Here is a 120,354-nt window from a genome sequence, read left to right on the forward strand (position 1 = left end):
GATCACAATCTATCAAAGCAGTCTGTTCAAAGTCAGCTCTCAACACTGAATAACAAATGATAATTTCTTATTTAAATGAAACACTCTTCTGCTAAAACACATTAAACAGAACTCTGCTTTCCTTTTTCTCTACATGCTCTTGAAAAGAATTTAATTAGTTATTAACTCACAACAAAAAGGAACAAAATGTTTCACTAAGATTACCTTATAATCTAAGAATAGGAGACAAAGCAGCCCTATTGTCCACTATTGTTTTCAAGAACAGCAGAGCCAAGTACGCTTTGCTATTCAGGGCAGGTACAGCTTTTATTTGTGATGTATTCCTGAATATGAGACATTCATCACTGTTGCTGTGTTGGCCAGACTTGGCTGTACAACGGCGGCATGGTGAAGTCAAGCCCATCAACAGTTTCAATTTTTATCCCTCCTGCTGCCTCCCAGTAGACAGAACAAACAAAAAAAATACTATCCACTTCATACCAGGGGGAGCATGTAGGTATTTTTAACTATGCTCTCCAAAAAAAAAAAAAAAAAATCCTCCATCCATCCTTTGGCAGAGCTCCAACCTTATCCAAAATCTTGCACACCACCCCCAACTCCAGCCATCGTGTTCATAGAGAAACCCAAACAAAAATGCCTCGAATTCAGACATGTGCACTTTCACACAAAATCACTTTGCGCACACACACACACGCGCACGCACACACACAGAGCCTAGAGCCCATCTTCTTATGAGCTTCATTACTCTGACCCCAGTCTCCCTTTCATATCTCTGAGGATGTTTATGCGGTGTGTATGTGTGTTTTAATATCCAGCAGAACATGTTTGTATATTCATTGAAGGCCCAGACTTAAAACAAGTGTTTAAATGTGTGTTTAATATTGTGTGAATATTGAATTGTGTGAGTCATTTGTGCATTTCAGTGACGGGTGTGTGTGTGCGTGTTGGTGGGCGTGTGTAGGTGTGTGTGCGTGTGTGTGTCTGTGTGTCTGTGTGTCTGTGTGCGTGTCTTCCCAGCCAATTACCACATCTCCCAGACAGACTGAGACTGCCGGGGTCCTGCCAGCCAATCGGAGAGGGGCTGCGCACTGCCGGGCCGGAGGTGGTTGCCGTGGCAACCAGGAGGCCTGTTTGCATGGTGGCTGATGGAGGAGTGATGGATTACAGTAATGGGATGGAGGGAGGGAAGGAGAGGGGCACAGATAGGGAAGGAGGGGAGAAAGAAAGAAGAAAGCAGGGATGGCAGGAAGAGGAGAAGAGAAGGAGAGACAGAATGGGGGGAGGAGGGGAGAGGTGACAAAGAGAGGTGAGGAGGAAGGAGGGAGACTCATACATAAAGATATTGGAAATGTATGAATGCATCTGAAATGAGGCGATTTTTAAAAAAGATATAACAAAAAAAAGTAAGAGAAAATGATCAAAGGGGAGTGAAAGAGGGAAGAGGATATTTGGAATAGGTTCTGTGGGGTAGGATGGGGGGCAGCCATTGTGTGAGAGTGAATTCCTTTCTTTCTTCTTTCTGTCTGAGATGAGGAGTGTTTCTGTCAGGCCATCTTTACATGGAGCGCAGGGAAGTGCATGGAAAAGATTTTAGTCTCACTTTTCGTTCTTCTGGCGATCACTGTGAAAGATCTGTGCCGGAACTTCTTCAGGATTTCCACTCCATCGCCACAGACTGGGATGGATAAACGCAAGAAAGTCTCAACCTCAAAGTATGCAAATAGTGCATACTGTCCTAAATCCAAACATAGCTTATTGTGGATAAAAATAGAAATGATTGATGTGAACCTTTGGTGATAAATTAGCGTCTATTGGCTGAAGATTTCTATATTAAAAAACTATACCCTCAATTTACTGCGAAATAAATGTACAGGATGTCATTGTGATGATCAGCTCCTAAAAGGCCCTTTAATGTTGTAGGTACAGAGGCTTGATCCACTCCTCATCATCTTTATTTGAATGATGTTCACAGATAAAGTATCCAAACACATCATATTAGATTAAAGTATTTGCATTCATCTATAAATCCAGATATTATGGCGTTTCATTCATAGGACATTTATTGACATTGTTCCCACTGAGGCCTAGACGTTTCCATTCACGTTAAAATAAAAACAGCAGCAGTTACATCATGTCAAGAGTGCAGACAAACATTCATATTAACTACACATTCTGAAATGCACTAATAGAAAAGATTTACTGGGAAAATGACAGGCCATTTATTTTCATTTTTCTTTCCCTGCTGCTGCCCCCCAGACCATGCCACCCTGGATAAAAATCCAAAGCTTTCATTCCATTGTGCAATTTTCTGGGTTTGTGTTTGAGAAGTGCTCAATAAATAAAGGTTTGTTGATTTTCAATCACACCATTTGACAATCAAATATTCCTTAATTTAGATTTGTTCCTTTTTTTGTGAAATTCTGCCTTTAAAAACACAATTTATCTGTTTTCATATGAGATGTTTCTCTCAACTACAGCAACACTGGATCTCTTGACCTGTTTTACTCTTTTGCATCATGTACATAAAGTTGGGTCAGCAATTTAAAAGAAATATTGAAATCGCAAACATTACCAGACCAGCTGAATGTAATTAGATGAATTTGTTACCAGTTTGAATAAATACATGCAGTCACCTGAACTCAGAAGTGTAAAAAGTTCAGAGGATAGCAGCTTTCAGTGACTGATTTCTCTTCTGATTTACTGCTTCTCTCAAAAACACAGACTTTTCCTGTTGAATCGGGTTTCCTCTTATTTGTGGACAGAGTCTGAAGATGCTTTTGAGTTGAGGATTAGGCTTAATCTGCGCCCAAGGACCCTGACTCCCTGTGATCTTTCAGAGTGACAAAACAGCACAGTCTTCCATGTTGAAGAACAGTCCACTAAACTCCAGGAGCAAATTAAAAACACACATTGATAATTTGAAGAGAAAAAAAAACACTTAATACTTTATCTGGTTAGTCGTTCCTTCTTCAAGCCTCAAATTAAAGGGTTTGTTTGTTTGTTTGTTTGTTTGTTTTATTTTTTTTTTTTTAAATGGTTTCAATTTAAAAAAGTCTATAATTTACCTGCTGGAGTACAGATCGAGTAAGTCAGAACCTGTCAGAGACTGGATCCTACATCTGCTAAATCTTTTCCAGCGGGATGAAGAATAATCTACAGAGGTCACATCGAAAATTCATCCAAAAGGTTCAACTCAAAATCACAACTCAACAGTGCAACCTAGAGGCAGAACTGCTCAACGACACACAGCAAAATGTAACAAGCTCTCATTTGATCAGCCACCACAAATGGTCACAAAATGAAGACATTTATAATTTGACAGAAAAATAAATAAAAACAATTAAGGACCACTATGATTATTTAAAACTCAAAGATATTGGCTTGCTGCTTTCTGAATCAGATTAATTTATAGTTTTTATGCATTTTGTTTTTCTTGTACACCTTGTTCCTTTTCGTTTTACAATATTTTTCAGTTCAAAATTTTAATATTACATCCAGCCAGATGAAATGTTGTGATATATTTTATATTTTTTTTAAACTTGTTTTGCGAAAAATATATATACATATATATTTTGCAGTGTGTATTCTAAACTTTCCAGTTAATAATCCAGTTTTTTAGCATTTTCACAAGAAACTTCAAATAAGAGGAAATGAAACTGTTCATGTCAGTCATTTTTGTTTTCTGTCTCATTTCTCTGCAGGCTTTGGCAAAAACAACTAATTGTGTGATTAGTTTAGTAGCAGTTCACTCGATTCTGGACCCGCAGACATCAAAACCTCTTTTACATTTTTTTTCTATCAAAAACAGAACCAATCTTCTTGTCTCCACAGAAAAGTTCGCACAAAGAAAAGAGACAGAAACATCAGTGCTCATAATGAACAATTTATCTTTAGATATCTGGGTAATCCTGAAGTTCAGGCATCAAAAACATGTTGGAAATAAACTACTGAGTTAATTTTCCAGGATTAGAACAAAGGCTTCTTCCTGACACTGGTATTTCTAACAGTTTAAGAGAGATGTTTTCTTTTTTTTAATGTAACTTTAGTAGCACATTTTAAGTTGAAGTGATGTTATTCAGGGTCTTTGTCCGTTTTCTCTCTGTGAACAACAGCCTGATGTCATGAGAACAGCAACATATGAGCACAAATCTTTCTGTTATCTAACCCGAAACGGCATGTGGAAGATTATTAGGGAACCTGTCAACATGAAACGCTAAAAATATTCAGGGACGTGAGGTCCTGATATGCAACATCCAAACCGAACATTGTTGGTTTTAGGATTTCTGAACAGATATGAACACTTTATTTGACTCAATAAACTAGTAGCTAACCATATTCTGCAAAATGATGCAGTCTCCTGATTATACATAATTACTTTATTTTCAGGGAAGCTGCTAAAAATAAAACATCCTTTACTGGAAACAGGCTTTATGTTGCAAGAAATGTGAAAACAGATGACTGGCATGTCAAAGGATACAGAAAAAGAGGCAAATAATACAACAAATATTATGGATAAATGGTTATAGCTTATGGATTATTCTATCAATAAGAAAATGAATATATTTCTGGGCTTCAATACCATAGGGTTAGTAAAATATTCTATGCTTGCAAACTAGAATATTCAATCATAACATTCAATAAAAATAGCTTTTTAATAGAAGAAAGAAATTTAGATTGTTTCTTAGGTGTATTTTTATTTTATCATGAAAGTATAAATCAAAAGCAAAAAAGAAAATCTTCCTTCCTCTTGAGTAGTTTAAAACTGAGTTTTGATTGTTTTGAGATCAAAACATAAACACTGAATTAAGTTGTATGGGTGCCAAATATTTTGCTGTATAAAATCTTTTGTCTTGGATGACAAAAGTAGGATTTAAAGTAAATTTACAGCTCAAATTAAAGAAATGTCTGTATAAATAAATATCCGGTTGTATAATCAGCTTACTAAAGTTTGATCTAGGGGAAAAACAAAATAAATTAGTTTTAGAAAAAATAGCTCAAACTAATGTGTTGGAAAGAAATTAGATAAATATCATCACATAACACATGAAAGGGTGCTGACACATGATGAACTTGCACATTTCACTGTGTGCTCTCACCTTTCTGGTGCTAATTGTAGCACTTTTTTACATTTTGCACTCCCACTTTTGGCCATCATCATCCAGGCATCACGTGTTAGTCAGATTTGAATTCGTCCTAGATTAATATAAAGCGCTGGTAAACATGAGGTCAAATAAAACAGGGGTCATTCAGGGCCAAAGGTGGTGAGGAGAAGTCCTGTAGTGGCAGCCGTGGCAAAGGACAGGCTGCAGCAGCAAGCAGGTGAGTGGAAATATACTCACACAAACACAGATGGCACAAACTGACTGTTCCTCCTCCCATGTGTCAGGTGCTGAAGTAATTCCACATGTTTTCATCAACCACTCTCCTGACGGCTAAATACACAGTAATTTGCTTTTTCCCATCTTTCCAGGGCAGCTGACACTCCTGGTTTTATCACCTTCTACTCAGAATGCAAACTTTGGCAGCTTTATGTGCTCTTTTGTCTCTCCTCTTTTCTGCTCATGCAGATGTTGTGGAGCGTTTTGAGGTTTGTTTCTTCTCCAGTTCCATCCAGACCTTAAACATTTCAAATGTATGTTTGGATGAATGTTTTCAGGAAACATCTGTTATGTTGTTCTTTCCTCAGGCTGTGCCAGAATGCATGACTTACTTTTATAAGGCAAAGGTGCCAGAATGGGGAGCGTCCACCCCAGGCGCTGCCTGTCTGTGTCAGCGCTTCGTCAACAGGTAGTTATAAGGATGAATGTTAACTCTGAGCACATGAAGCAACTCTGTGCTAAATTATTTTATTGTTCTTTGTATCTCCATGATCATGTGCAGCATACTGTGTTCTCTCCTGCTGGCATTCAGCTTTGTAATCATGGTCTTTGCACTTTAAGGTTTCATTTTGCCACACTGTATGACACCAACCATCGCATTGCTGTCTATTCTGCATATCAGTTTGAGCCCAGCAGTGGAGGTGGCAGGGAGAAGAGGTGGTTTGTGGAGCCTCAGGTGACACACAGCTTTACTCCGTTGACCTAAACTGTTTGATATTGTCAGAATTAAGTAGATGTTTAAAAGATTCTATTCCAAAAAAAAAATATTTCCATGACCAGCTTTCTGTTGACATTTTAATCTAGTCTGTACTTTATTTATTCCACAACAAAACTTAATGAAAAGTCAACACAAAATTAAACCTGACCCTAGCCCTAATGAAAAAGTAAACTTTTCATTAAGTCCCTGAAAGGTAAGCTTAATTAATACATTGAAATCCCTGCTAGTTTAGCTTAGTTGATTAACCTAAGCCACCTTTAAATGACTTTTACACACGAATAAACATCTTTATGTCCCAGTTCAACCACATTTCAACATCATCTTTTCTATTTCTCATCAACAAAAACTTTGCTTCGTCGAGGTGGGATGGCTTCGAAGGAATTCACTGCATGGTTTACTATTTGATTCCTTTTACAGCTTTTATGTTTAGGTCTCTGCATGTTCTGATGTGCTTTAGCTGGTGAATGACAGCTGGCAAGCTGAGATGAAGGATGGATACTGGCTGGGGAAGGACTACCCCGATGTCTACCTCGGAGAGAAACAAGCTCTGAACGAGGACTACACAAACTCTGGCTTTGACCGTGGTCACCTCAACCCTAACGGACACCATTCAGGTAGGAAAGACCAAATGCCGGTGTTGTATCCTTGAGGCACAGTAGGTGGTGCTATTGCACCAGAGATACAAGAGACAGTATTTATTGCTTCAGAGAAGAGCTTTCGTATGTCCTTTAAGTTATTTAAGTTTTAAATATTAACAAACCTGTGTTAAAATGAGAAGTTTTGTGATGTAAAAAATAACAATGAAAAGTTATTTAAAAGGTGTGTGAGACACATTTTGTACAGTCCAACTGAAAAACAAGAAAATGTAATGAGGAAAAAAAAAAAAAATCAATAACGCAATTGCATCAGTGCACATGGGTGGTGACAAAGTGTCCAGAGAAAGAAATAAAAATTGAAATGGTATATCTCAAAAAATGCACAAATGCAGTACTACTTAACCAAATTAACACAAAAGGACTAACGACCTAAAGAGGGTTAAGTGAACCTCCATCAATTAAGCAAAAATTACTAAACAGGTCAACACAAACTAAATTCAGCAACACTGACCGATAGTTTAGGTAAATCTGGAACACCTTACTGTCTTTTTTCACTTACTCCTCTTTCACATTCCAACAATGGCAAAACAATAAAACACAATTATTATTATATTTTTGTTCGTGTTTGTGTGAACAATTTAGAATACGTTTAGAATTAATGGTTACTTCAATAAAACTCTTTCTTTTCCAGTGCCCAGTCGTAATGCCACGTTAACCCTGACCAAGCCCAAAATGAATCAAGATGCCTGGAGGATCCATGAGTCTGACCTCACCACTCTTTTCCTTGAAAAGTGCTCAAAGGCCTACGTCCTGGTTGGTGCTGTCCCTTCAGCAGACAACTGGATTGTCAAAAACAACGTGAAGCGCGTCAACATCCCAGACTACGTGTGGAATGCCTACTGCTGCGTGGACAACAACGACCAGCCCATTCAGAGTGGCGCTGGTACCGCCAGAAACACAGAAGAGAACCATGTTGTAAAACGTTCACTGGATGAACTGGGTGCCTTCCTGCAGCAGTTTTCCAATGAACCAGTAGGGCAGCTGTTTTACAACAACTGTAGAGCATAAATAATAGGCAGCTGAAAATCTTAATGTGGTTCCCCAATGTTTTAGATTCCAAACTATATATTTGAACAACCAGCCTGAAATCAAACTTCTGCAGTTGCCTGATCCTGATCATTTTTTTAATGGGGCCAGGGTTTACCAGCATTCACACAAACTCACATTACAATCCAATTTAAAATTAGATTGCATTAGATACAAAACTGGTTAGCACATCTTGAGTAACAGTGACCCAACATAGATCAAAAGTAATTAAACGTATTCAATTAACACTACATTTCAATGGCTTTAATGGCAAACATATTTTTTAATTATATTAAAAATTAAGTATTAGTGGTTTTTCTTTCACACTGATGCTAAATTTGGTATCAATTGTTTATTCAATTATGACATACACAACAAATAGGAATTAAAGTATTTAGAATGGAAATCAGAAATATTAGGCATATTTTGGCATAATTACAACCACTAGATGGCAGCAAGGTGTCTCCAGTTTGATTCTTTATACATGTGGAATTTGCATCAAGAGCTTCTGATGGACATCAGCTTGATGTGAATTCATAGCAATATTCTAAAAAGGGTTAAAGCTAATGAAACAACCATTTACCTATTTAGCAAGAATCAAAATTAATAAAAGCATGTTTCATTGGACTTTTATGACTGATAGTTTGTGTCTATCTTGTAACTTGCACAGTCAGACGCCAGTAGAAAATACAGTTTTCCACTGGCGTCTGGAAAACTGTATTTTCTCTGAACCTTTATAGAGGTTCAGAGTTACTATCTATACATTTTATTCTTAATGTCACTGAGCACAAGCCCAACAGGCTCAGGTCTGCTTCATAAGACAGGAAAGAAGATGGTGGCTGCACAAATATGTTTCTGAAACAATCCAGCACACATGATGTTGGCTGACAAACTGGGCATTGATTGGTGTCCCCAGGTGTTGTAAAATTTGAGCTAAACCAAAACACGTAGAGGAGTACATGAAAAACATGATGAAATATAATATAAACAAAGAATTACAGCAAAGCATGAAGAGCACAGAATGAAAACTTTGCAGGATGTGAACCAGCAATGAATAATGAAAAAGAGAGCTTAAATGCATAGAAAAGGATTTATTACATCATAGTCAGGTGAGTCTAATCAAGGAAATATTGAACTTTTGTGAGAGATGAAACCAAAGCGATACATGCGACATGATCTCCTATTTATTCATCAAATTTGAAAATGTTGGAAACTGTTTCACACAGTCTGCTGCTTTTTTTCTTTGGAATGGCCTTTATTTTCTTCATTCAACTTCCTTAAATCTGCAAATTTCTTCAGAAAAGAGTTATTTGTCTTGTACATGACCAAAGATGTTTTTCCTGTTAATCTTGGACTTTTTATGTATTTGACGTATTGCTTCTCAGGCTGGAAAAAACCCTACAGACAAACTGAATTAATTTTTGTAAAGAATTGTGTGCTGAAGTTTTAACTTATTGTGGATTTTAAATTTATTCTTCCTACATCTAATACATAATTTGCATTCCATGGACAGGACTGGTTTACAAATTTTCTATATGGTTGAGGTTGGATATTTGGAGGTTATTTTAAATACTGGATGCCAGGCAGAGGAAAAATCTGAGACACCTTTTGTAAAACTTGGATGAGAAGTTTTGACAGGTGACCTCCAGAAGAATGGTCTTGTTGGTTATAAGCTCTACATACTACTACAAACAACTGTTTGACAGGAAGTCAAATGGTTGCTATTCTCTGCCACGTGCATCCAGCATCCTCTGATTTTAATTTTAAAATATAACTAACAAGGAAAGAATCTTTTTTTTTTTTTACTTAATGGGTACAAAAGGCAGAATAGCCTCAGCGAATTCAAAATTTGATTTGCATACTCTGTCTTGCTGTGGAAACAAATTGTTTGTCTGTTGCACCTGCAATTCTGCCTGCTCAGGTGGTTGCAGCTGCTGCAGTTGCTCAGCATCCTTGGAGTGTGGTAGTGCTGCTGGTATTGCACTACATAGACGTTTCTCATGTAAGTTTCTCTACCCTGATCTTGGATTAGAGGTGAACTTTCTGCTTGGTTTGCAGTATTGTAATTTGGCACCTCTCGTTTGTCCGTAGTTAGTGATTCTGAAATAAGAAGAAAGTTGTTGTATCATGCATCCTTCAAGACTGTTGCATGTCTACATCACTTAAGGTGTTGCGAAAATGAAAAAGTTCTAAACAATAGATCACGCGCTTGCCTCCAGAATTTCAGGATATGTGCTGAAACATCTTTAGGAAAAAATTTAGTGAAAGTCTAGATACCTTCAATTTAAAGCTTCTACGTTTAAATTGAACATAGAAGGTTCAAAACATTAATTTTTTGGCTACTGGCATTTACTATATAGTTTTGACTTCTAAGAATATATTTTTATGACATCAGCAGGTTTTTCCATGAGGTGAGGTTTTTTTTTAAGAATTGCGATATAGGTGACCTATAAAAAACATTAAGATATCCATACAATTGGTGAATATATTTAATCTTACTCGACCTGCATGGAATCGAGCATAAAAAGTGAAAATGTTTGCACAGTGTGTCCACTTTATAAATAAATGTTTTTGATAACTGCCTGCCTGCCTCACTGAAAACAACCTGATTATGAGCTGAATTTCTCTATGAGCTATGATTTATTTTTCAATCAGATAATAAGTCATCCAAAAACTATGACTAAATTAAAACGAGACACAAAAGAGTATAAGAGTGTACAGTTTTAAATGTATGTCCTTCTAGGGTCAAAGGTTATGTTTTTATGTCTTGGAGAGAGGAAAGGCAAAAAAGGAACCAACATTAAATATATCTGCTAAAAAAAAAGTTTGACATTTCTGATAAAATATAAATTACTTTTTGCATGCGGTTTATTGTCACATGCAAAAATGACTTCCACAGAAGTCATATGTTCCCTTTTCAGAAATCTGATCCTCCCTTCTACAGAACATTATCAATGACTCATTTCTCAACAACAGAACATGACAGAAAAGGAAACCATTAATGATTTACCATAGCTGTATAAGAGTCTGTCTGTACATTTCCGTCATTATGAGAGGCAAAGTTCTGCTTCCTCCCAGTCAAAGAAAAATCATCTGCAGATCTACAGCTCGCACAGTGAGTAACTGGTTACCTCATAGTTATATCAGTAAACTAAAACAATTTGTAGGTTTTCTTCTTGCCTTCGAATACAGGAAAGACAGAATTCTTCCTAGCTCTCATGAAAATAGTTGTAGAGCTTTTAAGTTTCTGAAAAGGTTGTAAGTTTGAAATAAGTGTTTCTATTGTCAAATTCTCAACCCAAAACAGCATTTTGAATAGTGACTGTGTACCCTCTAAAAGACAACTAAAAGCAAATAGACAGTTTCTACATTTTTAAGCAGCCAAAATATCATCCCTGCTTTCAGCTTGAGATAAATAAATCTAAAAGTATTATTCTACAAATTAATATCCAATCCCATAAACAATTACAGCACTAAAGACAGTTAAAAACACTTAATTTGCACATCAGTTTACTACAAAGTTAATTTTATTCTAAGTTAATTGACTATTGCCATTTTTTGATCACTTTTGATGACAAATCGGGCTGCTGGTCACTGGAATTTTTTTCATAACCTTGTCAAAATCTGGGGCTCTGTATTTACGAACAACATTAGTGCCTCAACAGTCACTTTGAGCCTTACTGTAGAGCAGTGTTTCTCAATTCTGGTCCTCAGCCTCTCTGTCCTGCATGTTTTAGGTCAGGTGTCCTCAAATGCAGGGCTGGAGGGCCGGTGTCCTGCAGGCATGTTGAACTAGGGCAGCGCTTCTCAATTCCAGTCCTCAGCCCCCCCCTACTCTGCATGTTTTAGATGTACCTCTACTCCAGAGCAGCTGATTCAAATGACTGCATGACCATCAAGTGCTGCAGAAGCCTGTTAATCACCCACATATTCAATCCAGGTGTGTGGCAGAAGGGAAACACCTAAAACATGTAGGGCGGGGGGCGTGAGGACCGGAATTGAGAAACACTGAACTAGGGACACATCTAGAAGTTGCAGGCACTCCAGGCCTGGATTTGAGGACCTCTGTTTTAGTTGTGTCTCTTCTGCAAAACGCCTGACTTGAATTATTTAAATGTTTTTTGTAGAACTTGATGGCATGCAAATGAGGTCATGCAATCATTTGACTCAGGTGTTCTGGACCAGAGACACATTTTAAATATGCAGGGCAGCATTTACCTCAGAACCAAAACTGAGAAACTCTGCTGTAGAGACAAACACCATCTGTATTTTCAGGTGGAGAAGGGTTTTCTGTGGATTTTGTCATTTTAACGCAGTAGAGCTCTCTCTGGTGATAACTTAAGTTAAGAGAAGACAGCTGACCATAAAGCACCTGCACCTTCAATCGTGCACATTGAATTCAAAATCTTGAATCTGAGGTTCTGAAATCTTATAAGTCATGTTACGACCAAATGAGCCACTGCTTGATCACTTGTCTCCTCTACTGATGCTGAAGACTTTTCTCTCTCTTTCTGAAAGAAATATATAAAATTACACTTTAAGAACCAGATAACAGTCAAGCATGGGCACAATTTGGAAATGTGTTACTCTTCTGCCCAGCTATGTGCCTTTCTCCACTGTGGAGTGGAGCACATCTCAAATTCTGCATAGACTAGATTCAACCATGGTTTGGAGAGCAGCTAATTTGTAATATTTGTTCATATTTTGGCATCTTTATCACTAAATACAGTACATGTAGAACTTTATGTTTGACATTTGACAAGATACATTGGGAAATATATTTCGACCAATGAGACTGATGTTTTTGGAAATGGAGCACAAGAAAAGATAGAAAAACAGAAGCTTTTTCTGTTTTATACAATCAATCAATCAATCAATCAAACTTTATTTGTATAGCACATTTCAGCAGCAAGGCATTTCAAAGTGATTTACATCAAATCAAACACAAAAATACAATGCAACATAGAATCAACAATAAAAACACAAGCCTTAGCTTCCTCCGACAAACTAGCCGTTACCTGTTCAGAAACATAATTCCAAACATTCTTTTCTCTTTGGTACATTTAAACACAGATGAGCAGATATGAATATCACAAAGGCCCAAGCAAGGAGGGCAAACAACAAGAAAGTGAAGTATTGTGTGGTGCAGGGAGTTTTAAATGTTTGTAAGTTGATCAATATGAAAGAGCCAGGAAATCCTAAGACCTTGTATCTTCTACCTGCTCCTTTTTGAACAAATTATGTAAAACTGCATTATTTTAGAAACACAAGCTAAAAATTATATTGGATTTTAAGCAAATCAAATTTTACAAATATTAAGTTTCTATTTTTGTATTTAGCTTAAACACAACTTGCAAATGATCACCACCGGCTTGATGATGTTAAATTAAATAATTTAATTTTATTTAATTTAACTTAATCCAAAGTTTTGTCATTAAATGGTAAATAACTTGCTTTTGAAATAAATTATTAACTTACATTAAGCTAATGTAAATCATTCATTTTAATATATTCCACTCATGAATGTTCTTGCCAAGTCATTATGCAATACTTTTTATTCACAAAACTGTTTTGCATAACCCAACAGTAATATGAATCTTAATTAAACTAGTTTACCTGTTATTATTTGCACAAATTTGGGAACTCTGTTTTCAATATTATTTATAAAAGTCCATTTATGTCTGGAATATATTTCTGATTCCTGTGTAGGTAATGATCTTTCTTTCTTCTGTAGAATCAGATTCATTGTAAACACATTAACATTTGTACATGATTAAGTGGTTATTAAACACAGAATTAGACAAGTGATAAAATTTTTTGGTAGCAAAATCTGGTAGCAAAAGTGTGGCAGCCTCGCTCCCCTTGAATCCTTTGGTGAAGAAACCAAAGTTTATTTTAGATTTTGTGTTCATTACTTGAAAGAGTAACAAACTAGTCTGACCAACATTTGAATCTTATGTCCTTTTAACATAGACTTCAGCGTTAAAACGTTACTGTGCATCATAATAAAAAATAAATAATTTTCTATATATGTTTGGTTTTTAAAAGGTATTGTATTTAGATTAAATAGAATTGTGAATAAAGTTAAACAATGAAAATCATTAAAATTTCTTCTAATAAGAAATAAATTTTTGTTATGAAATATTTTTATAAAATTATGAGACCTGAACAAAAAAGTTTTTTTAGGTTGGATATAAACATGTGTTTAGAGGTCTGGTACCTGGTTCCAGTTTTTAATTGACTTTTCATCAAAAATCTCAAAACTAAACTGTATTTTCTAAATGTTCCAACTATGAAGGAAAACAGGCAAATAAAATTCAGCTGATTATTCTTTACTTGCTATTTTATATTTAGAAGATCCAGTTAAGATATATTAATTTTATTCCCATATATTAAATATTTCCCTGGACTTTGCTTGATGCAACTTATGATTTAAGAAAAGAATGGCGCTGACCAATGAATCAAATCTCAAATGAAACTCACTAATTACAGAAAGTCTCATTCCTCCATGCTATTTGGAGCAGTTGGCCAGCAAACCAAGACCATGTTTTCTTCAACTCAAGGTTTTAAATGAACACATGGGGAAAATACGTTTAAAGAGCCATAACCTTTCTGTTGGTGTAGAAACAAGGCTATAATTTTAAAGTACAAGTAGCTCAGGGAGTTTTACTTGATTTTTATTAAGACTTTATTAAATTATTTACTTAATATTTGTGAATCCGTTAACGTGACAATGCTCGGTACTTAAATCTTCATCAACAAACCCCTTAAACTGTTTTGTAGGAGTAGTGCATTGTGATGGCATGACTGATATCATATAGCATTTTAAACTTGAGCATTTTGTCTCTCTTGCAGGAAGAGGCACTGACACAGCATCTCTTTGGAACAGCTTTCTTTTGTCCATTACCTTTTTCATACAAACTACAAAGCATTAATTCCTCCCATCATGTCCAACCAGTCGACCCAGTCTTACCCTCAGGATGCCTACAAGGCTCTGATAAGAGGCATTCAGGAGGTGGACCTTCAGGATTCCAGTGTTCCCTGTAACTTGGTGTTGACAGGAGATGCCTTTCCAATAGTGATCAACAGCGAGGGTCAAATCCTCATGGCTGCTTCAGTGTACGGCCGAGGAAGAATCGTGGTCCTGAGCCACGAGACCTACCTGACCCTCTGTCCTGCTCTGGTACGCAATGCTCTGACCTGGCTGGGAGGAGGGGAGTCAGCCAGCCTGTCTTTAGGTGTACCAAAAACAATGAAAGGAGTTGTTGATAACCTCGACAAATCCACCTACCAAGTCAGTCTTGTTGAGGAATTTAGAGCAGATCTGGGTGTCAGTGTGTATGTAACAGATGCGTACCAAGTGGGTCCAAAGGCAGAAGAGCTGATAACTTTCTTGAAAGCAGGGGGAGGGTTGCTCATTGGTGGACAAGCTTGGTGGTGGGATTCACAGAATGAGAATAAGAATGTAATCCTTGAGTTTCCAGGGAATAAAGTTACAGGAGTAGCAGGAATCTACTTCACTGCTCAGTATGGAAAGGCAGAAAAAGTTTCCATTCACCCAGAGATCCCAATCTCCTGTAGAGCTGTAGAGTAAGTGTAAACTTCTGTTTGACTGCAAATTCAGACATTTCTTTTTATTATGTAATCATTCTTTATGTGTACTTTTTAGAAATCCAATAGAGAGCTTGATGCTCAAACTCTCCATTATACGATTTTAATGGTGTTAATATTCAATAGTTATTTTCTCCTTCGCTCATCATCACATCTTTGAGTTTCTGTCTCTATCGTTTTCCTGCACAGTTGTGTGATGGATTTCAAAAAAGATCTGGAGTTCTTGCTGAAAGGGATTTCAGAGTTTGACATTAAAGGAGATGGATGTGCATCTGCAGCTTTGGTCCATGGTCCTCTTGCTTTTCCCATCGGTACCACAGATAAAGGAGAGACGTTCCTGGCTGGAACCTACTATGGTCGGGGACGGATCATTGTGGTGACACATGAGTCATTTCTGCAATATGAGGTGCAGTAAAGGAGATCTGAAAATTTCTTTTTGTTTCACTAAAAAATCCATTATCTTTTAAACAGCATGAACTATTATACTATCAAAATATTTAAATGCTATCATTGTAACGGAGGAGTCTTCAAATCTCCTTCATTACAACTTTGAGATGTGTCTCTGCTTCAAAATGTGAGTCAAATAATAAGTCATAAGCAGGATTCCTGATAACTTGTCCTCTTACTCAGAATACAATTCAGCCTTTTGATTCAGGCATGTTGCAGGACACCGGCCCTCAAGGCCTGGAGTTACAGACCTCTTGTATAATGTATGATTTCATATTCTACATCATGGTTATTGGCTGAGATCTAAGAATATTTTTAGTGTCTCTTCCTCTAAGTAGCTTCTCTTTTCTAACAGAAACTGGCATCATTTTGGAAGAATGCATTTGACTGGCTGGACCAAGGCAGAAAAGGAGTGGTTGGATTTGAGCCACGCATCAAACCTTTATCCAACTTAGCGTTGACATGTAAGAAGACAAACTTCAGCAAGGAGCTGAGTGTGTTTGTGTGCACAGCATACACTGACATGGATGCTGAGGTGATCCAAAACTTTGTGGTCGAGGGAGGAGGCCTGCTGATTGGTGGACATGCCTGGTACTGGGCATCGACACACATTGGCCAGAACCCCATGCGAGACTTCTCAGGTATGATACCACATTTCTTCATAATTATTTAAAATAATAAGCTAATAAACCAACCCAGTAAAACAGAAATATATACTGTAAGGAGTTGAGTGAATACCAAATCGATGTGAGACTTGGAGCTAAACATAAAAAAAACAACTTCAAAATAATAGTGGAAACATCTGGAAAGCTGGTCAGTCATAGTGAATTAACCTTTGATAGCTGCAGTGCCAATTCAGGTTTTCATGCAGATTATCAGATGGGGTGTTAATAATTATTGTCATGCCATATTTGTCAAAATGAAATGAAATTAAAATTATTTTCCAAATAAATAATAGAAAGGTATTATCTTTTGAGAGATTCCTGTCTTACTTCGATTTCAAACACAAATGTCTATTTGAAACATAATTTTAAATCTTTATCTGCCAGAGGTTTGAATAAATTTGGGCTTAGATACAATATAATGCAATTCTAGGCCTGTGTAGAAGAAAATTCCAGTTTTATGGGCATTTTGAACAGACTAGATTCTAATTCTGTCAGTCAAATAAAGATGAGAGATTTACAAGATTATTCTGAACAATTTCCTTGTTCTAGGAAACAAAATCTTGAGCAAAATGGGCTTGAGCTTATTAACTGAAACCATAACAGCAGATGTCTACAAAGCTCCTGATCCAAGCCAAGTCAACAAGCTCCATTTCCGTCATCTCCTGCATCAATTTGCTTGTCATGCTCTAGAGGGCATAAAACTCACTAAGGAAGAAGAAGAGAACCTAAAGAAACTGGGATCAGAGAGTGCCTCCTTCTTGAAGATAGAGGCTTACAACAACTTCTCCTACATACAGATTCTGTCCCTTCTGACTGACATTTTAAAGAAAGGGGGCATCCAACAGGTGGGTATTATAAGATTAATTTTCTGTTTCCTTCTGTACTTTAAATCTATTCAGTTTAAAAATAAGATATCAATGGATATTTCAAAATACTGGAAGAAAAATTATACATGGTCAAAAATTTTAGAAACAACCTTTTTGTGAATTTTCAGCTGTAAGTCTCTGTGTTGCTTCTCTCCTATGTTGTTATGGATGTATGATTCTGTGACCTTTCTATGTCTCTTTTATGTGCATTCATACACACTTACACCTACTGCACACTTACAGAACCAAAACATGTAAGACTGGCGACAATCAATGATTTATGTTATCCTGGAACATCCAAAGACTCTGTGATTTCAGCCACTGTGTTTCTACTAAAAACTGACTAAAACATGGAACATATTTATTCAATCCCTTATTTTATGTTAAATAGTTTTTATTTAACAGTTACTATTTTTAAAAAATCTGTTTTCACTTTGACATTAAAGTTTTTTGTAACAAGTTTTGTAAAAAATGCCAAACTCTGCTGATTACAATTTAATTATAAAAGCAACAGAAAGGGTAAAACATGCAAGGGGGTGAAAACGTTTTATAATAAATATCAATACTTTTTCAAACAACTGGTTTCTAAGAGTTCATATGAACTATATTATTTCAAGGTGAGTGAGCAGAATCCTGTGAAGAGTCCCAAAGACCATGCACTTCTCACTCTGGCAACCAGTGTGTATGATGCTTCCCTAAACCAGAAGGAGCTTCTGCCCTACATCATAAAGGATAACTATGTGGTCAAGAACCAACAAATCATGATCACTGCACAAACTGGAGGTCAGAGTTCACTGTTGTTATCGAATAAAGAAAAAATCTGAAAAAAAATTTTGTATAATGGTAAAAATGAAATAACTCACTGGCTTATTTTTCCTGATTGTGTGACAGAACATGAGGAATGGATCAGTACAGGCCTGTATCTCTCTCCTGGCATGAAGACAGAAATGATCTTACCACCTAAGTTTGTGAACAGGAAATGGACGGTAGTGTACATGAACTCAAGCTATTGCTGACTTTATTTATTTTCCCTAAACATTGTGCTAAATCCTAGAGCATTTCAATGAAATGCAATTCTAATATTACCAAACACTAGAGCTTTAAAGGGGACATGTAATGTAAAATCCACAGTTTTAGCACTAAAATATATTTTGGAATATTTTGGAGTGCAAAAAACTTTTTGTCTCTCCCATTGCTGTGTAGACTTCTTTATATTCTGTTTGGGCCATATTTTTCAATTTGTTCAGCTTTCTAGAATACTTGTTATGTTTTTTGAACAATCACAATATTTTCTGCAGAACTGGTAATTAAGGTCACGGACTTCTGGCTAACCAGTTTCATGAATCCAACATTTTTATATATTGCAGGTAATTTGTAGTCCAAATTTGTGGATACCAAAGCCATTTTGGATGCCTTTATCCACACAATTCATTACACTGCCTCTCGGCATCAGGTTGCTTAAGCACTGGTTCTTGAAGTGCATTGAGCAAACAAAGACTTTCCCCACTGGTGTGGGTACCTTTCCAAGAAAAATAAATAGCATTGTGCTTTCTGCTAATATTTGCACTGTTTACTTTTAGCTCTTTGAGGACATAACTGTAGTAGTGAGTGTTTTGAATTGTATAACTACATCTTTGGTTTGGGATTTTTTTATGCATTTTTTGTCTTGGGGAGCACATGATTCTAATCTATTCAGTGGCCTTTCTGCACCTCATGATAATTGTTATAGAACAGGTATAAACATGGGACCTGTGGAGGAATTTAGACCAAAGCATTACAGTTTCACTCTATATGGACCACAACTAAACGATTTAAATGTCAAAGGGAATGATATGATATGTCCTCTTCAATTCCTGCCTGTGTATCACATTTTAGTTAAAATATGTCCTGCCCCAAAATACACCAGAACCTTCTGCAAGATTTCAAACTCGTAATACTTGATCTATGTCACCCTTAGATCCAAATAGGCTGCCAAAGTGATAAGCTGCATAAAGAGGAGTTAAAGAGAGCTCCATATGTTATCAAGCGTTTCCCTATTACATCAGAGAGGATGCAGGTGTGGAACTTGTGGGGAGGACTCATCTACCTGCTGGCTCCACGTGATGTGAACGTGAAGGACGAAAAGATTGTGGTTCAGGAGGCAATCATTGCTCCTTATTACAAGTCTGGTGAGTGTGTCTCGTGCTCCATGAAGGGATATTTTGAGAATCCAATGGATGTGATGTGCTCTGAGTTGTCTGGTATACTGTGTACATCTTATCCATTCGCTGTTTAGTAACTCAAAATATAAAAACACTATTTTTCCCCTTCTTTTCCATTTCGATTGCAATTGTTCCTGTTTGTTTGGCTGTGTTATACATCTTGTTTGCTTCTTCAACTTTCTGGCTGATGTCTCATAATGTTGCTTTAATATTTTCTAACGCCATTTCTTCTGTGAAGTGAATAGTTTCACCTGCAGGAAAGCAGTTGCTTCCACCCCTGGATTCAAAGCATTAACTTTTAATCTGTCCATTTTGATTTGCAAATGGCTTGTTATGGTAAATTAGATCACAAGAGAAGCTAACTTTCAGAGAGACTGCTTACTTAGGTACATTTCAATTTTGGGAAATATACAATTCACATTGTGTACAGTTTTGCACTTGTATTGTTATTTGCTTATTTTTCCAGGTTTTTCTAAGTTGCTTTCATCACAACATCCATCCTTGGTTTACTTCAGGTGTAACTAAAGAAGCTGATTGGTCCTCTCTGCGTAAAGCTCCAGCACCCTGGGCAGAAATGGAGTTTGAGAACATCATCCTCACTGTACCGTCACACATCATTCGTGACCTGGAGAATGTTCTGGCGGTGGAAAAACTCTGGAATGCCATCATGAAGGGTGTTGCGGATCTGGCCGTCATTCCACAAAAGTTGATCCGTAAAGAGCGCATTGTGGCTGATGTGCAGATTTCTGCAGGTAAGGAAATGTAAAAAGAAGTAAAATGATTGTTGTATTTGCATATTTAGGATGAATAATTCTGCAGAAATTTCTTGTAATCTTGGCCAAGCAACTTAAAAGTGACAAATCTAAGCAAATACTTAACAAAAGGTAAACACAAATTGTATTTTTGATATTCAAGGTTTCCTTATAAAATGAGTTAAAATATAATTCAAAACTATTAAGATGTGACACTTTCCTTTACGACACAAATCTTTACTCATTTTATGTGCTGCATGAAAGATCACAGTACAACATAGCAATGAAACATGTAATAGAGTCCTGCTAAAATCAGCTTACGGACTTCTTTTTGTCAAGATATGATTTGATTCAAAATCATTTAATTTGTGGTGGAGAAAGAAGACAACATTGTTGCTGTGAGGAAAGCAGCTGACTGAAAATGAGAAAGATGTTGATTATTTTCTGATCTTAGTTGCACTGAAATCAGAACTAAATTATATTTTCTCCTCCCAGGTTGGATGCATTCAGGCTATCCCATCATGATGCACTCATCCATAGGAGCTGAGCTGTTCAACCCACAAGCTGCCCGGACCAAAGGTCTTTGGGGAGAAATTCATGAACTGGGGCACAACCAACAGAGAAGACCCTGGGAGTTTCCACCACACACTACGGAGGCCACATGCAACCTGTGGTCAGTGTATGTGCATGAGGAGGTGCTGGGACTTGACAGAGCAAAGGTGACTTATTATTTTTAGTTTGAGTATTTTAAATGTGAGTTTTTTCCATTTATTTATGACTGTTTATGCCTCAACTAATCACATTCCCCAAATCATAGAGAAGAAGCAAGAGCAGCAGTTCAGGAATACTGAACAGCAGCAAGCTTATTATTGTTGCTGAACAACAAATATTCTTCACATCATACAGCAGATTGCACTGCATGGTCAGCCTGTATATACTGAGTACTTTAGCATATCAAACTTCTACTGTGTAGATAGAGATGTTTATAAGTTTGTTTCACTGACATCAAATAATTTTATGGAAAAGCCTCACAAAGTCATCTACTGTCACGACAAGTAACAGGGAAGACTTGATGAAGATATTTATGTTGCAAGTCTAGAATTGCCTTTAGACTCTATGTACATGTTGCAACAAACATGAATCTGGTAATGGTCAGATTATGTTTATCTAAGTCACAGAGTGAACTTTTGTTGCCTTTATCTAAAATCAATTTGTTCTTTTTAATCCAGGCTCATGACTCCGTAACTGCAGCCAGTCGGAAGCGCTCTGTGGAGGAATACGTTAAAAGAGGCAAGAAGCTCAGTGACTGGAAGGTTTGGACCGCCCTGGAGACATACCTGCAGGTCAGTGAACGCACAGATAAAAGTAATTTAAAAGAAAAACAGTAAAGGTTTGGTTGAATGTTAGTCTTCCAGTAGGTGAATTGATAGTTGTGGTAACAGATGAATGATTGATTGAATGATGCATCTTGGATTCATCTGCATAATCCTGTTTTCTTCTTTGTAGCTCCAGGAAAAGTTTGGCTGGGGCGCTTTTAAGAAGGTGTTTGCTGCCTACCATGACATGACCAACCATCCCAATGACAATGAAGGGAAGATGAACCTGTATGCTGAGACTTTCTCCAGAGCTGTGAACATGAACCTGACTGGATTCTTCAAAGCCTGGGGATGGCCCATCCAAATAGCCACTGAGGAGAAACTCTCCAACCTGCCTCTCTGGTCCAATCACCCAATGGCCTAACATGATAGCCTATAACTAAAACTCCCACTGTGTCATGCTAAAACTGTAACCTGGTTTAATTGATAATAACAGCTGTAGTTTGTCTTTTCATCCCAGTAAAATGCTTTAATTATTGAATGATTACTGAAATTAATCGTGATTATCAAGGAATGATTTTTGGGGTGATTGATTTTAAAGACGATATTAACAATGAGATGTGATGTTTTGTTGGAGAAAGAGGAATCATTAGAGAAGAATTAGCTTAAAGAAAAGAAGCTAATTGAAGCATCATAAAATGCAGTTAATGAATCAGTTTATAAGCATGTTGGCCAATGACTCATGAAAAACAGCAAAAAAGAAAATCACTGTTTATTATCTTTTGTTCTACTCATAGATCACAGTTCTAATTTCTTTAAGTAATTACTCTTCTCTCTCTCAGTACATTTAAACAATCATTGGTTCCTTTATGTTTTCTGGTCTGACTTGTAATGTCTTAATGCTTGTTTATTATAACCGTACTGCTAACCACAATTAAGTTTTCTTTTCTATTTTCCACTTGACTGTCTTGCTGCCAAGATATTGTCTCAAGACATTATAAAGATTGATATTGCATTTTATTGTGTTTTCCAGAGTCCAATTATTTCAGCCAATGCCAAGAAACAGCAGCAGCAAACTCATCAACCACAATATTGGATAATATTATTATGTATTTGTATTTTAGTGACTGTGAAGCAAATTTGGGATAGGCCTGTATGGCAATGTTGTGCAATGTACAAGGAAAGGCAGTTTGGTTAGTTCTCACCATCTGTCTCCTACACATCCCTACTCTTTATTTAAACAGTTATTACATTATTAGTACATATATTAGATTTTTTTTGCAAAGCTTTAAAATTTGTAAACTCATATTCTAGCTGCAAAATTTGGATTTCAACAGAGATATTAAAAACATGATATATAATTGATGATCATTTGAGGATGATGCATATCTTCCAGTGGATATTAAATTAGTTTCATTTTTAAAAATGTCCTTTGATAATTTTGTGGTTCTTCATCATTGGAGTATGAGCAGCGATTTCTTAATGTTCATATAAATACAATATAGCCTGCTATATTTCTCTGTCAAATTGGTTTCAGAAGGTGAAAACAATTTTGTTAGAGCTGTAAAATTTACTTTTTTTTTGTAATGCTCTTGACTATCCAGACAGAAGAATTACACCTTCTTTTTGTCCTCTGTTTTACTGTAATTAATTTGCTTTGTGCAAACATGCTTTTTGCACAAAGAAAAAATATGTTGCAAAAAACATGTTGCTAAGTCATGTTATATGATTTGATAATATCATATAACATGATTGAGAAAATTATTTGAGTAAAACAAAACACAGCATTTTAGTTAACTAAAATAGAGGTGTAAAGATGCAGTCAGGACACGCACGGAAAAGTTTAATGGCATGTCTGTGGATTGGCATCCAAAGCAAAATGAACATGAATAGACAAGCCTGGAAGGAAAAATACAGACAAAAAAAAGCAGAAACGTGTGTTTCAACGTGACCTCTAAGTTCTGAGACTCCATCTGAGAAACAGAACATGCTTTTATTACCAAAAAGCCTGAAATATTGGTGGTTATACAAGCCACACACATAAAAAAGAATTTTGCTGATTAACTTTGCATTATTTGGTCCATAATAATCCTTTTAATGAAAAGGTCTACTAAAATTTCACTTTGAAAAGCCTATTAAATGTGTCAAGAGCAACAAAAATGCACACAAAAACATAGGAAATGGAAAAAAAACAACTGAGCTGGAGGTCATCTTCTTCCTTGATATGCATTTATTTAATTTTCCTTTGAGATAAAGTGTTTTTGAATTGAACTGATATAAGCTAATATTAGCCCTGCAGCAGGTATTGAGATAGGTTCAAAAGTGTTTTTGTTGTTTTATTGATTTTTGATATGTATTGGCTTTTTGGATACTGTAAACGGACACAAAAATTAAGTTCTTCCAGCAATGATTAACATGTAATATTGCAATAAGTAAAACAATAAATTCATACACAAAATCATATGTGCATCCTAATATCATTTGTGTAGAACATGAATACATAATCTATCTATATCCCATAAGCACATTGGTCTTCCATTTGTTTTTTATCTAAGATACAATTGTCCCCTTGATGCCCCTTTCATAAAATCTTTGATGCCACATAGACCTAAATAACTCTTGAGATCCTTTGCCAAGGTGTGATGTGTGCAAATAATTCAAAGTAACAACAAAGTTTTGCATTACCATGTTTTATATTTTGCTCTCCTCTTCCCTAGGATGCCATATTAATAGATGAAAAGTGCATGCAATATATATCCTTCTCTTTTTAATGTTATAAATAAAGATGAAAAAGCAGGAAAATCTTCACAACTTTTAGCTATATTACCCCAAACTAAAGCTCGTCTAAAGGAACTGGTCCTCATAACCACGTCAGTGCACAAAAACAATCAACTCTTTGCCATTCAGACCATTGGATGATCAGTCCAAGCAGGCAGGCTGGATAGTTTCTGTTCAGTGGCCTGGTCAATAGGCCATCCCCAGGCTTTGAAGAATCCAGTCAGGTTCATGCTCACAGTCTGGGAGAACGTCTCTGCATACAGGTTCATCTTCCCTTCGTTGTCTCTGGGAAAGTTGTTCATGTTGTGGTAGGCAGCAAACACTTTCTTAAAGGCATCCCAGCCAAACTTCTCCTGGAGCTACAAGAACAAACCGGGGCCTTTACTAAACCATTTAATAAGATTGAAAGCGTATGTAATGGGTTGATGATTTTTTATTAGGTTAAAACACATTTTTGAACATTCTCTTACCTGCATGTATGTCTCCAGGGCCATCCACATGCTCCAGCTGCTGAGCTGCCTGCCCCCTTGTATATAGTCCTTGGTTCGTTGATGTCGGTTTTCCAAAGTCATCACTCCGTGAGCCTACAATAACCACAGTAAAACAAACTGTGTAGCAGAATTTCTAATTATAGATTAAATATTAAAATAGGAGTTGTTTACAAAATTTGCTTCACAAAAAAAAAAAAAAAACCTGTTTTAGGCACTGTGTTCCCTTACCTTGTCCCGTTTGATCCCAAACACCTCTTCATGCACGTACACTGACCACAGGTTGCATGTGCACTCTGTGGTGTGTGGAGGGAACTCCCAGCAGCCTCGCTGTTGGTTGTGTCCGAGCTCATGGATGGCACCCCAAATGCCGTTGTTCTTAATATGGTTAACATCCACCAACTCAGTTGCAGAACCCTTGTGTGCCATTATAGGATAACCTGCATGCATAAAACCTGAGCAAAAAATAAAATCCTTATCAAAGCATGGAGTACTACAGCACCGCTTGGGAGATTCATCAGGACAAAGAATGATGTGTGAAATTAGGAAAATACCAACCATGTGAAATTTGAACGTCTGCTACAAAACGCTCTTTCCGTGGAAATTTGTGGGATTTGGCAGCCAGGTCAGCGATGGCCTTCATGATGTCATTCCAGAGGACCGCCAACTTATCGGGATGATCAAGACGCCTGACGACATCAGAGGGTACAGTGAGGATGATGTTGTCAAACTCCAACTCCGCCCAAGGTGAAGGAGCTGTACTCAACAACGACCATTCAGCTTGAGTCGTAACACCTAAAAAAAAAAAAAGGTCTATTAAAACAGAGGAATGAAGTAACACACGTCATGCATTCAATTTAGCAAAATTGTCTCAGACGTTGGAGCTGGTATTGATATCATAACAAATCATATCAAATCAGAAAAATAACGTGTGTTTTATTTCCTTTTGTTTTGGTGCTATCTCATGTTAGCAGTAGGAGCTGATTTATACATCTATCTCCATTTTATGTGTTCAAACACAAAAGGAACATTTGTGTCACAACTGCAATATTGGATATAAAACATGGGCCTGCTTGGCTTATGCCATTGTTCCCAGCTGTAATTCCAGTTGAGGGGAGCAAACTTATTGAATCCCAATAGGGAACCTGGGAAATATGACCACTAAGTACAAAGACACTCAGCAGAAACACATAAAATGCACTACCACATGGGGAGTGTAGTCTGGAAGAGAATACAATGACTGCTGCTTATTAATAGGTTTTTGCTGTTGACCAGAAAAAGTTAAATAATAAGTTAAAAGGATATTTAGCTGCTTAGTGGCGAAAGAGAAAAACTCACAATAGGGACTCTAACGTATCCAAAATTGGATGAGATTTGTGAAAATAAATGGCTCTAGCAGAGTCAGCCGCCAGATCATCAGGTCCCCAGTGTGTGAAAGTAAGATGATTCTCAGGTAAGAAATGTTGTTTTCCCTTGGCATTTACGTCAGTACAAAAACCTCTGCTGATGTTCATCAAACTTTTTATTAAGTTAAAATAAATTTATTATCTACCATAATTATGAGTTTCTATTTGAACTTTCCCCATCTTATGAAAAGCATTAGCTTAAAGTAAATGTTGATGGAAAAGTAAGTGTAGACAGAATCCCAGTTTGATGAGAAGAAAAGTGAAGCTTTTGGCTTTGTATATTAACCTCTGTTCAGCTTTACACAACCAAGGTAGAGCTTGCATTTATAAAGTAAACTATAAATGGGCTTCCTCTAATAAATTGAGCTTATAAAGTTCTTTTCTAGTCTTACCAACCACTCAAAACATTTTCTCACCTGATTTGTAATAGGGCGCAGGAACAGCCATCTGTACAAAAGCCTCTAACCCTTGTGCCTGTGTGTTGGGTGGGGCCACAAGGTAAATGAGCCCTCCCCACAGGTTCGACACCTGGATCATCTCAGAGTTGACAGGAAAGCGTACATGGACACATGGAGCTCTCTTCAACTCTGCGGCATTCAGATAATCTGTTTGACAGCCTATCTGAATCTGTGGGTATAATAAAGTACAAGTTAAAGCTTTGAGAGGATGTTTCATATCCTCCCAAAACTTCTTTTAAGCCCCTTTCTTATTTTAGCATGAGCAAGGAATAATTGCAAGTATACGTGCAATTATGTCATATTAAACACTTCTGTGTTCATACAGAAACAGATTTTATGTAAAGTACCTGCCATCCTTTGTAGACGATCTCTGCTGGTATGGCCACATATGTCTTCATACCAGGAGAAAGGTAGAGACCTGTGCTGATCCACTCTTCTCCTTCTGATAAACACACACAAACAGAAAAGGTCAATGTTACCAATATCCATTTTAGTGTTTATTAAGAAATTAAACTTACATGCACTTTTCACAAACCCAAGGGTTTTCTAAAAACAAAAATCACAGTAAAGAAATTAGCTCATTTGACCATGTGAGTAAGCTAGCTTTGCAATGGATCATTTTATTGGGTGATGAATATATTGAACTGCAGTAATCAATACAAGATGGGATGAAAGACTGAACCAGTATCTCCATATCTGCTACCTCCAAACCTTCTGGTGTTCCACAGTACATCTGAAGTAAAGTTTATATCCTATGCATAGAAATTATATAACAAATTGAGGTGGGTATAGTACTACCCAAGGGCAACATTTACAGGACAGTAACATGATTTTCAAATTACCTCTGGAACAGGTCTCAGAGCATTAAATATGATGGTTTGTGATGTGTATTTATTTCAGTCCTCAAGGGGGTGCCACATAACTCAGTGTTAGGTCTCCATCTAGTTATTATTAGAATTCACTGTAAGAATCTTGGTCTAACTTTGTCAGAAGCAAAATTGTATCTTTTTGCTGATGAGTCAGTCACAGCTGCAGGACAACTGTTGTCCAAGCCAGTGATTCACTGCAGAAAACTTCTGTTGCTTTGTTTTCTCAAAAACAAATCTGATCGAATTTATATAATGAACTTGGGGAACTATCCATAAAGAATTTACAAACAAAAACCACACCACACACACACCTGCTGTACTGACATCAATTTTGACCCTGTGATTGTGGACAACTGGCAGCAGTGGATTGTCCTTGATGAGGTACGGCAGGAGGTCGTCTGGATGTGGACAAACCTTGTAAACCTCTGCCCCAATGTTGAGCAGAAGGTGGTCTTTGGGATTTTTGACAGGGCAATTCTCATTCACCTTAGTAGTGGAAATAATAATAAAAACTAGATATTATTGCATGAAACTGTTGGTCAGGGATAACTTGGTTCAAGTTTAAAAATATGATTGTTTCTACTCACCTGTGGCATGCCTGACTTTTTTAAGATGTCTGTGAGTGTTGCCACCACCTGAGAGTAGTGGCAGGAGTCATGAGCTTTCATGTTCAAGTAGGAAGAGCAGTCGCTGCCCAGCTTCCTGAGGAATTCCTCCTCATCTTTTCTGAGTTCTTCCTGCCCAGTTACATGCTTTGCAAAGCGGTGCAAAAGATGCCGGAAATGGTATGTATCTTTGATGGTCTGACTGGGATCCAGAGCCTTGTATGAACCTGCTGGAATAGTTGACTTCAGCAGGCTCAACCCCATTTGGTTTAGGATTTGGTTTCCTGCAAAACATTAAATGGGTCAGAAGTACCCAGGGCAACATAAGACAAACAAGCAGCAATGCATACAATAACATAATACTGTTACTTTGTGTAGGAGATCCACATGGATGGAGAAAACCTCCAAACTTCCTGATAAAAAGGCAACTCCAACACAGCTCAGCTAAGATTTGGTTATAACTTTTATAATATCTGCCATGAAACTTGCAATTCCACTATTGTCCTCATGGTGTCCTTATAACAAACTAAAACTTCTCTGACACATTGGTTTCAAAACAAAATTGTCATCAATCAGTCATGATTAAGTTCTTGTCCGAGTTTCACATACACAATCCTTTTCAACAGTAATTTCACTGTAATTGAATGCAATTATTTCTTTAAGTTCTTCTTTTTTGTCTCAGAATTAATAGATTTGAATATTTAAATGCTTTTAATTAGTTCTAAAGTCAAATTTGGTCCAGCCATCTATAACACCCTACCTTTTGAAGTACCAGACATAAAATACAATATGAATTATTTTAAAAATGACCAGATTCAGGATTTTGTCTGTCCTGTCCTCATAGCTGATTCATAATCTCACCCTGAAAATGTTTTATGACTTGTAATCTCAGTACATTTCTTCAGGGAAACAAAATATAAAGGAAAGGAAGGAAGAAATTAATTTTACTGAAGCACTTTCATCATTTTCAGTGGCAATGCACATTTAATTAGTAACCCATGACTCTGTTATCCTGCAATGACAATATAAAGAATTACAGGCCATGTCTACCAGCCACTCTTTAAAATAGGAAACATGACAGAGCATAGTATTCAAGTAAAGTAGATTTCACTGATCTTCTTAAGTCTGGAAAAAAGACAAAAACACATTCCTAAATTCCCCCTCAATTTAAAACTTTTTTTGTGTGTGACAAAATGGTATTTGATAAATATCGACAAGATGTGGATATTTATTTTGAGGCTTTCCCAATAAAGGTGCAAGGTGCTGCATATTCAGAAAGTAGAAAAGTGCTTGGCATTTATTTATGATGTTTTATGATAATTTATTCAGGTTTATTACCTCCAAATTCTGTCATTGGGTTTTTTCCATTATGGCACTGTGCCCAGTACCAGGCATGTCCTCCAATCAGAAGACCTCCTCCTTCTGCTACAAAGTTCTTGATCTCTTCCAAGTGGCTTTGGGGGTTTGATGGAGATACAAACACACTCAGGTCTTTCTTGAAGCCCGTCCTCTCTGTTTCTAGGCCTGAGTTGGTAGCTACAGTAAACCCATTTTCCAGTGCTACTCCAACAACGCCCCTTCGGCCTTCATCAAGCCAGTGAAAGGCATTCTTCCAAAATTGAGCATTTGCCTGGGTGTTGGGTGTTGAAAGAAAGAAAAAAAGAAAAAAACATTAACCTAGATGTTCTGATAAACCTTACAAAGTTTTAACACAACTTTCTCATTAACTTTACCTCAGCACTCAGAACTGCTTCATGTCCAGCAACGATGACCCGACCTTGGCCATAATAGGCTCCAGCCAAAAAGGCTGGTCCACCATTTGCTAGACCAATAGGAAATGCTAGTGGGCCATGGACCATAACCTCTGACGCTAGTGAACCATTTGGAATGGCGAGCTCTGAAACACCATGAAGTAAGAACTGCAAGTCGTCCTCAAAATCCTTCCCTATTCTGTATTTGAAAAGCGGAGTGTAAAGAAGTGTTATTAAAAATGAAAGACAGAATTGGAGCTGATATTTATGTCAGATTCAGAAAGGTGGCAGCAGTGTACCAGTTCAATACTAAATAAGGGGTTGTTGACTATTAACATAAATGCAACTCCCTAACAATTGGTTCTACTTTTAAATTGAGTGATTAAAAAAAGTAAGTCATCCAATGGCTTAGTTAAAACTTAAATATTTTCTAAGCTCTTAAGAAACAAATGATATTAAAGTTTGAAAATCAAAATGAAAGCAAAAAAAAAATTATTCAGACCTTTTAGGCTAAAAATAAACAAAGAAATTTAAAATAAATTAGAAAAAATAGAGTGCATGCTCACACTACAGCCATGTAGGAGGATGGGATCTGTGGGTAGACTGGAAGGTTTTCCACCTCTGCTGGATTCTTAGAGAAGTAGATCCCTGCAACCCCAGACACCTTGTTTCCATCAAAGTGATGCAGTGTATTCTCCTTAGGGTGATCTGCAGCCCAGCTCCACGCCTGGCCGGCTATCAGCACCCCTCCTCCAGCTTTCATAAAGGCCACCAAGTCTTTCGGGTCAGCACCAACGCTGTACGCATCCGTCACATACACACCGGTCGTTAGATTGCTATTAAAATTCCCCACCACTTGTGCTTGGAAGGTGGACTTGCTGAGGTTGTCGCTGATCACTGTGACGCTGTTGTGCACAAATACAGAAGGGTCACCTGATCCATCACCCCGCAGCCAGAGCAGGGCATTCTCCACCAGAGCAGGAAAGGCAGTCAGGTAGTCTTCATGACCCAGAACAACAATCCTCCCAGCACCATACAGAGAGGCAGCCATCAGGACTTGACCTTTGCTGTTCATGGCTAAAGGAAAGGCATGGTCTCCGATCAGCAGCAGGTCGCTGGGGACACAGAGGCCACGAAAGTCCACTTCCCTCACTCCTTTCATGAGAGACAAATAGGCTGCTTCATGGTTGATTTGGCTGGTTGGGTAAGACATGATGTGATCTAGTTATGCTTGATCAGTGAAGAAAATTAAGGATAATCTCCAGCGATGCCTTCAGATCAATTTGTCAACATCCAGTTTAGCAGCTGCTCTTTGATGGATGAGTGCAGTTTGAGGGCTACAGGAAGAAAAAATATTAAAGCACAAACCAATAGTGATGGAAACTGTGACAACTGAGTTAAAACACAGATATGTAAACCCACAAAAATAAAAACTACAAAGATACATCATTGTAATAATATTTACATACCTGAAAGTTACATGTATTTTCTCTTAAGTAGATGAGTGGTTCACCAACCAACAGCTGTCGGCACAGTAGCAAGAATGTAAATGAAAGCAGAGCAAAGAGTGATCATCTGCAGAAAAACAATAAGGCAGGACAAACATAAAAGGAGCCACCCAGGATAAGACTTCTAGCAAGACCTGTTTATCATGGTCTTGCTAGATGAACAGGTATCTGTTTATGGAGGAGTATCTAATATGGAGGAGTATCTAATATTTGAGGCTGATGAAAAAGCTTGGATAAAGAAGATAAAGAAACACACCCTGTACATAAGCTTTTTGTCGTTTTCAATAAACATAAACGCATTTGGAAGAGTTGTTTGAAGATACTTAATTCAATATGCACAGTTAAGAAAAACGTATGTAGCCACGCCCGTTTAAAAACTACAGTGTATTTTATGTATATTAAAAAATTCACTGTATTCACTCTTGATGGTATTTTTAGTTGGGTAGGAGACTGTTTATGCTGTCAAACGCACACACAACACAGGGATCTTTAAAAATCAAACCAACTAAGTTTTCTGCCTGTTGTCCTGTTTTCCCATTTGACTGGGCGGGGGATTCAATGATACACCCGGAAATTCTTTTGACTATTTAAATGCGTGTATAGTCAAATAAACAACGTAAACAAATACAAGATCATAACTCAGTACATTTTTATAGGATTTAAAAACAACAAAAAAGAGCCAGGCATAAATAGTGGTAAAACTTACATTTTGTATTGCGTTTCACCAAGTCATTGCGGAACCCCTTAAGCTTACCGCAAGTTTCTAAACGAGCCTATTTTAAAGAGCGGCCGCAAACACGAAAAACTCTTACAAACTACGCTTAACTCACCAACACCAAGAGAGCATAAGAAATCGTCCTGTTTCCTTTCCTTTGCGCTCTGAAATAGATGGCAAACAGCTGAAAGCTGCTTCACGAACGTCGTCCTCGCAGGTTGAGCCGGGGTTCTCTAATAACCGGAGTGGCCGACAACAAATGCTCAAGAGATTGTAAAAATTGTGTGATACGTGTAACTGTTAAAAAAGCGGTATTTGCATCTAGTTTTAGTTGCGTATTTAATATTTTTGCTTTATTAAACATTATATATTTCTGGCTTGCAGCTTTTATCTCACTATTACGACAAACAAACATTTGGTTTTTTTTGTTTTGTTTTGTTTTCCATGACTCCGTGGTTTTCCTGACTGGGATCTGGAACCTTATATTTGGTTTAGGAATTAGTTCCCCGAAAGACACAGAATTAAAACATTTTTTCTTGATAGTGTTGCTTCCTAGGTACACAAAGAAACCTTATCAAAAATCCTTCCTCGCAGCGGCTGTAAGACTGGAATCATCACTGCTCCAAACAAACTCCATAAATGTTTACATTGATAACAGTTTTTTCAGTGCAAATAAAATTCCTGCTTGTACTTGTATTTATTTATTTTTTTACATTTTATTTGACGGGTTGTGAATAAGACTGTCATGACACCGTCATAGACATTATTTAACACGAGTAAGTCAATATTTATGACTTGTCATAAAGTGTCATTCGGTAAATCATGACAAAGTTGACATTATTCAAAATGTCTGTTATGGTAACTTGACATTAACCAAGAAATCGTGATCTGACATTCATTTGTTGTAAAAGTATTACTGATTAAACTTTAGCTTTAATAACCTAAAGCTACATAATCTTTAAAATATGAAATGTCTGTTCAACAGTTTGCTTCACAATAGGCATACCTGAAAGTTAAAAATGCATTCCTGCTTCGGTAGAGTGCTTCAACAATTGTCAACACAGACACAAGAATACAATTGAAAGCTGAGCAGGGTTGGATCAGTCAAAATATAACAAAAAGAGGAGGAATGGCAGAGATAATCTGGATGGAAAAAACATCGTGTCAACATTCTCAGTGTGTGACTAGTCCTCTGTTTACAGGCGTTACTTGATCCTGACATCAAGTAAAACCTGTTTATTGTGTGAGTCTTCATTTATTTGAGGTTATAATAGAACAAGTTTAGCATGTAAAGAAACACACTCTGCCCGTGAGGTTTTTACTTCTTTTGGGTTGTTTTTTTGTTGCTGTTATTGTTTGTTTTTTCAAACAACATTTTAGTTTTTAACGAACTGTACCACTGTCGTTAGGAAAAATACAACGTACCGATATGTCATAAAAAACACAAACCAACCAAGGTATTTGGCAAGTTTATTTAATTTCATTTATTTATTTATTTATTTATTTATTTATTTTTGCTTTATCAGAAAAAGTAGATTTTCATCTGACAGGGTGGAGAAAATAAACACACATCCGAACAGTTTCAAAGTCTTTTAAAGACGTTTTACCGCATAAAATGAACACATTTTACAATGCACAAAACTATGACTCCAAATATACAACTCTAACACTAATGAAATGTGAATGTAAAGAGTTAAATAGTTATAAAATTTATATTCCATGTTGCATATAACTTGTCCGTCATTGGGGAACACTAAAACATAAAGCACGTTTCTACACGAGTCTAGTTGGCAGACGCACCTCCTGCAAAACTAGCTTGCAACTAAACAAATCACAATTTTTGCAGATTTTGAACGGGAATTTTTTTTTTTCTCAGTTTAATTTTCTTAGCCTGAACAAATCTTTAAAGCAGACTCAAAAACGCCGACGAAACAGGGCGTAAAAGAACGTCCTATGTTTGCCTTCCTTGTTGCTCTAAATAGTTAGTAAAAGTAGCTGAAAGCGGCTGCACAGATGTCGTGTGCGCTGGTTGGACCTTCTGGGATCCGGATTCCACTGGAGAACGGACGGGCTGTGATTCTGGGCCGGGGTCCGGACACTGGGGTGGCCGACAAGAAATGCTCCAGGCACCAAGGTGAGGCAGAGAGAAACTCAACAACAAAACGTTGTTGGCCTTAATATCAAATGTTTTAATGTATTTATTGATGTACTCACTAAGATCTATATCAGGAGGGTACATAAAGGAGAGGAAATGTAGTGTAATTATTATACTACTATAATATAACATAACATTTTAATATAATGTCATTTTGTTCAGTGTAATTTTGGCTTTGCCTTTTATGTTAGTTACTGAAGGGAATCTGAAAGACTCAGTACCACTTGTATAATGAGTGAAATGGAGTTTGGGGATTTCCTTGATAAACAGCCTAAATCAAAGGAGACTTATTTGGAAATATGTCTTTAAATTTACGGAATTTTAAAATGCAAAGATTATCTGATGCTTATTATGAGATTAAAAGTGATGTTATTTCAAACGAGTATTGTCAAATAGGGTAAATATAATTAATTTTAGATTGATCTTGGTGCAATAAGGTTAAAAGATGGGGTTGGTTCCTGCGGTCTGCATTTAAAGGGAATAAGCTGCTCAGAATTAAGAAAAACATGCTCTGTGCAGCTCGAAAATAATTTCTTATAAACTAGTCAAAATTTGACTCAAAATATTCCAGTCGTATGGCAAAATATGTTTTTATTCTGCCTTAGCAACATCCCTGTATTGACTGTTAAATATGAATCTGTGCATAGAGCATTATGTCTGCAGGGCTTTAAATCAGTGTTACTTGAGGGAAACAGCCAAATCAGTTCATGAGCTGTTGTTTTCCTCTAGTCTCTGTTAAACATGCAAATAGGCATATTTTAAAAATACTGATAGCTTAAAAAGATTATTCTCCTATCTTTCATGTGTGTTTTGCTTTAATATTTGTACTCTCTGTGACTCATTGTACCTATGTTTGAGTAAGCCACACCAATATTATATATCCCTCCTCTGTGATCATGTGCCGTATCCATTTTAACAGCCTTGTGTTTGTTTCAGTGAAGGTGGTGGCTTGTTATGCAGAGCAGGATGTGGTTGTTACTCAGGTATGGGAACACACCCACCCAGAGAGGTATCATAATTATCCACAATTAAAGCACCACTGTCAGGTTGTGCAAATTAACACATCAAGTTAGCTATTTTATTTCTTGAGAAAAGCCTAGGTCAGCACATGTTTCTCTTTCCCCTTACACACACCCTGCTTATCTTGGAGTCATTAAACAAAGTGTTACCCTGAAGATTCTCCAGTCCAATGTCCACATGTGCCATATTTTTGCAGCTTGGGCCAAATCCTAGTTTCCTAAATGGCGAGAAGCTGGGTCGGGGTCAGTCAGGTAAACTTACCCATGGAGGTACCCTGTACCTGGTCAACCAGAGCCACCCATTTACACTGGACGTCTCTCTGAGCTCAGCTTACAGCATGATACAGAGGAACCTGAAAGTCTCAGATAAGACTAAAGGAGGTAGAAACAGGACGGAGGCTGAATCCAGTCCGTCTCCAAAACGCAGTATTAAGGACTTCTTTTTCGTGTCTCCCTCTAAGGTAAAACATCTTTTTTTTTTTCCTCGTGCGTCTTATCGATTTATGATGCACCACAAATAAATTTATGTGATTGTGAAAGTGATTGTATGTATATATATTTTTTTGTTCAGGCTTCTAAAAGGCAGCTGAACACAGAGATGGCCCACCCTGAGGTGAAGCGACTGAAATTAGATGAGCAGGATGAGGAGGAGCAACTCTGTGAGGAAAAGCTAAAGGAGCTGCAGGAGTTTGCAGAAAAGAACATGACAGAGGAGAAAAAAGACACCCATTCTTCCCCGTCTTCATCTCCAGTAAAGGCATGCGTGAAGAGCAGCTGGCAGCAGACAGGAACCCTCATGTTTTACACAGCTGCAGGAGTGAAAGCGAGCAACAAGGTGGGGAATGATTCCTTTTTGGAACAATACACAAGATTTTCTGGTGTGTTTGTGCTATGTACTACTAAACTTGGTTTATACCCTTGTTGTTTGCTTTCAGATTGCTGGGTTTGATATTGATGGATGTATTATCACCACCAAATCTGGAAAAGTCTTTCCCACCGCACCTGATGACTGGAAGTATGTTCATTCTCCTCCACGTGTTCTTTGATCATTGTTTCTCTTTTATTTCCAATATGTGCAGTTCCACATCTTCTGTTCTGCCTCCTACAGAGTCTAGCAATGCATAACTTTTGGACAAGTTCACATTTTTTGACTTTGTAACCACAAGTGTCCATGTATTTTAATGAGCTTTCATGTGATAGACCGAGTCGAAGTAGAGCATTGTTTCAAAAAGGTTCTGGTGATTGTGGCAAACTACTAGATTGTTGCCACAACTGCCCTGGAGCAATCTGACAGAGTCAACTTGGTGTTTCTAGATTTTATTTATAATTCTTAAAGTAAATTATGCTGGATACAAATGCCAACCGCACTTCTCAGATATTTATTTTTATTGCAAAATTATAAAACATCTTTTGGCCATGTGATGGGGGCGGGACATGAGCAGGTCCTACCTCACAACTCATTAAATGACGGCTTGTAAAAAGTATCACCCTTGCCAGCAGTAACATTGTGTTGGTGTATTACTAAACAGTTAAATCAACTTTGTGGTTGTAACATGAACAATATACAAGAGTTCAAAAACTGTATGTGTTCATCAGATGTAGATTATTTAACTCTCATTATGTGAATTTCCTAGGATTCTGTACCCTGAGATTCAGCCCAGGCTGGCCAGCTTGCTCAAAAAAGGCTATAAGGTGCGAAGGATTAAAACATCTGCACTGGTCGACTTTAGAAGAATAAACCTAGTGGACTGGTGTTGGATTTCACATGCTTGTGTAACCTGTTGCAGGTTGTTTTCTTCACCAACCAGCTGGGGATCACTAGGGGCAAACTGATACCAGAGGTGTTCAAGTCTAAAGTGGAGGATGTCCTCACCACGCTGCAGCTGCCTGTGCAGGTTGGTCCCAGGTTCTCTGCACAGATTCCTTCAGCATCAAGCAGCGACTGATCTCCTGTTCCACGCTGCAGGTGTTTGTCGCCAGTGGCCCTGGTGTCTACAGGAAACCCGTGATGGGAATGTGGAATCACCTGTGTGAGAAAGTGAGTACACACCTGTCACACCTGATATATAGCAGCTTCACCACCAGAAACCAAAGAATCAATAAAAATTTTGTTGCATGGCGTCTCTGGTGTATTTCCTGGCCAGGCTAATGATGGGGTGGCTGTCGACAAGACCCAGAGTTTTTATGTAGGAGGTAAGTCAAAGCTTAGGTGTGTGGCTTTGATGTTGATATAATAAATATTCTCTCTTTTCTGTTTATGTTTGATATCAAGCATAGAAAACTCCATTGCTTAACCATATCATGCGTCAGTTGAATCTGTAGCGGTTCATAACACCCTCCCTCCCTGTGTCTGACCGTCTCCCTGTGTCTAGATGCTGCAGGAAGGCCGGAGAACTGGGCTCCAGGCAAGAAGAAGAAGGATTTCTCCTGCAGTGACAGATTGGTAAGAGCTCCCTACTTCTGCCTTCCAAACAATATTTCTTGTCCTTCCTTACATCCCATCTTTTGTCCTCTCCTTCATTCCTTTCCCCTCTCTGTCTTTCCACGGTTTCATATTTTATTTTTGTGTCCTTCTCTCATGTTTGTCTCTAGTTTTTGCAGGTTCCATGTTGAAAGCTGAGTGTAGAAATATTTGCTCTAAACTATTTTATTTAATTTATTTTTTTTGCTTGATGATTTTAGAAGGTTGAATCTGGAAAATTTTGACATTTTTCCATGGAAAATGTGTGGGAACTTTATCCTCCTGTCACTTCCTGTCTCCACCAAGTCTTTAACATCAGGTTTGATTTCAGTGAATAGATTAGTGGAGCGTCAAGCTTTTTTTTTTCCTGTTGTTTCAGTTTGCGCTGAACATTGGGCTTCAGTTCTACACACCAGAAGAATACTTTTTAGGATGGAAGAGCGCCCCCTACAGCCTGCCTGACTTTGACCCTGTGAGTACAGCTTAGTTCTGAATCCTTTTTTTGGTGTCACAGATGTTTTTCTGATTCATCATGCCTGAGTCATTTCTTCTGTTGGGCTTTATTCTGGCTCAGCATAAAACCAATCAGGGAACCTGTGAAGCCCTAATTATGTTAAAAGGGAATGATCAATATGTTTTACAAAAATCTTATAAAAGTCCAAGGTCGACAAGCCTCTGCTGGGTAGATATATAATATAATCTGTGTGCATCTTAATCATTGTCTTTCATTCTGAATTAGCGGAAGCTCGACTCTAGCTGCAGATTGTTCGACCCGCCGTCCGCCTCACTCATCTGCACCAAGACAGAAGTTATTGTTGCCGTGGGTTACCCTGCAGGTACTATCTGGAGGGGCATATCACCTTTCTGGTCTGTTCATCCGCCAACACCCTGATATTCTTTTTTTGTCTTTTCTTTTCAGCTGGTAAATCCACCTTCTTCCACACCCACATTGTTCCAAAGGGCTACGTCTACATCAACAGGGCGAGTAGATCCTGAATATTTCAGCTCAGCTAACTGAACGAGTCTCATTGTGCTGGTTTTCAGTTCATTAAAACTTGTTTCCACTCCCGTCTGCATCAGGACATGCTCGGCTCCTGGCAGAACTGCGTGTCGGCGTGTGAGCGAGCTCTGAAGGAGGGCCGCAGCGTCGCCGTGGACAACACCAACCCAGACCCAGAGTCTCGCAAACGGTAGCTCCGTTGCAGCACCTCCCAAGTATTTTCTCTCTGTTTGTTTGGCTGGGTGTGTCGCTTTTATGTTTCAGTTTGATGAACACAAGCCACTTCACTGGGTCCACCTTTACGTAAACAATCTGCAGGAGAATCATGTCACAAATCCAAATTATTTAACACAAACAGTTTAGTTAATGTTTGTGTTGGAGGAGTGTTTGCTCTACTGTCTAATTCAAGTCACTTTTCTCATGACTGATGATTTCAGGTGTTAATTATTATTCAGTAATAAGGCTATGCAGTCTGCATTAAAACATTAAAGGTGACCTATTATGATTCCATGACAAAGGTTAGGAAAGGTCTATGTTTGACATAAAACATGTTCATTCTATTATTTTTTACATAATAAGTCTTGTATTATGAGAATAAACTGACCTGTGTGGGGGTTTCTGCAGATACTTGGACGTGGCCAAGGCAGCAGGAGTGTCCTGTCGCTGTTTCTTCTTCACCGCCACCTTGGAGCAAGCCAAGCACAATAACAGGGTATGACCAACTTCACACATCCCCTTTTTCTTTTTTTAAACACACGGCTCAGTTTAATCCTGGTTGTGAGGAACCTTGTCTGTTTTTACTGTTCTCAGTTCCGTGAGATGGCTCCATCTGACAGCAAACACGCCAAGGTCAATGACATGGTTTTCCACAGCTACAAGTGAGTGAAACTGGCCTGCAATGATGGCCTCGGTCATGTTGCTCAACTTTTTTCTAAAGCCAAAAGGCACATTTGCATTTACTAGCAGCTCATGTGGACTGAAATAAGTATTTTTGCTCAAATTGTGTCCTTTTTGCTAAATTTGCTTTAAATTTAAAACATGTTTTATGAATTAACTGATGTGATCTGTCGTTTGTTTTTGGACAGGAAACATTTTGTGGCTCCAAATCTCTCTGAGGGGTTCTCTGAGATCCTTCAAATCCACTTTGTTCCACACTTCAAGGATAGACAGTCTGAAACTTTGTTCAGGCAGTTCTCTGAGGGGTGACCGGACTCCTGCAGCTGGTTCTGACAACAATGGATAACAGATGAGACCTCAGGAAAGACACTGGGATAGACCTGCAGCTGATAAACAGTCTGCTTATTTAGCTCACATACTAAGCTATTGAAGCGATTATTTTAAGCAGCAGTGATGTCAAGCAGATTAGCTCAGGACATTTTATTGACATAATGTTGCAAGAAGCATTTCAACATAACAGAGACACTTTTGTCTACATGTTGAGTCTAGAAATAAATTGTTAAAATGTAAGAACAGACGTAGATTTTTATGTTTTACTTCCATTGCTCCAAATTTTCACTGTTTCCACTGGACAATAGTTCTTCCTACCTGAATAATGGTGTGATTAATGATATCATGTACTGACAAGAAAAGTTGAAAGGTTTGCACCTGAAAATGTTCAGAGTACAGAAACATTAACACTCAGAATAAAGTTTACATTTTATTTTTCAACTGTTGAATAAAATTTTGTTTCCATTTTAAGATTTTTATTCAACAAAACTATTATCTTTCTGGAATGATCTGCACGATGTAACAATCTGCATTAAGTCAGGTGTTCATTAGCATACAGTGAACTGTTCTACTCTATGGTCCTGGATCTGCTCTCTGGCTCTTAAGGAAGAAACTGGATGTCCTTCCCCAGGTGCTGTTTCAACCACGGCATTAACTTGAAGAGGTCGATGTGAAAGTCTCGAGCGTCAGGAGAAGTTCTGCTCCCCGGGATTTTACATATATCTATGGTGCCCCAGCTCAGCACTCCCACCTATTGATAAAAACAGAAAATAGTTTGGTTCTGACCACACAACTCATGATGATCTGACTCTTCTTTTTTCCCCCTATTTAAAAGTTTTTAGACCTGAAAGAAGCGCTTCCTTTTCTGCAGATACAGGGATCCACCAGAGTCGCCTGTAAAAAAGGTGTAGCTGTTATTTGTGTCCTGTACTGATCTCTGTTGCTGTCTTTGAACTGGAAGATTCCAGACCTGGGCAGCTGATGCCATCCTGATATTCTGCAGTACCTCCAGAGCAGAGGAAATTTTCAGTCACGTATTCGTCTAGCGCTACATTTGTGGGTTTAGTTAGTGTCACCCTGGCCTTTTCCACACAGGCAGGCCTCTGCAGAGAGAGAAAACACAACAACACTATTTTACCAGGAGGATTTCTATCAGATTTATGATGATTGGTCAAGAAAACTCACCTGATTCTTCAGGTGGATATGAGTTTGTTTCCGTTCTTTGGCCTTATGGATGAAGAAGGCAGGAGTCGGAGTTTGTGAAAGGAGTTCCTCCCCTGTTGAAACATGCTTACAGCTTTATGTTTATGAACAAATACGAAACAGCCAGGCTTTCCCTTCAGCTTTTACATGCTACAACACACCTCTGTGTTTTACTGTATCTAAATGGGAAACAAATTAGTTGATCATGTAGAGGAAAAAAAAAGTTATTGAAATGCAATGTTTCCAAGAGACTTTATATTATCAATTTAATTTAAGTCTGGACCACTTTAAAACAAACTAAGACATTTAATTTTAGCTCTCTGTGTTAAGGGTCGTCCTGGTGAATTTGAACCACCACTCTAGTCTTAAGTCTTTTAACACAGTGCTCCTCTTCAGTCAAATTTTATTTGTATGCACATTTCAGCAACAAGGCAGTTCAAAGTGCTTTACATCATAAAACACAAAAACCAACTAGCATTACATTTTTCCAAGTGCCGTCATAAAAGTTACTTACTGTGCTGCTCACAGGTGGAGTTGATTTTTTTCATGGCTCGAGAGGCCGCGATGGTACATGGCAAGCAGATAGGCCTGTTGTAAAACATTTTATTTAAATCGATCTCACATTAAACTACACCTGTATGCATTCATAATTAAACATGTTCCACCTGAAGAAGTTGTTCAATCAGACGTGTGCTGACCTGAAGCATTTACAGATTGCTTTACTGTCAACTGTCTCACCTGGCTTCCCAGGATAACGGGATTTTCTGTTTTGTCTCTATCAAAGCTATATCATAGTCATAAAACTCTGAGACATTCCTCCCTTTCAGTTTGCGGGTGTTGTAATCGGGGTGTGTGATCACCCTTATGCCGTCCACTACTCCTCCATCTGGAAACCAAAGACACTGTTTACTATGTCAGCATAAAGGATTTGAATTCAGTATAATAACATATGTTCACCCTTTCCAAGACATTGATGAAGATGATATGAATGAAAAATCAATCTGTTTATTTCTAGACATAGATATTTAATATAAATACAAACTTAATCTTGTGGAAAAAGTGTGATATTCTTGCATGTAGTTTTGCTTAAGCAAAGCTTTACTAAATTAATCTTTGACGACTTAAATATTAATCTAAAATAAATGTCATTTGTATGAGAACATTTCTTTTTACAAGACTAAATATTTGCCTTCATCTACAAGTTGACGATTTCAGCTCCTTACCATATTGTATTTGTAGCTGATCTGGGACTCTGGTTGTGCTCACTTTGCCAAAGCAGTGAGCAGCTGTCAGCACCCAGGTCTGGCTTATAATAGATCCCGTACAGTGTAATTTACCACGTGGCCATTCGCTCTACAGGGAGACAGAATTTATTTAAGATTACAGCCTGCTTTAACCAATTTCTTCTAAATGAAAGAGATTGCATTTACCGATAAGAGGATGACGTGCCAAGGCCTGGTGTAGGCTTTCACGCTGCCTTCTATCTGGTCTTCAGTGATGTCTTCCTGAGCTATCCCGCACATTGTCACACTTTTGTCACCTGGTAAATAGAAAGTCATAAATTTGGTTCCATTTAGAGACAAACCGTGTTAAGGAATGTGTTTGGTTTTGCGCTGAGTGAGAGCTGCTACTCACTGATGATACTGTTGAACACTTTTCCCAGTAAGCCAAAGTTTTCCAGATTGAAGAAATGCGTCTCGCCACTTTTCTTTGAGGCCAGAGAGTTCAACTCATCTTTGTTCACTTGTTCTCCAACACCAAACACATAGACATCTGGAAACATCAAACTCCCTTATTTTTATGTTTTATTTTTGCACTGATAATTTTCTGACGGTGTATCTGTCATTTCAAATTTATCAAATAAAGTCTTTATCACAATCCTTGTTGTGCATTAATATCAATTCATGTAATCCTACCCAGCAGTTTCTCATGTGTATGATCGTGTTGTATGGTGCTGTAGCCCAGTATGCTCCGGATCCTGTCCAGAGCGGCCTCGGGCTTTTTCCCTGTGTTGGAGTAACCTGCAGGTAAAAAAATACAACAAAAAAGAAACATCACAATTATTGCAATATCTCTACTACAATATTTCATTTTGAACCAAGAGTTTTTTTTTCAAAAGGGCTTGTCTCATCGCTATGGTAATACAGGTAAAGCATTTTATTTCTTTAGTTTCCTTAAAAATAAAACTTGCAAGGTGTCTTGAAGCAAGCCAGCGCAAAGGACAAGCTTGTTTATAAAAGTAAACAAAAGGACATCAAACTCAATCAGGTAAAGTCAAGTAAAGGACCATGGAATAGAATATCATGATGAAGGCCTCAGCAACACTCATCATCATCGGGGCGTGATGTATGTGCTTGTTTTTGTGTGCAAGGTCAGTGTTTTGTATTTTTCTACACTGCTGATCTACAGTTGTGCTTGAGATTCTTGAGTTTTTACCATCGGTTTCTATGATGATGATGTTCTGAGTCTCATTAAAACGGTTCTTGTTTCTGTTTTCATTTAAGAAGCTGATTGTGTTCATGACATTTTCCAGAGCAGAGTAAAGGTTGGTGCCCGTCTTACGGCCGTGACCTGCAGCAGAGAATGAAACTGGTTAATTTTTCTAAAAAAAAACACTTGGTTGATTTTGTTAACTCTCCAGGATACTGGATGTGATTTTCGGTTTAATTGTAAAGTTTACAACACGCCAAGTCCTACTGTGGTAGTCGAACTCCATCAGAGTCGATATGACCTCATCAGAATCCCCACTTATATCCGTATCATGGATGCTGACAATGACTTTAGTTGCGCTGGCAAACGACAACACGTGGAAATTCAGCTGGACGTCGTAGCTGTCCAGCTAAAAGGACAGAGGGTAAGATTCAAAGACCCAGACTGTTGTAGGATGTTATTGTAACTATAACCCTGACTGTGTCTCATACAAACCTTTCTGATCAGAGCAATGGTTGCATTCCTGGCCAATTCAAATTTGTCCTTCTTGATGCTTCCTGATGTGTCCAGCAAAATGTAGACGTTCATACGACTGACTTCACCCACAAGAAAGCTTCGGCCAAACGATCTGGTAACATCTTTTCACACACAAGCACACAATTGACATTTTTTCTTCCACTTGAACATGACTTTTTTTTAAAACATAAAAACAACTTAATGTTCACAAAAAGAATAAATAAAATAACTTTTCTTTTTGGAATCCGGAGAGAGAACATCCATCACGCCAGCCAGTGATCCCGCCATGGCCGCAGCCACGGAGCTGGGCGTGTCAAAAGTCTGAGGGGCTGCAATAAAGCACAAAAGGACTGAATGTAGGAAAAAGCTGGACATTCTGTTGCTGGTGGAGTTACAATGTTTGAGTTTAGTGTGTGAGCTCCTTCTAATGGAAAATAACAAAAGTTATCACCTTGGCACCTTGGTGATGAGCCGCTCCACTCCTTGTTCTCCAGGCAAACCCTTTCAGCCGACCCAAGCAGATGCATTCCAGCTTGACATCGGTAAGTCACTTTGTCTTCTATCTGGAATCGGTCCCCTGACCTCTTGGCCCCCGGGGGGATTCCTGGGTCTCTACATTCACTGGCTGCAAAAACTATAAACATACTATAATATATTATATACTATGTAGTATATAATATACTATATTTTTTCTGAGGCTGCACAACATTGATGTGTGTGTTTATAAAATGTTGAAAATATATTTTATTCTTTACAAAAAATGATCAAGTGCCTTGCAGAATTATTCATACCTATTAAGGATTTTTATGTCACATTACAACAACAAATTTTAACTTTGTGGGGATTTCATGTGATGGATGAAATTTCGTAGAAGTTAAAAGCAGTTATAGACCGATATCTAAACTTTGAAAATCTCTGTTTTCTGAACAACCTATCATCTGAGAATGGAAAGCATAAGGCCTAAATCCAAACCTACCAAGACATCACTTTCCACCTACAGCGTAGTAGTCCAATGAGCAATATTTGCATTGTTTCCTCACCATGATTGCGACAGACTGGAGTGGTGCCGGTCCATTCTCCAGACAGCGTGCAGTTTCTTTGTTCTGACCCGTGAAAGGAGAAACCGCTGTGGCAGGAAAAACTCTGCGCCATTCCAACTGGGAACCACTGATCCCTGGGCCAAAAGTCGCCATTGTCCAGCTGCAGTTGACCCGGACACATCATGTCTGTGTGTGTGACAGGGAGAGAGATGGGCTTCCAGCAGACGAGGGAGGACGCAGGTGGGGATTCTTGAAAATAAAAACGTTACCTTTGCAACTGGGCCGGGACACAAGCCTGCCACTGGGCAGTCTCATTGGTGACCATTCTCCATCAGCACCACAGATCCTGTTGCTGACCGGGTGTGGGAATTTCCCTGGATCGCAGTGATAGGTCATCACACTACCTTCCATTCCTTCCTGGGGAGGAAATACATTATTTCTTCAAGGGTAAAACCAGGTACAATTCAATACATTAGGTTATCATTGAAAGGTGAAAATATTTCAGCAAACTGATTCAAAGTGAAACTCATTCATTATACCTCATTGTAGCATCCAAACAGAGTGATAACACCTTTTCATTTCATCACAATAATTTAGACGATTACGGCTTACACTTAAGAACAACTCAAGGTTTAGCTCTCAGAAAATTCGAATATTACATGTAGGTAAAAAAAAAAAGATTTTTGATGCATAAATGTATAATATGGTCTTCACTGGCTGACAGTCGCTAACATCCTCCTCAAAGAAATTAAGCGACTAAAGGTGGCTGCTAGAGGCTTTCTTTTCACAGAGTGCTCCATTCAAGCACACTGATGGGAAGTTAAGTGGAAGACATTTTTTTATAGTGCACACGCAACATGGATAACTGCTGTCCAGAGAAAATTATGAAGTCCAGTAAAATGTTTTCAGGAAATAAAAACACATTAACTGCAGCATCAGAGCATTAAGAGTCACCACACACACAAAAGGACCAAGTCAGTAGTTTGCAACTCACAACCAGTCTCAAGTCTTTCACTTGAGTCAAGTCCCAAGTAAAGATACACAAATTGTAAATCAGGTTTAAAGTCAAAACATATCAAATTCAGCCCACAATTATTGATATTGCTACCTGATAGTATTGGTCAACATCAAGTCATGAAGTCCAAAGCTATTCAAATTGTTGACCAGGAAATTTTAGAACACTTTATGGTTCTTTCTGATGACAAGCTTCATGCAGAGGATTTTATTTTCCAGAAGGACTTGAGGTCACCTACCCACACTGCTAAAGGAACCAAAACCTGGGAGCCATAAAAATCAACCCTAACAGAAAATAGAGCTAGGAAATGGTCACTCAGTAGGTCATGAATTTATGACCTTCACTTCTTGAACTAATTCACTGAAACCTATTAAGTTTTTGACAATTATTCTAATTTGTTGAGATGAAGATGTTGATGTAAATGTGACACCTTATTTAAATAGCAGTGTGACATTGCTGTGATAACGTGGGGAGCAATTCATAATCCTCACCTCTGAGTATGTGACATTTCCGCCTTTGATCGTCTCTGTGGTCGAGCAGTTCAGAGGGCCTTGGTCATCGTACGTTTCGGAGTAGTAGTCAAACTCTTGTGGAGCCACTGGAGCACAACAGGTTAAAAATGTTTGAGACAAACACGTACCTCTACACACGCAAATACAACCAGTCATTTTGCACAAAACAATCTCCATCTGGTGTTGCAAATATTGAATAAAACTGACATACTCACCCTCCAGGACGGCGATGGAGACAAGGATCCACAGTGCAGATTTAACACTCATGATCAGACTCAGCAGAGTTCAGTTTCTCTGTTTTGAAGAAACCACTAACGGACCTTCTGAGTCGTCCTGCAGTCAGAGGCTTTATTTGATGACTGATTACCCATTAACATCCAGCTACCAAACGGGGACAGAGGTATTGAGCAATTTAGGACAGAAAATAGATTTCAGCACTTTCGTTTTTAGTGACACTACCCCTTTCTGTTGAAGGATTCTGTTTTCAAAGTAAACCATTTACTCTCTAATAAGGCATTAAAAGGCAACTTTGCATATTCAAAATAACAGATTTGTTATTTCCAAACCAAGTTGCATCTATTACTAACTCAAACTTTTGAAATGAATCCTCAGTAACTAACACTGCGCCGTCTTCGCCAGTTGCCTAAAATTCTGTTTGTCCGTTCATGTTTGTTTGCACTCAAATGTTTGATCACCAGGCCGCTCTAGCTCAGGCATGCGACAGTATGTTTCTGTACAACTTAAGTGATACAAACATTTAGCAAACCCCAAACAGCCCCCCTCGCTTTAGTTTTTCCCTCCTTCTCAGGGCTTAGTCCTCTCAGCTGACACGGCTTTGCTGAGCACTGGGAACAACTTTCTGAAACCCTTTTGTAGCCTGTCCCATACAAGCAAAAACACACAAGTGAAATACTGAAAGTAAAGAACATCGAGGATGGTTATTTTGACAACTGCAGCTTAAAACTCTTTTCCTCTGAATTATCTTGGTTACATTGCTGATTTTCGTGAGAATTATGGTTATGGCTCACCAACAAAGGAATTTTATGTGCAGGAGGATCGAAGACTGGAAGTTTTCACAGTCAAAGAGGAGGCTAACTGTTTGGGCAAAATGCATGATGGTAAGAAAACTCTGAAAAATGTCCTTCAAAATTTCCAATAGAGAAACAGCTCTGACTTTGCGATGTCCCTCCAGATTTATTCCTAAAAACGGCGGACCATTGGAAAGGATTGCTGACCAGAATTAGAATTTCCCTTTGAGACTGATGATGTCTGATCTGAGCCAGGTCTCTGTTTACTCTGACTCTTCTGACATTTATAAGGTAAGCTGGAAAGCAATAAGCTGATGGTAGATAATTTGAATGTTGGTACTATTTAATTTTATGAGTAACAAGAGTGCGCCCAAGCCACAGTGAGAGTTACTGTCTACAAAAAGAGAAAATATGGAACAGTGCAGAGCACTTCCTGGAGTGGACTGCCTACTAAATATATGTTATATCTGGGCAATCCAGAGAGTATCAAAGACTCATCAAGAACATCTTAAGAGAACCCTGGACAATATCTAAGCAACATCTAAGGCCTTACCTGGCTCACTTTAGGTCAGTTTTCAAGATTCAGTAATATGAAAGACATTGGCCAAAAAATATCTTAATGATGGCTGTAAATGTTTCGAAAGATGTGCCTTCTATCGCATCTCAGCAATTATCCGTTTCTGACTTTATCCCCAAAAACATCTGGGTTATGCAGCTCTGGACTGGTGTGGTCAAAGTTAATATAAATCCATGATAATGTGGCATGACCGTTAACAGGCCGTTTATTTGTGAAAATCCTCTGATGTCAATTAATTGAAACAATTCTTTTCAAAGTGATGTTAAAAAACAAAACCAAACAAAAACGCAAGGTCAACATATTGAGCTAGATAAGAACAAGACAGTCCTGATGTACATCTGAAAGAGGAAGACTATGTTCCCCTATACTGTCTATTTAAGTTCTCAGTTAATAAAATCTTGTTAAAAGTAATTCCCTTTTCATTTCTGCAGAATGTGTTCTGTAATCCCGCTTTTGAGCTGGAGGGGGAGCAGGAGGATCGGGTGGACGGCTTCAGGACTTCCTCATCCACTCCTGAACCAATCAAACCCCCAGCAGCCAGTGCGTCAGCCAATCCCTGACTGACATTTCATTTATTTGAAGTTTTTAAAGTTTGGATTCACATACAATAAATTATACTGATGAGTAGCTCAACTAAGTGAGGAAATATAGAGAAAATTAGCTTACCTGTTTTATTGAATGTAGACTTGTTAGTTTTTTCATAACTGTGAAAACAGTAAAATCAGTCCATTACTTTGTGTTTACCTGCACAGAAAACTGAAATCTGACACTGTATCACATGAAATGTTTTAGTTTTGCTCATCATTTTACATTTTATTAAGCTACACTTCAAAAACACAAAATCTTACCAAGTATTTTTGCCTAATACTAGTGCAAATATCTTAGTACACTTAAAATAAGACAAAACTAACTTATAAGCAACTTCTCAGCAAGATATAGGCGCTTGTTTTAAGTCAATAATTTAATATAGATAAAAAGTACTAGTTCCACTATCAGATTATTTCACCCCACAAGACATTTTCCCATGTTGTAAGTGAAAAAATCTGCCAGAGAAAAAAATAACACTAGGTCAGATTTTGTGTTTTTGCAGTGTAGGAGGAAATTAAGTTATTTGAAACAGGATTAAATGCATAATCTGTCCTTCAGATTTTGTGGAAATGTGCTCCATGCGGCTCAGAGGCAGAGGTGGTGGGTGGGGGGCGGTGGTGGTCTCTGCTGCTGCCCTGCTCCTGCTAACAGCCATTGGACTGGCGCTGGCTCTTATTCTCACTCGTGAGTTCCTGCTGCACGTAGCTGCTCAGAATGCATCAAGTCATATTTAAAAATGACTGAGAGAATGGATGAAAGGACTTTAAAATGTCCACCACAGAGTGTACAGCAGACAAAAGTCTCTGTCCAGATGTATGTCATTCTCTCATAATGTCCTACTTTTCTTTTAGAGCTGAAAAGCCAGGCAGTGGACAATCACCTGACAACAAGCTCTACAGGCTTACAGAGCACAGGACATGAAGTGCCCCACACTTCAACCGCAGCACCTTTGAACAGAAGTCACATAGACAGCACAGCCATTCCACAGCCTGCTGTGATCCCCCAGTCTGAAACAAGTACATCCATCCTCAATCAACAGGACTCTCATTTCTTTCAGAGCATATTTGTTCTTCTCCTTTAATAAAATATTCCTTTCTGTCTCCCAGGCTGTGGCGGTGTCATGAATGACTCAGGGGGCAGTTTCAGTTCCCCAAACCACCCTGGATCCTACCCCTCAAACTCACATTGCGTCTGGGAGATCCGGGTCCCACCGCCACACCTGGTTCAGATCCGTGTTTCCTACCTGGCGGTGGAGGGACCCTCCCCCTGTCTGTTTGACTGGTTGGAGGTTCAGCAGCAGGTCGAGCAGACCTCAGTGTTCACCAGGTCGGTCAGGTTGCAGGCAGGATGAAAATCTAAATCTACCACAGTTTTATTACTTTAAGCTGCTTAATTGCAATGCAAGATTTACACCTCACTCTTTCGAAAGAAGTGTTAAAAGAATGACACAAGATGGCGCTAAAGATTTGCAAATATTTGTAGTCCTTTTGACAAAAAGTACTCCATGCAAAATTTTTATCTACTCAGGAATATGTTGACCTTTTGTGTTGTAACACGTTGGTAAAATATATGAATACTGGAAACATAGTAAAATGATTCAAGTGAATCTTTTTCTTCAGGTTCTGTGGTAACGTCGCCCCACCAACGATCAACACAAACAGCAGTACCGTGTGGGTCACCTTCCACTCCGACGGCAGCATCGCCGGCGCCGGCTTTGCTGCGCAGTACAGAGCTGTCTTGCCCACACAAAGTCAGTATTTGTTGCTCCAGTTCAGTGTTTTTCAAACAGGGGGCCTTGGCCCCCGGAGGGCCGCTCAAAAAGCTGGAGGGAAGATGAGGGGGATAAAAGTTACATGAAAAAAATTACATTTTAAATCCTTCATTTTATTTATTTATTTATTTTAGAAATGTGATCTGTTTTTCAATCATTATTGAAAGGCAGGGATGGAAGAAATTGCCTCTATTGTCCCAAAGAGGGCCACACTCATCTTCCTGATTGGCTGCTACTCAAACGTATCAAGTTGCTTTTCTCAGGCGAGCATATAGGAAGAGTGAAATGGAAAAGTTTACAAGAGTTAAGTAACAATTTTTTTTCTTCCTGTTGTGGAGGACAGTGGGGCAAAAAACCTCAACTATGGAAATTAAATCCAAATAGTAGAAGAGGATGAGGGCTACAGAAAAAGGAAAAATCTCAGAATTCTGCCTTTTTATCCTCAGAATTTTGACCTTTTTCTAAGAATTCTGACTTCTTTTTCAGAATTTTGACCTTTTTCTTAGAATTCTGACTTCTTTTTCAGAATTTTGACCTTTTTCTTAGAATTCTGACTTCTTTTTCAGAATTTTGACCTTTTTCTTAGAATTCTGACTTCTTTCTCAGAATTTTGACCTTTTTCTTAGAATTCTGACTTCTTTTTCAGAATTTTGACCTTTTTCTTAGAATTCTGACTTTTGATGTCAGATTAGTCAGAATTCTGAGATTCTAAGTAGAATCTCAGAATTATAGTCAGAAGATGACTAGAATTGTCTGACATCAAAATTCTAAGAAAATTATCTGATGAAAATGTTCCACCACAAAACTCATTTCCACCTAAAATTAGAAGATGTGAGGAGCTGAGGGGCATTTCTGTAAATGAATGCAATCATTATTGAATAGTGAATGAAAGTGAGAAAATAAAATCTAAAAGTTAATGTTTCTTTATAAATCTTGTAGCAATGTCTGTGAGATTTCACAGATTTATTTGGCCAGAAGCTAATGTTGTTTGGGGGTCCGTGGCCTGGAAAAGTTTGGGATCCCCTGTTATGTTTGAGCAAACTCACATTCATTTCCACTTTCACCCCAGGATCTCCTCTGTTTCCTTAGAGAGCTGCAGCAGAGAAGAGCTCATGTGTGATGGTGGCCGGTGCCTGCTGCCTGTTTCTGTGTGTGACGGTCATCCAAACTGTAATGACCAAACAGACGAGGCAAACTGTAGCCACAAACACAAAGGTGAGAGCACAGAAGCTGTTATAAAGCCAACAGGAATCTTTAAGAAGAAAGGATCTGTGATCACTGTTGTTTTCCAGAATGTGGTGGTCAGAAGTCTGGGCCGTATGGTTACCTGGCAAGTCCAAATCACCCCAGCCCTTATCCTCACCAACAGGTAATTCTGGAAACAACCAAACACACCCAGATTACAAATAAGTGGAAAAGTAACAGCCTTTGTTATGTTCCCCAGTTGTGCGTGTGGCATATATCTGTTGATGAGGGTCATGTCATCACACTAAACTTCAGGAACTTCAGTCTGGAGACGCAGGATGTGTGCGAGTTTGACTATGTGGAAGTTCATGACAGCAACAGCATTGGAGCCGGGAGAGTTTTAGGGAGGTAAGAAGTTCTTTAGCTGAAATATCCTTTGGGTTTTCCTTCACATGAGTTCAAGAGTTGAGCTAAGCCAGCTGTTGTGCCTCGGTGATAGGTTTTGCGGCACTACCTTCCCACCAGACCTGACCTCCTCAGGCCCACACATGACAGTGGTGTTTGTGGCAGATGAGGGCGTGGCAGACAGCGGCTTTAACGCAACATACCAGGCTGTGTCTGTGCTGAACAGTGAGTCTTTGCTTTAATAAAGTTAGTGTTCTTGTTTCTTATTATCCCTCTAATTTCACCCCCATATTTTCAAGATGGATCAAAAGAAAATAAGCTAATGCTTATGTATTTAAGTTACTGAAAAACTATCCAACCACTTGAAACTCCACTAATTTATTGTCAGATTGTACAACTTGAATTAAATAAACATTCATATTATTCATTTATTTGGAGCATAGAGCTAGTATGTGAGTGGTGATGATGGGATCATCGTTTGGATTTGTTCTAGTGCCTCTGTCACATGTTATAAGTAGAGTACACATTCCCCTTCTATGTGCTTGGATTTTATGTAATAGACCAATACAAAATAGTGCATAACATCATTTATAGCAAAGCAAGAACACTGCACATCACTATGAACACACCGTCAGCTTGATTTCTCATAATGAAGGCAGCATGCGGCTATAGGGATGATTTTTTTTTTTACAGCAAGGACGAGAACATTCAGCTAAATACAAATGGCCCTAGATTTAAGACTGGAGCTGAGAATTATGGAGAAGAATTTCAGTTCCTACATGTGGTGGTAGAGAAATACTGCAGCTGTAACTATTACCACTAACTCAAAAAGAGCTGAAATTTTTATTTGTAACGTTTCTGCAATCAGTGCATGTATTTCTATTCCCTTCACAGCTACTCGGCGTGTTGGTCTGTTACAGAAAAGCCCAATAAAATTATTGATGTTCGGTAACTAGGTTTTAATGCTAATGTTTCTGTCCTTGACATGTCGCAAGAGAAAGTGAAAAATCAAGATAACCTGAAACAGGGGTCCCCAACTCCAGTCCTCAAGAACTCCAGTCCTCAAGGGCTACCATCCTGCAACTTTTAGATGCATCTCTGCTCCAAAATTCACCAGAATTTGAATTCCCTCACCAGCATCCAATCAGCTCTGAAAAAGGCTGGTAATGAGCAGTTTATATGATCCAGGTGTGTTTCAACAGAGATGCATCTAAAAGTTGCAGGACGGTAGCCCTTGAGGACTGAACTTGGGGACCCCTGACCTAAAAGAATGCATATCATACCAACTTTGTTTTTGTTTTCTCTGATAAGGAACATGTGGCCCGAACCAGATCGCCTGCAGCACAGGGGAGTGCCTTCAGCAGCAGTGGCTATGTGACGGATGGAGCGACTGTTCAGACGGTGCTGATGAACAGGGCTGTGCTAACTCCACCTACCCTCCTTTCAGTGAGTCCATGTTATCACTGGCCTCAATCAAGAAGCACTGATAGTTTCTTTTGTCTGCTGCTGCTGAGCGGCTGACATAGGAGACAATCTGTTGTTCATAACAGGGTAAAGGAAATAGAAGAAGTTCATATACAAAAGATGTCCTAATTTAAATGAGTTCAGATTTCTTAGATTGTAAGAAAACTGAACTCTGATTTCTTACAATTTCTTTTTTGTTTTAAGATATTTAAGTATGCTTTTTTTTTCTCACACAATAACACCAGCTTCATCATGTGAGATCATAGAGGTGGAGATGTGTCAGGGCCTCAGTTACAATTTTACCTCATTCCCCAACATATGGCTGTCCATTGCTGACCAGAGGGAAGCCACTACACTCCTGCGACAATACCGGGTAAAAGTTACCTTAATAATGCATAATAATACCGGGGTAACACGCCTGAAATCTGGATCTTACTATGCCAATGCATTTTCTTTTACTTTATTGCTTCAAAGAGTCACAATAACTAGTTTGGAAAGAAAGAAAAAAACAAAATGTTTTGGGATGAACAACCACACTCATTCATGGATCAGACTATTTTTTTGGTCCATCTCAGGATAGCAATGCTTAACCATAATTTTTTAAAAATACACGTCTTAGTTTCTAGATAGTATTTAGGTATGATTACCCTTTCAAAGTGGTGGATTAGTCACAGGTAGTTCATGAAGTTAACCTCTTTGGACTAATTCTGTTTAGTGAAACTGGTGATTGTCCACATGAGGCTTATGCTATGGGTATTTGTCAAACATCTATAACAGTGTTTGGTGGCCATGTTTTGAATCTCTCTGACCAGAACTTAACTAGAACTTGTTAAACCAAAATAATGCACACTTCTTGCCTTAACGATACATTTCTTTTTGCCCAGTTGTATCCAGGGACACGAAGGACAAGAGTTAACTGAAGTATTCAACAGGCAAAGGATTCAGAAAATGTATAATATACCCATAATGTCTGTTTATGGGAGGTGATTATGAGCTGTAATTTGAAGTCACAGACTTATACTATAACCTTAACTTGTTCTTTGGTGTGTGGGGACTGGATGTCACTTATGTGTCTAGTTTGTTAGTTACAATCAAACTACTCAAATAAAGTAGACTTATAACATGTTTTATCAGTATAGACAATGCATTGTTTTTAACACAGGTTGTAGCCAGACAGCAATCATCAGGGTTTACTTTATTCTGTGGACAGGTGCTGATGGAGCTGGCATGCTTCGAGCCTCTACGGAAGCTGGTGTGTGGGATGTTTCTTCCTCAGTGCAGCCCTCAGGGTGGGGTCCTCCAGCCCTGCCGCTCAGTCTGCTCCTCCGCTGAGCAGCAGTGCAGCCAGGCCCTCGACCTCTTCTCCTTTAGCTGGCCTTTCAACTGCCACCTCTTACCAGACTCACAAGACCCCGTGGAGTGTTCACAGCCTTAAAGATTAAACTGCAACAACACATTTACTGCTGTAAAGGGGCTGAATATATTAGTGTTTTATTTAGAAAATAACTGCAGGGTAAGGTTGAGAAGTTCTTCAGAATTTAAACTTTGCTCTTTATCCTTCTAGAGGTCAGGCTAAATCTGCATGACCCTTAACCAAGAAATGATTGAATTCGCTGAGCAACGTGAGCATGAAGACATTTAAAGTGGCACAACTTTAAATAGACCTAAAACTAATGGTCCAAGTCTACAGATGAAGTAAGAAACAATTGTTAAGTGAACTGACTTTTCAGTTTCTTGCTTTAATGTCAATACTGTAAAAATAATAAAACACTTACATATTGCTTTAAAATATTTTTTCACTGCATTGTTCTTTAACAAATATGAAATGCCTTGATTATTTTGGATTTGATATCAGTCTGGGTTTGACCAACAAAGAAAAAAGAAAGTAAGCTCTTCTTCTATTCGTGCTTGGTTCACTATATGACATCACAAGTTTTGTTGTGTTTTAGTCATATATGGACCAGTCAGACACTTAAATATTCCACTTCACTTTATTAGTTAAAAAACAGAAGAAAAGCTTCAACATTGCCTTTCAGTGAGGTCAAAAAATCTGACTGCTGTCTTGATTCTTCATAACAGATTATAATATATAATCATCGAATGCATAGGAGAAAAGATCTGTCTCCTAACATGTTAATAAACACAAGATTATTAAACATTAGACTGGATGAAAGAAATCCAGATTTTCTTCACTGATTATTGATGTCTGCTACAAAAAGAAGCGTTCAGCTATTGAAAACCTCAGTAATAGATCCATATGGAGGTATAAGAAGTTTGAGAGTATGGTCCAGAGCGACTGCAGTCAGACCCCATACTCTGTGTTTGCCATTACAAAACACTGGCAGTGTGTATCCATACTTGTTGCCAGTACGAAAGTTTGTGTAGCCGCGATTCTGGGGATTGGACAGGTGTGACAAGGACAAGGTGAAGATCTCGTCCACCTGAAGAAAATACAGACAAAACAAGTTCAACTGAAGTTTTGAAGAAATGAAACAAACAAAAAAAAAAACAATCTTGGTTTGGATTTGACTGTACCTCCTCTGGGTTTGGTTTGAATGCCAACTCCTCAAGAGGACCAAGGTTAGCCAACACCGGAGCAATCATCATCCCTGACTGCAGAGCAATAACAACATATACTGTCAAGTCACAAGCCTTGAGCTTCCTTATATTACAACCAACTTCTCAGCTGGCTTTAAGTCTGGACTTTGACTGGGCCATTCTAACATCCAAACAAGTTAGAATTGTTAATTGCTGAATGGTGGACCTCTCAGTCAAGACATTTTTAGACTCAAGGAAATTTCTACCAATACCTCCCTGTTGCTTTGACTCTTTCATGCATGTTTGGGAAATCCTTGAATCTCACATGGCAACCATTCAGGTGTGCCTGAAACCTGCTCTCACAAACACCCCATATTTCCACAAAGCTCCTTTTTGGACTCTCTGCCTCACTGAGCTTCCCTCCTCTGCACCTTCCTCATTCAGCTTCCTCAAACTAGCAGCAATTAGCAAACACTTGGTGGAACTGCATCTCTTCTGAGCTCATCATACAAATATCTTCTCAGTCCAACACTCCTATGAACAGTTGTAAATGGATATTAAGCTTTAACATGCTGAAGGTGGAGTGTCGGAAAGAGCAGGAGCTTCTTAAAGAGACGGGTGCCAATTTCAAGTCACCAAATTGCAAAGTAGAATTTTGTTCAAGTCAGGTTAGTACCGCCCCTTTAATGATCTATAGTTTTTTTTAACTATATAGATCATATATAATTATGACCTATATATGATCATTAATACTATGTAATAATAATTACATAGTTATTATAACTATGTAGATATTACATAGTTATTACTTCTGTAGATTTAACAGGGAACAAATCAAAGTACCGTAAGCTTTCAAAGCAGATCAAAACACCTTCCACTCACTGTGTCCCTCAGAGGTTTCATGACACCCCAGACCCTTTCAGCTGGAATAGTAATTCCCAGCTCCTCTCTGGCTTCCCGCAATGCAGTGGCCACTACATCTCTGTCTGATGGATCACCCTTTCCTCCAGCAAAGCTACAAGGAGGACAGATAATATAATACTCTGTCTGCAAGTCAATGAAATGTGAAATACAGGAAAATGTTATTGTGTGTGCTTGTCTTCAGCCTCCCACTAACCTGACGTCTCCTTTGTGCTTGCCCTTCAGCGTACAGGAGCGCAGAGTAAACAGAAACGCTGGTTCTCCTTTATCGTAGCAGAGAGAAACCAAGATGGAAGCCCACTTCCCTTTGTTCTTTCCTTGAGCCTGGCCGGCCCCTTGTCTCACTTTGTCCATGTCGTACTGCTTCCAGTTGGCCTGCAGGATCTGTCGACATCTGTTTTCGTTCTCAGGGGAGAGACAGTCCTTCCAGGTGTCTGTTACACGAGGGACAGCCTGATGAACAGTTCTGATTTGATAGACGGAGTGATAGTGGGTTTGTGCTCGACCGTGGAACTGGTTGGAAATCCGGGGATTAAGTGCTGGCATTTTATAAATTGTAGGCCAGGAAGTTCTGTTGAATAAACAGTGCCAGAAAGTGCTGAAAACATAAGGTGCTTTGGTTTTGGCAGAGACCTGAGGTTGGTGATAATGGCTTTTCAGAATGGCTTTGGAAATGGGGGTTTCGGATATAAGGCCTTCCAGCTGATAATTCTCACTGTCTGTGCTGAAAGACGTCAGTTGAGAAGAACAGCATAAAGTCATAGTGTCTTTTTCATGGATTTGATCATGTCTTCTGGCATGAATGTGTCTTACTTCCAAACATGTTGAGTCAATGTGTTTAGAGAATGCAAAAATGCAAAATTCTTTTGACAGCTGCAGTGACTTTAAATTACAAACACAAACCAGTGTTCGTGGACCCCTGAACATTCTGTAAACAAAGAGAAAACATACAGAAATTAGAACAATGTACAGACAGGTTGTGCTAATTATTGACTCATCAGTATAAAAAAAGGTCATGAGAACCATATTACACATTGTTAAACGTGCAGACTGACAAATTATTAGACTAAAGAATACAAATGCATGCTATACATTTCCCTTTACATCACAATTATGTAAAACTTACTAATCTCCAATTAAAACCACCTGATAAAGTACGCTGTAACGTGACAAAATGTGATTTTTATTTTTTATTTTTGGAAGAGTTTATTAAGGCAAAGACATCATTTCAACAACCAGCAGATAAAGTTAATGGCCAAAAGTCAAACTCTGCTGCTACCTAACTTAATGTGCTTTACTTTATCTTGAGGCAAATATTTTGCAAATGCTGATATTCAAATAACGTAATAGAGTTATTTGGTAGCAGTCAAGACCTACTCTGTAAATCGTGCTTTCAGAATATCAATCCAAACTGGATAAGTTAGCAAAACATTAGCAACACAGAGAGCTAGCAAGCTAATGTCAACCGTTACATAGCTGAAAATTGTGTCTTACAAACTACGCCTATTCAACATAAGTTCAGAATACAAATACGACAAATAAATATATATATATAATAAATAAAATATTTACTAGAGTACAACGTACACCGAGAGCTGAGCATGTTCACACTGAGAAAAAAACAATACCTGGTTATTTGTCGTGCTACCCGGCTAGCTGCCCTTGGGTCCGCTCCTTTTTCACATAACGGCGCCAAGTGCAGTAGAAGTTATGGTCACTTTCGGCGAGGGAGGGGTGAACTTCTGTGCTCGTTCAACTTAACATTCTTTGCTTACGAGATGAATATGTAACATCTGAAAATGTTTTAAATATAGACCTTGTAATACAACTTATCAAGCACTTTTACTGATTCAATTTATTGACATTTTCATGAATTGGCAAAAATTCTTGTTGACATAAAAACAGCCCAGCTGTTAATTTCAACTGTGTAGTCTAAATGAAAACCACTAAATGTCAAAAGAGCTCAGATCTCAGGATATGAACCACAGAGTGTTCTGCTAACACAATTTGGACACTTATTTTGCAACATAAACAAATAAATAAAACATACACAAAGCTTATGGGAAGCAGTAGACCGGCGGTTTTCAAAGTGTGAGGCGCGCCTCCCCTGGGGGGCGCCAGAGCACTTTAGGGGAGGCGCGGTGCGAGGGAAAAAATAAACCGGAAAAGCTATCTGCTTGCTGTCTACTGATGTGAGAGAAACGTCTTTTACGCACACGATCAACTCTGTGGATTTAGGAAAAAGTTGGTACTGTGGGGTGCGCGTGTGGAGTGGGGATCAGTGGAAATGTTTCCCACCTTAGAGGATGTTTTGGCCAGTGATGTCAGTAACGTTACTGACGTCGGACCACTTTTTTCAGTAACGAGTAATCTAACGCGTTGCTATTTCAAATCCAGTAGTCAGACTACAGTTACTTATCAAAATCATTTTTGCGTTACTATCTTCTTTTGTTATTTAATCGTATTTCCTCTACGTGTCTTGTCGAGTGACCGACGTCTCTATGCGACAGAAATGTAAACAATGGAGGGAGATGCGCGTTTTGTTGGTGGAAAAACTGGAACTATTTTGAGTTTCTGTCGACAAGTCCGATTATTATAAGCGGCTTTGGGCTTCATTTTTTTAAAGTCGCTTGCAGATTTAATGAGCGGCGGGTTGCGCCTTTTTGGGCTCGTTTTTGAACGTGAAGTTACTCATTTGGGGTTGGAAATAAGCAGAGACTCAATAAATCCCAGAATTTGTCCGTCATTAAGGTAGTTTTACTCCGTCTCTCCCTGTTCATCATTTCCAGGATGATCCGTCCCGCTGTGTCTTTGTTAATGTCAAGTTAATGTATTACCTCTGAATTACGTCGAGCTTCGCGTTGCGCTCCAGAAAACTGCAAACATCGAGACCAATATAAACAGCGCAATAAACGTGAAAACAGCCACGAATAAACGTGTCCGTAGTTGGCAATAGTTATAATGGCAAGTTAGCACCGTTATAATTATTAATATTACGGTAAGTGTCGCAGCCATCGGAGCTGTGGAGCTGCAGGAGGAGATCTGTAAGCTGCGACATCAAACTCAGGGGCGTAACGCAGAATCTGGAGGCTGGGGGGAGGGGGGCTTTAAAATCCTTCTTAGAGTTTTCCAGACAACAGTGGACCACACAAATTACTCATGTTTTTTATTTTTTGTACAATCTCCTCTTCAGTTCAACCTTATCAGTGGAGACACATTGTTGATGTTACCATTATAAAATAACTTACAATTAAGTATTGGCAAAGCTCAATGTGAGTTTCACAGGAGCGTTGTTGTTAGCAGCTGCTGAAAGTAACTAAAAAGTTACTTAATCCTGCAGTTAGTTACTTTCCTGCAGTTAGTTACTACTTGACTTGGAAAGTAACTTAGTTACTTTCCAAGTCAAGTAGTCAGCAATATAACTAAGTTACTTTTTCAAGGAGTAATCAGTAGTCCAATTAAAGTTACTTTTTCAAAGTAACTATGACATCACTGGTTTTGGCCAGAGCAGGGCTGAAGGTGGAGTTTTTAGAACTCCACCCCCCTCCGCCCCCCTCCACGGTGGGGGGGCGGGGGGAGGCGCAGCAGGCCTTAAGCTCCTTGAAGGGGGGCTCACCCTTTCATACTTTGAAAACCCCTGCAGTAGACAAAGTGGGGTTAAGGTCAGAGAGCTTACATCTCGTACATGGGTAAGTAAACCATGCAAGTAACCCCGCACACAAACAGCAGAGACTGGAACAGGCAAAACATTCAAAACTACTAATAGATAAGATAAAAACAAGACTGTAAAACAAATTCTTAGATAAAAACCTTTAAATGGCTTGCGCCGTTGGAAAATGAGGCGGATCCAATGGAGACTCTGAGCATCACATGCCCCAGCGCCTCCTTCTGTGTTGACGTCAGACATACCTCACATAAAACTTGTCTTTCCTCTTTTCTTGGATAAGAGTTGGGTTCATCCATCCATCCATTTTCTAAACACCCTTGTCCCTAATGGGGTCGGGAGGGTTGCTGGTGCCTATCTCCAGCTGCGTTCCGGGCGAGAGGCGGGGTACACCCTGGACAGGTCGCCAGTCTGTCGCAGGGGTTGGGTTCGTAGTAGGAAAAATAATTAGTGATTAAATTCCCGCAAAAACCCATGAATTACGTCATTGCTGTTTAGTGCCACTTAACCAGTTTGTCTTGTTTGCTGTTTTTTTTCTCCCAAAGTGGGCGAAAAAGTGTTCCTCATTATTTTGATTTCCAAAAAGAAAAGAGTTAAACCAATTATTAGTTCGAAAATTTCAAACATTTATCCCAGTCACGTTGTTTTGTGAATTTTAAAACAATGATTTAGATGGTTCAGATTAAACGTGCTCTCAAACGATTGACCAACACCAGTGACATAATAGGAAGAAACTCCACCACACCTGTTCTACAAGCCCCACCCCAAGCTAAGGAAGCTTGAGTATTTCAGTGGCATGTGACTCAAGTCAACTGTCATTTTACTATTTTGGTCCCTCACTGTCTTTCCTTTTTGCTATAATCTTTGATTTTTGTAAACCGTAACATACTTCTTCATTGATACCTTTTAGACCTTAAGCATCATCATGGCCTCAGCTTGGCCTGAAGAGGAGAACTTTGCTTGCTCGGTATGTCTGGAAACTCTGAAAGAGCCCACCACTCTACCATGTGGACATTCCTACTGCTTGAACTGTATCGAAAACCACTGGGACAAGGAAAACGACAAAGGTCAATATAGCTGCCCACAGTGTAGGCAGCTCTTCACTCCTCGACCTTTTGTGGCCAAGAATATGCTGCTTGCACAAGCCATGGAGAAACTAAGAACAAACAGCATAAAGCAGAGCAACTTTGTAGGCATCTATTCAGCTGAACCGGTGATGCCTGTCTACTTGGACGTCATATCGGATATTGGGCCCAGGAAGGGGAGTGTGTACCCTCAGCTGCCTTCGGTGGAACCCAGACTCTGCCCTCAACACAAGCAACCACTGGATTTGTTTTGCCATGAAGACAAGGAGTGTGTGTGTGTGATGTGCTACCAGGATGGACACACAGGACATCGTCTGGTTGGACCACAAGAAGAAAGAAGAGAGAGACAGGTATGTAACTGGCAAATGTCATTTCCACCTTAGTAAAGAGGTTAGTGTGATTTGTGCATATATGGTGAGTAAAATAAAGATCAGAGAAATCACAAACTATCTTTATTTGTCTCTACTTCTGATTTGACTACACTGTAATCCATTTATTCACTTTGTCTACCAAACTTTGATGTGTGTCTAGAAAGAGCTTGTCGAGATGCAGGCCGAAGTACACAGGAGAATCCAGGAGACCGAGAGGAAGATCATGGAGATACCTCATACTGCGCGTCAACAAAAAGTCAGTGAAACTCCTTGTTGATTTTCTTCAAACAGATATTTACAAAGGCATTTATGGCATCTCTCATTTCTCTCTCTTTCTCCCTAGGCCTTGCTGCAGGCCCTTCAAAAGGAGAGCTCTGATTTATTTCCAGAGCTGGTTAAGAGTCTAAATCTGACAGGGACACAGGTTGATGAGCTCCTTATTGCTCAGGAGAGGGTCTTTGATGGTCAAGTTAAAGCACTGGTGAGGCGTTTAGAGCAAGATTTATCACAGCTTCGTCAAAAGAGCGAAGAGCTGGGCAGGCTGGCTTATATCCAGGATAATATCTCCTTCTTGAAGGTAAAGAGGGATGGTTCTGGAAAATATTTTCATTTTCTTTTCACAAAATATTCAAAATGTTCTAAAATGAGTTGTTATGATTGTTCTATCTGATTCTTTTCAATGTTTTTCTCCCAAGAACTTCCTCCTCATGGAGCCGTTAGAGCAGACTGGTGCAACAGGACAGTCTGGGATTATTCAGGAGGAAGGCGTGGTGGCTTCCATAAGATCAGTCATTAAAGAGCTGCAAGAATCTGTACAAAACCTCTGCAAAGAAAGTCTCTCTAAGATTACCAAAATAGGTCAGATTATTTTCCTCATAATTGTTTTCTCTTTTATTTCCTGATTTGTTGATGACTAAAAGCTTATCTTTGTAGTGAGTCATGAAACCCTGGCTTCATCATCCGACAGTGTGGCAGCAGCAAGCACAGTATCCACTGATTATTCTGGTCAGGCCGCAGAACAGGCTTCAGGTTTGGAAACTTCTCTTCATGTCCAGTGCTACACAGAATATTCTTAAATTTGAAACAAATGTAGTTTAAATGATGGAAAAAGGACTTGTTTCTTACAAAGTATTATTTTTTAAATGCATAGTTTATGAAGAAATTGATGTTTCTCCACCGCCACAACCTATGCAACCTCAGTGTAAGTTTCGAATGCACATAATATGGATGCTTTTGTCTTTTTCTTTTTTTTTTATCATGCCAATTCTCAGTATTAAAATTGTCATAGTTTCCTCCACAGTACGTGAATCTTCAAGAATCAGAGGATCTATGAGTCATCAAGGTAAGATTAGAGCAAAGGATAACAGGAACAATGTTGTTGTGCTGATGACTGAGCTTATTGAGGTGAAACTTGTTTCAGTGGAATATTTCTATGTAATTTTTTTCTCTTCCCCTACCTGTTTTGAATATGGATCTCCAGCAAACCCTCCACCTCTCCCACTTTTTAGGCCTCAAGGTACATCTACTTGCAATGCATTTAATCTAAAGGTCACGTTTCACTTATATTGTTTATTAATGCATCATTATAAATTTGTCGTTGCAGTATCTGGAACATCAATTAAGCTTGTGAATCCAGAGCCAAAAACGAGAGAGGAAATGTTGAAATGTGAGTCTTTTTTAATCTTCAACATAAAGTAAAACTGAAACTAAGCATTATAGATGTCCTTGGGCTTCATCACAATGTTTTTCTGTTTTCCTAGTCCGCTTTGAACCTACCATAGACCCAAACACAGCCTACCGCCACATGAAGCTGTCAGACGATTGTCGTAAGGTCACAATGCGTGCTGAAAATCTGAATCCACCTGACCACCCGGATCGCTTCTTCTTCTGGAGACAAGTTCTCTGCAAAGAGCCCCTGGCAGGGAGCCCTTACTACTGGGAGGTCAAGTGGACGGGCCAGAAGGCGAGTCCTTACACACAAGCTTTAGATGCAAATTTGCCTTTAATTTATGCCTTGCTGATCATAATACTACCAGTGATTGTCTCAGGCATCAATGTAATGTTCGTGATTGTTTTTTGGAGAGGAATGTTGAGACATCTAGTGGATGGATTGCTTTTAATATCTTCCCCTCAGTCTGTGGTCGTGTTCACGTTTAATTGGAAAATTTTAGATATGTATGTGAAAATCCAATCATGTCCCTAACCACCTCTATTTTGCCTTTTTGGCAGATTGCCCATTTCTAATTTGTCCCTAATTTCATTACTTGCTGTCTGTAGAAGCTCTTGCATGAATGGTGTCCATGGCAAATCCAAAATGTTTCTGCACCACAGACTTGAGTCAAGTTTGACCAGTTGGACACAGTAGTTGCACACAGTTTTTGTATTATGGAACAAAAAAGGCCTTTAAGGCTAAAACTTAAGATCATAATTAACTGGTTTTTGCTTGACTGTAGCTTCTAAAAAAAAACCTTCTTCTGTTGTGGATTTCCTTACAGCTATATCCAGCTGTAATTTATCTTTACCATCTTCTTAAAGCAACACTTACTGGTCTATGCTGTCTTCATGGTTTTGTCCACGAAGCACTGGTTTGTGAATTTCTCCCAATTTGGTAATAGACTGTAACTAAAATATGAAAAATGATGACAAGTTTACTGATATAGATTCAGTTGTATTGAAGAGCAAAGAGAGTAAAGCCTTCACCTTTACCCTTAGTCATTTCATGCACAGAAAATATTATTGCATGGGTATTATTCAATTGTGCTTTTCTAAAACTCATAAAAATTATCTATTCTCTGTGTCTCAAGTGTGGGTGTCAATTTTCAATTGACAAATAAGCAATAACATGCTAATCTGGGGACAACTGGCAGATTATATTTGTTGATGTTTTGATTTTTTTTTTCTATTCTTCAGGTGTTTCTGCGACCCGGTGTGAAGGGCCATATCACATATCAAAACCTACTTACTCCTATGATTGCTTGGTTTTCTATTCTCTCATTTGTTTCTATGTGCTACTATGCAGATCACCATTGGTGTTGCTTTCAAGGACATGGAGCGCAAAGGCTATGACAACAAAAGCCGTTTGGGTCACAACGCTCAGTCCTGGAGCCTTTACTGGTCTGGCACCGGCTACTCCTTCTGGCACAATAACCAGGAGAAACTTCTGGGCCCGCCTAAGGCTACGCGGATCGGCATCTATCTGGACCAGCATGCTGGGATTCTAAACTTTTACAACATCACCAACAACAAGGCTCATCTCATCCATCACTATGAGACGCAGTTCACTGGGCCACTGTACGCAGGGTTCAGGCTGGGGGCCGGAGTAGGGGACTCTCTAACTATTTGTCAACTGGATTGAGTTCTTGATTCTCCTAGATTGGTTGCTGTGTTTTTGATTATTCCAACTGAAGTTCAAGCTCTCAAAATGTCTTGTGACCCTGACATGCATGGAAATACTTAACACTGTGAAATTTCCAGAATATTTTGTGCACCAATCTCATTGTGATTTGAAGTTTAACTAAATTGTTGAAAGGCAATGAAATAAAAAGCATCTTATTTGAAACTTGTTTTAGTTGTTGTTGTTGTTCTTAATAATTAAAAAGCAGCACTAGGAGCGAAACCGACCCTCAGCACGATGCTACCTCCACCATGCTTGACTATTAGTTCTTTTTTGTTGATTGTAAAGGCTCATCGTAGTGCACTGTTGTTGCCAATAACCATCTGTGTCCTCAACATTTCTCCTTCTCTTGAAAGCATGTGGCTTATGTGAGCTGCTGAATATCATTTGGTCATTCATCCTTGCAGGAGTTGATTTTTGAAAAGTGCTTATTTTACTGCTACTAATTTCAAGTGGATGTTAAAAACTTGATATATATTAAGGATAATGACACGAGAGTTGAATAACTTTCAACATGACGTTTTAGTACACTTCTGACCCAGCACAGTAATTGTCAAATATTCCAAAAACAGAAATTCCCCGGCCAGAAGGTTGGACACACTGCAGCATTGTGAGCGATCCAAGAGATTTTTGCGTCTCTTACAAGTGACAGATGATACCTGAGCAGCATGAGGAACAAAGCCCCTAAACTACGAGGAAACGTTAGCAACAGACAGTCCACAGGGATGAAGAAATCTATACTTGCACATCGGGTTTTAAAGGCAAATGGGAGGAGCACAATGAGGAGGAGCAAATGAGGAGGAGCCACACAAAAATATATATTCTCTGTTCCCGTGTTATTGGTGAATACCTTTCTCCTCCTGCAGAAGAATCAGTATAATTTGCCATCATGAGAGGTGAGACTTTAATAGTTAGAGCTTGATAGACATTATTGTTGGAGTGTAACATTTTAGAGTTGTAAATTACAAATGTTAGTATTAATGATAAGTAAGAAAATTAGATTTAATTAAAAGTATAAAATAACACACAAATTTAATAGAAAAAAAACAGCTCATCTGAAAATTTATGCTTTGTATAAAAAGAGAAAAAATGTGTCAATTTGATGGTCATTTGGAAAGATGGTTCAAACTTTAGAAAGCATCTCTGGAAAAGTTTCCTGATTAGTGCTTTTTTGTTGTTGTTTCAGCGATTGTTCTGATGTGTCTGCTGCAAGCAGTTTTTGGCCAGGATCAAAGTAAATTCAACTGGAATGGACCTGTCAACACACAACCCACTGCAGCGCCTAATCTAGACAAACGTGGGTTAAATGCCTCTTTAGACCGAGTACCTACCACGTTTTGCCTCCTAAGCTAGCGTTTGTATGTTTTCTTGTATGTGTACAGTATGCAGTAACGACCAAGCGGCGTGTGGCTGCTGTCTGATGCAGAAAACGATGCAGAGGATGGAGCTGTTCTTTAACATGACAACCAAAGAAATGAGCCAGCAGCTCATGAACTCTAAGATGACCCTCAACAACATCAAAAGTGAGTGTATACACCAATCAGAATACAGCAGAGAACCCTCATGGCCTCCTGATCCTTTTGAGCAGATCTTTTTCTGATACTTTTTTTTTTTTCTTTTTTTTTTTTTAGACAACCGCAGCGCCTTCTCAGTCGCCCTGAACAACGAGAAAACTTTGACCTGCTTCGGCCCCTTAGCTGAAGATAGACGGGTCCCCTACAAGCACGTCTTCCTCAACCTGGGAGACAGCTACAACGCTCAGACCGGCATCTTCACCGCTCCCATCTCGGGTGTCTACAGCCTGGCGGTCACCGTCTACAGCCTGTCTCCTCTTGACCTGCCCCAGGCCACCTGCGCCCAGCTGCAGGTGAACGGCGTGGCCGTGGCTCCCCTCATTGAGAAGAACGGACTGGACAGCGAGGACAGCAGCACCGTTGTGATCGCCAGGCACCTGAAGGCCGGCGACCAGGTGTCTGTCAGCCTGCTGAAAGGGTGCAACATCTGCGACGACGCCTCCCACTATAACACATTCACCGGTTTCCTGCTGTATGCTGCTGAGACAGCGTAGCTGCCTCTGGCGTTAACTCTGCTAGATGACATCTGTTCAGGTCAACAGTCATGAGTTCAATGCTTTGATCCGTTATGCTCAGTTTCCTGTTACTTGTGTTTGAGGCAGTCTGCTTTCTTCTGTAAGCCGTGCACATAAATTGTTAGCATCATGTCGACTGAAGAGTAAATATGAACAAATAACGTAGCGGTTGTTTCTTTTTTAAATTGAGGTATCCTGGATGTAACTTTTGACCCTGTTCCAATGAAATGATCTGATCTGACTTGCTTTTATTGTTCAAATAAAAATAAACTGGACTTAAACATAAAGCTGTCATTCTGAGCATAAATTTGTGAGCAAATAAAACAACAATAAAAACTGAAAGTTCACACTAAATCCGATGTTGCAAAAGCTATGATTTTTTTCCACCTATTTCTACATTTTGTCTCATCACAACCATGAAGCACAACCTGTTTTGTTGTAATTTTATACAATAAATCAATGGTGTTACACATAATTGTGAAGTGAAATCAAAAAGAGATGTTGCTTTTTACATTTCTTGCTAATTAACATTTGAACGGCTTGTATTTGTTGTGTTCAGCCACTTTCTACTCTCATACCCCTAATTTAAATCTAGGATAACTTCAAAAGTCATCTAATGGTGAACTAGGATTGACCTAAATCCAGCTGTTCTGTGAAGAGTCTCCAAGATTTTCCAGAGAATATTAAAGAATAAATATAATGGAGACTAAGAAATACTTTAAATATTGCTGAAACAATATTCAAATCGCCTCACAGAGCACTGTTGAATCCACTGAACTTTATGCTACATGCACTATAAACATGGTGGTGGCAGTATTATGCTGTGGGCATGCTTTTGTTTAGCAGAGACCATGAAACAGGTCCATGATGAGGGTAAAGTGGATGGAGTTAAATGTAGGAAAATCCTGCGAGAAAATCTGTGCATGGCTGCAAAAGATTTGATGACAGCAGGACTCTAAACATTCAGACTGAGATGCAATCACAACAACACAACCACATTTCATAATAGCCAGACTTACCACTTTTACTTTCTTCTGGTGTAGAATTATTATGCCACATAAAGAAGGTAGCCAGCTTTATCTTCCTGGTTATGCATATCAGTGATGTAAAAGTGGGATAACATGCGACATGAACTTTCAGACTGCAGTCGCTTTGAAAACTATCAGATACATATCCAATTTATTTTTATTGAAAGTGGCACAGATCAAATTTTGGGGGGTGAAAAGATTGGAATTAGGCTGTTCAAGCTGCTGTGAAAACGTCAAACATGTGGTCAAAAAATTTTATTTGGGTTGCATTTTCCTGCTGTGTGAAAGTATCCCTGGAGACTTTGACCAAAAATCAAGACGCCATAACTGGAATAAAGATGACTGTTCAGATTATTATTATTAAAAAACATATTGAAACATGGCAAAATGTGGAAACAAGTCGAGACCTTTTCAAGGCATCTCTTGTTATCTCCTGGTGTGACAGAACCAACACCTCCCTCCAAATGACATGTGATATGTGCCCTGCATCAATAACAAAGAACTTGAGGGTGTGTTGCTGCTTCTCTGAGCACCCAGTGACGAAAATACCCCCAGTTATACTATTACAGGGGCAAGCAGGGGGCCCGATTAAAGAAGAACAAAACAAGGTGGAACAATTTTAAAGGAGGAGAACCGTAAATGTGAGGTAGTAAGGGAGGAGCCCCAGGAGAACTATATATCCACGATTATTTTCCCCAAACAGTCACTTCTTTCACTTTATCCTTCCTCTCGAAGCTGTCTGTATATCACCAACATGAGAGGTGAGATTAACACACAACAAAAGAAAATTTTATTACAAAGCTCGACAAATGTTCATCCATCTTTTACTTGTTTTTCCCTGCAGCTGTCGTGTTGTTGTGTTTGCTGCACGTGGCCCCTGGGATGAGTCAGTTCAACTGGGAAGGACCTGAGCGAGTAGGTCCGGACGCCGTCACCATCTCAGCAAGTGGTGAGGACTGTGATTGTGTTTTTAAGAATGGATGAATGTGTGCGTCTCCACCTGGATGGATGCTAAATTGTTTTTGTGTTCAGCCTGCAATGTGGATACGCTTTCATGTGAGTGCTGCAAGATGGTGCGTGAGACAAACCGACTGCAGACGTACTTTAATACAACTCTAACTAATTTGGAGAGGGAGTTAGATAAAGCAAACCAAACTTTTGTCACTCTTCAAGGTGAGAATCACATTCTGAAGATATTTAGATAAGAAATCTCTGTTCTCCTTTCTAATTACTCTAATCTTTTCTTCTGCAGGCAGGCGTGTTGCTTTCTCCGTCTCTCTGTTTACCGGAGACACCTTCAAGTGTTACGGACCGTTTAATGTCGACACCGTCATCACTTACCAGCACATCTTCATCAACCTGGGAATGGCCTACAACATGGCCAGTGGTATCTTCACTGTGACCTTCCCCGGGGTTTACAGCCTGGCTGTGACCTCCTTTAGCGACGCTGGTTCTCCTGGCAACATTCTGGCTGTCTGCACCAGCCTGCAGGTCAACGGCCAGATAGTGGCTGGATCCAGAGAACTCAACAGGAATGACCAGGAGGACAGCACCACCATAGCTGTTGCCCTGAAACTGAAGGCTGGAGACAAAGTGTCAGTCAAGTTGTCCAAGGGATGCTTCCTCTGTGACGATTCGAGCCACTATAACACTTTCAGTGCCTTTCTGCTTTATGCTGATGCATAAGTTGGGGAGTTTAGTTTCCTCCTCTGTAATGACATGTAGGCCCTTACATTATTATGTTCTAAGCTCTTTGAGGGAAATCATATTTTAAATGTCATCCTATAAGCTTTCAGTCTGGGCGATCTGAAATCTTCCTGACATAAAGCACAACTAGCTTAGATGTGTAACATCTTATGTTTTTCCTCATCAGTTTGATTTGAGGCTCAAACCCCTAAATCCTTCAATGACTTTAAGATAAAGAAGTTTCCTTTATTTGTGATTTTCTTTTAATCTGAGTTCTTGTGTATTCTCAACAAACAAGGAAGTGTAAAACAATAAAATACTGGAATGTGAACATTGGTTTGCTGTCTTTTTTTGGTTAATAATTGATGTTTTCTTTGCATATAATAACCAAATCTCTGAATTTTTCTTACAAAAAGATAACGTCTCCAAGAGGCCATTCTGAAAGACTAAGATTGAAGTATAAGTTGTGTTATAGGATATCTAATATCATGATCTTTGGGGTAGATGTTTGGTAATGTGTTAAATATTATTAATAAATAACAACAAAAAAAATCCCATTATTGAAGGTTAAAGTTCAACTTGCAGTGTGAAGATTATACACAGCTCTGGATAAAATGAAGAGACCGCTTAAAATGATTCGCTTCTCTATTTCTTCGTTTTATAGGTTTATGTTTGAGTAAATATAAACCTAAATTTAGTATTAGTTTGCAGAAAATAAATAACAAAAAAGATGCATTGTTTTCAGACCTCAAATAATGCAAAGAAAACAAGTTCATTTTCAACAATACTAATGTCTTTATTCAGGAAGAGTTCAGAAATCAATATTTGGTTGAATAACCAGGAGGCTTTCAATGAGGTTCACTGCAGTGGGCTAGTAGCTGATCAATCTGGGAATGGCCTACAACATATGACATAAACATTAAATACACCCATAAACAGTCCTACTTTTAACATATAATTGTAAATTAAATTGTTTAAAACAGCTGTAGATGTGACACATAAGGCTGGATGGGGAATCCATCCATCCATCCATCCATTTTATTACACCCTTCTTCCCTAATGGGGTCAGGAGGGTTACTGGTGCCTATCTCCAGCTGCGTTCCGGGCGAGAGGCAGGGTACACCCTGGACAGGTCGCCAGTCTGTCGCAGGGCAACACAAAGACATACAAGACAAACAACACACTCACACACACACTCACACCTAGGGAGAATTTAGAGAGACCAATTAACCTGACAGTCATGTTTTTGGACTGTGGGAGGAAGCCGGAGAACCCGGAGAGAACCCACGCATGCACAGGGAGAACATGCAAACTCCATGCAGAAAGACCCCTGGCCGGGAATCGAACCCAGGACCTTCTTGCTGCAAGGCAACAGCTCTACCAACTGCGCCACTGTGCAGCCCCGGATGGGGAATCAAAATGGAAATGTCTAATACAAAAGTATCATTTTTATCAATTAGTTTTTCTTTTTTCTTATTTATAGTCGGACTATGCACATATTTCATGCTCTGTGTAGTTTTGAATAGTTAATGTACTGTGGGTCAGTGCATTAATTTCATTGTAATACTAAACATTACATGTTGGTACAATGACAATAAATACATTGTCTCTAAATCTAAGATTTGATCGCTATTTCTAATGGTGGAATCATTTTTCTAAGTGTTAACCAGCATTTAAAATACCAGTGTGACCACTGGCATTATGATAATTTATCGTCTTAATGATCTCCAAGTGCTTGAGATTGAATGGCCATCCAAATTTTTACATCTATGGTATTTAAAGAGGGGCCTAGACTTTGATAGTCGCCTTGTCAATGGATTCTCATGAATGTAGAATCCATTTATAATGTGTAAATTATAAATTAATTCTTTATTTAATGTGAAAATCAGCTTTGTTAAGCTTTATATCATGTAATAATGTTATATTTTTTATAACAACTTAAGGAAACATTGTTACTGTATTGTGCTATAAAAAGGCAATAGTGCCTAAAAAATACATAATACCACCTCTTTACATTGATATCTGATTCTGTCACTCTTAAAATATTAAAAAAATCTTCCAGTCAGATTGAAGAAACATGTTAATATGTATAAAAATTAAAAGATTATTTTAAATTTAAATCTTCCCTGGGTACAAATTCTTTTAATCTCAAATGTAGGACTGTAGTTGTGCCATTTCTTTTCAGATGATGTTGTTAAATATAATAGCAGAAAATACTTGAAGTTCTGTTCATGATCCCTGATTTTAATCTCCTTAAACTCTTTCCTCTACCTCTTCACAACTAAAACATCTGGAAATATCCAATATCCTAGGTCTGTGAAAAGAACATGCCTCAGTACGACTCAGGTGTAGGACAAATTATTAAACTGAAACTGGACAAAACTCATGGCTTCACCTGCAGGAAAAGTTGAAAAACTTCAGTTACGACACTATTGTTGCTTTTTAATAGAATTTGATAATTCTTGTTTGATGAAGAAGAAGAATTAAAAATGGCAAATGCTTGTACCTTATATTCTTTCTGTTACTTAGCAAATTGCCAAACGTCCTTGTTAAGCTATCTCAAATGGACCAAAAACATCATAATTCAACTGTGGAGTTTGAAATCTCATCCGAGGATAGAAAACAAAAGATCGGCTTTACAGTAGGTCTTTCCATGAATCGCTTGTTTTGTGAAGAGGTGTGCAAAGCTAACAAAAAGCACCTAATGCATCCTGGCCTCCATCTAGTCGATAAGAGCAGAGGAACACAGGAAAAAGCAAGAAGAAACAGGTCAGCTGATCTGGGAATCAAGCAGTGAACAAACAGAATAGGGAGGCCACTGTCCCAAAAGGAAAGAGAAGCTTTAAAGCTGCTGAAAGGAAACTCCCTGCTGTTAAAAGAAACTACTGGAACAACGATATTGACCTTTGATATCTGTTGTATCCTAATTTAGATGCTTGCTTTTGTTAATACAACCTTTCTCAAATAAATTCACAAGTTATTTTTATTCAATATTTGAATTTTGCTCAAATCTGGGAAAGATTAGAAGCCAAGAAGTAAATGAAGATGATGAGAATTTTGACTGAAACAAAGCATCAACTCTCTTTTCTATCCAGAGTTCTTTTCCCGTCCATTGTTAAATTTTTATTTCAGAGCTATTCTTTGACTAACACTTAGTCTAAAAGAAACAGAATAGCTCTAATTTGGTGCAAGTCAAATATACGCAACCCCATATGTTCATAAATTAAAACAAAAATCCTAAAAGCAATGAGCAAGACACACAGTGATAAAAGAGTCCTAATAAGCTAATCTGTCAAATTTCATCCACTGTCTCAGTCCATTTCTTTCTTCCCATGGGTTATGCTCTCAAAGTTACCCGGACACAATTTGTTTTCCTGTAATGGACTAAACGGGCCATTTAAAGGTCTGGCAACCTGTTCAGGGTGTAGACTGCCACTCACTCTGTGAAATAAGAGTCTTGAGCAACCAGAACTTGTCAGGTCTATTCTCTAATAGGCTTCAGGTGTTTCACTGCTTGACTGCATTTTCCTGGTACCTTTTGGACATCTATCATATTTGGCTTTCTTTGAATTTTTCTTACGACAGTGAAAATCTATAGTAACGCCTTGTGGATGGCTTTGACTGAATTAAAAGACTGGATAACTTTATTCACATGAATAGGGAGTGTGCCTTATACATATCACATGTCCCAACCAACAACAAGAGATTATTCAGTGTCTGCTTCTACTACAATAACTGAGAAGAAAGCCATTATGGAAAAAACAGTATCTGCCAAACCTCATCATGAGAATCAGGTGAAAGCGTATTGTTGTCTTATTCAGGCCATTATCGATCAACAGATAAACTATTTTGCTTTCTTAACACTGGCCTTCAGTGTCTTATGAAAGGACAGCAACCAGAGACCAATGTCCTAATAAAGGGTATTATGGGCCAAGCAAGGGGTGATTGTTGTTCTTTTACACCTTAGAAAAAATGAAATCCATCTTGGTACTATGTTGCCATAGACAGACATGCCTTTCATTGTCAGGAGAAAACAAACGTACAGTACTTTATTTACTGTTTTTAAATTTACGTGTGAGGAGGTGGAGTTACTGCTGGTCACCACCTTTTGGGGTGGATCTCTTTTAGTCATTCAATAAGAGGCAACAGAGTCCCCCTGCTTTAAAATCTTAGTTTCACAAACTCACCTGAAATAGACTCAGCATTTCTGAACAAGAAGAGAGAGCAACTAAACAAAACAGTAAGTTTTACATTTCTGTCTCTGCTTAATTCACTATTATATCAGTTACAAGTTAACAAATGCTTGATAGAAACTAATAACAATAATCACTGTGGATCAATACTGAGATAAAATATAACTTGAGTGAAATGTGTGTTGTTGTGACTTAGCTTATAAAAGAGCTGGACCATCCTTACTTCCCAGCATGATTTAAAAATTCATTTTTTCATGTAAAATGTTTATCATCCTTAAAAAATGGAATAAAGTAATTAAACAAGGATAATTACTTTATCCTTGTTTAAAGTAAGGATAAAGTAATTATCCTTAAATGAAAACAACAATAATAATAATAATAATAATACAGACCTTTGGGCACTTAAATAACTTAAAAACAACATAATATGTAGGAGAAAACATAAGATACAGAAATCCTCCAGCTGTGAGTTTGACAATGAGGAACAGCAAAAACTTTTAACTAAATGTGCAGATTCATCATACTGTGATGATTTAAAAAAGTCTGCTGGAGCTCAAACATTTCATCCAGCTTTCAAGTTGTCAAAAGGAGGAATAATAAAACACCTTATCAAAGGTGTTTTCTCCTTTGATAATTAAGGAGAAAACACCTGGATTATAAACACCATTTAATCATTTTTGTATATTCTGCTGAAAGACAAACCAATTTTTTGGTTTGGTTTTTGATAAAACTTTTACTAACAAAAGATTCATAGTGTTTACTACTGTACATTTTCACAATTATATAGTATATAGCTACTATATATTATACAGTACAATAATACAGTACTTTAATACTGCTTTGTAGTATTACCTGTTCATATGACCACATGACCAATTCTTCGGTCAAAGTGTTGATCCTGAATATAACTAGTATTAGCTTACTTTTTGACAAAACCCAGTGCTATTAATATTATTATAAAGCATAATAATTTCATGCTATTAAATACGCTATTGCTATTGAATACATCTAGTTCAGGGGAATCTAAGTCCAGTCTTTGAGAGCTTCTATCCTGCAACTTGTAGATGGCTCCCTTCCCCAGCAACACTGAATTAAATAACTGGATTATTACCAGGTCTCTGTAAAGCTGGATGACGACTGATAAGTGAATTGAGTAATTTTATTTAGGTGTGTTGAAAAACATGTGCATAAAACTTACAGGATTGTAGCTCTTGAGGACTCTACTTTGTTGTTTGGTGTGTATTTGCCCTATGAACAAAAACCTAAAACTTTAGACTTAAGTGGAAAAGTCAATAGTTTATTACTATTATGATTTGTTTACTTGTTTGTCTGTTTGGTAAAATATGTAAATTTTTACACGCTTCTTTTTCTCCCTTTTTTCCAGATGGCTGTATTACCTCTAATGCTCCTGTTGGGGTCGCTGTTTCTCTGTGGACGCGTTGAGGCCCTCTCTTCTGCTATGGACGTTCTCAAACAGGATGCACGTAAGCCACAAACTCTCATCTGGTTTAATAAAAATTTTTACTTCTTGGTGTAATTGTTGATTACATGATTGCTTCTTGTCTCAGTTTTGACAAAGTGATACATTTTAATGCACTAAAAGTGATCTATAAAGAAAATCTGATCAAATCTCACGCATCAGAAATTATGATGATAAATGTCAGAATACTGATACTGACTGTGATTTTCCTGTTTTTGCAGTTAAGTTGGACGTGCCTCTTACCTGCAGCAAGTGGGACTGCGATTGTCCTTTCAACCGTCAACGTGGTTGCTGTTGTGCCGCCAATGAGATGTTCCAATTAGAAGAAGAGAGCTTTGGCAGGATAAAATGCTTGTGGGAGAAAATTATGTCCCTGAATAGCAGAGTAAATGCACTTTCAGGTACACCAATGCTTAAAAGAATCAAATATTGCATGAGGGCATGAAAGTGTAGTTGCCGAGTAGTGTTTGATTTTTCTTTTCAGGTGGTTTCAAGGTTTCCTTCAAGGCCACCATGAATCAGAATTTAGCCATTGACATTCCTGGATCTACTGAGCGTTGCTTTGGTCCTTTCAATACCAATGTACCGATCCCTTACGCCAACGTAGCGCTCAACAGTGGCAATGGCTACAACCCCTCACTGGGTAATAAGCACACCAGGAAGAAGTAATCTGAGCAACAATGGAATATTTTCTCAAGCTGAATTAAAAAGAAATACTTCCCTTCTTTTTGCAGGTGTCTTCACTGCCCCTAGTCCAGGTGTTTACATGTTTTCTGTCACTGTCTTCTCTTCTGTTGGAGTGGATGGACGCCTGTACCACAAGGTATCCCTAAATTTCAAAGTGAACATTTCTCTTCTGAGCATCTTGGTTGATCCATTTGTGTTTCCCTTCGTCTGTGATGTTTATTACATGTGTAGGTCCAGCTCATGAAGAATGGCAAGATGGGGGTCAGCGTGTGGGAGAACAATCGAGAAGATATCGAGGACAGTGCCACTCAGGTTAGATGGGAAAAGAGTATTACAAAGAAAATGCATACATATTTTTGCTTTATTTATTTTGGTCAATATGTTACACATCTCTGTTTTCAGGTTGTGGTAATGGAGATGCAGCGAGGCGATCAGGTCTATGTGGAGCTGGTGTCTGGAAGGAAGCTCTGCACATTTATGGAATACAATATATTCACCGGCCACATTGTGTACCCATACACTGAGTGACCAACCAGCAGGACATCTAGGGATCACTGAAATCCACTTGTCTTCATACAACGGAGAGAATAAATTCTTAATAAAAATGATTGTTACTGCACCAGGTCTGTGATCCTATAGCTTGAGAACCTGTGCTGTAGTTATACATGTGATTACAGACAGTGAATTTGCATTGCATGAATACTTTCAATATATATAAAAAAAAAAAAGTATTTTTGTGAATAAAGGACCAGAACAGGCTGTGTAAAAACAAAAGATGATATTTTGTTGATTTGGATGTAATAAAAACTTGTCTGAGAGACTATGATTTTTTTCTGGGCCAACATAAACATACAACCCATATAAAGAAATGAGCAGCAGGCCGAGCTGTCGGCGGTTCATTTATGTGGAGCTAGTTAATGAACCAAACATACATGTGTTTTATAAACAGTGAAATCCGAGTATTGCAGGTGCATGATGCAAAACATGCTATTGGCAATAACTCTAATGAATGCCACAATAATATTTGTTGTGGTGAATAAATGAGCTATGAATTGTTCATGTCTTTCTGTTTTAGGTTCATAGCACACAGACTCCAGCTAACAGTCGTTAAGTCAACTTTTCCATCTCGACAGCAAAATCTCAGTGAAAAAGCTGCTTCTATCTGACATCTGCTGTCTTGTAAAAAAAAAAACCCACTAGATTTATTTCTACAATGTCTTGTTACAATTATTTTGCCTTCTAAAGTATCACCAAATATGTAACAGAAACAAACAGCTGGAATGGTTGATAGCAATAAATTAATTTGTAATATATATACATATATGTACTAAGTGAAACAGAGTTGGTTATTGTATAATCTGATGGGCGACAGGCAGGAATAATTTTCTGTGTCACATTTTGTTATAGTTGCTTGCTAAAAGTGTTTCTGTAGCTGAGCAGCACGTCATGAAGTGGGTCAGACACTCTGTCCAAGAGGACATGCACCTTGGACAGCATCCTTCTCTCCAACATGAGTCCTGCTAAGTACTTTTTGGACTCAGTTGATGCAAGTGTTAACTATTTTACAGTGTTTAATCAAATAATCTGCCTGAGGCTCTTTGATATAAAAAAAATCTTCTCTTCTTTAATTACTCTTTCAGTAAACTAGCAGAATAATTTATGAAAGCATCTTACCTTTTGTCGTGTTCTGTGTTTTTCTGTATGTTTATTTCAAGTTTCCTGTGCGTCTGAGTCTCTGTGTTGTCCTGTCTCCCCTTGATTAGTTCCCAGGTGTGTCTCGTTCCCTGATTACCTCTTGTGTATTTAATGTCACCTGTGTCTCCGTGTGTTTGTCGGGTCCTACGTCAATGTACGTCTTGGTTACGTTGTGAACGTCTCGGTTTTGAGTAGACTGTTAAGTCCTCGTTTTCCTGTTGCTACCTGTATGAGCACAGCCTTCAGCTCAGCAGTGCTGCCAGGTTCCCGGACTGTTTGCTACGGTTTATTATTTCATCATTAAACTCCTCATCTCACCTCATCTGGGTCCGCTGCGTATTACCTCACCGCCTCAACACACCACCTTATGACAGAAGGACCCGACCCAACTGAACGGTGAGGCACGCACTTCCCATCATGGACCCAGAGGAGATTCAGGAGTTAACAGACACCATACGGGAGTATGAGGAAGCCATGGCCAAGCCGTACGCTGCGGGACGACGGCTTGGATTCGCCATCCGGTTGGGTCTGTTGCTGGATTACTGGGTTCCACGTTTTCCGCTTCCTGAGCTGGTAGCATTGCAGAGGGAGGCAGAGTGGGAGCGTGAGGCAGCGCTAGCTGTCATGGCTGGAGAACCGCTGCCTCCCAGACCCAAGACTCTGTCCTCCCGATCCACCAACCCCGTTCCGTCATCACAAGAGCCAGCAGCAGACCCTCCGCGGCAGGAGCCGCCAGCAGCAGACCCTCCGCGGCAGGAGCCGCCAGCAGCGCCGCTTCCGCGGCCGGAGGAGCCGCCAGCAGCGCCGCTTCCGCGGCCGGAGGAGCCGCCAGCAGCGCCGCTTCCGCGGCCGGAGGAGCCGCCAGCAGCGCCGCTTCCGCGGCCGGAGGAGCCGCCAGCAGCGCCGCTTCCGCGGCCGGAGGAGCCGCCAGCAGCGCCGCTTCCGCGGCCGGAGGAGCCGCCAGCAGCGCCGCTTCCGCGGCCGGAGGAGCCGCCAGCAGCGCCGCTTCCGCGGCCGGAGGAGCCGCCAAGTGAGTTCCCCCCCGAGACTCCCTGTGCTCCCCCCGAGACTCCCTGTGCTCCCCGTCGCCGCCCCCGTGCGGCCCCAGAGACTCCCTGTGCTCCCCGTCGCCGCCCCCGTGCGGCCCCAGAGACTCCCTGTGCTCCTCGTCGCCGCCCCCGTGCGGCCCCAGAGACTCCCTGTGCTCCTCGTCGCCGCCCCCGTGCGGCCCCAGAGACTCCTGTGCCTCGTCGCCGCCCGGCGGCCCCAGAGACTCCCTTGTGCCTCGTCGCCGCTTCGCGGCGCCCCAGAGACTCCTGTGCCTCGTCGCCGCTTCGCGGCGGCCCCAGAGACTCCCTGTGCTCTCGCCGCCGCTTCGCGGCGCCCCAGAGACTTTCCTGCTTCGTCGCCGCCGCTTCGCGGCCTAGAGACTTTCGCCGCCGGACGGCTGCCGGACTGCTCCGTGGTTCCCGCCTGCGCCGCGACGGCTGCCGGACAGCTCCGTGGTTCTCGCCTCGCCTGCGCCGCTGGACGGCCGCCGGACCGCCTGCGTGGTTCTCGCCTTGCGCCGCGGACGCCGCCGACCGCCTGCGTGGTTCCCGCCCGCGCCGCGACGCCGCCGGACTGCTCCGTGGTTCTCGCCTTGCGCGCGGACGGTTGCCGGACAGCCTCCGTGGTTCCGCCTTGCGCCCGCGGGACGGCCGCCGACCGCCTGCGGTTCTCGCCCCTGCGCTGCGGACGGCCGCTGACCGCCTCCGTGGTTCCCGCCTTGCGCGCTGGACGCCGCCGACCGCCTGTGGTTTCCGCCTCGCGCGCCGCGGGGCCGCCGGACGCCGCGCCGCCGTTCTCGCCTCGCGCCGCGACGCCGCTGACCGCCTGCGGAGTTCCCGCCCGCGCCGCGGGACGCCGCCGACCGCCTGTGGTTTCCCGCCTGGCGCCGCGGCGCTGGACGGCCGCCGATCTTCCGCCTCCGGCCGCGCGCGCCGGACGGCCGCTGACCTCCTGTGGTTCCCGCCTCTGGGTTTGTTTTGTTTGTTTTTGGACTCTGGACCCTTGTGTTTTCCGCCCAATTATGTTGGGTAGTTTTTCGTTGTTTATGGACTCTGGACCCCCCATCCAGCTCCCCTCCGCCCACCCTCGTTGGGTTTCCCGTTTTGGGCGTCTGGGAGCCGCCCGTTAAGGGGGGGGTACTGTCGTGTTCTGTGTTTTTCTGTATGTTTATTTCAAGTTTCCTGTGCGTCTGAGTCTCTGTGTTGTCCTGTCTCCCCTTGATTAGTTCCCAGGTGTGTCTCGTTCCCTGATTACCTCTTGTGTATTTAATGTCACCTGTGTCTCCGTGTGTTTGTCGGGTCCTACGTCAATGTACGTCTTGGTTACGTTGTGAACGTCTCGGTTTTGAGTAGACTGTTAAGTCCTCGTTTTCCTGTTGCTACCTGTATGAGCACAGCCTTCAGCTCAGCAGTGCTGCCAGGTTCCCGGACTGTTTGCTACGGTTTATTATTTCATCATTAAACTCCTCATCTCACCTCATCTGGGTCCGCTGCGTATTACCTCACCGCCTCAACACACCACCTTATGACACCTTTTTATAGTTCTTATTTAAATGACATTGTAAGAACATGCTTTGCTACTATTGCGATCCAGTTGGTAAAGTTGCACTTGCAGATGAAATAATGTCTCCACAAGACGTATTTTCAAGTTCTCATTAATGATAAATGTTAATAACTGTTACTTCAGCTGTAATAATGCAGCTGTGTTTATCCTTGTTGTAGTCTTCTACAGCCCTCATCAAAGCTGCATCAAAAGGAAAATCACAAAAATGCCTTGAGATATAAGAACACCTGGTTCTACTCTGCATCCAGCTGCTGGAGCAGGAATAAATGAGATGTCCAGAGGCGCATAAAAAAAAAAACAGTTGTTACTGCACCAATAAAGCTGGCCTGGGTCTTGTTGATCGTTTTTCTTTGATTTACTTGCAAGAGATACAGCGCTGTGCAGAAGCATGAAAACTGCTGGAACGTTTCTGCCTTAGGTAAGGTCGTAAGCAAACACTGCATTGTATGACGCTGGGAGGTTCTAAAATTGACCAAAACAAAGTGTGAACAAGGTGAAGACTGAATATTGAAAACTACAACACATGGCAGAGTGAAATTTTAAACTCTTTTGCAAAACACTTAAGACACAGAATCTTAATTAACGGCAGAGCTTTTGTGAACGTCATTTTTCGACGGGACCATTCTAAAAAATGAATATGCTTCTGTGAAAGATGTTCTGCTTTACAGTTGAAAACAGACCAAATAAAAAGACACATACAGAGCATCCAAAACTATTCATAGAGCTTAACTTTTTCCACATTTTATGTTCGAGCCATATTCCAAATTGTATTAAATTAACCTATTCCCCCAAATTCTAAACACAAATATCACATTAGGACTATGTCAAAAATAGGTTTTTCTTCTTTTTTATTTTTTTTGCAAATTTACTAAAAACAAAAAACATAAAATCTGATTTATTCTCAACCATTGCAAAACACTTTGTTGATTCACCTTTGGCAGCAATTACAGCCTGAAGTTTATTTGAAAATGATGCCACAAGCTGAACTGTCTTTGAGCAGTTTTACTCATTCTTCTTTACAGTTCTCCTCAGACTCCGTCACGTTGGATGGGAGACATCTGTGCAGTCATTTTCAAAACTCTCCAAAGATGTTCAGATTCAAGTCTGGACACTGGCTTGGTCAGTTTTTTCTGTCTGAAGACTGAAGTGCCCTCTGTTAGGTTTTCTTCTAGAAGTGCCCTGTATTTAGCTCCATTCATTCTCCCATTAACTCTATTCAGCTTTTCTGTCCCTGCTGAAGAAAAACTTCTCTCCAGCATAATGCTGCCACCACCACATTTCATGGTGTGGATGGCCCATTCAGCATAATATGTAGTGTGTTTCCTGTCACATACAGTATTTTGCATGTAGGCCATAAATTTCAACTTTGTTCTCATCTCACCAGAGCATGTTCTCCCTCGTGTTTCCAAACTGCAAACAGAACTCCAGCTCTCGTTAATGTTTCCCTTTGCCAGCTCGTCAGTTTCAGTGAAACATCATATTTTGGTTGTCCAGCAGCTGTGCCAAACTCCTCTCTGATTCAGACAATGGATTGACCAGAGCTAACTCTGCCTTAAACTTCCCACAACTTCTCTGTCTCTTGTTCGTTATGATCCTGTTTCTTCACTAACATTCTCCTGTGCTATTTGGTTTTGGTCTATCTCATAAAACCAGAATAAAACACATTACGGTTTGGTGTTGTGACATGATAAAATGTGAAAAGGTTAAAATGGTACTGAAGGTTTTTCAAGGCACTGCATATATTTGTGCAATAGCAGTTTCTTTTGTGTTCTGAGCACAGAAGCAAAAATCACACATGCAAAAGAGAGTGTCATGCCAAAAGGCAGCCGTAATGGAAACGGAAGTGATGGAAATGTCACGAGTGGTGGCTTGGCACACACTCACACAACACAACACTCACAGGACTTACATGGAGTTCTGTGTCTTAATCTGAGAAAGATGAGGGTTGAATAATCTAATTTCTAGCCCTTATTCCATTCCATCCTATATGAGGATCATTATTTCTTCAACTCAGTCCTCTCAACATTTTTGCGTGCGTTATAAACCAGGACCTCATGTCTTTTCTAAACATTTTCCCTGTTTTCTTTGCATTCCCTTTCCCATCCACCATCCCACAGCCTCTTTGAGTGATGTGTGATGTGGTGAAGGTATTTGGAGAATTCCCTCTGACCAAAACCAACTCTGCCTGGCTGCTGTCTCCCTCCTCTGCATGGGAATGAGCTCTACCCAAATAAGGCAGGGCGCTTGGTCTTGACGTGAGGAGAAGAGGCGCAGCAGACAGGGAGAGGTAGCCGCTGAAAGGCCATGGCCTTATAAGGGCGAAGTTTCCTCTTTTTCCCCTCCTTCCCCTGCTCCCATTTTTCCTCTTTCCTCCACCCTGACTCTGTCTCTCAGTAGGCTAGTGAAGTCATCAGTGCCTTCTCCTCCTTTTAAGCAGGCATTTTTGGGAGGGACGTCCCTGCAAGCATATACAAACTCTGAGTGAAGCATCCGCACTTGTCCCTCACGCCACACCAGCAACCAGCTCAGAACTCGACTTTTCTCTTGCACAGTGAGTACACCTTTAATTCAGGTCGGTTTTCAAAATGAAGCTTCCAAAAACAGGATTTGTGTCAGTTTTTAACATTTCTTGTCAACACTCTTACAGTGGGATCGCAGATTGTAAATGTGATGATGAGGCTGTTTTTTTTTAAAAAATTTGGTAAAGTGGTGAAAACCCAGATATAGTTCATGTTTTTCTATTTTCACCCAACTACTTTTACATTTAGTCCTAAATATAAGTTCATGCATTGTTAAATAATTTTTCATGCAAAGCAAGGATAGCAGATATGTTGCACTAATACAGTGCAACATATCTGCCTGTGTGACACTGACTTAGCTATGTTTGCACATGCAAATGATCCAATGCCATACATGGCCTTTGCAGCCAAATGTTTATAGCTGCATGCCTGGTATGAAGATGCTCTGATGAAGATGCAGATGAATAGGTGAGGAAGAAAGAAATGTGACTTACACCACCATAGAAACATACTGCCTTGCATTTGTGAACACATATTAGTGCCTCATTTAAACAGTTTTCTGGAATATTTGCACTGCAGTTAACTAGCAAATCATTAAATATGGCAGCACACTAAGAGTTTCCAGGAACAGCAGATATGTAGGAAGCACCAGTGGGCAGCCTCATTTTCTGAACAGCAACAGGAACGAGATAAGGCTATCTTTTCTGCCAATCTTGCGGCAGCGGATAAACAGAGCAGAAACCCTGGAACCAAGCATCCATGTCAGCGCAGGGGCTAGTTGGAGCACATCCTCGATTTCAGACTCAGATGTAATACATCAGATCTGACCAAGCAGCAGTTATGCAGTTTGTCAAGCTAATCAGAGCCGCAAAAAGCCTTGGCAGGAGGCTCTAAAAATCGCTCAGTTATGTCTGGCAGATCAGGGGGAACAGCAGCAGTTTAATGCTCAGTTGCCATAAACCAGAGCCAAACTACAGCAGAGCTCTGAAGCAGCAGCTCAGCATGCTCCACACAAAGCTCAGAAAACCGTTGGATTCATCCCATCAGCAGCAGCATTGCACCCAGCACTGATCTGCCAAGTCATGCTGAGGAGCAACATGCTCATAATGACTGTTAGTCGCACAAAACAGTTTGCTCAATCCAAATTCCTATATTGGTGGTTAGCTGGTTAACTGTGGAAAAGGCATAGCTACATGACTCCACGTCCCTACATGCCGCCATAGTTGCCACAGCCCTCACACGGGTTTCCTGTTCTGGCATTAGGCACGTTTACCATGGTGATAGACAAACAGAGCAGAAAAACACGAGGAGGAGGAGAGGATAATTGTGGGGACTCAGTTGATGCAGTAAGGCTTGTGGGAATCAGTACTTTTAGATTTCTCAAAGATATTGAAGATGTTTTGTTTTTGGTTTTCTACATTTTAATGATAATGTTTTTATATTTTTTATATTGTTTGACTTCAAACAAAATATTTGTCAATCTGCACTCATAATACTGATTTATCACAATACGTTCGGCCTTGCATTCCAACAACTAGCAGATGTTCTCTACTATCAAAACGCTTGTTAACCCCTGGGTTCCATTACTATGAACAGCCTCTGCGGTGTTTCTTTTAGTAGCACAAAAAGCAACAGAACTTGTTGCAGCTGAAGTTGAAGTTGCTACAACATTTTGGGTTGTAAAGTATGTTAGACTTTTCCCACATGTTTTTAATAAGCAGACAGGCAACACAGGAGCTTGTTTATCAGATAGTTCTGACTTATTGGACCCTAGGCCAGATGCCAAGCATAACAACAGGTCCCTGGATGCCCATAAACAGTTAAATAGACTTGGACTCACTTAACCTCCAAAAGTCTTATGTAACCCTGATACGGTTGTCATGTAATGCACATTCCTGGCTCCTTTTCTCTTCTCTTTTTTTCAGGCATTGTGCATGTAAACATGTCCCCACAATAAGTTCAGTCTATGCTATTTGCAGTTGTGGTTCACTGAGTACTTTATGACTCTAACTACTGATTGCCAACAAGAAAAAGACAAGCTGAGGGCCAGTCAGACAAGCAATACGCTGCAATACTGATTCAACGGAGATGAATGCCTGTAGGAGTGTGTGGGGCCTAGACAGAGATGAAAATGAATTAAAATATGTAAACTTGTGGCTTTAAGTTAATGACTGTGTTGCTCAGCATGTGAGTTTAGTTTCGTGTGGCTTGGAAAACCACCACAGGAAAAGCACAATGTATTAAAGAGGGTTGATGGTAGCTCGCTGCGGACATTCTGGGCAGGAGTCCATTAATGGCTTTGGCACACCAACTCACATTACAGACATACAGAGTGTCTTTACTTAACTTTGTGAACCTTATTCAGAACTAAGGAAAACTTATGTTTTAAGGTCTAAAATTGACTGATTCCTACCAGGCGCTGCTTCTTTTACCACTTTGTGATTTCATACTTTTGCAGTTTTTCATATGTTTATGGATTCAAAGGAACTGTCTACCAGAGGTACCAAACATTCATCAGTTGATGTATGACCGGACATATTTTGGACCCACTTTAAGTGGTTTAAAGTAATCTATAATCTAATCATGATCCTCCAAAAAATGCTAACTTCTAACAGGAGGTCTCTTGGAGTTCATTCAGGTTCATCTCGGGTTACAATCTGTCCAATCATGTTTCAACAGAGACAGCTGTTCCCTATGGGGATCAAAACCAAAACACATTAAAATGTGAAGTGAAATCTTACATAATTTAAATTATATGTGCATGTTTACTTGTATTAATCTAAATAATACATTACCCATGAAAACAAGCTGACACACTACTGTATAGGTAAGTACAAGTGCACAAAATAGAAGTAAGGCAACCAAACAAAATGGTAGTAAAAATTGACAAAGGAGCAAATTTACTCATACATTCTTACATCTCTTTTAGTCTTTAAGTTACCCATTTAGCATACAGATAAATGTAGTAGCGAGCAATCGAGCATAAAAGTGTTTGTTTTCCAAAGTTGAACCAAAACCATGACCGCACGCAGAGGCAATCACAAACATTGGAGTGTAAAGAAATCTTGGCAGAATGACTGAGTGAGAAATGGAGAGAAGGCTTAAGTCTCACTCCAGATGTGTGAAAGTTGGCAACTCTGTATGTTCCAGTTCTTGGACACTATCGTTTCTTGCATTCCCACTCTAAATTAAATTCAGATTGTCCTCTAGAAACATCATGACAAACCGTCCCCAACTTTTCATTGTGATTTTAAAGGTGCGGCTGAAACTACATCACAAAAAAGAAGTCTCCTCGAATCTCCTCAAATTCATCTTTAACATCTTAACTCCTTAACCTCTCTAGGAACAGGAAGTTGACGTGTCCTGACATCAAGATGGCAACAAAGGTTGGATGGCGCTGACAGCATTCTGATATGCCTTTTGCTCTTGGCTGGTGGCCCCAAAAGACTATGAATTCATTTAGTCATTATTTGTGGCAGTTTGCATTTGCTAACACAGAGTGCGTATGTGTGTGTTTCAAAGGCATAAGTGCAGAAATTGGATGGCTTTCTATAGTGCTCCTATTGTAAATCATTTTGCCCTAAACATCCTGACAAGGCAGAATGGAATGCATTGGGAGACATGATGCTGTGACTTTCACTGATGAGCAGAAAACATTCAAACAGGGCTGATGAGCAGTTACACTTATCTACACGCTTCTGACCTGCATGTGGTCACTGTTTGTGCTGGTGAATTTTGTACGCTGTATGCTTTCATTGTGAAGAGAAAGGTAAGTCTCAGAGGTATGCACTGGAGTCACATTTGGAGCCAAGTCATGAAGTCACAAATTGAATGAATGAAACAATTACAGAACAACTTCACTTTAATATGTTGTAGGCTACTGGTGGGATTTTGTACAAAGCTGTCACACAGCCAAGCGGTGTACACTGTATCTATCTGCTGACACTTAACATAGGAATATGTGCACAATAATTCCTAAATTTCTAATTGCAAAGTACTTTTTTACAAACTCCTTATATTATTTTATGGAGGCTGGAAAAATATTTTTCTTAAGGCTTTTGAGAAATATTGTTTTTACTTAGATTATATTTTTGGTCAAATTTCTTGTTCAGACTTCAAATTCAATGTTTACAGTCAGAGACATGCACAGTTTATTTATGTTATTTAAATAGACTCAACTTGAGATTTGACTCAAGACTTAGGAGGAAAGACTTCAGACATAATTCACTTGCAACACTATGACTTGGTCTCATGGCTAGATGTTTAAGAGGGTTTTCATGTTAACAGTGGGGTGTCACTTTTGGGCTCCATTTAAACTATGCAAATGCCATAGTTTGCATAGTTCTATAGTTTAAATAGAACTGTCTATGAACATCCACTTTAGACCAAAAGTATATCAATCTGGAGCATCACTGCACGACCAGTGGGAAGTATGCTAACGCAGCACTATCATATCCACTTCTCATTTTCCAGAGTGTCGGCATGGCTAACAAAGGTCCATCTTACGGCATGAGTCGGCAGGTTCAGGATAAGATCGATAGCAAGTACGATCCTGAGCTGGAGCAGATCCTGGTGGAGTGGATCAGCCGTCAGTGTGGCTCTGGTGTGGGCAGGCCAGAGGCCGGCAAAATGGGCTTCCAGACCTGGCTGAAGGACGGATGTGTGAGTTAGCTGACCCTGTTTGACACACTGCTTTTAGAAGAGCATTCCATAATGCAAACCTCTCTTTGTTTCATGTTACCCTGTTAGGTCCTGAGTGAACTTATTAATAGTTTGTTTCCTGGAGACAAACCGATAAAGAAGATCCAGAGCTCACCAATGGCCTTCAAACAAATGGAGCAGATCTCGCAGTTCCTCAACGCTGCAGAGAAGTACGGCGTCACCAAGACTGACATGTTCCAGACTGTGGACCTATGGGAAGGTTAGAATGTGCTACTGTGGTGGAAGCAGACCAGTCTTCAGCAAATGATTGGTACTTTAACCTCAACATTATGTGCTGGTACAGGTAAGGACTTGGCAGCGGTTCAACGGACCCTGTCGGCTTTAGGCAGCTTGGCCGTCACCAAGGAGGAAGGCACATACAATGGAGACCCTAACTGGTTCTTCAAGTGAGTCCAGTAAAACAAATGGAATCAAACAAAAACAAAAAATAAACAGTAAACACATTTCTTTTAATTTTAAAAGTGTGACATTTCTGGATGCTGTATTGCAGGAAAGCACAAGAGAACAAGCGAGATTTCAGCGACGAGCAGCTGAAGGCCGGCAAAAACGTGATCGGGTTGCAGATGGGGTCCAATAAGGGAGCCAGTCAGGAGGGAATGAGCTATGGCCGACCCCGACAGATCCTTTAAAGTGTCCAAATATGCAAAACCTCCGTAGCCTTCTTTTCCCCTGAAGCCTCAGATGCACTAGACATCCTCCAGGAGACATCCTCCAGGAGCCTTTGGATAACTGACTGCTCCTTCATGTCTTAACCTTCTGCTTTAGAGTCAAGGAACCTCCTTAGTCTCAAAACCCTGCCTTAAGATTCCTTTAAGTTTACTCTGGTGACCACTGCAGGACTCTGCATGCTTTCCCTACATCTGAATGTCTTAAGATGCAGCAATAACCAAAGAAATTCTTGTTTACCAAAAGGCAATTTATGATTTTTACAGTGCATTGTTTATTAATTAGTTTCTCTTGAAATATTAACATTTTGTTATGTTTTCTACATTTATAGAACATTTGTTCTACTTGCTAAGAAAGAAACAGCTTGTTTACAGAAGATTTAGAAGAAACTATTTCCAAATTGACAAACGCGACCAAAGGGTGTGCAGATACTCTTTAATTTTACTGCTACTATCGTTTAGTAAACTGCCACTTCCTACTTTGCTACACATGCTGTGTCAGTACCAACAGTTTTGTACATTGTCTTAATAAATAATGACTTTGACATACATTTGTGACTGTGGCTGGTTCAATCTTAATTGTGCATCCACATCAGCAGTAAAGACACATTAAACTGGGTTTTTTTCTTTTGATCAAGATGAAAAAGAAAAATTAATTTAGAAATGTTCATGTGAGGATTTCCACATAGTTTTCACCTAGTTTCTTTCTATTTCCTGATGTATCACAAATTGAAAAAGTACAAAATATCAGGCTCTGCAAATCATTGCACTTCAGCAATTCAGCGCATGTATTGTGTGACGGTCCCCAAAGATTAATATTAACTTTTACATGTTTTACTCTTTCATTTTTTGAATTATAAATCTACCTTACAATAGCAGAACTTTGCAAAATTTGTGGTTTTAATAATTTATTTATTTTTTGGCAAAATTGATCAAACAGTACAAATTTTTCTTTTTTTTGTCAAATTTTGATTTTCCCTTAAGAATTGCAAGCTTTAGCATAACATGTTAGCAATTTGTTAGCGTTACAAACTGTAAAGACCCATTTAAATGTCTGTTTCATGGTCCATTTAGATGATTTACCTGCACCAGGTAAACTTGTCACCTTCCATGACAGTCAGAAGCCGAAAGCTCAAATGAATAAAACATAAAAACTTTGGCACAGCCGGCCTTCTCAATATCCACTGAAGTTGATGTTGACTAGCTTTGGGCCTTTCAATAATTCAATAAAATACTATGTTCTCAGAGAAAGGTGCAAATGCCTCCAGGCAAAACTCCCCCTTCTTTTCATGCCCAGAAAAACTCAGTACGCAACAACCAAAGCGGCAGCAATGATAAGATGATGAATGAATGAATTGATCAGTAAATCCATTAAAGTTATATTCTGTGTTGCAGCAGCCCAAATGTTTTCATTTAAATTTCTTCTTGAGCCTTTTATGCTTCCCCTTATTTCATTTCTAGCACTGAAAGAGCTAGCTTGGAGCTTTCACCATCACCGCCTGCATTCCAGTGCCAGTATTAGCAGCAGCTCTTGGTGTTTCCGGCTCTACCACCAACAAAACAGCTCTTTCTTAGCACCAACTTTGATTTGGTTTCCGAGGGAAGAACCGCCTTAACCAGGAGCTGGAGGCGGGATCATGAGGCAAGCAACCAGTTAAAACGTTAAAGCTTGCGGTCTTTAAAACCTGCAGAAAAAAAAAAAAGACTGTCGACAGACAGGGGTCATGGAGTCCAAGGGGTTCACAGCTGGTATTTTCTGCTGAATCTGTAAACACTTAGTTCTTAAACACCGTCAGTCTTTTAATGTCGTCAGAAGAGTTTCAAAAACCTTTCTCTAAACATTGTGTGCAACATTGCTTCACTACAAAACTTGGTCTTTAAGCAAACATATTGCACTGTGATACTGCTCGATATTCAACATGAGATAATTCATGATTTATTCTTACATATTTTGGTGTTGGTTTGTGAGGAAAATATTCTGGCATAAACTAAATTAGTTGAAAACTAATTTTGCCTTATCTATAGATGCCTACTTAAATAAACATTAGGATTAAGTTTGTTTATAAACTCTTCCACAAGTTGTTTGTGTTTTATGCATATTTAGTGTCTTGCTGTTCAAAAAAATGCCAGGTCTGGGTTTCATGTGTTCATCTATTATTTTATCATCATCCATCTATCCAGACTATTCTGATTGTAGTCAAATGTTTATCTACTAAATTTCTGCATTCACTTATTTTATGATTTTTATTTTCAATATATATTTTTTTGGTCCCGTGACAAGTACATTCTGTCTTGCGTGCTCATTATGTCATTTTGTCACTTTGACAAAGGTTTTTTTTTATTGTAAATTTGTCACAGAAGTGAAATTCTGTTGCTCATGATTGATTTGTAAAAACAACAAAACATTTAAGAGTTAGAATCAATTTTATGATTACATTAAAAAATATTTCTAAGATTTATCTAAACTAGTGAAACCATTTAAAACTAGACAATAAATAAGTAGAGCGACTCAGTTTTTCGAATGTGCTTATGGTGAAAATCTTTGGTTCGCTCTTCTGTCGGTGAATGCCTGCACTATTTCTGTGAAGGTTTTGACATTAAAACATCACATGGTAGTTGGAAAAACTTCTCAGGTGAACATAGTAAAAAAATCTTGCAAAACCAACTAATTTCGGAAAATTCACATATTTAACACAAAGGAAATAAAATCTGGATATCCCCAAAGTATTTTTCTATACTCATATTCAGGAGAGGCAAATACTTTAATCATAGTCTAAGCCCTTTCACACGTCCTATAACATGTTATAGAATCCCTGGCAACAAGGAACCTTTTGAATGGAAATCTGTCCCCAGCCTTTATTTATTACTCAAAAATATGTATCCTATAGTTATATAACATTGTTTATGGAACTGCTGTATTGAAATGGATTTAAAGCTACATAATAAAAGAAAGCAGCATTAACTCCACCAAGTTTTTTTTTTAATTTTCATTTAAACAGGCTGTGACTTGCACAGCAACACTCCAAAAATTTGTTCACTTATATAAACACACCTGCAGCTTTTAATACATTCTTTAAAAATTGTAAAAACCCTGTTATGCAGTCCATATACAGCAAATGTGTTCAGCAGGCACAAATTGTTGATATATCAGTTTATAAAAAAATACATATAGCAAATCCAAAGCCTGAAAAATCCCACTTCAAGTTTTAAACAGATTTTGCTTACTTAGCTACAGATCTTTTTTTATTTAAAAAAAACAAAAAAAAACAGATTTACAAATTGGAAGAAGTAGCTCAGAGATATAAAAAAAACGAAACATAAGACTACCCCTGTGAAAAGTCACATTATAGCAACACCTTAAAGGAAGATCCTGGATATTACAAATATTCCCATTTCACTCACACACACACACATACACACACACATACACAACTTACATTCCCTTAAATATTGCACACAACCTTTCGCTAATTTACTCCATGGGTGTTTCTGCGTCAATTTGAAAATCTGATTTCTCCAAATTTCACAACCCAACATTAAACTGGGTGGTTAAGTCCCAACAAGCCGCACGCAGTTCATGAATCCCAGTTTTAAAGAAAGCTTTAGAAGCTACAGGAGGTTTAACATCCTATTTTCCTGGTCAGGTGATGCGTTTAGGAAGAAGTGCACAAATGAAGATGTAAAATTACAGCCCAAACACATTCAAGGCCACTTTCTTTTGGGGGAGGGGAGTAACCATGGTAAAAGAGAAAGAGTAAGAAACCTACTCTTTGATTTATCTGCAGCTTGGTCTTTAAGTACCATCACCGCTGTTGGAGGTGAGTGCAATCAGAGCAGAAAAAAAGCCTGAGAAAGGGGAAACGTTTAGGCTCATTGTTACGTCTCCAGCTGTTCCCTGATGATGGGAACTTTGACCTCAGAGTCCAGCACAGCCTGCAGGTCCACCCCTGAGTCCTGGTCCTCCTGGTCCTTGTACTCTGCGATGTATTCGTCTCGGTACTCGTTCGCCTCCTCCACTCCTCTGGCTTTGCTAATGGTTTTGAGATGACTCCGCCTCCTCGGCAGACACAGGAGGCCCCTGAGGTTCACCTGACCGAGAGTGACGTCCAAGATGTAGTAGACGGACCAGAAGAAAGCAAAGCATCCGAGCAGAAGCAGGAACTGGATGGGGGGGAAAAAAAGAGAAGACATATTACCACGGATTAAGTACCAAGTTATTATTTTACTCAAGTCAGTTTAATTATTAGGAAATCCAGTAAAAAGGTAAAGACTGGCCAACTATAGCCAAACAGACTGACTGCGTTTCCTGCATCTGGAAATAAACTTAAAGAAAAAGGGAAAGGAGTGGAGACATTTCTTCTCTTAACAAATAAACTCTATTGTTTACAACAGTTCAACTCGTCATCTGGAACATATTTCATTTAACTCAAATTTACTCCATTTCAGACATCAAGAGATATGTTACTGCTGCCCGCACTGATGGAAACAAAAAAAAGTAATAATTGTTTACAAATGTAGAGCAGGACAAGAGTTTATAGAAAGTTGTAGCTACACACAATACTGTCAACTCAATGAATGTTGAAGATTATGACTGTGTTGTCTGACAATGTCAAAAAAGAGAGAAGAGATGCAGTACTCTGAGTTCAGTTCATATTGGTTTATGAACTCAGCAGGGAATTACAGCATGTCCTAAGTGAGGTTAAAATTAAAACAAGAATCTTTTAATACACTAAATAAATTGATGTTTTTTGTAACATTTCCAACAAAAACAAAAAATGTCCTTCAACCAAGCTAAGGTCTAGTTTTCTACAACTCTACAGAAGCAAGTGTATGGACCATTGGTTCCTACACATTCTTCAACAAAAAATAGCTTGCAGAGTTTTGGGCTCTTTATGTAAGCTTCATAATCTGAAATATTAAAGTTCATGTTTCTACAGCAGAGAGCCTTTTAATATGTAATCTACATAAACAAGAACTTGTTCGGAAGGAAGGAGCAAAGGAAATAAAGGAAGGAAGTGAGGGAGGGAGGCAGTCTAGAAGAAGAAAGGAAGTGCAGAACAAAGTAAGAAAAATGTTTTTCCATATCATTTTATTTTTTCAGACATTTCTAGATATGGAAAGCCATACTTTTCTATACTGAATGGGATTGACTGCAACCTGTATATGCTCAAACAAAACTGGCCATCACTTTTTTGTTCTCGTTTATTTCAAGAAATTTTTCTTGCAAATTGTCTTCAGATGAACAGAATTAATCAAAGATACAGTAAACCTTTGGTAGGTGTGGGAGTGTGAGCGTGAAAGCTGCATTTACCTTCAGGCTGTTGGAGGTGAAGGGGTTAATGATCTCGGGGGGGATGTCTAAGCCTGGAGGACAGGGCAGAGAGAAGCTGCTGTCCAGATGTTTGCCACTCATGGCTTCCTCCACCAGCCTGCAGACCAGCGAACGGGAAACAATTAAGCGCTCATAATCATCGCATCCCAGTCGGATTTTAAACACCGACGGCAAACCGGCAGGAAAACTGGTCTCACTTTTGCCTCTCCTTCACTTCGCTGGAAGTCATAGATGAACCGTAGAGTGTGAGCTTCCACTGCTTCAGCACTCCCACTGGGGCGCACTGATAAGACTCGTCATCTTCTGCAGAAACACAGACAAGGGTCAGGGAGAACTAAGAAACCTGGATTCACAAGAAGCCTCATAAAACCCAGACCAATATATTTAGCTGACCGGATAAGTGTGTGTGTGTGTGTGTGTGTGTGTGTGTCTTCCCTGCTGACTTACTACTGTCAGAAATCCTGAGGGTGTATTGGCCTTCAGCTCTCTCCCCCCAGCAGCGCACAGTGGAGAAAGTCCAGTCCTGGTAGCCAGAAGGATCTCTGTGTGGAAGCAAAAATAAATAAATAAATAAAAAATGACTCTACCCGCCTTTACATCTACCAAAACATCCCTCTGCTTCTTCCACAGCGAGAGCTAAAGGCCTTAAATAGACACGAAGAAAGAGGCGGCGTATACCTGTCGATGGACCTGCGAGCCCCGATGACAGAGCTCATACCACTGGGACATTCCAGCACGATCTCCACATTCCCCCGGCAGGGGTGGGTTATTGTCACAGTAACAGCTACATGCTCGAGCGTTTGCATCCCAGAAGGTTTCAGGTCGGCTGCAGAGACTACAGGAGAGAAGACAGCAGAAAGGGTAATGTGCAAGTTCAATTAAAAGTCTTCAGGGCACAGCAAGAGATATAGAAAAATAATATGATCTTCATTATATTTGGGGAAAAATGTACAGTGGATTGCAAAAGTTTTCAGACACGAAGAATTATGTCACATTGCAAACTACAAAGGTCAGGATTTTATGTAATTGAACAACACAAACTTGAGACAAAAGGCAGATTATACACGGCTTACAGGAAAATGTGATATGCAAAAATATTCATTCCCTCAACAATATCCACTCCTGAATTCACTACTTTGTGTTGGTCTATCATATAAAATACCACCAAAATACATTATAGAAGAGATATAACATCAACTTTTTGAGATTATATCACGTTTTAATGTTATTTCCTCATCAAAAATATACTTGGAGTGATGCTTTGATTCTTTCATGCATGTTGAAAATTCTTAAATCTCTCAGGACATCCATTCCATGGTGCAACCCAGAATAAACCTCAGCTCCAACAGACTAGCGGCAGCAGCAATTAGCAAACACCTGGTGGAACTGCGTATCTGCTGAGCTCATTATTGACTCTACTTCTCAGTCCAGCGCTCCTAAGAACGGTTGTAAACGGCATAATGAGAAGCATTGTTGTGATGTCTTACTGAAGAGGGAGTGCTGGAGAGAGTACTAGCTTCTTAAAGAGACAGACGCCCTATGTCAAGGCATCGTATTACGAATTCAAGTTTCTCTTCTGGTTTTTTTTTTTATGTACATATATAGCATTATTGTAACAACTTGCTTGATTGTGTTATAAAATGGCACTATGTGCCTGGAGAATACATAATACCACTCCTTTAAAATTTGTAGTTGTGACAAATGAGAACATGTTCAAAGAGTACATATGAAACCTGTAGACACCCACTTTTACAAAAATACAACTGCACTCATACTGAAATAATTAGACACATTAGACCAAAGTTTTTCTAAATGCTTTATATGCATCATGTCAGTGTTATTTATTACCCCTTCATCAGTGTAATTGAAACACATCTGTAACTCTCTAATAAGGTGACAAACCCTGTTGCAGTTCTCCAGCTCACTCTAGATTTCTCCTCTGTTATCTGTCTTTGAAGCACTTATCACTGACCACAGTGTTTTGGAGCGTAGCCAAGAGAGACGGGCTGTTTTATTTGTTTTCTGTTTAAATATTTTGTGCTTCATATTCCATTAGGAGGCAATATTTCCAGCACTTTAATTCTAGTAATTGCTCTTTCCAGGCATAAGAATCAGCTCTAAGTAATAAGTAAGCCTTGCTTTAACATATCCATTGGAAAGCTGTTCATGAAGGAAGCAGAACATATGACCGGTCTAATGGGCGATGAATCAGTCAGCAAGGCTGCCAAAACACAGAACAGTGTCAAAAGCAGATTCAACTACACTCTGTTACAAAGAGCTCATCAGGGAATTCGACCAAAACAGAACGACGACGGGTTCACAGAACAACATGAGTTAAAGTGAGTTGAGAAAATAATTCCTCACATTCTTTGAGAGTTTGCTCTGTAAAAACCAGCAGCTTTTTCACAAAACCATTGTTGAATGAGACCAAATGTACACAAACCTGTCTGTGGTCGTGTGATTAACTGCAATGAGGCGATAAAAGACAGACGATAAAGTCTGAGGGAGGACAGGACCAGGCTGAGGAAGAGGGAAATGTTTCTACTTGAATGAGGTCATTTCAACAACCAGTAGTGGAAAAAAAAAATAAGTGTTAGAGGGATTATACGCAGAGGGCTCTGAATATGAGAGATTCAGAGTGGAAAGGCTTGAGAGAGGGAGAGGATCTACAGAGACTTTACGTAAAAAAAGGAGATTTGGGGAGAAATTCAAAAAGGAACAAAATTAAAAAAAGGGGGGGGGATAACAAAAGCATAACTTACAAACTGCCGAACATTACCTAATAAGGATAGGCAGCCTGAGCAGCAGGCATGCGGGGAGGGAGGGATGGCTCTGTTATGGAGAGCAATGTTTAAACTCGACAAGCAACTGTCCTTCATAGAGCTGAGGCAGCGGCAAAGAGCAAGAAAGAAGGGGAAAAAATAAAAACCCTACCATTCCAGGTGCGGATCAAGACGCCCGAATGAGTGGAAACGGAAACGTCCTCCTTTATGACCGAGCTCTGATAGGATACGAGAAAAGGCACCGACTCCCACACCTGATACACAACGCAGGAATATTGAGACTGACGTCTGGTGGCAAAATATTTGAAGAAGAAAAAAAAAAGTTAATCTATAGCGTGTATGTACCTTGGCAGCATTAACTAGTCTCCATGCGTTCAGAAGCCCAAAGCCATGCTGGTGGCTGTGATGAAAACCAGCTCCGTTCACTCTCCAGTCAGCAGTCATGTCGCACTGTTAGGAGACACAAAGAAAACATCCACACCCACGTTTACCTTCATGGTCCTGTCCATCCTGTTAAACTACAGTTCAAAAGTCTGGTCTAAAAAAATAGAGATGCAGACATGAAGATTGAAAAATGTTGTTACCACAAGGCAGAGGCAGATTATCACCACATTTACTCTCAGCTATTGTGTAAATTAGCAACCGTAAGAAATTAAATGTTCTTTTTTGCTGCCTTTCATTTTAAAACCCTTAACACTACCAAGTGTTTTCCTGCACTACCTGTGTGGCAGTGAAGGCGACGATATGCTGAACATCCCTCCAGGTCAGGCAGGGCCGCACCTGCAGCATGAGGGCCACCATCCCTGCTGCCAGCGGGGCCGCAGCAGACGTACCGGTGTGACCCTCCGTGCAGCCGCTCCCCTTGTGCATCGACCAATCAGATGTCACCTGCAGAACGACACAGCTGGTATATTTATAACGTTTCAGAGAGGTGTGATCCATGTAAATTATGAACACAACTGCACACATAACCGCTTCAGAGCACAAAAAGATCTAAAACCATGGAGACGGAAGGATTGTTGCATGAAGTAGCACCTACATCAATGCACCATCTTGATGATATAAACTGACAGCAGGTACTCAGAGTTCAGTGCTGTTTGTGTTTAGTTAACAGTGTTGATTGGGAGGCGTGCTGTGGTGCCACAGGGGGTTAGCACTACCCACGTTTGGAGGCCTTAGTCCTCGACGCGGACGTCACGGGTTTGACTCCCGGTCCCGATGACCTTTGCCACATGTCTTCCCCCCTCTCCTCCCCCTGTTTCCTGTCTGCCTACTGTCACAAAAATACGAGCCACTAGCGCCGCAAAAAAACAAACAAAAAAAAAAAAAGTGTTGATGGGGGGAATGTGAGGCCATATGGAGCTTAATAAGAAGAACAAAGAGCCTGAATGTGAACACTGCTGCAGGAATAAAAATAAAACAGCAAGTTTGAAGTATCAAACTCAAATTCTGACTTCTTCAGTTAAACAGCATAAAAATACCAAGTTTATTTCTACACCCACTTTTGTTGATTCACACACCACTGCTGCTCTGTAATCATCCAAGTTCATTATTGAATGTTTAGGAGAAGCAAACAGTGAGCCGTTTGTGGAGCCACTTAGCATGTGAGTGTAATGCGGTCAGGGGTGGATCAGTGGTTAGGTCCTGGCTAATCTCGGTTTCCCACAAGGGATGACATCCTCGCAACAAAACAGGTTATCATGGTGACAGCCTCAAACTTCAACAAACACATGGCAAGAGGTTTCAGTGGATCTCAACTCCTGTCATCTTCAGCCAGCGTTTTCAGATGAATGAAGTCACTGCATTTCCTGATGTGGAGGAGTTTACCCAAATTTTCCATTATTTTGGAGCTAACAAAGATACTTAAAGCGACAGTTCATTATATTTCAACTGGTTCCCTTGATTTACTATCATTACATATAAACTTGGGCTGGTATGACAATCTCAAGGCAATTACACAATAAAATTGAATAAACAATAACAGAATAATCACCAGTTATGCTTTGAAGTAGCTTTTAACTTGAATTTCCTACTTTTGGTTAATCTGTCCTGCTCTAATTTGCTTGCAGCTGCAGATGGTTACCTAACAAACATGTTAAAGGTAATTAATAATAACAATTATTAGTGGCACTTTCTTTAGTTTCCACCACATGAGGATCCCTGGTTTTTGGGGCTGGAAATATTTCCAAAGAGCCAAATATTTTTTCTTGCTAGTGAGGGAATAAATTTAGCAGCCTTTTTTCAGCCAGCTGCTCTGCAATGAGTGGAAAATAGAGGTGGGGCAGCTGAATGCTCCATTCAGCCGTAGAAACCTTCAGACACCCCGACACTCCCCGAGATCTCAGTTAAAGGACATTAAACTGCAGAAACAGCTTTATGGATATTTTAGTATTATTAAAATTATACTTTTTTTAAAGGTGGTTGTATATCTATAAAGCTGATCGCAGCCTACTATGTACAGCTTTGGAAGTTAAAAAGAGAAATAAAGAACATCTGAAATTAACTGCTAGACAAGTTTAACAGAGAAATCATTACTACTGGAGTTTTATTCTTACAAGTTTCTTTCAGACCTTCTTCGTTTCTAAAACAAATCCATCTACTGCGCTGTGGCTTAATAGTGCTACAGTTAGAAAAGTTCTGCATATCATTGTATAAGAGTGTGAATGTTGTGAGTGTTGCTGGGTGAGTCAAACTCATCATGCAAACCTGCTTAAAGTGTTCTGTATGACAAGAACAGCACTAAGCTCGCTCCAGTTACTATGTAAGTGTTTGACTCAGTAGGACTTACGATGCTCCTTGATCTGGCTCCCCCGCTGCTAAACGTGACAGCCAGCATGGATGCACAATCCTCTGCGTAGAATGGCTTCTTGCCTTCCTCATCAACTGCTCCTAAAAAACCCCGACAACACTGGAGTATAATAACTACCTTTGTGTGTTGCACACAGTTGCAGATACACACGTCGCCACACTCCTAACAATCTCAGTTTCTTACCTATCGTGATGGTGTAGATGGAGTTGGCGTAGCCATCATAGTTGCAGTTGTCGTTGTACTGACCCCCGTTACCGCTGGCAACAACAAAGATGCTCCCGAAGCCTCTTCGGCCTGCAATCACCCCGTGCTGTAGTGCAGCCTGGTGACAAAATAACAAGCTGATTTAATGTTTTTAACATATGTACCCAACTTTAGAGCAAGGGGAAAAACCATCAATCTAGTGAAACTGCTGCAGAGTGTGACGCACAGATCTGTTGCAGTCTGCTGCCACCTGCTGGAGAAAAGGAGAGCTGCAAGAAGTCTAACCTTGCCCAGGGGATGAGGTCCATCCACAGTGTGCCCGTCATCATCTGGTCCCCAACTACAAGAAGGAACGGTCTTTATTAGCATCCAAGAAATAATACAGCACATTAAAACATAATAATAAACAACAGAGAATTGTTATTATGACATCTACAGTTACCTGCAACTGTAGATATCATTTATTTGGTAATGCTTGTTAAAGGCAATGGCCTCTAAGCTGTCAGTCAGGGGCCCATCCAGGACTCTGATACCTACAAAAACCAAAAAATGATGTCAGTGATTTCAGATCTGAACACATTTTTGTAAAAAAAAACACAAAAAAAACAAAAACTGGTGCCTCTTAGTAAAAGACTGTCGGAATAAAAACATATTGAAAAATGACTGACTGGGTGTGTCATACCTGCCACCTTGCTGCCATAGGCCACACCCACAGCGCAGAAGCTGTTGTTGGGAACGGCTGCGATCTCCCCAGCACATCGAGTCCCATGATGGTTGTCGCTGTGGAGGTCTGGGTGAGGCATGGGGTCGGGGTCATTGGAGTTCAAGTCGTAACTCCCCTCTGGACTCTAAAAGGAACATAAATATCTTTCATATGGGCATCAAACCTTTACAAACTTTGTTCTAGTTTTGCATGCAACAAGTTGACAAGTTCAACTAGAAAGTGGTTAAGTTTGCCTTAACCCTGGAAGGTCGCATTATGTAATAATTTAATAGAATTTGGCTTCAAAATGATAACAATAAGTTTCTGCCCCATTATGCAATAATATTTTTTTTCTCCTTTGAAAAGAGACAATTGCTGTCATTTTTTGGAAGAAAAATATTCCCTTTAAGATATATATATATATATATAAGTTTTTTTTTCTCTGCCTATGTTTCTTCATTCTGTTCAGCCCTGTTTGTTGTAGCACACACACAGTCAACATGCTATAAAACCTCAAGCTTTTCTTTTCTTAAAAACTTTGATTTACTGCAAAGTGCCAACAGCTTTGCTCATAATATGTGTTCCACTATCAGCTTTCATTACTGAACTGGAGTTTGAACTTAACAGTGACATGAAAAAGGGAAAATATTTCACAACAGCACTACACACAGCTTATGAGTAGGCCCACTGTTTTTTCAAACAATTCAAGCAGAGTCAACACTAAATTCCGACTTACATAGTTGAGCTGAATGTCTTTGTGGGTGTGTTCCACACCATCATCTACAACCACAACAGTGACCCCCTGACCAGTGATGTTGTGTTCCCACACGCCCGTCACGTTGATATCCATGCCTCTGTTTATTCGATTGTGCTGTAAAGGCGGAGGAAGAAAAACTCTATTAATGAACGCCAGGAAAAATAAAAAAAGGAAAAATGTCAAGGTGCAGATGTGTATGGTAGCAAAGCCTGTAAACTGTATGATGGCAGATAGAACTGGTGCTAAAGGAGCACACATAAGAGGCATTAAATGTTTGTAATGTTTGGCTGGAATCATTTCCAGCTTTAAACTTGGAGTCCTTGTTCCAACATGTTTGGTGTATGTGACCAGGATCATTTTTATGATCATGCAAAACAGGTTTAAAATGTTCAGTGAATAAAAATGAAAGCACAATATGGCAGTTGCTGCAATACGGCTGAGAAACTATTAATATACATATTTGCTGGTTACCAGAATAGCAATAGTTATAGATTTCATATTTCGCAGTGAAAACAAATTTAATTCTGAAGTTCCAAAGATTATACACTTTCAATATCACCAAATTCCTATATTCTGATTAAAAATGAGTCCATTTTGCACAAACACCAAGCATCTGTTAATGTTCTGTGGAGATAATCAAATTATGTAATTGCATTCATCTGTACATAAATTTATCATCCAAGTTAATTACAGCGTGGTCAGCAACACTGACCACGTTGCCCTTCCTGCTTCCAGTTTCTGCTGAGATTTTGGGTCAAATGGTTAAAACCGGAACAATGGTGCCAAACACATATCAGAACTGGTCATGGGATGATAAACAGACCACCATTAAGCTACTGGAACTCTTCCAACTCCGGTAAAAAATTTGTGGAATACGCTTAAAAGCAGAGCCTCGGGGCGTGCTCCGGTGGCGTAGAGGTTAGCGCGCCCCACGTTTGGAGGCCTTCGGTCCTCGACGCGGCCGTCGCGGGTTCGATTCCCGGACCCGACGACATTTGCCGCATGTCTTCCCCCCTCTCCTTCCCCCTTTCCTGTCAGCCTACTGTTGAATAAGGGACACTAGAGCCCACAAAAAGACCCCCTGGTGGGGAAAAAAAAATAAAAAAGCAGAGCCTCTGGGAGAATAGCAACTCATTTAACTAATTAATCTCTACTATTTGTGCCAAGAACAGTGGTCAAATATTAAGGTGGCATTGAACCTGAAGCTACAGCATCCTGTTATTTGCACATATTTCTGCTTCTACTACCTATATGAGATCTCCTAAAATTGCTTTAACTAGTTTAATCAAAGTCCTTGAAGCCAACTCAGATAAAATCAGACAGAAATAAAATAAAAAATATATAATATCTGGCAGAGCTTGATTTTCTATTTTGTGGTTGTGTGCTATGTGTTCTTACCAAGTGCCACTGTTTAGGATAGTTGGGGTCATTGAAGGCCAATGACCTCTTTGAGCGACTGAGCACTCTCTCCTTAGAGTACCACAAGACATGAGGATGTGTTGCTAGAACATCGCTCGGTTGGATGCTCCTTTTCCAGACGCCTCCCAAAGATCCAGTGTGAGGTTGCGATGAGCAAAGCAAATAGTGGCCTTCGAGTTCTCCAATCTGACCCCGGTTCTGAAGCCCCGCCTCTTTTGCTACCTGCAAAGAAAATATTGGACTTGTTTTTCTAGTAAAAACATCAAACTTACAAAATACTGAATTGAGCTTTTACAATAATAAATAGAGCAAATAGGAGGCATTAAAAAAAACAAACAACTAAGCCCTGTTTTGAAAATAAAAAAAAATAGTGGCCAGAGATACAATATCCACTTGTTTTTAATTTGTAAATACAGAGAAGGACCAAAGTCATTAAGTTTTATTTTGATATTTCCATAGAAAATAGTTCCAGCAAATAAATTCAACAATACTATCTAAATATCTTTGAAAATGATGAAAATATGTGTTCAAATTAAAACTGAAGAGCAAACTATCATAAAAGATGCTGAAATACTACTGTACCCTGTCAGCTATCACATCCAGGTGAACTGAGGCCTTTCTCTCATCTTCATTCTGGTGATGCAGGCTGTGGTGAATCCGGACGGCCCAAGACTGACCTGGACCACATGATGGCCAAGCCGAGGATAAAGACGAGGCAGTTAAAGGGAGGGATGGGGTGACAGACGGCAGAAGGGTGAGCAGCAAGAGGGCTACTGAGGACAAAAAAATGAGGAGGAGGAATGTGGGAAAATATGGCGCTGCCATGGCAAGGAAGGGTGAAACAACCGGTCAGCCAGGCAAGCCCTCTTCATCTGAGCAGCGATCTAGACAAGACAAGACAAAAGGATTTTATCAGTGAGGACAATTTGAGAATGACAGTCTGGTAGCTTAACATCGGGGTGTTACATACAGAGGGAAAGTATCACAAATCACAGCATCACTTTATCTGGGTTCCAGCTTAAAACACCTGTGATGAGCAACTCTGCGGCTATAAACCAAACCTTATACTATCGCTACAGTGAAATGACTTGTCACTACAATATCAGTAATACCTTTAAAAACAAATGGTATTCCTTTTACAATAGGTCTGCATTTATATTAAAATAGTGAATGGGAGAAAATTCTTAGATTTCGTATATATTTCTTTTAAAGCAATATTTCTGTCTTAACGAGGCTACAATAAGATGGCTTAAAGCACGATTGCTATACCTAAACATTAGCTCTGATGACATGCCTGTGTTAGTTACTGTTTACATGACATATCTATCTTCTAGTCTAGTTATGCGACGTCTTTTAATATAATTAATTCTCTCGTAAATAGCAAAAACACTACGTTTATACTGACTTCTTGATTTACATTAAAAGAAATTCGTTAGAAAAAACAGTACAACCTAATGCAATTTCCCCGCACCGTCGTTGTTGCTTTAGCTATGTTAGCAGGTTAGCATTGTCGTGCTAACGATTGAAACTAAAGTTTCTCGATAAAACAGAACTAAACATGTGATTATCGGCGACAGTCGATGGTAAAATATAAGATAGTATAACATGTCTTACTGTTCTAATGAAAGAGCTCGATTTGAGGTCGACAATTAATATCGAGAGTGCTATCACCGAGCTTGACACTTCATTTCCGTAATCCAAGCTCTCTTTAATACGTATTACGTCATACAGACTGCGCAATTATTGTGCGTGATATTTGATTGGCCCAGAGCCACCACAGGTAATAAAATGGATCAGAGAAAGTGGGTGCATTTCTTAAGAAGCAGAGGGACCCGAGTGCAAGTTATATTGAAAGCGAACTGTTTTTTTTTCTTTTTTCTTTTAATTCTAGGTGGAAACGTTTTTGCCGGGGGCGGTCAGGCGACCTACTACGATCATGTGAGTTTAACGTCATTAACAGCTAAGAAAACCCAACCACTTTGTAAAATGTAAACGGCTACTGATCACGTCGATTCTGGTTAATAATTTATCTTAATTAATTTAATTCACATTTTCACTCACTTTTAGAACTATAATATGTATGAACCTGAGATAATGAGAGTTACTATATCTACTTTTCATTTTTCCTTTCTTTATTGAATTTATTGAATCGGCTGCTTCAGTGTTTAGAAATATTCCCACGCCAACACTGATGACTTGTCTGCTGTGCAGATAACTCTGAGTTTTCCGATTTTACTTCTTGCACCCTCTTGCACCCTCAAGGGGGGATTTTGACAGTTTCCGCCTGACAAAAACACACAAAAATAAATCAATAATAGCCTCACAGTTAACACATTAAGCAGCTGAAATAAATTATCTTTAAGATTATTCTGTAAATAGTGAACATACACCTGAATTTCTGTGGGGGAATAGAAAATGAGTTAATTATAAAGTACTTTGGTCAACCAAAAGGAGGAAAGTAGAAATAATGATTTTTAAAAAGTTTGGTAAAAATTATTAACATGATCAATGTGGGTACCGATAATTGAAGATTTGAGACACCAGCAATTTTATTAAAACAATATTTTTTAATCTATGTAGTCAAATTAAAGGATGGATTCTTTTAACACTTTTTCAAAGCAATTATGCGACCAGGATGTAAAAAAAAGTAGACATTTTACATTTACAATAAGTATTTTATTGGTTCAACAAAGCTGCCAACACCTGACAGATAAATATCCAGATCTGAGTTAATCTATGTACAGCTTTTATGGAGACAACACAAACGGTCCCTTATACATATGTCATGTTTCCCAATAAATTACTTACTTAGGGCTGGTTTCCCTTTCAAAGCAGATATGGTCCCAGTTAAAAACGTATTGTGTATCTATGATAGAAGCCCTCTTCATTTGTTGTTAGCGTGTAGTGTGTTTACATGTGCAAATCATCAAATAGGTGCAGCAGTAGTTTTGCGAGGATAAGCACTCTGTGATCTGTGTCTGTGCAAATAGACGATCTGGAATGCACAAATGTTATGTACAGTAGATACATTTAGGTTTAATCAGTAGTAGAAGAAAAGAAATGACATCTGAAATTTAGTGCGCTCTGTCTCCGATCATATTCTCTAAAAACAGATTACATACAATAAATGCTTGACATTATATTTCGTTAAATAGCCTCTTTATGTGTACGTCATTAGCTTTTTCCAGAATTCTTCACTGGCATTTGCATTATTCTGCTGTTTTTTTATGACCTCTTTATTTCTTTAAACTTTTCCATAAACTCTTTGTTTGCAGGACAGCTGTGCAAATTAATACGCAGGCTTCAACAATTAATGCCATCCACTCAAAAGCCACAAATAAAAGAGCTACAGAAGCACACACGTGACCAATTGTTTATATAGTCAAATCACGGCAATGTAAAGGCGGCTGCAATAGGATTTCTCATCTTTAATACACATCCAGGTTTTATTTGTAAAGGGTCAGTTTGTTCTTTAATGAAATAACCCAATCAAAGCACTGCAGAGGTAAGAAGCCTATCTTCACCAGCTGATCTGTCAATGTTTTTTTTTTCTTTTTACATGTTTGTTTTGCATTTTCCCACCAGTTCCTTAAATCATGCTGATCTGCATAGATACAGAAGCTTAAACAGACAAAGTGGACACTGACAGCAGCACCTTCTCTTGTCCGAGTCAAGCTCAAGATGGCTCTTGTTATTCTCACAAAGAACCTGATGACAGCAAGGTTCTCTCTCTGTGTGTCTCTGTGATTCCTGAAGAATCTTTTCAAAGCTTTCTGTGAACAGCACTGTAAGTTTGAAAGGAGCCACCTCAGCTCCACGTCCATTCATTTTAGGAGCGATATGTCGTCTGCGAAGTCCCCGTGGGGGTGGAGACAGCGGGCGAAGCGCCACTGGCACACCATGAGACACAGAGGCAGCATGAAGAGGGCGCAGATTCCCGCCATGATGTAAGCGATGGTCATCAGGGTGGACTCATCCGTCTGCGGGATGTTGTAGCCGCAGTCTTCCAGGTCGACGCCGTGGAACGGGCCCTCCACTGATGCTGTGCGGAACTCGTCGTGCACTGAGAACAGACGAACATGAACATAGGGAATTCAAATCTTTCAACTCAATTTTGTTTGTTTTATGCTTTATAATCTGAACTGCAAAGCTTTTCAAGAGCATTTAAAGCACTTGAACATTTTTGGGGTTTTTTCATTTTTCAACTGTAATCTTCAATGTGTTTCAACCAGATATCATGTGACAAACCAACTCAAGTTTATAAAAAAAGAATGCATGTTTTTTTTTTCTAAATACACATCTAAAAATATTACACATTTCAGTCTAGGACATCCTGAATGTTCATGTCCCTCATTCAGGATGTCATCAGAGACAGGATGTCCTTTATTATGTCTCTGTCCTCTCCTCCTCACCATGGCAGGTGCTCACGGCGAATCCGATGCGTTTCTTCTCTCGGTCAAAAACGACATAGAAGCCCTCCATGATGACTGCTCCCATCACTGTCCCGGTGCTGGACTGAGACACGGCAAACTTATAGCAGTCCTCCTGAGAAGAGGCAGCATCCTCCACTGGCCGCAGATATTGCTGCACAGACGGAAACAATAAGCAAATAAAAAGAAGAAAACATTCAAATCAAAATGAAGATCTATGTGGTGAGTTTTCAAAAAGAACTCTGTAGTTTCTGTAGACATCATCAGTTGCATCAAAACCATATATGGATTTAGCTAAGCTGCTATTAACAACAGGGTTGTAAGATGTTTACTGAAATTAGCCAGGATTTAATTTTAGATTAAAGGACTTAGTTATTTCTAAGTAATGACAAAATTCTTAGAAATTGGTTTCTAAGGATTTAGAAATCCTTAGAATTCTAAATCCTAGAAATCAGTTTTTCTCAGTTTTTAAGGATGATTAGTCACCCTTAAAACATTGCTTCCTGTTTTCTAAATTGAGAAAACAGGGAACACTTGTGAGCCTTCCCCGAAGTTATGAGCTCAATCATAGAGGTGTGGGATCGTAACGCCACATCATCTTTTCGCTCTCAGCTTACAGATTTTTTTGTTTCCCATGAGATGAGAACATTTATTTTTTTCCAGTCTTCCTCAGCTTAACGTTCTAATTTTGATGTCCACTAGATTCATTTCCTGCTAAAGAGCCCCCTGGCGGTTGAAGAAAAAGCCACACCGGGCTATAAGCTGCTTGGTTCAAAGCGTAGGAAAAAAGCAGCGGCTTGTAGTCTGAAAAATACGGTAAATAACAAAACAAAAATCTTCAAGTGTTGAGAGTCTTAACGTAAATAAAGTTTCTGCTTTATTGCAAACACACAGCAATGTTTAATACAGGAGATGTTAAATGTTTTCCTTGAATCTTAAATCCAGGAGCCAAACTTGGGCAGTTTCAAATAATTTACTCAGGACTGATCTTCATCGATAGCGACACAAGGTCAGTCCGTTTCTGTTCTTCATGAATAAATTCACATCCAGAACCCGAGAGCGCTTTTACCTGGGGCAAGATGGAGATTCTGAACGACTGGTTGCGGTTTTCACTCATCAGGTAGAGGGAGATCACTGGGAAGATGTGCCAGGGTGTAGTTCCAGCCTGCCAGCAAACCAGCTGCTCCCCGAGCCAGAACCCAGAGGGAAACTGCTCCGTCTGCACAAAGATGTTTATTTGTTGTCCAGTTAAAAAAAAAAAAAAAGGAATTTGAGCTATTTTGGTTCATTTTATTTTTTTGAAAGAGATTTCAGTCAAACTATAATGGAAGGAAAAATCAATATTGCAACCATATGTATCACATACAAAAGACTCACTGAAGAGGCAGCTTCAATAGCCTTCACTGCAGCCTGGAAGACTTTTCTTGGAAGTCGAAGGTTGGTGGTTCCACTGTCCACGATGCTCTTATCAAAATTGTACTGCAGAGCATACATGTTGCATGTTTGTTACCTAACTTTTTAGAAGAAACATGATCATTTCAAATTATTTATCTCTGATAAAACTGTACCTCTTTACAGTCCATGTTAAGATCCTGTCCGTTCACCTCAATCCGAACAATAATGACCTCGTAGTACCACTCCCTGCGGATGGGAGTGTACCAGAGCTCTCCGACGTACAGTGATGAGTCCACTCCACCGATGATCTAAAAAACGCAGGAAAAACTAAATGAATCCAGAGCTTAACAAAAACAAAACATCACAGTTTGTGTTTGTATGTGAGTCACCATGCTGCCGCCAACTGTGGAGCTGCCCAGCGACCGGTTCTGGGTGAAGCCTGCGCCGCACAGCTGGAGGGAGAAGAGGTTGGGGACAGAGGTCTGACGAACCAAAGAGTCGAAGAAAGGCTCCAGTGTCTCGTCCGGCTGGAAGACAGAGAGAGAAGTGCTGTTGTTGGAAAAGTTGATTGACGAACAAAAACATCAGCTGCTTTTAGCTCTTCATTTAGCTCCTTTTGACTCTCCAGCTGAAAAGTTATCAGACCAGCTTCCCAGTTTGTGACATCATTAATTTTTGCAGTTTTCCAAGAATAAAACTGAAAAAAGGCCTTTTTCTTTCTTAATGGACCTGTTTAATCTTTCATTTACTCATTCATTGACAACAGTACATAATCCTTGATCAAATACAGGCTCATACTATGATACTTCCACCAACATGTTTCACACTTGTATTTTGAAATATACAACACAAACCCTCATATTATAATCCCAAAATGCAAAAATGTATCTGTGCACCAAAAATATTTGATAGCTTCAGAAGCTGATTAGTAATTTGCAGTTGGATTGAATCAATCTAGTCAGAGTACAATTTCTTCCTCTGAGCATCCCTACTCGTCACACCGTGGTTGCTATTATTAAAGTCAGATTTATCAATGTTAGTTAATGACACAATATTTGAACTTGAGAATATAAACACCTTGGTAGCAGATTAACAGAACTGGGAGAGTGGTGGGGTTAAACTAAATCAATTAAATTAAGATTCAAAACTACTTTATTAAAGCTAAAAGGAAGTTAAATGTAACGCATATTTACAGTTTTCTTCAAAGAGTGGTTGTAGGGGCTGCTGGCAAGAGGAATCTCCTGTAGCAGTCTGTATTACAGTGGAATAGAAGAGGCCTCTAAATGAAGACATGTTGTAAAACCATCTCATGAGGAGGATGCTGTAGTTAATAGTCCTCACTTACTGAACTTACTAAACCAAGTTCAGAGCTATAACATAAATTAAAATTTGTCCATTCATTTTTTTTCCCCCGCAAGTTTAAAAATATTTAAGTTGTGAGAATATTAATCAATTAGCACACATCTAATATCATGATACAATATTTACAGCATGACCTTTTTAAAGTTGCAGACTGCTTAATTAATCTCTCTCTGTCTTTGCTCACCAGAACTGTAGTTCATTATGGGCCAATTCCCAAAGAAGCTTCTCTCATTTACATATTTTCCTGCTTCAGTCATGAGAAAGCTAAATGGATCTGAACGTCTGAATTAATAGTGACTCATTAGGACAACATTTGTAGCTGTGGCCAAATTTTAAGAATTGCAAGGTTGGTGTTCCTCTTTAATGAAGTCTTTCAGTGTATTTGCTGACAAAAAAGAGTAAATTAAAGACTAAATCTATGCTGTGATTTCTACTACACTTACATATACTTACAAAAAGGTTAGGACCAGTGTGCATTAAACAATAGGTTCACTCCTCTGCAAACCCACCTGGAAGCTCTTATTAGATTAGTATTGATGTTGTGCTTTTAGTTTCTAGTGTTATATTTAAAGCAAAGAAGAGGTTATTGAAGACAAATTAAAAATGAGAAGAGACAAACATTCTCCCTAATCAGGTCTGAATGTGTATAAGAAATGCTTGAGCTGGGCCCATGTTGACATGCACGCATACAGCAGTCATCACACTCTTACCTTTGAGGGAAAATAATTAATCTTTTTGATATTTATATTGCTAGTTTGACTCAGAAAAGATAGTACTGAATGATGGCAGAATAATCTGTGCACCAATTGGTCATGTAAAACACAGAATCGTCCTGTTCTGAGGTATCCAAAGGGTTATTGTATGAACATATTAATTGATAAGATTGTTATTAGCAGTGCAACACATATTCATCAATTCAGCTCATTAGAACTGCAGTTGATACCAGCAGAGAACAAATGGATAAACACTTTTAATGAAACTGGGAACACCAGAGGTAATATTTACCTTCAGGAAGGCTGGTAATATTATTCAAAAAATGTCCGTGTTAGTAATTTGACATTACTCTTCAAGATGCTGCTGCCTAGAAGCCGTCCATCCATCCATTTTCTTCCACTTTATCTGGGGTCGGGTAGTGGGGGGTAGCAGCTTCAAAAGGGAGGTCCAGACTTCTCTCTCCCCAGCCACTTGTTCTAGCTCCTCCGGGGGATTCCCCAGGCGTTCCCAGGCCAGCTGAGAGACATGGTCGCTTCAGCGTGTCCTGGGTCTTCCCCGGGGCCTCCTCAAAGCGGGACGTCCCCGAAACACCTCACCAGGGAGGCGTCCAGGAGGCATCCTGACCAGATGCTCGAGCCACCTCAACTGTATCCTCTTGACGTGAAGGAGCAGCGGTTCTACTCTGAGTCTCTCCCGGATGACTGAGCTTCTCACGAGAGCCCAGACACCCTGTGGAGAAAACCCATTTTGGCCGCTTGAATCCGCGATCTAGTTCTTTCGGTCATGAGCCATAGCTCATCACCATAGATGAGGGTGAGAAAGTAGATCAACCAGTAAATCGAGAGCTTTGCTTTTTGAGTCAGCTCTCTCTTCACCACGACGGACCGGTACAGCGCCCGCTTCCCGGCAGACGCTGCACCAATCCGCCTGTCGTTCTCCCGCTCCCTTCTTCCCTCATTTGTGAACAAGATCCAGAGATACTTCAACTCCTCCACTTGGGGCAGGTACTCGCCATCGTGCCACCCCTCCAGGCTTGGCTCCAGAGTGGAGTCCCGGTGAAGGGAAGGGAACACGAAGTCCAAAGTTCTTGTCCATATTAGGGGTCTTCGGGCTGCACTTTTCCGGTCCCTCACTCAGGACCTGTCTGCCTTGGATGACCTTACCAGGGGCATAAAGCCCCAGACAGCATAGCTCCTAGGATCATTGGGGCACTCAAACCCCTCCACCACAATCAGGTGGCAGCCCAGAGATATGCCTAGAAGCCAATTTTGACTTGACAGTTCAGTTAAAAATAGACAATTAGAAATTTGCATGCCTTCTTCTATTCCTTAGATTAAATGCCAATGCAAATCTTTGCTAAATAATCTCTAAGGGCTAATTTTATTTTATTACCCACAATTGTGCAACTGCCAAGAAATTAACTTCAGGTTTGTTTCAATTAATGTAACTGTGAGCAACAGAGTTTCTCCCTCACAGCTTGAAATTGAAATTGTTCACAGGCATTAAGAAAATAAATTGTAAAAACTCACTCGAGCTATATCAGCATAGGCCAGCCCCAGGATTCCTTCCCAGTTTGATCCGTTGATGAAGAAGCGATCTGACTGGGTTATTGCGGCGACGTTGGCGCGCAGAGTGGCATTGGGGCCGTGTGGCACAGAGACCAAGTCGGTGCCCAGCTCCCCCTCCCAGCGGCCCTGAGTATAGGGAACGTACACACTCCTGCCCAGGTCTCGGTATGAACTAGAGCTGTACACCAACACAAGAGATTACACTCAATTATTTCTGTAAACAAGTGTTTACTTGTTCACGGAGTCTTACAAAAAATATTCAAACATCTCTAAGTTTTCCACATTATAACAAGCATTTCATTGAGACTTTAAGTGGAAAAAGGAACACAAAGTGGCACATAACTGTAAAGTGGAAGAGAAAGGGGTTTCGAAATGTATGAATTTTATTTAGGGATGTCAGAGTAAAGGGGGATGAATACAAATGCAAGCCAAATATTAAAAAATGGGTTGTTGTTGTTTTTTTTAAGTTAATATCTATGCACCACTTTGTGTTTGTCTATTATGTAAAATAAAATTAAGCTTATGACTGGAAGATGGTAAAATATGAAGAGATGTGAATACTTTATGCAAGGTCCTGTGAGTAGTGACTGAGTGACAACTCACAGTGAACGATGGTAGTATCTGCGCAGAAAGGGATGTGCAGCTGCCCCAACAGCAAAGTTGCTGCTTCCCGTGTCCACCAGGATATTTAACTAAAGAAAACAGAGAAATTATGTTACTGTGCAATGGGCAGGGACTCTTTGTTGCAATGCCAGGCAGTTCTTTCCCTCTGGCCCAGACGTCCTTGTCTGTCCCATCTCCGTCTCCCCCTCAAACCCTCCCTGCCTCTCAAGTTGCGTATTCTACTCCCCCCCACCCCTGCTCTGCCATTTCCTCCTCTTCTGTCTGCATCTCTAAGAGAGTATCATATTTTGCGCCGTCAGTCAAAACAGTCAGCGAATGTGTGAATGGAGCGAACAGACAGACGCTCGCCAAAGCAAAAAATATACAACACGGCATTGCTTTATTCATGCCTGGATGTTTCGCAGGTTGCTTTCAGGAATTGTGTCAGTGACAGATTGAAAGAAAAGAGCAGGATGTTGGTAGTGAGGAGAGGCACAGTAGCACAGAAACACCCAGAGAGCCAGTCGCAGAGCTAAAGCAAGCTGCTCAATAATGGATTGGCTCTTAAAATACCCAGAGAAGTGCTATTGTCTCAACGGCCAGCCCTGACAGCCTAGAATAAATCCTGACTCTGTCTACCTTCTTCTCTTTCTCACTCTCACACACACACACACACACACGCACGCACGCACGCGCACACACACACACACGCTGTACAATCCACAAACATAATCCGCATAGAACTGTCTCCTCAAACGTTACCAGAGTTTGTCCTAATTCTGAACCTTGTGTCTTTAATCTCTTGGACAGAAATGTGCTGACTGTCCAGGGTGGAGCTGTCTCTTTCACCACAACATTCAGAGCTCAGCAGGACACCAACACTGAAGGCTGCATCCTGACACGCTGTAACCTCTCCCTGCACTCTCCCCCCATCGCCTGTCTTTCTGATCTTGTTTGTTCCAGCCATTATATTTGCCACCCCTTCCCCCAACTCCTCATTATGGGGATATTTCACCTTGCTCTTACAACAACATCTTATTCTTAGAATTAACTAGATGCACAGTGTTTTAGCATTACTTTATTATTGTCCCCTTAGGGAGATTTTCCTTGCAGCAAAGTGAAAAAAACAACAACAACAAAAACCCCTGAAGCAATCACATGACAACATTGGCAAAACAGTAGAAAGTCTATGAAATATTAATATAAAATATCAAGAAAATAAGCTTAATTACAAGATCAGACTTGGTTATATTAAAATTTTATCTGAATAATGGCCAGGCTAATAGAAGAGTTTTTTCATCTGTTAGTTGGTTCTTGATTTGGGCTGTCTCAATCTTTGTAATTCACCATAAAGTGGCTGATTTGGAGAATGGTGAATGTCTTTTGCCTTTTTTATGACTCTTTAAAAAAAGGGCTCTATTAAATCAGTTAATGTAACTTGTAATTTCCCTGGCCACTTTTACAATTTGTTTGATCATGTTCTCCTAATGATATTCAGGTGATAAAAGCTAAATTAAGGACAGATTCAATTATATAAAATGGTCTTCAGCTTTTTACCCACTCTAAATTTAATTAATTTATGGAGGAAGTGAAGTCTGATTATATTGTTTGTTTATCTCATCCAAATGTTCACTAAATTTTAGCTTCTTGTCAATGACAAGTTCACCTTTAATGAGAATTAAAAATGCTGGACTTCTTTCTAACATCTATGCACATATTTTTGGGTTTTGGAGACATTTAATTTCAAATAAGAATATTCACACCACATAATATAATGGGTGTTAAGGCAAGGCTTTTGATTGAGTCACATATGCCTACGCTACCCTGTTTCCAATTTAAAAGTCTCCAGCAGTACAAAAATTGAACAATTTGAAAACATTTGTAGATAGCAGATTGCTCTTTGCGACACTTGGGAGAACTTGTGTCAGCAACTAAAACCGACTTCTTCATGAATGTGCTGCTCTTCAAATTAATCTTTCTTGTCGTAATCCAAATGGCTGCTGGCTTTCCTGCTTCTTTTTCCAGGGTTTTCAATCTTCACTCTGTGTGAACTTTCTAACGTGTCCCCAGATCAAATAGCTGAAATGTTGTCAAACGCCAACAGCTGGTGTCCAAAACCTTTGCTTGTGTCCCAAATCTCAACACATCTGTATCAAATCCTTATTCACTCAAGTTCCACAATTAGGTTCCTCCTAACAACCTAATTATTTGATTCAGGAGATAAAAGCAAAGACTAAAAGCTGAAGAACCTTTTGTCTTATATGTATTGTTAACGGTCAGAGATCATGATGCTGGAAGGATTCAGAACTTTTCAGTTATTGCATTGTTTTTCAGAACACATTTGGTCCATAAAACATTACATTTCCTCTAGATGATGTGGTCCCAAAATTAACTTTACTAGAAGATATATATGGGGTTTAAGAGAACCTTTAGTAAGTCTGTTTGTGGAGATGCGCAAAACAATCAGTTCCTGACGAAAATCTAGGTTGACTGGCTGGTCTGAAGATCAAAAATCTGACATTTTTTCAGTCAGTGAACAAAATATGAGAGCATTCATGAGTGCTAACAACACTCTTTGGTGTGGAAGGTTGTGCTGGGGGAATAATACTCAAAGTTTTCTATTTTCAGTGGTGTTAAGGAAAGAAACCAAAGGCAGTATAGAGTTATAGAAACTGTCTAAAAGGAAACTACATTTTCTTGGATATCTCAAAGCTATTCTACAGCTCAAAGTAAGAGAGAGCAAGGTTTTTAGTAGATAATAAAAAGGAAGAATATTTCACAGCCGGAGTGCTCACTTCTATTCATTTGAGCTTTTAAAGTCTGTCTGCCAATGTTGATGCTGGAGATGAAAATACTAGTATTCTTTCAAGATAAGGTAACGGTATATCCTCTCATGGGAACAAACTTTAATCAGAATAATTGCTAATACAGCATGAGGTGGTGAAAATAGGTTTACATTTCAGTCCTGTAATCATGTTGTCTTTGTACTCAAGTAATAAAACCTTCCTTTCTTTACTCACACATACACAGCACAACATCCTCTTGACTTCTAAAGTGAATAATTGATGAAAAGTTAAAAAGTTTATAAAGATTTGGATGAAAAAAATGTCCTGAAAATTGGGATTTCTACCCCACAGATCTGTCTCCTCTACCTTTTCTGAAAGCTTTGAGTCTTTCAGAGTGTCACCTACACTGAGGACTTTAAAGCCTTCTGTCTCGCTCATCCTCTCTCGCTGCAGTTAGCTTTTTTCTCTCCAGTGACTTCCCAGTCTGACTCTCCGCATCAATCGTCTGTCACATTTTTTTCTTCCTACACCCATCATCCACTTGCTTTTTCCTTCTTTCATCTCTAGCGCTCTTCGCCTCAGTCTTCTCGCTCATTTTCTTTTCTCCCTTCCTCAGCTTTCATTCATTCATTTTATCCTCCCTAAGGCGACTCATCTTTGTCTGACTCTCCTTTCCTTTGCCATCACCCTCTGTGTGCCAGCCTGTGCACTGCAGCTGCGCCCAGCTGGCAGTCCTTGCTCTGCAGAATTAATGGTCCCATTATCTGTCTGTCTCTTTTCAGATACTTTCACACACAGGCCATCTGTGCCAACACAGGGCCAACCCACAGACACAGACAATCAGAAGGTACGTTTGAAGGACTTTTAAAATGCTGTGTTGAAATTAGAATAATCAACTTCAAAACTTGTTGCGGAATGATTTAAGTTTGCAGTAATTCCCCTTTATGATTTTAAATTGCAACAAGCTACTAGGGAGAGTTTCGTTTTTCCATTATTTAAGGGCTGAAGCGATTAATTGGATTAATATTGATGAACCGATTGTTGAAATAATTGCTAATTATCATTAATTAGAGTATACGGACACAAAAGGCCATTGGCTGAAAGAACAATTTAATCAGAGAAGTAGTTAACCGTTAACTGTACAAAACGAACATGTACATTTCACATTTTAAAAATGTCCAACCCAGAACTCCTGATGGGACATGGATTCTTTAAGAAAATATCCTATTAAACACTTTTTCAATTAATCAATTAATCAAAAAGATAATCAACAGATTGGCCCTGCAATGTATTGATGTTACATTAAACAGAAAGGGCTGAGATTTTCACATGTTGATGTTATGATATTTTTTAAATGCCGATTCTTTGTACTTGAGGCAGGTAATTGTTTTTACGTATCTGAAAAGAAATTGAATTGTTTTGTTTTGTCTTCTTTGCTTTTTTAATGTGTTTCTAATATTGTATAAAATAAGCTTAAGTGGTATCTGTAGAATGTGCAATTTGTATCAATTAATCATCAGAATAATCAAGAGAATAATTGATTAATAATATAATCATTAGCTGCAGCCCTAATTTATTTTAAAGCTTTTTGCGTAGCTAATGCATAATTAACATCAATACAACATCTTATGCTATTATTATAACCATCACTATGACAAAGAAAAACAATTGTATATGATTAATTAAAGAAACATTCCTGGAATTATATAATATATTGTACAAAACTGTTAACAGTGATCAGCCCACATACTAAAAGTCATAACGAATAAAGTAACTGCTTTTTTTTGTTTTGTTGTTGTTGTGTTTTACAAACCACAGGTAAATGTATTTATATTGTTGTGCACCTGTATGACATTTAATGACGTGTGATATGACAAGAAGTGGTCGTGTAGCAACATTTTTTGTTTGTTTTTACCTTCTGCGGAGGAGAGCCCACAGCCATCTCCACATAGTATCCCTGACCGGATTTCCCACGCAGGTTGTCGATCATGTCCACAAAGCTGACACCGCCCTCTGCCGCTCCTCTCCGCCTGCGCGCAGGAGATTCGCTCGCGGTGCCGCGTCCCCGTTTCGATTCGGCGGCAGGTGGCAGCGGCGGTGATTGCTCGGCGCTCGCGCCTTGCCGCAGTGGCACGCGGATGGCTCGAGGCAGGCCCGAGGAGTCAGGTACGGGTTGTCCGCTGCTGTGCAGACACAGAGTCGTCCATATGAATAGTGCCGTCATGCAGCGCGGCTGCAGCCTTGACCCCTTCATGTTTAACCAGTTTGATTTCTGATGTTTGGCGTTGACTTTGCGGCGCAGCTTTCAGCTTGACATCCAGAGCGAAGCAGCACGGGAGAATGGGTCAAGAGGGGATGATGCTAAAACGACGGCTAAAACCATTATGGCAGTTGACCCACAACGCCAAAAGGCACGAGGTTCAATATTATTTCACTGGTTTTAGTGTTAAAATAAATCAGTCATTCTAATAGACTACACACTAACCTATGGTAGACATCAAATTGTCCTCTCAATCAAAGCTCAGGCTTGCTCGGTGTCAATTTGAGGCGACGCATAAATCACCAGCTCTTGTTCCGTGTGACAAGCCGCAGGCCCTGGTCTCTTTACCCGAACATCTTCGTACTAAACCACCGAAAGCATCACCAGAAGGCAGACTGACCGGTAGGCTACCGTAATCCGCATCCTCCCTATTTTCCGTCCAGTTCATGCTGTTCTCCGCCTTCCAGTCTTTCACCTCCTCCACCTCCTCCTCCTCCATCTACTCCGTCGCATCCTTCAGATCTGCGAAGGGGCAGGCATCAATGATGTCAAGTTAAACTCCAAATCCAAACTGTTTCCTGGAGGACTTTTCAAAATAAACTCCTCTCTGTTCTCTCATAGAGTACCAGTAGTACATCAAAATTAGTTAGTTGACAACTTTCATATTCTAGGCTTTTGCTCTGGATGGACTCCTTCAAAGGATGCCACTATGCACTATCTATTTATTTATATCCCTGAATGTTTTACCTGATGTGGCATGCACAGAGCAACACTCTTTAAGAAAATATTGGCTAATGACATTGGTATGATAATGTCAGTGTTTTTATAGACCCTTGGTTGCATTTGACCCTCTCCGATTCCAAATTGTAGCTACTTAGATTGGTCATATATTTCAGCTATGTAATTCTAAACTAAACAGAAATTATTTCTAATAAAAAATTAGGTTTATGAAACCGTTAACCTGTTCATAAAACTCAAACATTTCAGTACTGCCTAGATAGTAGGACCCACTCGGCTGAGAAAAGTGCAGGACTGGATAAACCTGGACTGAGATGTGTGATCAGGGATATCTTTATGAGAAACTAGATAAATTATCAAATAATTTCTTCTTCTTTTTTTTTGGGGGGGGGGGCTTTTTTTTTCCATTAAGTTGCTATTGGTTTGATTGTGACAGGGAATAACAGCTATGGGAAGAAACAGATTAAGTGGTACAGGCAATAATTGTATCAATTTGTTTTCTAAATGTGGTTTTTTTTTGTTTATTTGTAATGTATAATACACACAACATTAGATATTTATTGCACAAATATGGATGACAGAGGATTATTAGCTGTATTGTGGTGAGGGATGATAGTCAGATTGTCTCTCACATATTAAACTAGAAAATTCCTGAAGAAATTTAACTGGGGCCTGCCAAAGTGTGCCCGTCGGTTTGGACCCAGCGTTGTGATGCTAAGAATTTGCATCAATGCTAAAGAAAGCTGCAATGTAATCAATAGCATGTGGAGAATCACAAGAATGTTAAGTAAGCTGGACATGCAACATTCAGTATGATAAAGTAAGTGTATTAGCTAAAATGAGCAAATATGCTAATGTAAGCATAAATACTTTCAGTAGCATGTGGGGTATCATTAGAATGTTTACTGTCATTTACTTACTCCATTAAGTATACTAAACATGGCTAATAAGTCTGAAAAATAGAAAATAGCTTATTTAAGCTAAAAGGCTAATGCTAATGAACTGCCTTGCTTGCTAAGGCAGTTCCCTTCTCGGATAAACAGATAATGCAGAATATGATATCACTGCACACGCCTCTGTGCACTATCAGAAGGGGCATATTGAGGCTTTTATTTTGAAATTTGCAGTAAGCTTCATATTAAATGCCCACACTAATCCAATGTGTAAGAGTGCTTTGGATAAACCAGTCACATAAAGCCAAAAAGAGCAATTACATGATGTAAAAATTCCCAAGGCTTTTATTTTGAAATTTTTGTTAAGCTTCATTTGAAAGGGTCAAAGTCATCCCATGTGTAACAGTCATTGGATTAAATCAGTCATATAACGCTCAA

General features: G+C 39.4%; 14 protein-coding genes and 1 long non-coding RNA gene across 24 annotated transcripts; 10 read left to right on the forward strand and 5 right to left on the reverse strand.

Moving 5' to 3' along the window:
• The first annotated feature begins 5,245 nt into the window (after nt 1-5,245).
• si:dkey-243k1.3 (endonuclease domain-containing 1 protein-like) lies at nt 5,246-10,271 on the forward strand. Of its 2 annotated transcripts, XM_044118836.1 has the most exons (6): nt 5,246-5,319; nt 5,471-5,587; nt 5,687-5,787; nt 5,940-6,054; nt 6,554-6,710; nt 7,384-10,271. In XM_044118836.1, the coding sequence occupies exons 2-6, from the start codon at nt 5,510-5,512 to the stop codon at nt 7,758-7,760; spliced, it is 828 nt and encodes a 275-aa protein (XP_043974771.1). In that variant the 5' UTR covers nt 5,246-5,319; nt 5,471-5,509; the 3' UTR covers nt 7,761-10,271. The 2 variants fall into 2 exon arrangements, with proteins under 2 accessions (XP_043974771.1, XP_043974772.1); XM_044118837.1 differs by lacking the exon at nt 5,246-5,319 and having other exon boundaries at nt 5,388-5,587.
• Nucleotides 10,272-10,835: 564 nt separating this feature from the next.
• On the forward strand, nt 10,836-22,651 carry LOC122832264 (TRPM8 channel-associated factor homolog). Its single transcript, XM_044118838.1, has 12 exons — nt 10,836-10,893; nt 14,634-15,368; nt 15,579-15,795; nt 16,192-16,477; nt 17,051-17,346; nt 17,985-18,150; nt 18,259-18,353; nt 19,325-19,535; nt 20,084-20,320; nt 20,816-21,039; nt 21,550-21,663; nt 21,827-22,651. The coding sequence occupies exons 2-12, from the start codon at nt 14,725-14,727 to the stop codon at nt 22,058-22,060; spliced, it is 2,724 nt and encodes a 907-aa protein (XP_043974773.1). The 5' UTR covers nt 10,836-10,893; nt 14,634-14,724; the 3' UTR covers nt 22,061-22,651.
• Nucleotides 22,652-23,464: 813 nt separating this feature from the next.
• On the reverse strand, nt 23,465-32,856 carry LOC122832265 (TRPM8 channel-associated factor homolog). 4 transcript variants are annotated; one of them, XM_044118839.1, is made up of 13 exons: nt 32,330-32,856; nt 31,461-31,514; nt 30,558-31,328; nt 29,974-30,190; nt 29,579-29,870; nt 28,223-28,524; nt 27,947-28,121; nt 27,114-27,208; nt 26,725-26,935; nt 25,461-25,697; nt 25,134-25,357; nt 24,885-24,998; nt 23,465-24,773 (listed from the first exon to the last, which is right to left on the reverse strand). In XM_044118839.1, the coding sequence occupies exons 3-13, from the start codon at nt 31,202-31,204 to the stop codon at nt 24,540-24,542; spliced, it is 2,748 nt and encodes a 915-aa protein (XP_043974774.1). In that variant the 5' UTR covers nt 31,205-31,328; nt 31,461-31,514; nt 32,330-32,856; the 3' UTR covers nt 23,465-24,539. The 4 variants fall into 4 exon arrangements, with proteins under 4 accessions (XP_043974774.1, XP_043974775.1, XP_043974776.1 ...); XM_044118840.1 differs by having other exon boundaries at nt 31,461-31,566; XM_044118841.1 differs by having other exon boundaries at nt 32,206-32,856.
• Nucleotides 32,857-33,974: 1,118 nt separating this feature from the next.
• LOC122832268 (polynucleotide kinase 3'-phosphatase) lies at nt 33,975-40,541 on the forward strand. 3 transcript variants are annotated; one of them, XM_044118848.1, is made up of 18 exons: nt 33,975-34,348; nt 35,306-35,352; nt 35,586-35,849; nt 35,960-36,047; nt 36,141-36,223; nt 36,324-36,403; nt 37,023-37,080; nt 37,176-37,283; nt 37,355-37,426; nt 37,533-37,581; nt 37,761-37,831; nt 38,229-38,321; nt 38,589-38,685; nt 38,769-38,830; nt 38,930-39,039; nt 39,474-39,561; nt 39,660-39,727; nt 39,935-40,541. In XM_044118848.1, the coding sequence occupies exons 1-18, from the start codon at nt 34,228-34,230 to the stop codon at nt 40,053-40,055; spliced, it is 1,680 nt and encodes a 559-aa protein (XP_043974783.1). In that variant the 5' UTR covers nt 33,975-34,227; the 3' UTR covers nt 40,056-40,541. The 3 variants fall into 3 exon arrangements, with proteins under 3 accessions (XP_043974783.1, XP_043974782.1, XP_043974781.1); XM_044118847.1 differs by having other exon boundaries at nt 35,586-35,640; nt 35,719-35,849; nt 35,960-36,223; XM_044118846.1 differs by having other exon boundaries at nt 35,960-36,223.
• Nucleotides 40,494-47,168, reverse strand: si:ch1073-280e3.1 (complement C2). Its single transcript, XM_044118843.1, has 19 exons — nt 47,008-47,168; nt 46,772-46,878; nt 45,535-45,682; nt 45,266-45,451; nt 44,677-44,859; nt 44,456-44,554; nt 44,205-44,347; nt 43,977-44,118; nt 43,716-43,850; nt 43,196-43,300; nt 42,915-43,052; nt 42,710-42,819; nt 42,503-42,632; nt 42,018-42,165; nt 41,794-41,867; nt 41,262-41,353; nt 41,047-41,179; nt 40,921-40,970; nt 40,494-40,827 (listed from the first exon to the last, which is right to left on the reverse strand). The coding sequence occupies exons 1-19, from the start codon at nt 47,057-47,059 to the stop codon at nt 40,678-40,680; spliced, it is 2,325 nt and encodes a 774-aa protein (XP_043974778.1). The 5' UTR covers nt 47,060-47,168; the 3' UTR covers nt 40,494-40,677.
• A 297-nt stretch (nt 47,169-47,465) lies between these two features.
• LOC122832267 (membrane frizzled-related protein) lies at nt 47,466-55,637 on the forward strand. Of its 2 annotated transcripts, XM_044118844.1 has the most exons (15): nt 47,466-47,910; nt 47,985-48,111; nt 48,829-48,937; nt 49,544-49,669; nt 49,837-50,001; nt 50,092-50,311; nt 50,605-50,735; nt 51,846-51,971; nt 52,049-52,125; nt 52,201-52,349; nt 52,441-52,571; nt 53,658-53,792; nt 54,056-54,183; nt 55,021-55,275; nt 55,375-55,637. In XM_044118844.1, the coding sequence occupies exons 2-14, from the start codon at nt 48,055-48,057 to the stop codon at nt 55,243-55,245; spliced, it is 1,779 nt and encodes a 592-aa protein (XP_043974779.1). In that variant the 5' UTR covers nt 47,466-47,910; nt 47,985-48,054; the 3' UTR covers nt 55,246-55,275; nt 55,375-55,637. The 2 variants fall into 2 exon arrangements, with proteins under 2 accessions (XP_043974779.1, XP_043974780.1); XM_044118845.1 differs by having other exon boundaries at nt 55,021-55,637.
• Nucleotides 55,638-55,782: 145 nt separating this feature from the next.
• Nucleotides 55,783-58,903, reverse strand: nudt8 (nudix (nucleoside diphosphate linked moiety X)-type motif 8). Its single transcript, XM_044118849.1, has 5 exons — nt 58,857-58,903; nt 57,466-58,197; nt 57,231-57,363; nt 56,346-56,423; nt 55,783-56,251 (listed from the first exon to the last, which is right to left on the reverse strand). The coding sequence occupies exons 2-5, from the start codon at nt 58,194-58,196 to the stop codon at nt 56,036-56,038; spliced, it is 1,158 nt and encodes a 385-aa protein (XP_043974784.1). The 5' UTR covers nt 58,197; nt 58,857-58,903; the 3' UTR covers nt 55,783-56,035.
• A 2,446-nt stretch (nt 58,904-61,349) lies between these two features.
• Nucleotides 61,350-65,948, forward strand: ftr86 (finTRIM family, member 86). 2 transcript variants are annotated; one of them, XM_044118851.1, is made up of 11 exons: nt 61,350-62,368; nt 62,550-62,645; nt 62,733-62,966; nt 63,085-63,247; nt 63,323-63,418; nt 63,540-63,590; nt 63,690-63,731; nt 63,870-63,905; nt 63,993-64,055; nt 64,150-64,352; nt 65,409-65,948. In XM_044118851.1, the coding sequence occupies exons 1-11, from the start codon at nt 61,859-61,861 to the stop codon at nt 65,742-65,744; spliced, it is 1,830 nt and encodes a 609-aa protein (XP_043974786.1). In that variant the 5' UTR covers nt 61,350-61,858; the 3' UTR covers nt 65,745-65,948. The 2 variants fall into 2 exon arrangements, with proteins under 2 accessions (XP_043974786.1, XP_043974785.1); XM_044118850.1 differs by having other exon boundaries at nt 61,659-62,368; nt 63,678-63,731.
• Nucleotides 65,949-66,625: 677 nt separating this feature from the next.
• LOC122832271 (complement C1q-like protein 2) lies at nt 66,626-68,145 on the forward strand. Its single transcript, XM_044118852.1, has 4 exons — nt 66,626-66,679; nt 66,970-67,080; nt 67,166-67,306; nt 67,415-68,145. Exons 1-4 carry the CDS (start codon nt 66,673-66,675, stop codon nt 67,849-67,851), a joined length of 696 nt encoding a protein of 231 aa, XP_043974787.1. The 5' UTR covers nt 66,626-66,672; the 3' UTR covers nt 67,852-68,145.
• Nucleotides 68,146-69,621: 1,476 nt separating this feature from the next.
• Nucleotides 69,622-70,899, forward strand: LOC122832272 (complement C1q-like protein 4). Its single transcript, XM_044118853.1, has 4 exons — nt 69,622-69,661; nt 69,745-69,849; nt 69,933-70,073; nt 70,153-70,899. The coding sequence occupies exons 1-4, from the start codon at nt 69,655-69,657 to the stop codon at nt 70,584-70,586; spliced, it is 687 nt and encodes a 228-aa protein (XP_043974788.1). The 5' UTR covers nt 69,622-69,654; the 3' UTR covers nt 70,587-70,899.
• Nucleotides 70,900-74,768: 3,869 nt separating this feature from the next.
• Nucleotides 74,769-77,764, forward strand: cbln18 (cerebellin 18). The gene is made up of 7 exons (XM_044118854.1): nt 74,769-74,826; nt 76,164-76,263; nt 76,481-76,660; nt 76,744-76,902; nt 76,994-77,082; nt 77,178-77,258; nt 77,349-77,764. The coding sequence occupies exons 2-7, from the start codon at nt 76,164-76,166 to the stop codon at nt 77,472-77,474; spliced, it is 735 nt and encodes a 244-aa protein (XP_043974789.1). The 5' UTR covers nt 74,769-74,826; the 3' UTR covers nt 77,475-77,764.
• Nucleotides 77,765-83,644: 5,880 nt separating this feature from the next.
• tagln (transgelin) lies at nt 83,645-89,711 on the forward strand. Of its 2 annotated transcripts, XM_044118855.1 has the most exons (6): nt 83,645-83,805; nt 87,117-87,159; nt 88,247-88,435; nt 88,523-88,694; nt 88,779-88,881; nt 88,986-89,711. In XM_044118855.1, the coding sequence occupies exons 2-6, from the start codon at nt 87,148-87,150 to the stop codon at nt 89,122-89,124; spliced, it is 615 nt and encodes a 204-aa protein (XP_043974790.1). In that variant the 5' UTR covers nt 83,645-83,805; nt 87,117-87,147; the 3' UTR covers nt 89,125-89,711. The 2 variants fall into 2 exon arrangements, with proteins under 2 accessions (XP_043974790.1, XP_043974791.1); XM_044118856.1 differs by lacking the exon at nt 87,117-87,159 and having other exon boundaries at nt 83,649-83,805.
• Nucleotides 89,712-91,934: 2,223 nt separating this feature from the next.
• On the reverse strand, nt 91,935-104,903 carry pcsk7 (proprotein convertase subtilisin/kexin type 7). The gene is made up of 17 exons (XM_044118857.1): nt 104,782-104,903; nt 103,750-104,051; nt 103,147-103,389; nt 101,728-101,862; nt 100,971-101,136; nt 100,731-100,821; nt 100,574-100,628; nt 100,268-100,406; nt 100,064-100,164; nt 97,996-98,163; nt 97,621-97,725; nt 97,427-97,529; nt 95,171-95,327; nt 94,940-95,034; nt 94,690-94,795; nt 94,472-94,589; nt 91,935-93,321 (listed from the first exon to the last, which is right to left on the reverse strand). Exons 2-17 carry the CDS (start codon nt 103,990-103,992, stop codon nt 93,037-93,039), a joined length of 2,310 nt encoding a protein of 769 aa, XP_043974792.1. The 5' UTR covers nt 103,993-104,051; nt 104,782-104,903; the 3' UTR covers nt 91,935-93,036.
• Nucleotides 104,904-105,821: 918 nt separating this feature from the next.
• On the reverse strand, nt 105,822-118,821 carry bace1 (beta-secretase 1). The gene is made up of 9 exons (XM_044118858.1): nt 117,941-118,821; nt 113,240-113,328; nt 112,598-112,814; nt 109,382-109,519; nt 109,166-109,300; nt 108,975-109,076; nt 108,667-108,816; nt 107,580-107,751; nt 105,822-107,230 (listed from the first exon to the last, which is right to left on the reverse strand). Exons 1-9 carry the CDS (start codon nt 118,277-118,279, stop codon nt 106,992-106,994), a joined length of 1,581 nt encoding a protein of 526 aa, XP_043974793.1. The 5' UTR covers nt 118,280-118,821; the 3' UTR covers nt 105,822-106,991.
• On the forward strand, nt 107,681-108,844 carry LOC122832278. The gene is made up of 4 exons (XR_006370821.1): nt 107,681-107,819; nt 108,300-108,413; nt 108,543-108,606; nt 108,718-108,844. It is a non-coding gene; the product is annotated as an uncharacterized LOC122832278 (long non-coding RNA).
• Nucleotides 118,822-120,354: the final 1,533 nt, after the last annotated feature.

Source organism: Gambusia affinis, linkage group LG06 (assembly GCF_019740435.1).
Source record: "Gambusia affinis linkage group LG06, SWU_Gaff_1.0, whole genome shotgun sequence".
In the NCBI taxonomy this organism is placed as follows: Eukaryota; Metazoa; Chordata; class Actinopteri; order Cyprinodontiformes; family Poeciliidae; genus Gambusia; species Gambusia affinis.

Coding starts and splice junctions, on each gene's coding strand:
- si:dkey-243k1.3 (XM_044118836.1), top strand. CDS start 5,510: ATGCAAACTTTGGCAGCTTTATGTGCTCTTTTGTCTCTCCTCTTTTCT. Junction 5,588..5,686: donor ATGTTGTGGAGCGTTTTGAG/GTTTGTTTCTTC, acceptor TTCTTTCCTCAG/GCTGTGCCAGAATGCATGAC. Junction 6,055..6,553: donor GGTGGTTTGTGGAGCCTCAG/GTGACACACAGC, acceptor GATGTGCTTTAG/CTGGTGAATGACAGCTGGCA.
- LOC122832264 (XM_044118838.1), top strand. CDS start 14,725: ATGTCCAACCAGTCGACCCAGTCTTACCCTCAGGATGCCTACAAGGCT. Junction 18,354..19,324: donor TTGTGAACAGGAAATGGACG/GTAGTGTACATG, acceptor TGTCACCCTTAG/ATCCAAATAGGCTGCCAAAG. Junction 21,040..21,549: donor TGGGACTTGACAGAGCAAAG/GTGACTTATTAT, acceptor TTTTTAATCCAG/GCTCATGACTCCGTAACTGC.
- LOC122832265 (XM_044118839.1), bottom strand. CDS start 31,204: ATGTCTTACCCAACCAGCCAAATCAACCATGAAGCAGCCTATTTGTCT. Junction 28,525..29,578: donor CCCAATGACAGAATTTGGAG/GTAATAAACCTG, acceptor AATGTTTTGCAG/GAAACCAAATCCTAAACCAA. Junction 25,358..25,460: donor AGACGTTCAAATTTCACATG/GTTGGTATTTTC, acceptor TTTTTTGCTCAG/GTTTTATGCATGCAGGTTAT.
- LOC122832268 (XM_044118846.1), top strand. CDS start 34,228: ATGTCGTGTGCGCTGGTTGGACCTTCTGGGATCCGGATTCCACTGGAG. Junction 37,582..37,760: donor CCAGAGTTTTTATGTAGGAG/GTAAGTCAAAGC, acceptor CCCTGTGTCTAG/ATGCTGCAGGAAGGCCGGAG. Junction 39,040..39,473: donor GACCCAGAGTCTCGCAAACG/GTAGCTCCGTTG, acceptor GGGTTTCTGCAG/ATACTTGGACGTGGCCAAGG.
- si:ch1073-280e3.1 (XM_044118843.1), bottom strand. CDS start 47,059: ATGAGTGTTAAATCTGCACTGTGGATCCTTGTCTCCATCGCCGTCCTG. Junction 46,879..47,007: donor CTCCATCGCCGTCCTGGAGG/GTGAGTATGTCA, acceptor GTTGTGCTCCAG/TGGCTCCACAAGAGTTTGAC. Junction 42,166..42,502: donor TCAGCTACAAATACAATATG/GTAAGGAGCTGA, acceptor TTTGGTTTCCAG/ATGGAGGAGTAGTGGACGGC.
- LOC122832267 (XM_044118845.1), top strand. CDS start 48,055: ATGATGTCTGATCTGAGCCAGGTCTCTGTTTACTCTGACTCTTCTGAC. Junction 50,002..50,091: donor GATCCCCCAGTCTGAAACAA/GTACATCCATCC, acceptor TCTGTCTCCCAG/GCTGTGGCGGTGTCATGAAT. Junction 52,572..53,657: donor GGCTGTGTCTGTGCTGAACA/GTGAGTCTTTGC, acceptor TTCTCTGATAAG/GAACATGTGGCCCGAACCAG.
- nudt8 (XM_044118849.1), bottom strand. CDS start 58,196: ATGTTCAGGGGTCCACGAACACTGGTTTGTGTTTGTAATTTAAAGTCA. Junction 57,364..57,465: donor AAGCACAAAGGAGACGTCAG/GTTAGTGGGAGG, acceptor TCCTCCTTGTAG/CTTTGCTGGAGGAAAGGGTG. Junction 56,252..56,345: donor TCAAACCAAACCCAGAGGAG/GTACAGTCAAAT, acceptor TATTTTCTTCAG/GTGGACGAGATCTTCACCTT.
- ftr86 (XM_044118850.1), top strand. CDS start 61,859: ATGGCCTCAGCTTGGCCTGAAGAGGAGAACTTTGCTTGCTCGGTATGT. Junction 62,369..62,549: donor AAGAAAGAAGAGAGAGACAG/GTATGTAACTGG, acceptor ATGTGTGTCTAG/AAAGAGCTTGTCGAGATGCA. Junction 63,906..63,992: donor CCCACTTTTTAGGCCTCAAG/GTACATCTACTT, acceptor TTGTCGTTGCAG/TATCTGGAACATCAATTAAG.
- LOC122832271 (XM_044118852.1), top strand. Junction 67,081..67,165: donor AGCGCCTAATCTAGACAAAC/GTGGGTTAAATG, acceptor GTATGTGTACAG/TATGCAGTAACGACCAAGCG. Junction 67,307..67,414: donor GACCCTCAACAACATCAAAA/GTGAGTGTATAC, acceptor TTTTTTTTTTAG/ACAACCGCAGCGCCTTCTCA.
- LOC122832272 (XM_044118853.1), top strand. Junction 69,850..69,932: donor CGTCACCATCTCAGCAAGTG/GTGAGGACTGTG, acceptor TTTTGTGTTCAG/CCTGCAATGTGGATACGCTT. Junction 70,074..70,152: donor AACTTTTGTCACTCTTCAAG/GTGAGAATCACA, acceptor TTTCTTCTGCAG/GCAGGCGTGTTGCTTTCTCC.
- cbln18 (XM_044118854.1), top strand. CDS start 76,164: ATGGCTGTATTACCTCTAATGCTCCTGTTGGGGTCGCTGTTTCTCTGT. Junction 76,661..76,743: donor CAGAGTAAATGCACTTTCAG/GTACACCAATGC, acceptor TTTTCTTTTCAG/GTGGTTTCAAGGTTTCCTTC. Junction 76,903..76,993: donor TGGCTACAACCCCTCACTGG/GTAATAAGCACA, acceptor TTCTTTTTGCAG/GTGTCTTCACTGCCCCTAGT.
- tagln (XM_044118855.1), top strand. Junction 88,436..88,522: donor CCTGGCTGAAGGACGGATGT/GTGAGTTAGCTG, acceptor TTACCCTGTTAG/GTCCTGAGTGAACTTATTAA. Junction 88,882..88,985: donor GACCCTAACTGGTTCTTCAA/GTGAGTCCAGTA, acceptor GCTGTATTGCAG/GAAAGCACAAGAGAACAAGC.
- pcsk7 (XM_044118857.1), bottom strand. CDS start 103,992: ATGGCAGCGCCATATTTTCCCACATTCCTCCTCCTCATTTTTTTGTCC. Junction 101,863..103,146: donor ATCCTAAACAGTGGCACTTG/GTAAGAACACAT, acceptor CCGCCTTTACAG/CACAATCGAATAAACAGAGG. Junction 101,137..101,727: donor AAGACATTCAGCTCAACTAT/GTAAGTCGGAAT, acceptor TGTTCCTTTTAG/AGTCCAGAGGGGAGTTACGA.
- bace1 (XM_044118858.1), bottom strand. CDS start 118,279: ATGAAGGGGTCAAGGCTGCAGCCGCGCTGCATGACGGCACTATTCATA. Junction 112,815..113,239: donor AGATACTACCATCGTTCACT/GTGAGTTGTCAC, acceptor GTTGGTGTACAG/CTCTAGTTCATACCGAGACC. Junction 109,301..109,381: donor CCACAGTTGGCGGCAGCATG/GTGACTCACATA, acceptor TGCGTTTTTTAG/ATCATCGGTGGAGTGGACTC.